Source organism: Lepidochelys olivacea (genome assembly GCF_965140295.1).
Source record: "Lepidochelys olivacea isolate rLepOli2 genome assembly, chromosome: 10".
Classification (NCBI taxonomy): domain Eukaryota; kingdom Metazoa; phylum Chordata; order Testudines; family Cheloniidae; genus Lepidochelys; species Lepidochelys olivacea.
In genome coordinates this window covers 74,624,354-74,768,532 of record NC_140420.1, presented here as the reverse complement: position 1 = coordinate 74,768,532, position 144,179 = coordinate 74,624,354, and the positions used below count along the sequence as shown (strand labels likewise).

The 144,179-nt window shown below is 41.2% G+C and overlaps 1 long non-coding RNA gene across 2 annotated transcripts; it reads left to right on the top strand.

Annotated features, from left to right (window-relative positions):
• Nucleotides 1–35,613: 35,613 nt before the first annotated feature.
• Nucleotides 35,614–99,306, top strand: LOC311527591. Of its 2 annotated transcripts, XR_014713382.1 has the most exons (5): nucleotides 35,614–35,720; nucleotides 75,432–75,652; nucleotides 95,908–95,940; nucleotides 97,529–97,613; nucleotides 98,756–99,306. It is a non-coding gene; the product is annotated as an uncharacterized lncRNA (long non-coding RNA). The 2 variants fall into 2 exon arrangements; XR_014713381.1 differs by lacking the exon at nucleotides 75,432–75,652.
• The last annotated feature ends 44,873 nt before the right edge of the window (nucleotides 99,307–144,179 follow it).

Sequence of the window (144,179 nt, the reverse complement as noted above, 5' to 3'; positions counted from 1 at the left end):
AGTTTTGCAGTACTGTGCAGAATCATAGAATATCAGGGTTGGAAGGGACCTCAGGAGCCCATCTAGTCCAACCCCTGCTCAAAACAGGACCAACCCCCAGCTAAATCAAGAATATCTTCCTCATTCCAAAGGCAGTTGGAACTAGAACCCAGAAGTTCTGATTCATAGTTCCCTGCTTTGCCTACTAGGCAATATTGTGTCTTGACCCGTTCTCCTAATGGAGCATCTTATGTCTGCTGGCTGAACAAGAGTGTAACTAGTATTTATTTATTTATTCGCATTATGGTAGCATTAGCGATCTCAAGCAAGTCACTGTACAGACACAATAAACCATCGCCCAGGACCCAAATGCTTTACAAGCTTAAGGGCTGATTCAGGAAAACATATGAGGGTGTGCCTAAATCCATGCTTATTGGGGAAAGCACTTAAGCACATGCTTAATTTGACTTCAGTGGGACTTAGGCACTTTTAAAGTTAAGCACCCTTCCTGAATATGTATGTTTTCCTGAATTGGAGCCTCAGTTTAAGACAAGATTAAACAAGTGGAGGAAGCAAACAAACAGAGTTATGGAGAAGATAGGGAGGTAGGATGGATTAGTAGTAACATGAACATTCTTTTAAGATTACGGATGAAATCCTGACCCCAAGGAAGTCCATGCGAGTTTTGCCACTGACTTCCTCAGAGCTAGGATTTCACCCTACCTGTGTGGTCAGTTTGTAGGTAAGGAGTATATTTATTTGTTTCTTTGTTACTGGTGAGGCTGGTGAGCAGAGTTGTGTGATTAACTGATATTTTGGTTCTCTGAGTCCATTTAAACTTCTACAAAAAAAAAAAAAATCAGGTCAAGCCAAAACAGAAGTTTGCAAAAACTTTGTCAATTTGAAAAGTCAGAAAAAATAATTTTGAGTAGAAATAAACATTTTATTTAACCCAAAACAACATTTTGTTAGATTTTGAAGTTTATTTAATGTTTTAATTAAAAAAAAAAAAACTCAAGGAAATCTTGATGCCAACAGTGGTTTCAAATAAAAAACCCTGAAATTTCTTTTTGGTATTTTTAAAAATGAAATATTTTGGCTTTTGAATGTCTTCTGGGGAAGAGGGCAAGAGGATTTGACATGAACAATTCATAGAAAACCGATGGGAATTTGCAAAATATTTCAGTCTCGGTGAATCTGCATTTTTCACTAAAAAACCCCAATGTTTTGGCCAAAAAACTTCACCCAGCACTCCAGATAAGTAGGAGTAATCTCTGCCCTTGTTAAAAAGTTGACATACAAGTGTGCACAGGCACAAATTTCTCATCAGATGTATGCACATATACATCCCTTATGTATGCATACCCCTGAACTGTATATGCTTTGGGTGTTGTGCACATGTGCTGACTTTAAATTATTGAGCCATGCTATTTAATTTTCTCTTAATGAGCCCTGGGCGTGTGTGCGTGCGAGGGAGTGGGAAGGAAGAGTGTATTTGTGTGTGTCGGAGGGTGGGGAATACTCTGTACTGTATGGACACAAACAGTGCTATGTGCTCGAACACAAAACGTAATTAAAGGGTGCAATAAAATAAGAAGGTGTGGGGGGGGGGAAGGAAAAATAATTTGTTTAAATGAGAACAGAGGTGACTTCCAACAAAACTTCAAAACCAGTTTGGCTAACAATGAACATAACCCCGTTCTTTTTAATCATCAACAAAATCTATCACACATGTTCTTTCAAGTAAAGTTTATTAGAAAGAAATTGCTACTAGAGAACCACATGTGAGCTCTGACTTGGCAAGGTCAGGCCAGGGCAATAAACCCTTGAACTTTACAAATATGCAAAGCTGACATAAATAACAAATTAAGCCCAGCCAGGTGTAGAGCTGCAGTTAGCTGCTTGCCAGAGAGATTTGAACTCTGGCCACCATGACCCCTATTGGCTTGTGTGGAAAAAAGGGGCTTATCTTTTCTAGTTGTTGCCCACTAGGATTCACATCTAGGTGTCATCTTCTTGGCGGTACCTTAGGAGAATTACACTACTTTATTATATACCAGTACTGTTCCAAATCCTTACCTAACTAGTTCAGGTTACTACAGTGATTTCTTAATAATGGGATTAATTTTTTTTTCCTGGGGAAGCTGAGGGCTGCATGTAATGTAGCAATGGCCAACAGTGATTCAACTTGGTCTCCTTAAAAGATTCCACCTCAAGTCAGCCAGAAGGAGTAGCTGCGGCACCCCAGAAGGAATACTGCCAGAAGGTTTTGGTGAGATGGGAAGAGTGTAGAATACAGAGACCAAATAAAGACTATAATTGTATTAGATGAACAGTTATTAATCCTGAATAGGGCTATTTCTGGAAACTGTTACTGGAAATCCTGATGCTAGAAAGAATGCAGCAAAACTGTGTGTAGAGTATTTATATGATACCCAAAAAGAAAAGGAGGACTTGTGGCACCTTAGAGATTAACCAATTTATTTGAGCATAAACTTTCGTGAGCTACAGCTCACTTCATCGGATGCATACTGTGGAAACTGCAGAAGACATTATATACACAGAGACCATGAAACAATACCTCCTCCCACCCCACTCTCCTGCTGGTAATAGCTTATCTAAAGTGATCACTCTCCTTACAATGTGTATGATAATCCAGTTGGGCCATTTCCAGCACAAATCCAGGTTTTCTCACCCTCTGCCCCCCCCACACACAAACTCACTCTCCTGCTGGTAATAGCCCATCCAAAGTGACCACTCTCTTTACAATGTGTATGAAAATCAAGGTGGGCCATTTCCAGCACAAATCCAGGTTTTCTCATCCCCCCTCCCAAACACACACACACAAACTCACTCTCCTGCTGGCAATAGCTTATCCAAAGTGACCACTCTCCCTACAATGTGCATGATAATCAAGGTGGGCCATTTCCAGCTTTTTTTTTTGGATTTTTTTTTTTTTTGGATTTGTGCTGGAAATGGCCCACCTTGATTATCATGCACATTGTAGGGAGAGTGGTCACTTTGGATAAGCTATTACCAGCAGGAGAGTGGGGTGGGAGGAGGTATTGTTTCATGGTCTCTGTGTATATAATGTCTTCTGCAGTTTCCACAGTATGCATCCGATGAAGTGAGCTGTAGCTCACAAAAGCTTATGCTCAAATAAATTGGTTAGTCTCTAAGGTGCCATAAGTACTCCTTTTCTTTTTGCGAATACAGACTAACATGGCTGTTACTCTGAAACCTATATGATACCCAGTTCCATAGTATCTGAACCCCTTGCAAGCTTTAATGCAGTTAGTCACACAACACCCAGGCGAGGCCTGAACCACTAGACTATGCTTCCTCTGAGGAAGAGCAAACAGCAAAGGCGGGTTTCATTTTAACTAGATTGATTAAATGGTGGCTCAAAAAGGGAGTACATGGAGCTGAGAATTGGACACGTATTAGGAATAGATCATTTATAAAAATATATTAATTAGATGTTGGCCAAACCTGGCACCTGGAAACTGAAATAATTTGATTTTTTTTTCCCCCAGGGGATGGTGATAGACAGGGAGAGGTGTTGAAATCAAACCTCTGTAGCTGAACCTGCCCATACTGTCTTGGGCCTGAGTTGGATCAGACATCAGGATGGGCTAATATTTCAGTTCAGCTTTGGTGGCAACCAGACCTCAGTCAACCCGATAACTTTCCAGCCATTTTGAACCAAATTCTTGCAAGAAGAACTTATGAGATGTCTAATAGGTTCAACCATAACCCATACCAGACCTGGTCTGGGTCTGAATGTCACATTCTCAGCCCCTCTCTAATATTGATTAATTCCTCAGAAGAGAGGAATCTGGGTAACTATCTGCACCCAGGAAGGAGGGAAGAAAGGGGCAGAGAAGTGGTGCTGGTTTGCAATATACTGCATGTGTTTACTGCATCCTTGGAGATTCTCCAGGTAAACTTGTAAGAAGCCCCTCCATGTGCTTGTGGCACAAGTTTCAAATTCAATATGATTGTCTGTCTTCCATAAAAAAAAACCCAAACCCAAGACCTTCCTTATGTCTGGCCCCATTATAGTCTCCAAAATGAGGAAAACAAAGCCACATTGCCTGTGGTTGCTGTTGCCTGAGTGCTTCTTTTTCCACAAGAAACAAGCCATGTTTTGGCCTGTCACTTTCACAGGTCTGCTTGTCAGTGACCATAAAAATGGCAATGGTGGTATGGAAAGTGACTATGTAAAACTGGTACCTTCTTGCCATGTCTCGCTCTTCCCGAGGTGCTTCTGAGTCACAGCTGCTCACAGCACTGAATGAAAGAAGCCATGTTTTATTATCACTATTTCTGTTAGAGAAGAATGGTGGTCTTATGGTTAAAACACTGGACTGTGACCCAAATGGTCTATTTTCTCTTCCTAGGTGTGTTATAGATTCCCTAGGGCAAACTTTCAAAGGTGTGTAGGTGACCAAGGAGGATAGGTACCTACAGTCGATTGAAAATAAAGACACTTTTGGAACTACCATTAGGCACATATCTGCATCTTTAGGTACCTAAAACCTTTTGAAGTTCTGGCCCTTAGGCCCCAGGTCAACATATCTCTTAAACAAGGGCTTACCTGTGAGCAGGCACAGACCCATTGTTGAGTGTAGAACTACTTGAGAGGCTGAAGTTAGATAGGTGATTAAGTGCTTTGCTGAATCAAGTGGTGGCCTTAGCTAGGGCCAAATTGTCTCAAAACAAGTCCAGAGGCTGAAATAATGCTCCTTCATTTTGAGATCCCAGTTTGGGTTTGAAGCATTGGCTGTTAGAAAAATGCTATTTTGACTTGAAAATGGAGCAAATATGTCATGGACATCATGAAAAGGGAATGCATGTGGAATATCATGTTCTAGCGTGTTACTTTCCTGATTGTACCTGAACTTTAAGAATCTTTGCTAGAACATTTTTGGATTTTTTTGTCTCTGAAGAAAACATTTTTCTGTGATTAGTGAAATGCTGCACAAACTGCACTTACATGGAGATGCTGTTTGGTCTAGTAGGTAGAATGCTGTTCTGGATATCAGTTAACCTGGGTTCTATTCCTGGTTCTGCTACTTATCTGTTGTGTCACCTTGAGCAAGTCATTTCACCTTTCTGTAACTCTATGTCCCCTCTCTCCCACTGGCTTTTCTGTTTACTTGGGGGGAGAAGGGGAAGGATGCAGGCACTGTGTTTGTGCAGTGCTTTCCCCAATGGGGCCCTAGCTGCTACTGTAATGTTAATAATAATTAATAATGCTATATTCCTGACTCTTTAGTGTACCCTTGAATAGGCTGCTAGAACTTGCGGGGTTAACTAATGTAATGTACACATTCCCACCTGAGGTATTTCTAAGTTCTGTCTTGTCCCCGAGTCACATTTTGGGAAAGATAGAGCTCTCCAATGCATGAGGACTACTGAAGAGATCTGTACTGACAAATGGACCGAATGCTTTCTATAGTGTTCTCTGATCGGCACACTCAAGCATCATGAAGCTCCAATACAGACATACGTCAGGCTTTGGAAGAGGGGGATCGCTGAGAGAAGATGTGTGAATTTGCATTGTGTTGTGTTAGGTGGAAGATCTGCAAAGGAGTTAAGAGACTTGTCATGATATATAATGAAAAGCACCTGCGAAAAAGACTGTATAAGCTCCATATGATGCAGAAAGGAAACAGATAGCTGACAATTTGTTGTGGATAGCATGAAGCCCTTGAGGGAGTTAGGAAAATGCATCATGGCCATTTACTTGCAGTCACAGTTCTGGTGAGTGTAACTTTCCTGATTTTATTTATCCAAACCTGATATTTAGAGCTAATGGTAAATTCTGCTGAGAGGGATCTGGGACCCCTACCATGAATGTAAAGGCAGTTCTGAGGGAACCAATCCTGGACTGAGCCAATTACTTGAACTGACCCTAAAGCTTCAATTAAGGACCCGCTCTCACTAGTGCTTCTTAGCTCCAGTATCAAGGCGTCTCAGTGACGGTGGATGTATATGACTGGACATCGCTCTTGGACATACCTGCCCTTTGTGGTGCAGCCTGGTTGCTCCATAGGTTTCGCAGTTCAGATTTTTGCTGTGTTTATTTCCAGTTTTTTTCTGGAAGCTGTAGGGAGGGACATTGGAGGATGCAAACAGGCACCTAAAGCAAAAGGAAAATAATGAGAGAATACAAATTTCGCTTTTTATATTTTGGAGTCTAGGAGACATGGAGAATTTGTCTATCAGGCTCCTTTTCCAGAGGAAGGAAAGGAAGAAAATTCCTTAGAATCCAGGGACCTCATCATGCAAATTTAAGTTACCTGGGAATACTCTAGTGATAGGCGCTATAGATAAGCCTAAAGATTACATAGATGGATAAGGATCATAGCCTAAGGGAGTACGCCATTGGGAGAATATTAAATATTTAAAAGGAGTTTTATTTAGAGTCCTCTAAATGGACTGGTTCTTAAAAAGAAGATCATATGACAAGAAAATTCAAAATCACCGTGGGTGAGTTAAGTGTGGCATATATCCTTGTATAAATAAACAGCCCTGACTATATGCTCTCCCCAGCTCCATTTAAAATGCTAGGCAGCAGGAACAGCTCCAGTCAGACAGCAAAAGAAAGCAGGATGGGTTAGGAGGGTGAGATGAGACAGAACAGACCTACATAAGTAACTTTTCCAATATAGCATCACTTGGGTTGTTCTTTAGATTGGCCATTATTTTAGGAACAAGATAAAGAAGAATCCCAGTCCAGCTGTCCTCAGGCCATGGTCCAGCGCAGCTCGCAATTTGTTCAAATGAACAAAAAACATTTATAATCCAATGCAGACTTCATGTTTCTTGTAAGAATAGTGTAGCCTAGTGAATAGGCCAGTGGCCTGAGAACTGAGAGGCCTTGGTTTTGTTTCCAGTTCTGCCGTTGGTCTGCTGGCTGATGTTGGACAAGCCACTTTTTCTCTCTGTATCTTGGATTCTCCATCTGTAAAATGGGGAGAATGATACTGATCTCTTTTGTAAAATGCTTAAAAACATTTCCCTGCATCAGCCTGGTCTCCTGAGCCCCAGGGGAAGGTTCATCACAAGAAGGGGAGGTGTTGCTACCACTGTTGTTTCCCATTGAGGAGAAGGAGGTATGATGTACTTGAGAGTCTCCACTGAGGGCATGTACTTCGTTCCTTATCTCCATCCCTAGCCACTTTTAACCACTTTGTGCTACCACATCCTCTCCCTCCTCAGCAAACCTAACCTGAGTTGGGCTGGTGTGTTTAGGCCACTAATGTCAGTCCTTTGATCATTTTAGGGTAAACTCAATGAAAATCCCTTGAAAAAATTGTCAACTGCGGAAAATAGGGGCTAGCCAAGAAGCATGGCTCTCTGTATTTCTATACCTGCCTGGCTAATTGTCAATGCTGGCATTCTGTTGGCATTGTTTATGCATCATTATGCCATGCAAAAGGGTTTTAAAGATCTTTGCTGTATCAAAGAAGTCCTCTTCTTAATACCATAATAGAGAGCCACAGACCTGATATTTGTGTGAAAGTGGAAGTCTCCCTCCAGAAGGTCAGTGGGGAAGTGTAATCAGTTTAAAAATGGATGTTGTAACTTACTTGAATGAAAGATTTTCTAAAGGTGACATTAAAATGAAATATTTAAGATAAACTGGAAGATCTGACTGGGAATTCACAATATCCCTCTGAAATGGTCTACCCTGATTTACTGATCTTCTGTTTTCAATTTATGATCTGAGACCAGAGTATACCACTGGAGGATGAGAACAGAGTAGTCATATTAGAGCCAGCTCATATATCCTAAAAACAGATTTTGGAAGAATTAGAAAATATAATAAAGTGCCCGTCCCTTTAAGACAGTGACCCACTCACTGCCAACTTAGAACCTGGAGCATTAGATATTTTTAAAGCCCTTAAGCTGTCTCCCCCCCCCATTGTTGAGGTTTTTGTCTTTTATGAATGGAGAAACAATAATACAGACATACTTTGCTTTATGATTTCATCCCCCAACAGCTTACCTCGGGACAAATTCTGCTCTCTGTTACACCATTGCAAATGCAAAGTAACTCTGTTGAACTCAGTGAAATTACTCTGTATTTACACAGATGTAATGCAGAGCAAAATGTATCCCATTATTATTTTTTTTTAAGTAAATGTTCATTTCCACACAGCTCTTTTTCAACTAGGGGTATGTCTACACTGCCATTGGGAGCGAGCTTCCCAGCCTGGGTCGATAGACTTGAACTAGTGCACTGAAAATAGCAGTATGGATGCTGTGTCTTGGGCTGCAGCTCTCAAGCCAAGGGGGCCCAAGCTCCAGTCCGAGCCTCAACATCCACGCAGCTATTTTTAGCATACGAGCTCAAGCCTCGCTAGCATGAGTCTGTCTGTCTGGGCTGGGTTGCTCGCTTCCTCCAGCTGCAGTGTAGACATACCCCAAATTATACACCGAAGAGGGCTTGTCTACACTACCGCATGGGGTCGATCTAAGTTACGCAACTTCGGCTATGTGAACAGCGTAGCTGAAGTTGACGTATTTAGATCTACTTACCACCGTGTCTTCACTGTGGTAAGTCAATAGCTGAAGCTCTCCCGTCAACTCCGCTTACACTCCTTGTTCTGATGAAGTTCCAGAGTCGACAGGAGAGCGCTCAGCGGTCAATTTATCCCGTCTATACCAGACGCAATAAATTGACCACAGCTGGATTGATTGCTGCCCGCCGATCTGGCGGGTAGTGTAGACAGGCCCTTAGTTACCTCAGTAAGAATCATAGGGAGTTCAATATTCTAGCAAGGGGACGTCGGAAAGAGGTACATTGTCTTAATGATCCGAATTGCTTTGCCTGATCCTTTGGTTTTAAAGAGACAGCAACCTTATTGGAAAAGAAGTGTATTTGTAATGCTCTTTAAAAGTTTCATTCACAATGAATCCATCCCACAAGGGTCTAAATGATTTCATTCTGGTTTTATTTGAAGCTCTTCAAACTTCATGAGGGTTCTGCATTTTTCCCTGTAGGTTCTGAGATCAGCAAGCATAGGGAGGCTGTGCTAGGAATGAGGAGCACTGTTGCTGCTACATGGACTGACAATTAAAATGGAGCGGTTTTCTTTTTCCTTTTTGATTGGTTAACTATAATCCTGTCCGTGTCAGATTTCACAAAGAGTTCGCCAAGGCTATGTTGAAGGTCCTAATCCTGCTCCACCAAGGTGCACCATTCTCAAGGTGCAAGTGCAGTGTAAAAAAAAGAATTCTGGGAAGCAAGGGGACCCGATCCGGCATTAAGTGTCTGATCCAAAGACATTTGAAGCTGATGGAAAGACACCTTTAATGTACACACTGTCGTGTGCTTACCAAATTATCCCAGCCTAGCAGAAAGAGTAAGAGGGTATATGTATGTAAATCGTGCACTGGCAAGACTAGGAGCACGCTGAAGCTCATGTCTAATCAGACTTGCCCATTCTTTGCCCACACCCTGCGCTTTATGAACTGAAATTTTGAGTAAGGGTGCAGGCGCACAGGGGGGTTGAGTTTCAGTGCCAGGGACTGTGCCTCGTGCTCAACCTTTTTTGAGACCACGTACAGCCTGCGCTTGCTCTTGCTCCAGGTGCATTTGCTGCAGCCCAGCTGCCTTAGGTACCCTGTTGTGCATCATATAGGCTCTGAATCCAGCCAATGGCACCATCAAGCCTATCAACCTCCAGTGGAGCATGGACATTTAGGGCACATAGACCAAGTAGCCCCCCCACTCCCTTCCAAGGAGCACCATATAAACTGGAGCCCACCACAGAATTTCCTAAGGGAAATGGCTTTTTAAGAAGGCCCCAGCATCTTTCAGGAAGGTGAGACTTCTTCCTCTCCCCATTCTCTTTTGGGACTTTGGAGGTACATGTGTCATCCCTCCACCCCCAAAACACACACTTATTAGAAGCAACGGGGGGGTGCCTTCATAATCTCAGATGTCCCCACTGATGTTAGCAGATCTAAACTCTGTGAGCTGTTTTGTGTGGTTGGGAGCTTGGGTTTTGGTAATGGACAGGCCCCAACAACACCTTCATAGACTCAAACTACAGTGACAGGGTGTATACGCCTTACTTGATCAGTGGACTTTCTCCCTTCTTGCGCTTGCTCTTGGATCACAGCAGATACAGTGGTAGAACCATTTGCTGACCTCCCAGCCCTTGCTGGGCAGGCACTCCAAGAGAAGGGGGAGGAGGGAGGTCATCTAAGTTGAAGGGGTTAATTGTGTGAGTGAGCTATAAAATATAGTATATAAATCAAGGTAGAAGGGCAGTTGGGAACAGTCCATATGTATGTGTGTGTGGGGAGGGGCTGCAATTCAAATAAATAACAGAAAAATAATAGAAAGTGATCCTGAATTCATTGTCTGAGCAGCAGGAAATGGCTAGATAGGTGGCCGAGGATATGGTCTTCCATCTTTTAATAACCAAAGGTGTTTTATGTTTCGCCCTGATGTTTGTTTTCACATTGCAAAGCCTTAAAGATTTTGGAGTTACTTTGTCTAAGTCAGGGCAAGAATCAAAGTTCCTCTTTAGTTTTGGACAAGTGCTTTTTTCTCAAGCAGCATGGGGATTAAGGACATATATTAGGTCTCTTTCAGGGAAAATTCCATGTTCCTTTGCTCTGAAATGTTCTCTTCCTGGAGATTATGAGATAATGCATCTGGAACAACATTAGCTCATCCAGGTTTGTGTTTTTCTGAAAAATCAAATCCCAATAAGCTTATTCTCCATCTGCCTGAAGATATATTTGGGTAAAGGATAGATATCAACCAATACCCAGGCCTGTGGTCAGATATTGTGAGATCTTCTAAACACGAGCAGGAAATTAACATCCTCTAAATTAGATCCAAACATTCCTTTTTCTCTTATGCAGTATTTTCTTTCAGCAGCTGGCCCAAGTGAGGAGAGTGTGTTTATTTCTCCTTCAGTAATGTTTTCTCAGCAAACTCCGAAACTTGGGATCAACCCACATTCACTTTTAAGTGAAAATTATTTTTGTGGCCTCAAACTAATTTGCTAAACTGCAGCGGATATTTGTGTCAAGAGCTATCATTATGTCATTGTCTGTTGGGATTAAGCATTTAAAGTACAATAAAAAGTCTCTGGACGTCCTGTCATCATATATCAGGCTAAAGGAAAGTGGGCTTTCCTCTGCATCTGCACCATTTGAATACCAAAACCACATGAATCCACCTCACAAAATCAAGAACTTCTCTGTCAGTGTGACTATGAGTGAGGAAGCTGAGTATTTCAGGTGACATGCATCAGTAGAGTTAATGGGAGAAGCTTGTGCAACTTTGTTTGGGCTTTAGTCCATGCCCGTTCTTGAATATCAGGTACATACTCACAGAAGCATGATCTTCATGTTTCACCTCATCTGAGCTCCTTGCTCATGATCTCTGGAGCAGAGATAGAGTGTAGCTTTCTCCTCTGTCTCAGAACAGGGAGTGGATCTTCTCTCAACATTGGCACCTTGGCTTACACCTTATTGGTCTGATAGCTCAGAAGTTTTTACATTTTCTTTATAAGGTCATTAGCTTTTCAGTTGAATAGGCAAAGGCTGTTTTTCACATTCTGTCAAGGTCTCCTGTCAAATCTTTCAAATCATGCTACATTTCTATTTATTAATCACCAAAATAATGAACAAATACATTAATAACTGACTATTTCACTAATCAGTGCATTTAATAACAGGAAACACCAAATTCATGCCATGTTATTAAACAATCATGATCTTAATTTTCTTTCTTTCATCTCGAGCCACTTGTCAATAAGAGGCAGATAGTCTTAGTTTGGCTTAGGAAAAACTTGAGGAACAATCCTAAATGGAACATTCATAGCATATTTCTCATTCTAACTGAAACCCTGAGTCATAGAATTATTTGGATTTTAAATGATCGTAGTGAGTCACAAGTCCAGTCCCTTGCATAGCGTGAAATTAAACGCTTGTGACAAACAGAGACTGTGCACAAAAGAGAAGAGTCACTTTTGAAATACATTGCCTAACTTTGCCCTATCACCTGAAATTTGATGCCTTATCATTTTTAACCATCTCCATATGACATTTGATTGTACCTTTATCCCACAGCTAACAATAGAAAGACATAGCCGAGTGAAAGTACGTGTTCAAAAGTACAAATTTCTTATTTCGCCAATTTAAGTCCTCTTACAAAACCAGCCTGGATTTACTATATTAAAAAAAAAAGTAGGTACCTCTTTCATTAGATATTTTCTCTTTCTATTTAGTTGTATGCATCCATGAAATGATGGTAACCAGACTGGTGAAGGATCTGAACAAATTGCCCTGCATTTTAGTCCTCAATTATATAAGGAGATCTTATGAAAACAAGAACTGAAGTCTTGAAGTGTCCTTGCATTTTGAAGGGAAGTAATTCATACCAGATTGTTCTTTGTTAAAATCACAGAAAAGAATCCTAGAAGGTTTATTGAAAAAGGCACAACAACAAAACTATGGACATATTTTGCAAACCAGTTAGTCCCACTGAAAATCAGTGGGACATGGGCTTTTAAGGCATTAGAAAATCATCTATAAGGTAAGGGTAACATTTCAAAAGCCTCTATCTGTTGATGGTAGCAAAAAAAATCCTTCCAAGAAGATACGGGCAGTTGAGGTTTAATGATCACTGGCATTCAGTGGGTTAGCTGAAAGTAATTAAAGTGGTTCCATGCCTAATTCATCTGATAGCTTCACAATAAAAATAGCATCTTTGTAAAGCACACAAAAATCCATGTCACAATCTTTGCTTTCCAAGGTCTGTAAAAGAATAGAAAGATATCTTATTGTGTTACATTTATGCCATATTTTTTTCATTTCTAAGATTCTTAAGGCTCTTTACAAATGTAACAAGTGAAATATGAAAAGTGCTGGTCAAAGAATACAAAAAGTGATTCGTATATTTTTTGCAGGTAGAGGCTGGGGCTGAAATCCTGACCCTATTGAAGTCAATGGGAATTTTGCCATTGATTTCAGTGGGTCCAGGATTTCACCCAGTGAATTCAGTCCATTGATATTTGTGTGGCTGCCAGGTATTCATGAATATTTTAGTAAATCTCAAAAGTTTCACACATTCTAGTACAAATAATTTTTCTGAAAATTCAAATTCATCCAGAAAGTGAAGTATTCATTGTTTGTAATTCATTGCTTGGCATTTGACATTCCACTCTGTAAAAAGATCCAGGCATCCAGTCAGGGAGTAATGGCATTATCACGTGGCCTAAGTGACCACTCACACCCTGAGAATAGTGAATAGCAAATACCTGGCATGAACAGTTCGCAAACAACCTAAAGGCTGCAATTTGACCATAAAAACTCTTTAGCAAATACTTACAAATAGCAGACATTCATAGAAAGGAGAATTGGTTCACAAACAATTTTCAGAACAGAAAAACAAGTCTATTTCCAATTAGTAATTTTAAAAAAGAGTCCTTTGAACACACTCTATACATATCTACATATGCAGATAAAATCTCACCAGCCCAGTCATTGAAATGCAACTGCCTCTGTGGAGGAATGTGGTTCTCAATTTTTGCTAATACCGGTAGAAGTACAAAATAGCTTAGAAGAACTACTGAGAATACTTTATACAATTTGAAACTATATGAGAATTCAGGCAATCCAGAATGTAAATACCTGTGTTTGAGTTTGTTCAGGATACTGGAACTACTGTCCCTGCTATTTCAATATCCGTTCTCAAATAGGATACTGGATACTCTGTGCTAGCTCACTACTGAGATTGAGGGAAGAAACCAAGCACTGAATCTGTTCTGGGTTTGAAATGGGTGGTTTCCCCTTCAAGGGCATGCCAGAGCCAGTCCTGTTTGGCTTGTGAAATTTGGCAAGGGTCACAGGCAGAGGGAGTGCAGGCTAGGATGGCTGTGCTTGAAAAAGGTGAGATATTCATTGTGATTGAAAACCAGTCTCCTGCATCCATGTGCTCAGAGTTGTACATGTAACACATGCACATTATAGCAAGCCAGTGACAATGAAATGCAACTAGAACTATTCTTTAGTAATTTCATTATGGTCAAAAGAATCCTCTCCATATCTGGACTTGTGTTGATCTTCTTTGTTCACATTTATTCTTTGTTTATAGATGAGGTTTGGAATCACCATCAAAACCCCTTTACTGTGGGCATTGGGACTTAGTCAGTCCACCAAAAAAGGAGACAAATTTTCCCAGGTGAATGGTCAATGAGGAAACACAAGCATGAGCTTATTGAGAGGAGCCCACGCTCTGAGCTGGGTCTGACTGACAGGGAACCACCACAGCTGAACGGGGGGAGGAGGGGTGATGGAAATGAAATACACTGAACAACAGTAGTAGAAACAGGGCATCAGAGAAAAGTAAGACGAAATGTTAGAACGGAGGTCTGATCCCATGAACTGAATGGAAAGTACTCATGCTGACTTCTGTGGGCTTTGGAGCAGCCCCTAGAGCTGTGAAGGTAGAACAGAAGATGGGGATGCAGGGGAAAGCTGCTCTGGTATGGTACAGATGGATCCCAGAGAAAGCTGAGAGGGGTGAGCAGGAGAAATGTCAGAGAGCTAAGTACTATTCATTAAACAAAAAAAGCAGTTACTGTTGCTCTGCCAGGTGGATTAAGGCACAGTCACATACCTCTGAAAGTAATACCAGATCCCAAGCCTGGCTACATGGAAACCCCCTCTATCCACAACGTTCTTACAGCCATTCATCTCTATGAAGATCAGACAAATGTGTGTTGAGCTTGATCACACTGGGGCCAAAGCCTCACCTCCTGAAGGCTTTCATGGCCATACTCTGCTGGCAAGATCTGTTGAAAGAACGGAAAAGGATCATTTTTATATCTGGAATAGGCTAGTATCTAAAGATGTTATGATGTACATCTGACTGCAAGCTATGTATAAATCAGGTTAACTCTGAGTAGAAAGATTGCACATTCATAGAATACTAACAGAGATTTACATGGATTCCTGGGACCATCTAACTTGCTCAGGGCAGCAGGACCAACTAGCTCTTTTTTGTTGTTGCAAAGCTCGGGCACAAATCTACAGTCAGTCTGGCCTTAAAAAAAATCAATCCTCAATCCTGTACTAAGGCATCTCTGCCATAAAGCTGTGGAGCTGGCATTCTTTAGGACCTGGGGGAGTTGTTGTGTTCCACTGGAATGCGGTGAATGGCTTGTAAATTAGAGTCCCTAATGAAAACGCTCTGGTGTCCAACTGGAGCAATCATCTGGTTAAAATCAGGCAGTAATTCCACTAATTTTACTGCCCTTCTCCCAGCCCTCAACGCCTCATTTAGGAAAAAATGTTTATGTTCCCCTCAAAACACCTGCGTTTTACCTTGGGTCCCCAAAGCAATTATTTTTATTTTATTTTATTTTATTTTTAAGGCTTTATGTTGTGAAATTCCACATCCCTCCCTTGTCTGAACCGAAGCACATGAATGCCCTGGGATTCCCCATCTTCAAACATATTTAACTAGCACTGTTTTTCTTGCACACTTCACAGGCTTCACCATCCTACATATTTTCCGCCCATGGTTGCTGCCCAGAACTGTTTAGGATATATTTTTTCCTCTCTCTGTAAATGATGAAACAAAACTACATAGAACTGTTGGGATTGTGACTAAGAAAGTTAAGGTTATTGGATGTGACAGTGACTGACACTTATCCAATTTCAGGCTTTCCAAAATATTTATGCTTCATATCATGATTTAGTCCCTACCAGAATCTGTAGACATTAAACAGCAAGAATGAGCACTATTCTCACTTGGAAAATGAAACATTACATAGTGAATGTTGAAACACAAGCACAAAGTACTGTGACATCTTACCATCTGCAAATCCATTAGGGTGAGTGATGCATTTTGTCCCCTTGCTTTCCCATTCATTTAAAGCTTTGTCAGAATATGGTTCATTATCTCTATCAAAAGTTTTGTTAACTAGACAAAAAGCCACGCTCTCCAATATTACTGTTTTCTGAAACGCCATTTCAAGGCGTGGGAATAGAACTCCCACAAACACACACAAACTTCTCGGTTTATTTCCAAAGTTCATTCCCCTGAAATGTCTGAGTGCTGAGCTGCAAGACCATTCTGGGTAGATACATCTGTACATGAGCACACTAGCTATCCCAGTCAGCTTCAGAATTCCAGTGTCCAGGAAGTGAACTGCCCCCAGCATGCAGCTCTTTTAAGCAGAGCAGAACTTAAATCAGCATAGGTGTTCAAACGCTGGGATGTATTTCACCTTATTGGGTCTTCTTGGCAGAGTGAAGCAACCTGAGCAAGCACAGGTAAAGCTAGGTTTAGCATCAGAATCTCCCTCAGTTTCATTATGGAGGCTAGGGAATGGGAGACACACGAAATACTTTATCCAAAACTTCACATATTTAGTGTTATTCATGATCAGGTGAATATTCCAGGCATTCAAGGTACTTGTGGAAAATATTAGACTCTGATGATGTATCTGGGTCAGTGTACTGATAAGTTCTCAGCTTTAAGAGACCCGGTGTTTTATGAGCCACCAGGGCTCAGATCCTCAAAGGTATTTAGGAGCGTAACTTTCATGGAAATCAATGGCTCCTAAATACTTTTGAGGATCCAGGCCTCTTTGCACTCCTGACCACACAAGAGAGAGAATCATAGAATATCAGGGTTGGAAGGGACCCCAGAAGGTCATCTAGTCCAACCCCCTGCTCGAAGCAGGACCAATTCCCAGTTAAATCATCCCAGCCAGGGCTTTGTCAAGCCTGACCTTAAAAACCTCTAAGGAAGGAGATTCTACCACCTCCCAAGGTAACGCATTCCAGTGTTTCACCACCCTCTTAGTGAAAAAGTTTTTCCTAATATCCAATCTAAACCTCCCCCACTGCAACTTGAGACCATTACTCCTCGTTCTGTCATCTGCTACCATTGAGAAAAGTCTAGAGCCATCCTCTTTGGAACCCCCTTTCAGGTAGTTGAAAGCAGCTATCAAATCCCCCCTCATTCTTCTCTTCTGCAGGCTAAACAATCCCAGCTCCCTCAGCCTCTCCTCATAACTCATGTGTTCCAGACCCCTAATCATTTTTGTTGCCCTTCGCTGGACTCTCTCCAATTTATCCACATCCTTCTTGTAGTGTGGGGCCCAAAACTGGACACAGTACTCCAGATGAGGCCTCACCAATGTCGAATAGAGGGGAACGATCAAGTCCCTCGATCTGCTCGCTATGCCCCTACTTATACATCCCAAAATGCCATTGGCCTTCTTGGCAACAAGGGCACACTGCTGACTCATATCCAGCTTCTCGTCCACTGTCACCCCTAGGTCCTTTTCCGCAGAACTGCTGCCTAGCCATTCGGTCCCTAGTCTGTAGCTGTGCATTGGGTTCTTCCGTCCTAAGTGCAGGACCCTGCACTTATCCTTATTGAACCTCATCAGATTTCTTTTGACCCAATCCTCCAATTTGTCTAGGTCCTTCTGTATCCTATCCCTCCCCTCCAGCGTATCTACCACTCCTCCCAGTTTAGTATCATCCGCAAATTTGCTGAGAGTGCAATCCACACCATCCTCCAGATCATTTATGAAGATATTGAACAAAACCGGCCCCAGGACCGACCCTTGGGGCACTCCACTTGATACCGGCTGCCAACTAGACATGGAGCCATTGATCACTACCCGTTGAGCCCGACAATCTAGCCAGCTTTCTACCCACCTTATAGTGCATTCATCCAGCCCATACTTCCTTAACTTGCTGACAAGAATACTGTGGGAGACTGTGTCAAAAGCTTTGCTAAAGAAGAGTCCTTCCCCTCATCAGAAAGAGAACCTGCCCTTCCCCCTTCTGTAGGGGTAAGAAGAGAAGCATTTTACATCCACTGATGTCCCAGACCAAAAGCTAGCTAGTGCTCTCCCTCAAGGCCTTAGTTTGGTCTTTCTGTTCCTGACCTCTTGCTGAGGGTACGGAATCTAAGGCTGAACTGAATGTAAAAATATAATCTCAATAATAAATAGTACTAAAGCAAATATCACATCAACCATTATGCAGCAGAAGTTTTAATTAAAATGATCACAAGCAGATTTATGTTCAATGTAACTTTTTCTGCTGTTTGTGGGTAGTATTTATTTGTTTTATTGCTTTCCACTGCCATTTAATGAAGCTGCTTCTCAAATGGAGATAATGTTACGTTTAAAGATCTGATTTTTATTCTAAATTTGCTTCTGCCTTCTTTGAATTTTTACTTCATTTGACTTACTGTTAGGGCCTCGCAGAAGATGGCTACATTGTGAAAGTTAAAAATTACTGTCTTTGGAACAAATAAAGGCAGCTTTTCCTCAACTGACTCCAACTAACCAACTAGCCCAAGGGCCAAAAAACTAGGGCTGGAGAGAGAGAAAGTGTGTGTGTGAGAGAGAAAGAAAGACAGAGAGAGAGAGCAAGCAGAAGGTAGGAGACCTTCCTTTTTGAGATGTTAAAGGAAACATATTGGAAGGCCTACTATTTGTATTTCTTACAAGATTAGTATTCTTCTTCTGTTACTTTGAAAGGAATCAAAGCTCCGGACATTTGGTGTTTCTTTCAGTATTCAGCTAAAGTATATTTAAAATGATAAGTGAATCATTTATCTCTGAGACTGAGTAGTTGACTACGGTGTTTATATACTCTTCATTTCTATGTTTTTCTTTCTGTCTCTCTTGAAACAAAAGGAAAAAGAAACTTCTCTGGTTTGGGAACCTCTTTGCAGATCCACAGCTGAGAGATAGAGGGAGAGAACTCTTCTGTAATGTATCAACCTAATTGTAATTAGTAATGCATCCTGGATCTTCACATACCTTTAATAGGTACAATGAGATCTGGAAACTGAATCTGGCTGGAGCTGGAGTTTTTCTCTATGAAAGACTGAACTGAAAACCCAGATTCAAAAAGCCCCAAACTTTGAGAGATTTAAAATCAACATCCTGATCTGAGTTTTGTAGTATGTTCCCATTTTTTATTGTAAAGTAGGGACTCTACCCAATAAGGTGTCAAATCAACACCAGATGAGATGGTGATTTTTGTGACAGAGAGAGACATCTGTCCAGTAGACACCAATGAAGCCCATCCATCAAGGTGTTTAACACAGGTTTCCTAAATGCCTCTGGCTAGCAACTTTCAGACACCACTATTGAATGAGATTTGTACTACAGACCCAGAGGTTAAAGACTCCATACTCACACTACCATTTCGTATGGGGATGGAGCGGGGGGTTATATGCAAGTGACTAGTGTAGATTAAAAAGAAAAAGGAATGGACATCAGTTCTACATAGCTGTAGCAGAATCTGGAAAAATAAGAAGTGAGTCACAGGAGCATTTTAGTCAGATGTTCTAGTATTCGGTACAAATCTAACCTGAGAATATATTGTCTTCCATAATCTGCCCCAAGCAATTATAAACACAGTGAGGAGGAGGAAATAGGGAAACTGAACACATGGAGAGTACTGATGGGAGACCCTCAAAAGAGTTGTTAGTTACTGCAACTGTTATTCCAGGTTTATGACTATGTAACTCCATTGATTGCAATGTTGATACTACAAAGCTACACTGGCATAAAACTAGAGTGGTGAATCTGGCCCCTTGTCTAAACTATCTAAGGGTGAAATTCCTCCCAGTACAGAGGGCCAGCATATACAGCCTATACACCATTTAAATCCCACTTAATTTCATCTTAAATCTCTTGAATCTGCATCCTCAGTCTGGAAATCTCAAGAAGAGGTTATCTTATAAGATTTCTTAGACTTCATGTTTAGGTCTAGTTTAAATGTACCATGAGGTACCTCTTTATTTCCTGTGACGTTCCAGAACCTTAAGAAAGAGGTTAGTTTGAATTCAGTTAGAATCAAGTTTGAAGGCTGGTGGAGTGTCATATTTTTTTCCAAGCTAGTTTACCCATTCCTAAAAGAAAGTTTAAGTAATTTATTGCCTGTGTTTTAAGCATATCAATTGAATTGTTGGGTGCAAGCAATAGAGAACAGAAGAGCAATCAATGGTGAGTTCAGTGCCTACGCAGTTAGAATCTTGCTGCCAAATGCGGTTAAACAGTTTTTCACTTCTTTCCAAAAACATGTACGTTGTCTAAGTAGAAAAGTATTTCCATTTGTAAAAAGGATTTTTTTTTTCATTTCGTACATCTGCAGGCATACAAGGAGCCATAGCTGACCACAAATTAGAGCAGGGAACTGTAACAAGCACAGCTTGTAATGGAGACCACAAGTCTGTAAAAGGTATAGCATTGTTTTTTGGGTCAGTTGTGTTTTGTTTGTTTAGCAGCAAAAATCCAGTTTATATTTCAATACAACACCAACTATACCTTGAGCTAGAAAAACTGGTTAAATCAATGCCATTTACAGTGAACTAGAAGGAGGGGATCAAAGGTGGAAAATGTTCTCTCTCGCCCCTTTTCTGTCCCACTCCCTTTGCTGTAACATGACTGCAAAGAATAGCAGGGCACGCGCAAGTTGCCTTTTTGACCGACCTTTTCTACCTGTTGTAGGTTAGATGGTGTAGCTAGCACGGAAATGCAGAAGTGGGGCTAGGTAAGGAGCCTGTTCCCTAGAACAGCCTGAATAAGCGTCATTCACATTAGATGTCCCTAAAATTAGGAACTGCTCATCCACTCCCCAGCACTCACCAAATGGCACAAAAATGGGTGAGGAAGTGATAGAGTTAGAGCCCATTTCTCCTGTACACCAGACCGTGGAGCAATGCCAGTTCACTGGCGTAGCAGACTGCTCCAGCCTCATGGGTGAAGCCAAGTGTCCACTCTCAACTGGCAAAATCTCTCCCAGTGCTCTTTCTGGGGTGGGGTGGTTCTGCGCTGCATATGCTACAGGGCTGTATGCAAACAGTGGTGCATCTTTTCTCTCCGTATTCTGTTGCTGTGCACGAAGAAGGACGATCATGTGGCCCTGTACTTCCTCTCTGCAGGAAACAACAGGGTCACTGATATTTGGCTTTAGCCTTCTGCTTCTTTTCTACCCGCAGAACCACAGCAGAGTAAAATCAGCAATAGGAGGATAACTAAGCATGTAGATCCTTTGCCCTCTTTCGTTCCTGGGTACATTCTCAGCATGCATGTGCGCACTCACTTTCTCTGTTAGGAACTAGAGTCAGGTCCTCAAAGGCATTTAGGTGCCTACGTTCCATTGATTTAGGCACTTAACTACCTTTGAGGATCTAGGCCTAGGTAATGGGTGAGAAGACTTCTGGTCATTAAAACTTTCCCTGATCAGCTTTTCTTTCCCACACATTCTGCTTTACTTCTCCTATGAGTTTTTATTGAAAAAAAAAATCCCAACACTTATATTCTTCATATACTACCTTCCTGTGACTGTGGTAAGTGTCTATTTCATACCGAATAATTTCCTCAGTGAACTGACACTCATTTTTCTTTCCCATGTTATGCCCAGAAGCAGATCAAAATCTCCTTGCATTTACTCATTGTTTCTAATTAATTGACTCTTTTGTAGCCACATAGATTTGTTGTTCTCTGGATTGACTTCTCAAGCAGTTTCCTGTGAGTATTTGACCCTTTTGTGATAAGAGAGCTAGGTGGGTGGTTACGATTCTTCGCTTAAGTCACGTGGCGTGGTTCCACCTTTTCTCCACCCTCTTAGTGTGATTTGTAGCCCTGCAACCTCAGAAGTGAAAGACACCCACGTACCACAACTGCTGCTGTACCCAGCCCTTGTGGAGGAAGTGCACAGAGGGAAGGCTTCCTGGTCTGAGCTATACTTTGTGCTGCTCTGGCAATGCAAAGGGCCTTAAAGTGGGTGGCAACGGCTCCCTGAGAATACCCCCAGTGCAGTGAGCCTCTGTGGATGGCAGAAGGCCTCTGTGGCAACCCTACACTTAGACCTCTGCATAAGAGTGGGGAGGGGGCATGGTTGGAGTGATGCTCAGGGCATCTGTGGGGATATAGGGAGCAGAGTGTAAGGTAGAGCGGCTCTGTGGATATGTCTACACTGCAAATTATAACCCAAAGTATCAAGTCTCAGAGCCCCCTGGTCAATTGACTCTAGCAGGCGGGGCTCAGGCTGTGGGGCTAAAAATAGCAGCGTAAATGTTCACAGTCAGGCTGGAGCCTGGGCTCTGAATCCCGGTGAGGGAGAGGGTCTCAGAGCCCAGGCTCCAACCATAGCAGGAATGTCTACGCTGCTATTTTTAGCCCCACAGCCTGGGCCCCAGGAACCTACAACAGCTGACATGGCCGCTAAGACTCAGGACTGCATGTTTTTCAGTGCAGTGTAGACATCCTCTGAGGCTCTTCCGCCTTACACTGAAGAGTCCCAGAATGCAGGCATTGCAAAGGCAGCTGAAAGCCATGTTTGCCTCCAGACCATCCAGTCCTGCCCCCACACAGGTACAGAGAATCAGGCCCCATGTTTGGATTTTGCCAAGTGCCATTAGGTCCTCAGTTTTATAAGCAGTAACTTCACCAGTCAGCAGGGCGGAGGAGAGAGAGGCTACTCTGTAAATAAGAAATATTTCTATTACCCGCTATTATCTTTAAGCCAGTTCACTGAGGCTGCTCTTATCTCCTTTTAGGCCAGGCAGCAGCAACATTCAAAATGGGACAGTGAGGAGGCAAATGTACTGCATTAAAATCCAATGGGACCTTTTTATGTTGCTAAGTTTGAAGAAGGAACAGACCTTACCCCTCGCCTTTCCCCCTCCTGCAACACACCCACAAAACAACCTCAGACTTGTAGTTAAGAAAACAAACTGCAAAGAAAACACCCGAGGGGCCTTGGCAGCAAACTTTTCCCACTAAATTGTGAATCTGCACACTCACAGTCTGAAATCAATTAGGATGTGGGGAGGGAGGGGAAGGAAGGGGGAAATATCAACAGCTCTGGGGTGAAACATAGGTTGGTGCTGCCTCATCATTTTTAAACCTAAAATAAAACAAGCAAATTTTCTCTAACTGCAGGTCAAAATAAAAGGGGGGGAAATCCCCCCTCATCTGTTCACAGTAATTACTAACAGAAATCAAACCCTGCCAGCTGCAGAGATCATGGGTAAATGGAGGGACACATTATTATCATTCCCTGGAGTTAAAAAAACCCCAAACTTTTGTCTCAATTTGCCTCGGATATGTTTTTCATATGCTCTGCAAAGTCATGGCATGGAGATGCTAACTGGGATTTTTTTTAAAAGGCAGAAATTGTCACATTTACAGGCTTTCAAGTCATTCCTTTAAATTTGCTCCCAAAAGTAAAATATGACCCCTACAATTTCCTAAATTTGTACAATATAATTATAATGTATTTATTATTGCATTTACCCACTTTCCTTATCAGCAGCCAGTCAGAATGGAGACAGTTAGCAAATTAGCATGGAGGTTTTGTTTTATTTATGCTGAATGGCTATTGGTAATGCAATGAGATGTAATAGTACTTTGACATTACAACTGCAGACAGCGTGAACGTTTTAAGAGGATGATTTACTCGTTCATCAATACACCCTTTTACCCGTTCACCAATACACCAATACACCTGCTTTGCTCTGCTATGACAAGGCAAAGTAGCCATTAATTTGTCTTAATTGGCCACCTGAAGATTCTCCTTATGCAGGGTAATCTTTGGGTAGCATTACGCCCAAAGATGTGACTATACCAAACCCCAGTGCCAGGGGATGGCCAAGTGTAAGAGGTATGGCTAAGCTATACCTTCCACCACCTGATCTCCAGCTACCATATTGGTTTCTTGGGGCCAGAGGCAGCCATTGCAATTTAGAGCAGTTTCCTTTGAACAAATGTGTGAATTCTTGAGAAAACCGACAATATCATATTTCAGAGGAGGATAGAAAAGGGGAAGGGATGGTTTTGTGGGTAAAGCACAGAGCTGGAAATCATGACATGTAACTTCTTTCTGCCTCATACGTTATGTGTGACCTTGGGCAGGTGTCTGTGTTCTTCTAGATATACAATGGGGAGACTTTTCTTACTTCACTTCCTTTCAGGAGGTTGTGAGTGTGACATACTATTCCTGGGGGGGTCTTTTAACCCACATATTCCTCATGTGTATATAATTGTGATATTGCACATAAAGCATGCCATGTGAGGTATCAGGGAAAAGATTATGATTGGCTGAAAGTCATCATTCTATCTAAATATGCATATCTTTAGTGCAGGGATTGGCAACCTTTGGCACGCAGCCCATCAGGGTAAGCTCCTGGTGGGCAGGGCTGGTTTGTTTACCTGCCGCATCCACAGGTTCAGCTGATCGCAGCTCCCACTGGCCACGGTTCGCTGTCCCAGACCAATGGGGGCTGCGGGAAGCAGCGTGGGCCGAGGGATGTACTGGCTACCCTTCCCACAGCCCCCATTGGCCTGGGACAGCAAACTGTGGCCAGTGGGAGCTGTGATTAGCCGAACCTGCGGATGCTGCAGGTAAACAAACCGGCCCAGCCTGCCAGGGGCTTTCCCCGATAGGCCATGTGCCAAAGGTTGCCGATCCCTCCTTTAGTGCATATGAAGTTATGAGATTGTGTCGTATGGTTGTCACTAAAACATGCTGTTGGTTGGGGAATCAGCCAGATATTAGCTTCCCAGAGACAACAGCAAGGAAAGTAACCAACACCCAGTCGGTGTCAAACAACCATCCACCACCATTGTCCAGCAGAGGAGCTCCAGTTCAATGACTCACCTGCATGAGGCCACAACAGGGGAATTGCTCCACCTTGCTTGAAGACTCATCAGTGCCCACCAGACATGTCTGGACTTGTGTTCTCCACGCATGTGGGGCTGGGGGTATAAAACAGAACACAGGGGGCCCATGCTTGTCCCTTCTCCTGCCCCCACCTGTGCTGCAAGCAACAAAGACACTCAGAAGAAAACTGAAGACTCCAACAGAGGAGACTGGCTATGTTTAAGGGACAAACCTGTATACGAAGGATTGCAATATCCAGTGGGGTGAGAAAAATTGCTTAATCTAGATCAGGGATTGGCAACCTTTGGCCCGCAGCCCACCAGAGTAAGTCCCCTGGTGGGCTGGGCTAGTTTGTTTACCTGCAGTGTCCGCAGGTTCGGCTGATCGCAGCTCCCACTGGCCACGGTTTGCCGTCCCAGACCAATGGGGGACTGCGGGAAGCAACACTGGCCAAGGGATATGCTGGCTGCCAGTGGGAGCTGTGATCAGCCAAACCTAAGGACACTGCAGGTAAACAAACTGGCCCAGTCTGCCAGGGGCTTACCCTGGCGGGCCACAGGCCAAAGGTTGCTGATCCCTGATCTAGATTTTGCCCAATCTAATAGGGTTGAGAGTTTAGACTGTGTGCGTATATTTTCTTTTGGTAACCAACTCTGACTTTTTGCTTATCACTTATAATCACTTAAAATCTATCTTTTGTAGTCAATAAATGTGTTTAACTGTTTATCTTTACCAGTGAGTTTGCCTGAAGTATTTGGTAAGGGGTTTGCTTAGGTTTATAAAGGCTCATCTTGAGCAGTGCAAGATGGTATATTCCTGAGGTATAAGGCTGGGAGCTGAAGGGATTTGGCTGGTGCCTTTCTCTGGTATTTATTAATTTTCAGTGTTGTTTTGGTCTTTTGGGCTTTTGTCTGTGACACATTATAAAGAAAGCTTATGCTCAAATAAATTGGTTAGTCTCTAAGGTGCCACAAGTACTCCTTTTCTTTTTGTGAATACAGACTAACACGGCTGCTACTCTGAAACCTGTCATTATAAAGATACGACACCTTAGTTGAAAGGTTAAATGGTTCCACACAACACCACCATCCTAGGAAGTTGACTAGTTGGACTGCCGTATTTCATCAGTGTATTTTAATGTGCAACTTTTTTATACCTTTGCCACTGTAGAGTGGAAACTGACATTATCTGGGCCGATCTCCTGCTCTCCCACTGGCTGATTACACAACAGAAGAGGGTAGACCTAGAGCAGATCTATTTTCTACACCTATTATGCTGTTGCACAGTTGAAGTTCCGTTGCTGGCTCCTTTTAAAAACGACAAATGTGCTCTAATTTTAGAGCATCATAGCCATCGTTGTTTTTATTTCAGCAGAGAGGAAAAGTGGAGGAAAAAAACAGCTTGGGACTTAATAAACACCTTAGCCTGCAGCCTTAGACTTTATTCATGAGGCTTTTTATCTTCTCTTCCACTTCCATGCATTCACTGCATCCTCTTTACTGCACAGTCTTAAATTACCATTGCAAAGGTTATATGTTTATTTACAAAGAGACGGCTATGACTGGCTGGCGATCCTAAAGGCAGAGAGGATGTCTCATGGCAATAAACATCTCCTGCTCTCTTAAACACCAAGGCAAAATGAATAAGGTGATGTTTAGTGCCTCAGACATATTATGGTTTATGGCTTCATTAACTACCTGACCTGTATTGTGTGCAAATTTCATCAAAGTGAGATGCATATTTATTCCCTGAGGTGGGCTGGCTGGTGCTGTTTTTATTCTTAAAGGAACAGTGCAAGTAATTACTTATAATTAGAGTGTTGTGAAAGTAAGGGAATTTTGTGAGTCAAGGTAATTTCATGTTCCTGCAATTTCACTTAACAGAAGAATGTCAGTGCAATGAATATGCATGCATGGGTGAAACTGAAAACATGCCATTTTCTCTTGATCCTTAGAAGTGTAAGGGATATTTTTAGATATTCAAGACATGTTGGGCCAGTTAATGTGTAAGAAAGTATAACTCCACCGACTTCAGTAGAACCAGACCTTGTTACACCAGTTGATAATCTGGCTCATTATGTAAATCCCACTGTGTGATAAAATGCAACTGACTCAGCCCAAAACTTTAAAATGAAACACAAAGAGTTGGAATTTATTTTTTTGCAGAGATGCAAATAATGATGCATGGGGAGAAACACACATCTAACTTTGAGGAATTTTTTTGCTGACCACAAACAATTTTATGGGAAACTCTACATTTGTAGGGAAGCTCCACTAGTTTGCACAGCTCTGCTTCTGTAGGTAACAGAATTCTGTAGGAATAAATATTTAGTACATTAGACTACATGTATACAATGAATTTTTGAAAGAATTTTTAGAAATACCTGTCAGTATCTCACTGTCTCCATACCTGTGAATGGTGCTTGTGTCTCAGTGGGAATTACTCTTCTACCATTATTTTCTAGAAGCAGTAGGTCCAGGCTGATGATCTGGCGACAGATCCTCAGCTTGTGTAAAGTGTTATTGGAGCTCTGACAATTTACACTAACTGAGGATCCGCCCCAGAGAATTTTCTTGGCTACTCTTAGCATGTGTGATTTCACAACCATGGGAGGGTATTGCTATTATTACATCAGCACGTAGAGACTTTTACGAAGATTGTGACTTCATGGTGCTGGGCACTACACAAGCACAGTGTAAGAGAATATCCCAGCCACCAAGTGTTTCCCAATCCAAATAGACAAGATACAAGAAATAGCCTCAATTTAAGAGATCCTCAATTTACAGATGGGGAGTTCAGGCACAGAGAGATTAAATGGCACGTCCAAGGTCACACTGGAAATCTTTAGTAGCACCAGCAATTAAACTGAAAGTGCCTGAATTTCCAGTCCAGTGTCTTAACCGTGAGCCCATCCTTCCTCTCTGAAACATATAGCATGCTATGAATTTGTTTCACATGCAGAAATCCCATTGATATAATATAAAGGGTTTTACCATGTATGGAGCAAGTGTGTAGATAAGGGATCAGCAACCTTTAGCCCGCGGCCCACCAGGGTAAGCCCCTGGCAGGCCGGGCCAGTTTGTTTACCTGCAGTGTCCGCAGGTTTGGCCAATAGCAGCTCCCACTGTCCCAGGCCAATGGGAGCTGCGGGAAGTGGTGGCTGGCACATCCCTCCACCCGCACCGCTTTCCACAGTCCCCATTGGCTTGAAGCAGCAAACTGCGGCCAGTGGGAGCTGCAATTGGCTGAACCTGTGGATGTGGCTGATAAACAAACCAGCCCGGCCCGCCATGGGGTTTAACCTGGCGGGCTGCGGGCCAAAGGTTGCCGATCCCTGGTGTAGATAATGCAATGGAGGTCCACAGTACTTACTTCTTTGTAAGCATGGAGAATTTTGCCCTCTGAGAGGTATCATCATGGTTACATTTGTTGTTCATTGTAGCATTTATAAATATTGAAAACTTATAAAACATTATACATATTGTAAAAATCTTGGGGTTTTTTTTTTATAAAATCTAATTTTTGGACCTCAAATTAAGCTTCCCTTACAAATGCATTCATTCTCAGAAATTTGGTGGGGCGTCCCAAGCATTTACATATCCAATTTCAACAGGCGAGCAAGAGGAATGGGGAATCATCCATATTTATACACTTTAAGGGTTCACTTTATAACCCGCTCTAATGATTACACTGGAAAATCCAGCTGAAGAGACCTTCTGATGACTACCTTTATAGTTTAAGCATAAGCACATGATATGTTTCCTATGTGCACTAACTTAACAATAGAAAGTCATGGAGCTAATCATGAGCAACTGAATGTCAGTAGTGTAACCACTGGCAATAGCTACAACACATGATGAATGACCTATGGCAAAACATGGTGAAGCAGAGATTAAAATTTTGTCCCTCTGTGGTAATGTTGTGTGGTGGCACAAAACCATTTTCTCATTCTGTGGTTTTCTTTTTACCTACTGTAAAAACAAAACCCTAGCAATTATAAAAACAAAACAGAAAACCAAAAAATAAGAAAGAAATCATCTCCAAAAATGCTGTGAAATCAGTCTGGCAATGAATCTTCCTTCAACCCCTAAAACTTAGTGTAGTGTCTTCCAGCCATTGAGGACTCTTGCAGAGCAGGACATGCTAACCACTAGCTTCCAGAAAGGCATTACAATCTTCCTGCTCAAGGGCTGGAGCCAATTCCCCAATGTAGCCAGTAGAAACACAGCCGTTGACTTCAATGGAAGCTGGCTCTCTAGTGACCGTATATGCTGGATTCTTGCAATGTCATATCTTTCATACTCTTTGGGAGGCTCCTGCAGTATACCTGGTGTCACAGATCCCAGGGCATGCTATGCCTTGTACCCCTCTGTAGTCTCTCATCACAACAACCTTACCAGTGACAGGGTCTAAGCTTCCACTTCTCTTAAGGGGTGGGGGTGGGGGTTGTCCCTGAACTCTTCCATTTTTAGGCTGGGTCCCTGGGCTTCAGTGTTTATTTCTGAACATGGCTCCTTTAACAGGACTGCTTTGGCTTGGCTCCCTGAAGGAATTTTCTCTCCTGGGAGCTTTATAACCAGACAATGTATGAGACAACACAGCTCAGCCTTTTCAAAAGGAAGTATTATTTATTAGTCAACAGGAACACGGTAGTCAGAGAAATAGGTTGAAGTAACAAAGAAGGCTGACATGCATGAATCTCACCCAACTTCATTCTTTCCTCACAGTTATAGAAAAATTCCTCTCAGACCAGACACCCAGACTGTTGGTCTGGGAGAGGCAAACAGCTCCTCCAGAATCTTCTCAGTGTCTCTCTGTCAGAGATTCACCTCAAGCTCATGGTGCCCATGCACTGCCTTCCTCTCTAGGCACAGGTCTTTAAGGTTTTCATGTCCCTTTGACCCTAAGTTTGGGCCTGGAAAAAATAAATCTGCTAGGCTAGCTGAAGTCAGGCCGGTGCACATTTCTCAATTGATAGATCCGTCACTGTTCTGCTGAGGTCCTTTGGTATGCTCTTTGGAGGTAACTTACCTCTCTCATTGTTTCATTTCTTATTTCCCCCTAACAAACTCCTTTGATTTAATGCCATTCAGACATACAAGATAATATATAGCAGGCAAACTGAGGCACATATAATAGTCATAGAAATAATATAGAAATCTGCCACTTTCTCTAGACATGGCAATTAATCTGTTGCTTTCCATTTTATTATAAAATGGAAACAAAAGAAAATGTAGAGAGAGCCATGTGACAAACAACATGTCTGCTTCTTTAATTGGCAAGTAGTATCTCTGTATAACTTGATGGGCATGCACGTGTTTTGCAGGGACCATACTTGAGAATGAACTTGGTTATGGAGCTGGGAGAAGATTTCTCAAAGGTACAAAGTTCTTTTAGATGTAAACCCAGGCAGGAAACGGTTTTTCCATCCCTCAAATATTTTAGAGAGTTGGAACTATTTCTCATCTCAAAATCTCAAATATTCATGAACCAAAAAACTTTTTTTTCTGTTTCAGGTTAATAAAAATGTATTGTTTTGATTTAGAGTTTTCTTTTTTTTTTAAACCTTTTTCACTCCAGTTAGCTTGAATTTCTAAACAAAAAACAAAGTGGAAAACTGGAATTATTTCCCTTCGAAAATGTTAAAACAAAATGGTTTAACAATTGCAAAACTTTTTCTTGACATTTTTTTTTTCTAGCTGGGAAATTCATTGAACCTGACCCTGTTTTATGAACAATTTTTGCTTTTGATGAATTAGCATTTTTCAGTGGCAAGAAACACTTTGCCAAAAAGTTCCCAATCAGCTTTAGGTGCCCAACTGATATTAAAAGTCCAAAGGAGTTGGAAGCCTTCAAACATCTGCCCTTTCAGCTCTCACACACGCAGCTAATGCAATTACAAAGTAATATTTCCTAGGGAAGACCCATCTGTGGAGGATGAACAAGGAGATGATGCTTTCTGCAATATCACAAGAGGTAAACATGATGAAAACCCAATAACACAAAAAGTCGCAGCAGCTAAAAAGTTAATGTCAGTTGTGACCTGCTCAAATAAGAAGGGTTGTAGGGTGTGATTGTTTGTCAGCACTTGAGAAAACCTGTTAAACCTCTTTTTAAAAAACTGTAACTTTTTTTCTTTCAAGTTATTCAACCTTTCACCCATGAGGCTCCTGCTCCTCACCCCTTGACCCCCTTGCTATTTGTTTAGCATTGTGGCAACAGAGTTTAGAACTCTGAAAAACATTAAGCTAAATGCAGTGTGGAGGTGGGAGGAAACTCCATAAGTCCAAGTTGGTTTGAAAACACGTCTTTGAAATATACATAACTGTAGAGAGCACTTCAAGGAGAAATAATCGATGGAAAAAATGATAGGTGTGCCTCAGAATCCTTCTACAACCTTGTTTAAGTTGATCAGTTAATAAAAGCGGGCAAAGGGATGCAATTTTGGCAAACGTACTTCACTCTTTCACAAAAAAAACCCTCTGGGAGTGTATTGCATGTAGCTACTCTGGTAAAGGAATATTAATAAGGCTAGAAAATTTGTTATGGGGAGGGAGGCTGAAAGTCTGAAAATAGAGACGAAAGGGTTCTGATTTCCAGTTATTTATTTGTGGAATGAAGATGTAGGAAAAAAATACAAAGGGTCAGATCTCTAAAGCAGTATAGCTAAAGGGGGTGGTGGAAACAGTGTACATGGTCCATAGATTTGGGGATAATTCTGAGCTTTGTGATTCGTTTGCTGGAGCAAGTTTGTATCAGATAAGTCGATCAGGCTTTATTAATAAATTACTCTTTATTATATATACATAATGTTGCATTATGTTTATTACATTATTTATCATGTAAAATGTCTACATCTCTTCAATTCGTCTGGTGGAACGTGGCACAATACAAATCAATACCGTGCTGATATTTGGAGGAAAAGACATAGTTCTGGACTGTATCATAATCTCTCTTTTTTTTCCTTTTTTTTTAAAAAAAGGGTAATTTTATTGATCCTAAAAGAGAATTCATTGCAGGGGTTTGCACCTGGCAAAGAGACCCAGATTTTCATGGGCCTACCACAGAGGCAGGAGAAAGCATGCAAAGAGAAAGGTGTATATTCCATAAAGGGCAGGTAGACACCTGACTACAGAATCTGAATAGACAAATGCTTGCTTGTACATGCAATTGTAGTAGAGCTGGTATGGAAAAAAATTGACAAAACATGTTGTTTGGCAAATGCCAATTTGGTGAAACCAAAACCGTTTCCCAGGAAGGATCTGATTCAACAAAGTTGCTGCTTTGAAATAAAAAATAAAAAAGTTTCAAAATTGTCAAAATGTACCTGTCCCAGGGTGACACTGGTTCTTTAAGAGGGAGCAGGGTCAGCAGTGCACCTGTGTCTTATCACCACACTCCAATATGGCTAATTAAGAGGGCTTTAAAGAGGACACCAGGGCCTAGAGAAGTGAGAGGAGAGTCCTAGTGAGTCAGATCAGACCAGTTCATTCTGGAAGGGCAGGTGAGAGCTGCTAGAGACCAGGGAGCTGGAGGAGTCCTGGAAGGAAGCAGAAGGTGTTTTCTGGGAGAAGACTCAAGGCAGAAGAGCAGCAAGAGGAGTTTGCTGGCTGGTCCCCAAGCCAGAGAGCTAGGACCAGAAGGCTGGAGAGTACTGAAGGCAGGAGGAGCAACAGCAGAAGGAGGTGTCCGCAGGCTCTAAGCTAGAGGGCTGGAGAGGGCTGAGGGAGGGGAGCAATTGAGGAGCTTATCTGCGGACTGCTCCAGAGCTGGAGTGCTGGACCCAGAGGAACCATGAGAAGGCCAGGGAGAGTGAGGGATGCTCCCCTGGCTAGGATGCTGCCAGCAGAGATATTTGTGGGGATTTCCACTAGAAAGAGCGGGGTTACACTCCATTTGGAAGGGCTGGGGTGGCTGTCCTGGTACAAGGACAGGCGAGGACTGTGCTGGAGAGACAGAACACAGTGAGAGATGCTGGGACTGCACTGAAGAGCCAGGGCCTGGTGAGAGACTTTGAGGCCGTATGTTGTATTACTATAAGGGCCATTCTGGGGGAATTCTGGACTCTGGTGTTTGGACTCATTCTGTTACGATTTATATCTATGGGACTTTTGAACTAAATAAGCTGCACAAGGGCTATACTGATACTTGGTAAAATGCTTTGGATTATTTCTGGGGAGTCTGCAGGAAGGAAACTGAGGAAGATGTGGTCTGCCACAGGAGGGAGTTCTAGTCAGGGCTCCCTATGACAGTCTGATTTTTATATCTTTTTCCAAGGGGCAAAAAAATCTGTTTTTCAGTTCAAAATGACTTTTTTGCTTTGAAGTCAAAGGTAAAAGCAAGGAAAAAATTGAAACAAAACATTTTGAAATGATTGAAGTGAAAAGGTTCAAAGGACCTGACTTTTTAAAAAAAATCTGAATTTTGTTCGAAGATTTTTGAGATTCCAACTTTTCATCCTGATACAGGATGGGGAAAATTTTCAAAATACTCAAATTCTCACAGGATAAAAAAAAAATTCCCATCCAGCTTCAAAGTGGAATTTATGCATATGCACTATTTGTGGTTTTCCACAGTATGGCTAGGTGGTGTGTGACATTTCCTACATAGTTTTGCCGTTGCATTTCAAGGGGGACTTATCGTGTGCTAAGCCAGTCCTAGGCAGGCAAGCCAGTTTTGCTAGATTGTCGGTAATATAAGAAAAAGTTCACGAAAGAATGAGAATGAGGCAGGGAAACTCATTTCCACTTTGGGGCCAAGTAAGGTTTCAAATTCAGACTGTCAAAAAAGAATATCTAGTACATTAAACTTCTAGATTTGTATTCTATCCCTGATTTTTATGCAGACAAATTATCCATATTTAGAGGGCCTCATTTTCCCTTTAGTCTGCCAGCAGAACTCCCTATACTGTTGATTTTACTTACATACATAGAATAAGCAGAGAACATTAGAACAGCAAATCACTTGCTGACCTAAAGTAAAATGATGAGAGCCTTAATAGGTGAATGGTGTATGAGCATTGCTATCTGTCTGGACATAGCAGTGATGTCTCAGTTATAACCAGCACTAAGATTTTAAAGGCTTTAAATACCAGCAGGTACTATACAAGCAGCCAATGAAAAGAACTCAGGGCAGACATAATTTACTCGATAGTTCAAACTGGTGAGCAAACATGCTGCCGTGTTCAGAACAAGCTGCAAGACACAGAAATGCCCTGCTTGAGGCCCGAGTAGAAAGAATTAGAGTAACAGAGCTTTCATGAGGACATGTGTTGCTCTTACAGGGTCATCGTAGGATAAACAAGGGCAAATGGCACAGCTGAAAGAAATTGCCTCATGCCACCAAAAACTCATATGGAAGGAATCTCTGTTACTAGTTCCACCAGAGTGATATGAGTGGAGTTTCTCCATGGATGTCAAGAGATTTTCTGAAGACTTTAAACAAGGTGACTTCTGCCCTGTCAGAACCTCAAGCCTTGTGTTGAATAGGATTTAAAGGTATGGTTTTTTTAGAACGTGCTAGCTAACATGTTCTAATGAACACCTTCTAACTAACAAGTTCTAAAGTTCTGGGATGGTGTTTTGGCCCCAATGAAGTCAATGGCAAAACTCCCATTGATTTCTGTGGAGCCAGGATTTCATCTCTAGCGTGTACAAAACAGTGTCTTTTACAAGTTCTCCTTTTCTGTACTAGAGCTAATGTGTTCTAACGATACACATTTAAATCCTAGCCAAGACAAGGACTTACTGAGTAACTCCTCTACAGTGAGCCATCCTAAAGGGTATTTTAAACCCACTAATTCAGCTCCTTTACACACCCAACTTGCCCAAGCCACAACTCTCCTTGTCCCTCCACCCCAATAGGCCAGGGAGCCATCTTCCATCCACACCAACAACAAAGAAATAAGATACACAAACCTCAAATCACACAAAATGAACATCCAGAAGATGACAATAAGTGAACCTCCCACTGTGGTCAAACCCCGAAATACCCACATTCCAAACAACCACTCGCACTCCACCAAAGCAATGAAACTTGTAATTCTCTCATATATCATATTTTTATAATAGCAATAGCTTTTCTAAAGGACATATTATTATAATTACAACTTACAATGCAAAGCACATAAAAGCCACAATGAGACTGGACCTCATTGTGTAAGGCACTCTGCAAAGATACTGTAAAAGATGGCCTCTGCCCCAAAGAACTTACAATTTAAAAAGCCCAGACATAACTGGTAGATGAGCCATATAACCGGGTCAAAGTGGCCGATGGGGGAGACTGGGTAACAAACATAATAGGATGTGAAACTTACATATTTTGGAAGGATTTGTAAGAGACCCAATTCATCCTAAAGGGAACCACATCAAAATTTCCGTCACTAGCCAACCCAAGGTGTGATGCTGGAGCACATGGAAATGGGGTTGTTCTCAGCGCACAGATACTCCTTCAAAGATGTTCAGTGCTCATCATGGAAAATCATGACAGAATTATTTTTAACATTAAATTGTATTTATTTTTTAACATTAAATTGAATTTATAACCCATTAAAATGACCTTGCTTTATATTATCTTTTAAAACAGTTACCACAAGCCATTTTCCTGAACATATTTAACACAGAGAGAATTAGAAACTGCCTTTGGGCCTGATCCAAATCCCCTGGGAGTCAATGGGAAAAATTCCAGTTTCTCTGGATCAGGCTTTTATTCTGAAGGGAAGAAGCTGATGGTATTATTTTTGCTAGCTCTAATGAAAATAATCAAGTTGGAGTGACTGTATTTTAGTGACATACAGTGTTGGAATCAAATAATTGTGTGGGAATGAGCAAAAGGCCAGTTCTTTGGGTCAATCTAAAGAGATCCACCCCAGGAACTCCTTTGAAAATACTTTTCATTTGGTGCATTCCACAGACGAGTTCTTCAGAAGTAGCCTTATTAGCCAGGGATAAAAGTCATCCCCTGCAGTTATAGTTTAGCAGTGTCCAGAGAAGGGACGTGAACTATACCAGAGGCAATGAAATCCCCTCTTCAATCAAAGACTGGTAAGAGCCCAAAAGCCTCTTTATTTGTATTTTAAAATAATATATAAAATCTCAAACTTTGTCTCCTGCTGTCTCCAGAGGCTCTCTGGCCTGAGACACATGGTAAGTTAAATACAGTGGAAAGACTAAGCAGCATCTAGGCAGATCTAGAAGCTGTCCGAGAGTATTTCCACAACTACTCCCATAATTGATTCAGAATGTGATGTTCCCTCTCAGCAGACAACACGAAACAAAGACTAACATCCCCCTTTGCAAACAGGCTCTGAAAATGTGCCATGGATTATCAGGTAGAACAGGGAGGAGGAATGCAAGATTAAAATCGAACAGCCTATAAGGATAGGGGAAATAAAAGAGAGGGTTGGGGAAAGAACAGCTCTGAGATGCTAAGAAACACTTGCAAACTATGCCGTCAAACAAAGTTGTCCTGTCAAGGGGACCTGATCCAAGATTTATTTTTGTCAAGCTCATTTTGTTAGTACCCTTCCCCCCCACACACACTTTCTTTCTTTCTTTCTTTCTTTCTTTACAAGACAAACTGACTCCTCCAATCAATCTGTCTGAATTCTGGGGGTGGATTTTTGTGCCCACGTTAGTGTGTCCTTAAAAACAATCTCATGAAGATTGGTATCAAGACCTAGCTCTTATATATCATGGCCTGGTCACTGAGTTCCTTTCAGCTCCTCCAAAACTCCCCCTCCCTCCCCCCACCACCTTTTTGTTGTTCCCAGAAAGGAAAGTGAGTTTTGAAAGTGTCAGAATAGTGTAAATGCTGATATATTGGCCACAGTTGTTTGAAGGCCTTTTGAGAGACAAACTCCTCCCCTCTCCTCTGTTCCCTTCAAGTTGGGAATGATTCATCAGCTGGCCTTTAGCAAGAAAAGAGACCTGCCCTGGGTCTAAGGCCTTTGACCTGTGTGAAGAGAGGGGTCAGACTGGGAGCAACTGCGTCAGGACCATTGCTGCAGCGACAGGTCTTGGAAAAACAAGGGAGAGGGGCCTGAAAGAATGGAGTGGGATGGTGGGAAAAAGTGGGAATTTATAAAAGTTAAGAGTATATTTCTAAGAGTCTCAGTGGATCAGCTGACAACAAGGGTCAGGGGTCATATTTATGCTTGATTCCCTGAGCATGTTACAGTAACATCTGCTTGTTAAGGGTCTAGGGGGACCAAATGTTTCTGACCTCTGACAACAAAAAGGGACAAACTGAGAGATTAGGGTGTTTGTATTAACATTTGGGTCTGACTTTAAAGTTTCCCTCTCCTGAGCCTGGTTTGTCAGTATTGCCTCATTTATTTTATATTCTACCCAAATATTCAGGTCAACCATGGCAAGTATTTTGCCTGAATTTGAAGCCACAAGGTGCATGTTAAAGCCACCCCTTCCATGTGCAAGGGAGTTGGAATGGTGAAAAATGATATGTTAATAAAGGTGGGGCCAATTCAATTCTCCCAGATCTGATCACCCCAGATTTTCTGCAGAGCAGAGCTGGAATCTGGACCTGGATCTGGATCTGAATTTCTCAGCCTGTGTCTGTATCTATTAATGACTGAACTAAAACCCAGAATGTAACCACAACTTTGTGGGTAGGGTTTGAAATCTGGCTTTTAATTTTGCAGCTTGGATGTAACACTATTATATATAAGCAGACTTGGAAGAATTTGTTGTTGTTTTTTAATATAATTTCAACTGCTAATATCAATTATTATTGTAAAGCATTTTTCCCCTATTTTTATCTATTTAAATTTTCAGAGTTGTGGAAATTGTGAGGCTGGGAGGGGGACCATAATTATTTAATGACAGTAGATGTTGAGATTCAAAAGGTTAATGTTAAATATAAAATTGTCAATATCACATCTCAAGCTGTACAAAGTAAATATCCTTAAATCAAAGTGTATAAGCTCCCAAACAATATTTTTCATACATTACCTGTCTGCAAATGTTTATCATCATCTATGGAAATATTTTTTCATTGGTTTTGTTGTGTACGGAGAAATCAATATTTACAGAGGGGGAAAAATCTAATCCTTCCCAGCCTATATATAAGAAAACTATACATATGGAAATTCCTTAAATAATGGATACAAAGTGTTAACATCCCCTAACCCCAGAGCTGTATTCCGAACTCATTTTGGTAAGCAACAAAATAATAATGATGTATTATAATTCTGTATTATAGTCCCAGGACCTTAAATATTTACCTTTCCCTGTGACAATGTCCCAATCCTAGGACTCTCCTGGGACAGATGGATACTCTTTCGTAGAATCCTTTACCTAATGGTCCCTTTCCCCACCAGCTAGAAGATTCTTAGCTTGGTCTCTCTGTAGCTAGATTTGAAAGGCTAAGGTTGCTGAATTTAAGTGAATAAGAAATTCTCCTCCAAACCAGAGATTTGGGGAGAAAAGATTAAGATTAAAGCCCCTGTTGTCATGTGTCAATCTTTTACATAAAAGGGCTGCCTTTGTTCTGATTGAAATTGACGCCAAAAATTCTCATCCCCTTAACTGATTGCAGAACTGGGCCCACCATTTAACCTTACACATTGAACATTTCCAATCCATGACCAGTCTCAGTCAAATACCAAGTTCATTACAGTCATTTCCTGGGATCAGTCCAGTGGCCACGAGTAGCTAATGCCTTTTCGCGTATGTTGGCCTTCAAGACCTGGGAAAACAGACTTGTCTATTTTAGCTTGTTTATGGACACTTTCTGTTACACTTCAGGCAGTTCACTTCTGTATATGGTTAAAGCTGCAGCCCAGACATTCTCCCGAGAGATAATATGAAGTTTTGTTTTGGCAAAACAAAAGCCCCACCAATGGAAACATTTTGTGTGTGTGTTTGGATTATTTTTAGCAGGGAACTGCTAAAAATGATCTTGTATTGTGCTATCATGTAACATTGCCCTGTCTTTAGGTCCAAAGTCAACAGTGGTTAAGTTCACATCATACAGTCCAGTTCCCCATTTAATGGTGTAAAAGGAAAATATGTTCTTGGAATCTAAACATCACAGTGGAAGACTCCATGAGCTAGGAGAGATCTGAGGTATTGGGATCTAGGGAGATGGGGGGTGTTTAAAGGTGGGGTGCCAGAGCAGGGGGGAGTGGTGGGAGAAAAGAATGTGGACCTTTCAAATCCACCTTTGTGATTATAAATAATAAAAAATTTCATTCGGAAGTGCATTCTGCCAACCGTCACAATAAACCTCCTAGCAGGTCATTGAAATTCTCTTAATCAGGGTCAGAACCCACAAGCTGGGGTCTGCCCTGTGAGTTCAGTGGGAAAAATATTCTCCTTCCCAAGTAGATTTCTTTCTCTTTCCTTTTCTCTTTGAGCGGGAAGGGACCGCCGCATAAGCATGCAGAGCAATTTTCCAGTACATTAACCCAGGAGGGGGGAAATCCTTACTATCCACGCAAGGGGGAGGGGAAAATGGAGCAACCGGGTGAGCTGAAGATCGATGAGCCTGGGATATGAGAGAGAGTAGTTTTTCCACTGTCCTGCCCTATACACCTAGGACAAAGGCTTCATTGAGTGAGATGCTTGACATCAGCCTCATAAACTAGTAGTTGGGCACAAAAGGTCTGACACTTGAAAGCACCAATCCCAGCCCTCCTTCCATTGCAGCTGCACAGAGGGGATGGGCCTAACAGTTGTGCCCCTTTGTCATCCTGTAGGACAAGAGGTGAAGATAAATAGTGTTGACTTTAATGCAGTCACACAATTTTGTGTTTTTCCAAAAGACAACATTTCCTCCCAGGCCTTACATTATTACCTCAGGCTGGTATAGCCATCTTTCTTTCTCTTGTGTATCAGGATGGCTCAGGAATAGCAGGGGAGGAAGGGAAAACCAAAGCTTCCATGCCTCTTTGCCTGTACGGAAGCGGGCTGTACTCCCTAGGTCTTGCTTTGTTATGGTGGGTTCTTTCTTTCTCATGGGAAATATGGGCATGGCCTGAAGAGCTGGGAATGAGAATTTTCTGAGCTAAATCTACTCCCCACCCCAAACCCTAACCCTAAAACAGACTGGATAGTGTCTGAAGATCAACACCAGAAAGCAGAAATCTGTTAAGGAGCAGCTTCCTGGAGTAAAACTTGTCCCTATGTATTTAAACCAACTCCTTGAAAACCATGAATCCCATGGGCTTTAAAGAGTAGGAACTGGATTGTTAAGATATTTCACCTATTAATGTAGTTAGAACTTAAGCTTTTATTTGGTTATATTCACAGGTCCACTGAGACATGTTAGGGGAGGAAGAATGTGGGTTAGAGAACCTCTGAGCCCATTGAACGTGGTGGGTTAGAGCCAAGTTAAAGTGTCTGGAAGGTTCACAGCCTGAGTATTACCCTGTCTCCTCTAACTGGCTGCGGAATGTCTTCTGTGATCTGTTTTTGTCATCCTGCACAATGCCTTATTAGAAGAAAATGAAAACATCCTGAGCTATCAACATTTGTCTCCGTTCAATGCTCCTTTTCCTTTTCTAGTGGACTTGTGGAGACCATATCATGCAGAATATAAGTGGCTAGTTAAGATTGCTGTACCAGTTGGAAACATAAATGTGTTGGACATTGAATATTCCTATTTGCTTGTCTATATAGAATAACCAAAGGTGCTGAGGCAGGAGTTACTGGATCCTTCCTTGGGGTGCATATTTCCATTTTCGAGTTAACTATCATTTTTCATTTTCCAGATTATGGGGTCTAGTGGAGTTTAATTGTTGGGTCTTCATCTTTCTCAGTCTATGACCTTGGACAAACTGTAAAGGATGTTTTACATACTTAAACAATGCCTTTTGTTCCTATTTGATAAAAGAATAGAAAGGACAAAAGCATAATCTTTCAGGATGTTTTTGGTCATCATTCTTTTGGCCTTCTGAGATTGGCAGCTGAAGAAAAAATGAGAAGTTCTGCATTTGAAAATTAGCATGATACCTTGTGGCACTTGTAATAGTCAAGGAAAGAGACTTTTGGGACAAGTTGTCTCTTTACCTCAGTCTTCCTCTCTGTAAAATGTGTACTTACCTCACACTTACATTGTGAACATCAGTAGGACAACAGTGTGGCTGAATGGATAGGGCAGCTGTCTGGGAGGAAAAAGAGACCTGGGGAGAAGTCTTGGCCACACTGAAATCAGTGGCAAAACTCACACCAAGTCAGTAGGGTCAGGGTTTGACCCCTGGGGTCTATACTTATCTAAGCCAATGACTGGCTGTGCATCTCAGCCCTTCTCAGCAAAAATCCATATTGGGTACTTATTTTTGTGCCTTAGTTTTTAGGTGCCTAACTTGAGGCACCTTGGGCATCCTTTTCAGAGGTGCTGGGCACCAGTTGAAGTCAGTTTTCTACCGTGGCTGCTCAGCATCTCTGAAAACCAGATTTTTGAGGAGTTATTCTGGATTTATGCTAGCATAAGCAACATTGAATGAAGCCACCACAGGCCATTTTTTCGAAGGTATTTAGAAAGCAGTGGGAGTTAGAAACCTAATCTGCTTAGGCACTTTTGAAAATCCCACTGGGTGTGTCTCTGCATCTTTAAGCACTTACATGCCTTTGAAACTCTGTCCCTGTGTCCTCATACTTGGCAATTACTTTTTTTGTATCTGTCAGGCAGGTAATTCAGTGATCCTGCTGAACAGAGAGTCCTTGCCTGCGTAAAAGTTATACTTGGTGGGTCTTACAGATATACACGTGTTTCTGATAGTGGTGCTTAAGGGCCAACCAAAAATAGGGCCCCATTGTATCCGGCACTGCACAGACACAGAGTAGTGGATGGTCTCTGTCCCAAAGAGCTTGCAGTCTAAATAGACAAAACAGATACAGGCAGGAGGAAGGAGTAGAATGTACAACTAGAGTGAACAATGTGATGTCAGCAAACTTTGTGTTAGTTCCACAGTTATCATTCTTTATTTATTAGTTTGGAAGTGGGTTTACTTAGGAGGGGATCAGCTGAATGGGAAGATAAGACAAGGGAAGAGGGCAAGAGGGACAGGTGTGGAATGAAGCTGAGCATGTATGATGAGATTACTGGTTCTGTGGATGAAGGGAAAGCAGTGGATGTATTGTATCTTGACTTTAGCAAAGCTTTTGACACGGTCTCCCATAGTATTCTTGTCAGCAAGTTAAGGAAGTATGGGCTGGATGAATGCACCATAAGGTGGGTAGAAAGTTGGCTAGATTGTCGGGCTCAACGGGTAGTGATCAATGGCTCCATGTCTAGTTGGCAGCCGGTGTCAAGTGGAGTGCCCCAGGGGTCGGTTCTGGGGCCGGTTTTGTTCAATATCTTCATAAATGATCTGGAGGATTGTGTAGATTGCACTCTCAGCAAATTTGCGGATGATACTAAACTGGGAGGAGTGGTAGATACGCTGGAGGGGAGGGATAGGATACAGAGGGACCTAGACAAATTGGAGGATTGGGCCAAAAGAAATCTGATGAGGTTCAATAAGGATAAGTGCAGGGTCCTGCACTTAGGACGGAAGAACCCAATGCACAGCTACAGACTAGGGACCGAATGGCTAGGCAGCAGTTCTGCGGAAAAGGACCTAGGGGTGACAGTGGACGAGAAGCTGGATATGAGCCAGCAGTGTGCCCTTGTTGCCAAGAAGGCCAATGGCATTTTGGGATGTATAAGTAGGGGCATAGCGAGCAGATCGAGGGATGTGATCATTCCCCTCTATTCGACATTGGTGAGGCCTCATCTGGAGTACTGTGTCCAGTTTTGGGCCCCACACTACAAGAAGGATGTGGATAAATTGGAGAGAGTCCAGCGAAGGGCAACAAAAATGATTAGGGGTCTGGAACACATGAGTTATGAGGAGAGGCTGAGGGAACTGGGATTGTTTAGTCTGCAGAAAAGAAGAATGAGGGGGGATTTGATAGCTGCTTTCAACTACCTGAGAGGTAGTTCCAGAGAGGATGATTCTAGACTATTATCAGTGGTGGAAGAGGACAGGACAAGGAATAATGGTCTCAAGTTGCAGTGGGGGAGGTTCAGGTTGGATATTAGGAAAAAATTTTTCGCTAGGAAGGTGGTGAAACACTGGAATGCGTTGCCTAGGGAGGTGGTGGAATCTCCTTCCTTAGACGTTTTTAAGGTCAGGCTTGACAAAGCCTTGGCTGGGATGATTTAATTGGGTATGGGTCCTGCTTTTGAGCAGGGGGTTGGATTAGATGACTTCCTGAGGTCCCTTCCAACCCTGATATTCTATGATTCTATGAAGAGACTGTGAGGGAGCAGGAGGGGAAGGGAGAGGGTTGGTGCAAACAGCCAGTCAGAACTGAGCAGAGAAAGTCCAGTCAAAAGTATAGGAAGTTCTCTGAAGGTCTTAAGGTTGTTGCTTTCATATGCTTTATTTCACTGAAGTCCAGAGAGAAGACTTCTTTCAATACCTTGAGGTATTGCGCCATTTAGGCACGGGCTTGCATTAGGCAATTAGAGTGCTGCACAGAGAGTGTAAAATGACTGGATTGTCTAGTCTGTACCTCAGGCAGGTAGAACTGAAAGGTGTTCTGTTCCCACCTCCATCCTGTCCATCTCTGCCCCTTTCGGGCAATGTGTCTCCAGAGATATATAGAGAGAGCGCTCTGTGTGTCTTTCCTCCATCCTTGTGCACATTCTCAGGGCTAAGTGACAATTTGGTCCCAAATAGATTGGGCCATATCCTTGGTCCTTCACTCAGGCAAAGCCAAGAAGCCAGAAAGATGCCCTACCAGGACAGCTGGGGATTCCCCTGACATAAGGGTAGTCCTGAGTGGTGTAAAACTAGCTCTATGATGCTTGCTTCCAGCCTCACAATGAAGGAGTGTTGGCAAGAACATGGCTGAACAGGTTGTATTCTGGTGAGCCTGGGCCAGCAAAGCAGAACCTAGGAGGCTCTTCCAGTTAGTCTAATTTAGAGCATCCCAGAAGCTGCCCTAAGTTACTGCAGGGGTGAACCATACTTTGTTTGCCTGGAGTATCAGGAGGGAGAGAGCGTAAAGTTGGCTTTAAGCCACCTTTCTCCCATGCCCTTTTGGATTATGTGCCTGGGTCAAGCAAAGCTCATTTGGACCCTAGGATAAGTCTTTTGATTCTGTTCCCATCTCCAGTCTTTTATATATTAACTGCTCAAAGGACAAAAGTTTTCTGCTATCAAGGTTTTCATTAGGTTTGACTGGGAAAAGCATGAGATACTTTAATTCGGCAGCCCCCCTGCAATTTTGTTTCCTAAACAAAGTAGCGTACTTTGGAAAAGTATGCTGGAAACCAACTACGGCTTAAAATGTTTATGTTGGCTGCGTATTCTGCTGTTAGGAAATTCCAAAGCTGGTCAATTCTTCTTCTTCTTCGGAACTCACAGTAATAGCTGACTTAGAAGTAATGCAGCATCGTGCACTCTGCTGATGCTGGGATGTAGCATCCCTGGCAAATGCCTTTGTAGGTTTAATGTTGAATTACTAAAAAGAAAAGGCTGCTACTCTGAAACCTGCTGAATTACTGTAATTCTTTATTTTTGGGCAGTTCCGCGATTACGTTAGTTCCAGGATATGTCTTATTCAGAAGAAGCAGCTTGCATTCTTACCGTTACACAACTGTCTTGGCATTGCATTCACATTTTGAGCTCCCTCCCTTTCCAGTGTTGCGCTGGAAAATTCCATACCAATGATGAAGTTCTCTGACTTACATTTTAAGTCTTAAATGTTTGTGGTCCAACATACCTGCCCAATTTTCTTTCACTCTATAGTATACTCTCTGCTACTGAGAGGAATGGACAGTACTGGTTGTAATAAGGCAACATATGGAGAAAATGGCCAAAGAATCCATATGGGAGTGGCTCTAATTGTCCTGTTCCTCTTCAATTGTGCCCAAATACCTGCTGTATGTGGAGGGATGCTGGGATCTGCAGCATACAGGTACTTAGAGCTTGCTCATCATATCTTGTTTCCTGCTTACATAGCCTGGGAATGACATTAGTTCCACCACAGATATAAGGGGCAGGATTTGCCATTGACTACTGCAGTACTGGACCATATACGTTTCACACAAAGAACGGAATCCTGCTGCACAGAGCTTGTCAAAATAAGGCAGAAAAGGTTTTGCAAAAGATGTTAACTTTTTGATGCAAATGTTGAATTTCTGCAACATTTTGACCACCCGATAAACAGGTTGAAAACCAGTAATGAAATTAAATGAAAAATGTCAGAAAAAAAATGGTTTTCAAACAGTTCTTCTACATAATAATAAATAGATTTTCTATAGTGCTTTTTATCCATAGTACTCAAAATACTTTACAAAGGAAGGTGGAAATATTATTATTATTATTCCTAATTTAAATAGGGTAAAATCGGCCACAAAGAAAGTAAACCCAAATTCACAGACTGGGTCTCTGGCAGGGACAGCATTACACATAAGACCTCCTGACTTTCAGCCCTGCACCTCATCCTCTTGACAATACTACATATTTATTGTAAAGGCCCAAGAAGAAGTACAAACTATTATGGTTCTCCACTGAATGCATCCAATGAAGCTTATCACAAAAGCTTATGCTCAAATAAATTTGTTAGTCTCTAAGGTGTCACAAGTACTCCTTTTCTTTTTGCGAATACAGACTAACATGGCTGCTACTCTGAAACCTGTTATTATGGACATGTATCTTCTGTACAAATATAGTAGCTAATCCAACTTCCCCAGGAGTTAATGGGAGATAGATCCAGCGCCTACAATGGTGTGTGATCATTTTAGATAGAAGACTTCATAGAGCAGGATTCAAGCGGTTTCTTGAATATAAATCATGCTCAAATTTTATAAAATAAAACAATCTCTGTAAAAGTAAAACGTTGTTATTTTAATTTGCTTCTCCTGAAGCAGCTCAACCCCTACAGGAAAAGGGAAAGAGAAAAATTGCTAAATTCATTAGTTAAGCTGGGTCGAAACATTTATAGGTGATGATGAGTTGAAGGGTATTAGGTGAATTCAGTGAAACTACTCATGCTTACAGGTTTCATCCGATGAAGTGAGCTGTAGCTCACGAAAGCTTATGCTCAAATGAATTTGTTAGTCTCTAAGGTGCCACGAGTCCTCCTTTTCTTTTTACTCATGCTTAGTTAGGCATTTCTTTAAGTACTTTGCTAACTCGGGGTCTTAACTGAGCTCCTATGCCCAGGTAGCCGATACCATAGAAGAACTACCTACAAATAAGAACAAAAAACATTTTATTGAAGAAAATAAATAAATATAGGATAAACTTGTGTTTTAAAATTGCCATTCCTGTTGAAACTAGAAGGAAAAGAAATCCCAATGTTCTGGGTTTGTGAAAAAAAGAAACGTGTTTCATTCTAACCTTGATTTCCCCCACCCCAAATAAATGTAAATAAAAGCCATCTTTAAATGAAGCAATCTTTATTACATGAAAAAAAATGAATAAAATGCTTGAAGCTGTATTGGTCTTTAACAACAAGCTGAATTGGATCATAGCTCATTTTAAAAGCTGCCAAAATCTGAAGAAAACACATTATCAACCTGAAAGTTTGTTTGAGCTATTTCTAACCGATTTGTTAGTCCGATAAAAGGTTGCACTTTAACTACCTTGGCTCACTTAAGAATAATTGACTTTTCTTTCATTTTTATGGCATCGTTTAAGCTTTAGAATGGATTATTTGCTTGAATATTCCTGCCATTTGCAGCTACTGATAGATGAGCTCGCAGGCACAAGGAACTCTCCAATTTCTCTTTCTGAGCAATATACTGTGCATCCACAGTGAATTATTCTCTTAGGGTAAATTCACTCTGGTGCAACGGGCTGGGGAAAGTGCTTTGCATGTGGCTTAAGTCTCATGGTGGGCTGCTTAGGAGGACTGAAGCCCCTGTCAAAAGTAAGGATGGATTCCACAGTGACTCAGAATTGGCCAGCATGGGGAAGCAGGGCTAGGAAGGACTATGAGATATTTGACTTTGAGGCTCCTGTGGCCAAAAAACGTGCATGTGGGCCTGATCCATTGACTAAATGGAATAACCCTCCAATGGCTTCAGTATTCTCCCAATTGAGCATCGGTGGCTGTTATGCTAGCCCATAGGCTAGGAAACTGACTGGGGAGGGTCTGTTACAGCCCTATGCAACACTAGTTGTGGATGTGAATTCCATCTCCCCACCCCAGCTTAGTTCCCCATATAAAGTCCAGCTGCTTGGCTTTTGTGTGGGAAGGGATGAATTTCACTCTTAGTGAATTTCTGGCTTGCCACACACAAAATGTCCTGTGTGAGGGAATTCACTCCATCAAAGGAGAGCCATTTTCATCCTGATTTGTGTCTGAAACATGAAAACAACATAACAGCTGCATGCTGCATTGAATAAAGAACATACACATGCATTTAAATCACTTATATCTTACTTTTTTATGATGCAATTGTGAATTATGTTCTTTTTGCATCTGTAATTAGAGGGCAGAACAGATGGTGAAGGCTTCGTTTAAAGTGATGTGTCCATTAAAATAACCTATGCTGCCAAATGATTGTTCACTATAACAGGGTGTTCATTCTCTGTCTACAGCAAGCATTTTGCTCCGCTGAAATACATTGGTAAGGTCTCTGGACTTTACACAATGCTTTTAGGGCTTCCCTATAAAAGAATTCACTGCAACCGTGTTAGTACCATAACTCCAGAGCATATGTTTTACTGTTTCATTATAATTTTAAAATGATCTTGTGTATAATGATAAGAATTTATGACCATAAATAACAGGCTATGTTTGAGATGGCAACAATGAATTTTCTAAAGAAAAATGCAATCTGTCCGAGGGCGTAAGTGTAATAAGTTTGGTGTTCTCAGCTAATCCCCAATGGCCATTTGTTCACATTATACAATTTGGCACAAAGAGCAGCCTCTTCTCAGGAAAGAATCAACCCTTCTTATAAGACAAAGGAGAGTTGCAGGGCAGGGGTGTATTGCCAAAATGACCTGGGGAAATTTGCACAGTACCTTCCATACATCCAGATGGTGCTTTCATGAGCTCTAAAATCTCTGAACCTAAATTTTAATAATGTAAAGAACCTTAATCTAAAATTTAAAATAAAAGTAGAAAAATGATACATTTGCAACAAAACTAAACAGCTGAGGAACTTGAAGACTGCTTGACAAAGGACATTGCCAATAGGACAGAACCTTTGAACACTATGTCACTGGTATGAATCCAGCTTAGGTCGATAATAATTGAAACTCACTGCCAAAGCCAACTGGGAACTGTCTGGTGGCCTATGGAAAATAAACTGGCAGTCTTAGTCCAATTCCTAGTGAAGATGTAGCCTAATAACCGGCTGGCCTTGTTGGCAGTCTCAACAGAGAGGCCAATGACTGAATGGACAATGAAGACCCACCCTTATAGAACATCCCTACAAGTCAGGGCAGAAATATACTGACAGGGAATTATGGAGACTTTTACACTGCTGCTAAGTCATATCTTTCTGTGGCTAAACAACTTCATTCTCCAAGGATGTCAAACCAAACACTCCCTTGAGCACTAAAATTCACCTCTATGCAGAGGACCAACAAAAATCTGTGCACCACTTATTAAGCTTTATTATGAAGTCTTAAGTTGTGCATGGGCCTTATCATGTTGAATTTGCAGTAGGGTAAATTTCAGCTTATGGGTTTATATAGTTCAGAAGTAAAGAGAATGATGCTAATTGACAGAAAACATATTTTTTGAGTGGGTACATTATTGTAGAACTGGTGGGCAAAATTCTTTGCTGGTTCAAATGGATGCAACATCACTGAAATCAGTGAAACTGCACTTTTGCACCACAAGACATTTGGGTTCTTTGCATGGTGAAGCTGAATTTCACACAGGGACTCTGATTGAAAGAGATTTTTGTTTTTAGAAGGTCCCATGGCACTGTGAGACAGCATGGTTTCCTAGGCAGAAATTATAAAACTGCTTGACACAGATAATTAAGGAAGAGTATGATATGTTTGAATACGTTCATTACTGATATGGTACATGGAACTGTAATATAGTGCCTAATAAATACAACACAACTAATCACATATATAATAAAATGTGGTGGCCAAACAGATACGTTATTTTCCTGTGGAAGCTCAATTTCTTTTTCTTTTCCTTTTTTCCTCTTATTTATTTATTTAAAAATATATAAATAGATTGTGGTTCTGCTTTCATTTTAAACTCTGAGAAGACCATTTGTCAACATTTGAGTGGCTTTGCACACCCGCTGTTTATACGCTTTAGGCTGCAAACCGGTTCTTCAGTGGTCAAGTAGATTTTGCAGAGTGGCTCTATTATTCGGTGTTAGGATTTAGATCTTTTTTTTTTAGCATGCCTATAACAATTGTGTTACCGTACCTGCCATTGATCATCATTTCCCAATTACTGTAACACAAGAAGCACACATGGTTTCCAGATTGCACTTCTGATCTCCTCCAGTCCACAGCTGTTTGCTTAATGAATGCTTGTGGTTTGTTTCCTTTGCCCTGGAATAAAAAAAGAGACTGAGGCCATAGATCAGGGAAGAAAATGCTAATTCGCATGTTGATTGCGGTATTGTTAGAGGCCTACATGGGCTCAGTGTTTGTTCAGGGCTGCTCTAGTGCATATAAGTTTCACTCCATTCAGGTTAAAAGAAGCTTTACCTGCCTGCCCACCCAAGTAAGCTTTCTGTGTGTGTGTGTGTGTGTGTGTGAGTTGAGACCTTCAGCATTGTTAAATCAGACCGTAAGAAGAGGTGATGAGTGACATGTTTTCACAGAGGACAGTTTTCAGGTCTTGAAGAGACCTGTTGGAATAAACACATCTGAGATAATAGCATCAAGGCAGGACAAAGGCTACATCAGTGTAAAAATGCCATCAGTCTGAGACATTCTGATGGGACAGCAAGTCAACAATGGACACAAACTGTCTAATGTGTTGGGTATAGATAACAATAACCCTTAATGACAACTGCAAAATGAAGCATTATGTTCGGTAGCAGAAAGGAAAATGCAAATTGATTCTCTTTTTGTTAAGATTTAAGTGCTTATCAAGGTTAGTAGGTAGGCCAGGTCTGTCAGACCAGAATAATCTGTTGTATTCTAATACACGTAAAAGGGTTGATTCCCCTCTCCCCTCCCTCTCACCTCCCCGCTGCCTCTCTAGATTGCTTTCAAGGCCAGGAAGAGTGTTAAAATCTGGTCTCTTCACATTCCCTGTCGATGCACTCCTCAGCCAATGTGCCCTGGGATTTCAAGGGTTTGACTGGGTATGAGAGGGGCATGATGGCATTTATCAACAAGCCAGAGAACAGGATGTTGCAGTAACTGAGTCAACCAGTGGTTCTACATTCTACAATGCCATTGCACTCCAAGGGTGAAATCCTCTATTGAAGTCAATGGCAAAACTCCCGTTGACTTTGCGGGGTCCTGGATTTAACGCAGAGCCCCCATTTCCAGGGGCTTCTTAATGGAAGAATGGCTTAGTTTTAGAGCTGGTCAGAAAATTTGAATCCTTTTTTTTTGCAATGAAAAATGCCATTTTCAACTCAATAAATATGTTTCCAAAAATATGTCAGTCGACAACATTTTATTTAGGAAAAAAAGAAACATTTTGATATTTTAAAATTTCAAAAAGTAATTGTTTTTATAAGAAAGCATTTAAAAAGAAGTTTTAAAATGACTGAAATGAGAACAAAATGTTTCCTTTTTTTATTGAAAAAATATTTTCGATCGACCTGAAAGAAAATTTACTTCTGAACAGAAAAACTTTTTGAAATTTGGGAATTTCCTGCAAAACAGAAAATCTGGTTCCTGCCAAGCTCTGTTTAGTTTCCACATTCTTATGGAGGAAGCTGGGTATCTATTTTGATATTCCAAGGGGCTCCCTTATAAACTTTGCCCCCACTGTGGGCCAGTGACATTTATTGTTGGGAAGAAGGTTATTTCCTTAAAAGCCTGAAGTCAGATGACAGTACTGGGGAAATGTCTCCAGTGCAGGAACTCCACTTCTTCACTTGTACTGCAGAGCCACAGCTCCAACTTCTGAACGCTGCCTTCCAACGAGACATGTCCTAAATTATAAAATCATTTGTGTGCATGCTGACAATGATGAAGATACTTGATAAGCATTGTTTTATAAGCTGTTATGCTGATACAAAATACTACCTGTCACTCTCCCACACATTAAGACATCAGATAAAACAAGCTCTACTGAACTGTGTCTAACAAAATAGATATGTTACCATTAGCCAATTCCTTCAATGGTTTGCAGAGTTGGGGAGTATAAAGTGTTGCTTGTAAGAGGAAATAGGTATCTTTAATCAAAGGTTCTTCAATTGTTCAACTCTTCTCTAACTTTGGACACTTATGTATCATTTTTTCAATGTCTTGCTATTTCTGGTAACAGAGCATCTGGGCCAGATCTAAAACACACTGGTGTAAATCTGAAGTAACTCCATTAACTATGAGGACAATTTGGCCCACTGTATCTGGCTCACATCTTTCCCTTTCATTCAATTAGTGCTTGGCACAAATCTGTAGTTGCTTAAAAGCTTTTTCTCTTGTTGGGAAAAATCCTCATTGCAAAAGATAGTAGAAAGGAGCAATCCAATGACCTACAAACCTAGATGACTGAAGCCAGATATATTTAGCTGTCTAGCAGTCTTAAAATCACTGTTTAGGCTAGACACAGGCAGAAGAGCAACTAATATGGCAAAGGCCTTTTTGTCTTGTTGCTCTGATGATAACACTTCAATATGTACTTTACAGAGCAACTCTCTCTAGTATCCCTGGATCGCCTGGAAGAAAGGGTGTGGTACAGGGAGTCTGTTATATGCTTGGCAGTTCATTATGAGAGGTTTTTGTTTGTTTGTTTGTTTTGTTTTTTTAGATGGAGAAGCTTTTAGGAAAAGTTGTAGGTTTTTAACTGCAAGTTTTGGGGCAAAAGTTCATAGGGTTGCAAGGGGATGGGGGAGAGGGGAAGCTTTCATTTTAGTTAGGGTGACTTTTTTCAGTGAGAGGGGATTGTAAATATTTTCCCTGGGCAATTTTGGGAAAAAAGTATGATTCTGCCCACCATGAATTATATCACAACCGAAGGTTAATGTGACTTCATTGAGAGATGGATTAGGCCCAGAATGGAGTGGAGATTCCAGATGGACATTTCTAGATCATGAAGAGGACAAATATTCACCATCACAACAAACAGGAGCACAAGCTTCTTTATATTGCTCTGCCAATGTGACTTAGTCTTTCTAGGTCAAGGGTATCTTTAAGAGTTAGAGGTGGGCTTGGTTTTCATCATTACTATCCAGGCCTTGGTCTTTTTTGCTGTTTACTGCCAGTTTTAATAGTGGTTTTTCATGGGGTATATCCGTGTCCCCTAGAAATTAATGTAGCCATCAGATAGTCACCTGTTTGAATCTAGTCCATATCAATAATGGTAAAATGTATTACTAAGTATGGAAAAGCTTATAGCCCATAGCCTGTCCCCCAGTACTGAGTAGAATGTGCTTCTTTTTGGAAGTTTTCCATGAGGTGCCAGTCACTCTTTAAGGCTAAACAATTACTTAATATGAGCTCGGTATGTAACATGGTGATGAAATCTGTAGCATACTACCTTTTCACAGCACACACACAAAATAATAAAAAAAAAAAAAAACACAGACCTCAGCTAGTTATAAATGACATAGGAAATGAAAATCCCCAGCCAAAGAGAGAGAAAGCAGACAGTGATAAGCAATCATTAAAGTGCTATCCTTTTCCACAGTATAATATTCAACTCTGGCATAAGAGGAGGAGCCCACACTACAGCAAAAACCTCTCCAACAAAAAAAGAACGGGGCACAAGGTTGATAGTCTAAAATGGTTTTCAGATCTTTTAAAGTCAACCTTGAGTTGTTTTCCTCTTTTATTTTTTTTTAAATGAGCTTTGATCTGAGATTTTTATGCTCATTTAGGCCCTGACTCAGCAAAGAACTTAACTGAATACACATATGCCATGCTGCAAGTTGAGCATGTGCTTAAGTCCTTTGCTGAAACAGGGCCTTAGAATGGAACTTAATTTAGGACATAGGAGGTTAATCTGAAGCTTTGTAGCAAAGACAGTGTTTGTACAAACCCCTGTGAAGATAAACCAGCTGAGTTTTGCACACCTCTCTTTACAGCTTTTTGTTATTTCTGAGTGCAGATGAGGTGCCAACTTTAATCCTGGTGTATCAATATACTTACACCGAGGATTAAATTGATTGGAAAACTACTCTTTATTTGACTATCAGTAGACACTCCACAATAGAAAGTTTATTTATTTATTTGTACTTCCTAGGGCTCCAGTCAGGGCCTCATTGTGTTAGGTACTGTACCATCACAGAGGAAGTTATGGTCCCAGCCTCGAAGACCTTCAAAATCTAAGTAGAAAAAAACAAACTAAGGCATGTGGGGGATGGAGGAGCGGTGGTGGTAAGAGAGGATACATCAGACAAACAAGACATGGCTGTATCGAATGCAGTAAGAGTCCTAACAGGACTTGAAGCAGTGACAGGTATATTCAATGATGAGACAAAAGCTTTACTAGGCTAAAGAGGGCTGGCTATCAAAAATGTCACCCAGCCATGATGGCATTTGTGAAACAGAGAGAGAGAGAGAAATGTAAATACCACCTTTACCTCATGGCATTACTGTTTCATTTTAAAATGTTATCAAAATATTGCCTACCAATCCTTGTCCAGGAATGTGGGCAGAGATGCTACATTATGGCATCTCTTACATCTTTTACAGGGTTAGGCTGATCACTAAATTTGAGATCAGGAAGGGATTTGGAGGCTTGTTTTCCCCCTTCCTCTGAACATTTATATACAGATCACATGTTAGGGTCCCACACTGTCAGTTTCCTGTGGTTTGAGGATGCCCGCCAACGCAGACCTAAGAGCTTCATATCTTTGACTTTGTCTACTGCAGTAAGGCAACAGACAGACTTCATCAGCAAATGGAGGGGCAACCCATCCATTAGCATCAGCAGAGGAATGAAGAAGAATGAGCTGGCAAGGAACAAAATAACCTCAAATTTGAGCAAAGAGGATGTCAGGGAGTATAACTGCAAAAGACTGGTTTTCTCTTGGTGATGAGAGAGGAGCTACTCAGGGTGACTGTCACAGCAGGTAGGAGCTGCACTTTTCCTGCAAACAAACACTGGCGTCAATAAGTGCCTTTTAATGTGCTCTGAGTCTTTGTGTAGGAAAAGGATGTGCAGTTAGCAAGTACAGAGCTGTAAGGGGATAGTTTGAACATGGTGATAAAACGTCTAGCTTTACTCCAGGCTTGACTTTATCATTTACCAAGGGATATTGTTAGTGTGAAGATGATAGCCACCCTCTGACAAGAGACAGACAGTGAAATGTATATGAACAAAACATCCATTGTGGAGAATTCTATCCTGTATGGGTGGTGACTTTTGTATCCATAATCACACAACATTACAGAGAGAGATAAAGCACGAAGCACGGGGAAGGGAAATAAGAGCACTCAGTTGAATGGGTTCCAGAAACAAAGGCAGGCGCCCTCCTGTTAAAGTCTAAACATAAGTCTAAACATAAAATCTTGCGTGTTTGTGTCCCCTGTCAGATGTGAAATGTGGACATAGGGCAAGGTGAGTACTTGGGAAAATGAGGTTAGCTCACTAGTGCCAGATGGTATGCTCGGCCTGGCAACAGGAAAAAGCTATAAGTGGAAAGAATGACTTTCCATCATAGATCAGAAGTATAGTGACTGTTGAAACTGGAGCTGGGCACATAACACAAACATTTCCCCGTGAGCACTTGTTGAAATTAACACCCCTCCCCAAATTATCACTTTTCTTGGAACTTCGAGTGACTGAGTGTTACTCATGGAAGTGAAGTCTTGAGGACTCAGAATTTTAGACTCACATCCATGATGACTCATTTCGGAAGTGGTGTGGTTTATATTGTTTACTGTACCTTTAGGTTTAAGTAACAGTGAGAAATATCCATACAAAAAGCCCCAACGCTGAATTAGGGATACAATCACTTCACTTGGCAGCCAAGAATAATCATTTACAAATCATGAACACAGTAGACACAATACAGGTACCACATTTTCAAAATCCTCCATTAGATCAATTTTACAGAGGGCTATTCAGTGAGTTAGACCAGGATCTGATCACAGCCTTCACAGCTTGGACCATGCATGCCCACAAAATTGCTTTATGTGAGTGACTGGTGATTTCAGACAATTACTGACCAGGAAATACAAAACATTTGGTATATTCATATGGGATGGGGCACTGGTTGATGCAGTAGAGTTTCCCCAATCCCCCATCAGAGCTCTAGCACGGTGACAAATTAAATTGGCTTGACAATAATCTGACTGCATCATTCAAAACTCAGACGTGTACAGTCACATGGAATTATTTTGTGGGACTGTAAAAAGATGTAATTTAAATTGTGCAACTAGCCAATACTTACAGTGACAGATTTCTTCCCCCTAAGAATAATGCCACGTACAAGTCTTGATGCCATAGTCAAGCCTTACTTGGCCCAGAGAGAAGAAAAAAGGGGTTCAAAATTTCTAAATGTTCCATATTCCGGCTTATCTGCTGCTACTTTTAAAAAGTGATTCAAATCAGCAGTGGCTTCTTCCAGCACTCTTTCCGATTGTGGTCTTAATCTGAAGCCTGTTAAAGTCAAAGGGAGGCTTTCCATTGGTTTCAATGGGAATTGGGTGAGGCTCATCCAATCTGGGATCACAAACATTTTATTCTGATTTATGTGATGAATCGCAGATAACCAACACAACTCAAAATTCCAAATACCAAGTCTTGTGAAAGATGTATTTATAATGTTAGTAAAATTACTCAACTCTTTGGGGCAGGAACCATATTTTTTGTTCTGTGTTTGTATGGCGCCTAGGACAATGGGCCCTTGATCCAGGACTGGAGCCCTTAGGTGCTACCACAAGACAAATAATAATAATAATAACAATAATTTTTATTAATGACTAATTTCAAGGAAATTGGGATCTAATCATAGATTTTCTACAACTAGAAAAAAGGTTAAATTCCTTTAATATATTGTTCACTTTGAATTTGCTCAGCTCTAGACAAAATCTAATGCTGAGTTTAATTGCCAAGCCTATTCATGTGATGGCTGTGCTTGTAATGTAGACAGCTGTCTATTTGAAAGTAGCCTGAGACTTTCAAATCATTTCACATAGCCAAATCAGATATTCGCATGTTTTGTTCTGAACAGATGTCGGTCAAATTTGGCCTACTAATACAAGTACATTACCAATCTCTTGATCCAGTCATTCTCCTATGCCCTTCTATTTATAGCTTTTGAATTTGAATCTTACTTTGCCATGTATAAGGTGTATGTGGTCTCCCTTCTTGCCAGAAATAGGACAGGAATTCTGCGACTTTGAAAATGTCCAGGTAGTGAGGTCTATTAGAAAGTGGAATACTCTCCCAAGGGAAGTGATGGAAGACTTATTGCTTGAGTCTTTTATAACCAGACTTGACAAAACATACCCCAGGGAAACATCTTGCACTGGTGGGGAAATGAACTACTGTAAATGACCCACCAGGTCTTTTCCATTGCTAATTTGTATTGTTCAATGATAAGAAAATATTGGCCAAAAGAAAATAGAGGTTTCTGTGGACAAGAGATGAAATTCATGATGATCCCCCATTTTTTCTCATGAAAAAGGCTGTCTCTAACCTAAATCTAGAGGCTAAACCAGAGGGTCTGGTTTGTCGGCAAATAATAATGCATGGGGTGCATCCTTTTTCCTTATGAAAACAGCATAAATCTGAAATTCTCCACCGCTGGAAAGAAATTTAATATTTAAAGGTAATTTGACCTGTACATGTGTGTGCCATGAATCTTTTATGTGACCTACAGCAAATGTATTTATATAGTATTATTCTGAGGATACTTATTTCTTATTCATTTCTGGGATATTATTTTTTCTTTCTTTGACTAATGTACATTTGCTCTTCTCATTTCCCTATTCAGCCAGAGCCAAGTTAACCCTCATATTTATCCTATTCCCCAATTCTGGTAAGTAAGATTGGAGACATTTGGACACTATGTGACTAATATTACGCTCTTGTTAGGATTCTAAAAGTTATGTCCATCTTGTTTTTGTAAACATTCCCCTTCTATTATTTTTTTAAATTTGGCTTTATGAAGATACTTGGAATAGAGGTGAAAATAGAGGGGTGAAAAAAACTCTTCCTACTATTTCACACTAAACCTTTGCTCATTTCTAGCAAGGAACCTTTGGGAAGGTCCTAAAATCTTGTGTCACCCATTAGCTGTGATCATGTCTCCCTGTGTTAGATGGACGACATGCGGTAAAATTAATTCCTGAGTCTAGGAGTATGTACCTCTTAAGTCCCACTGAACCACTATTTTTGGGCTTCAATGCGTATTATGGTTGTACTGGCCCTCTGAAAATGAGTGAGTTTCGCTCATTAGAGGATAGGAGCCTGCAACTTATATAGAGCTTTGGAAGTTACTAGTTAAATTATGGGCTAGGGAGGTGTGGTTTTGGTAGATCTGGTCAAAAAATTTCAGAGGAACATTTCTTCTGTGAGGAAAAATGCTGTTTCATCTAAATCAAAACTTTCTGCGGGACTGTGTTGATTTTGACAAAATTTTGTTCTGGAAAAAAAAAGGGAAAAAAGCATTTGGATTAAAGAACCTATTTATCGGAAAGGAACATTTGGATTTTTCATATCAAAACAAGTTCTTATTTCGAAATGTATTTTGTTTTATTTTATAATTATTATAAAGTACAATAAAATATAGAATTTTAAAACGTCAAAATTGGAATGCAGTGTTTTGATTTCAACCTGAAATTATCTCCCCCCCCCCATTAAATTTTGTGAGAAATTATTTTTTTTGTTTTTGTTTCAATTCAAAACAAAAACACAATTGAAAATGTCAGAATTCCCCATCAAATGGAAACTCTGAGTTTCACCCAGCTCTAATTTTGATTGCTGAATGTTCTAGGTTCTATCCCCACAAACAAGTGAATTTGATACCTTTGATTAACATTCTCCCCCCCACCCCCATTATTTTCTATTTTCACACACTTCTGTGCTTCCCGATCCCAGAAGAGGATACAAGCAGGAAACACTGGAAATCCCACAAGACTGTTCTTATGGGATGTCCAGACAAATTTTTTAAACTCAACATCTCTGCACAATTTGGATGTGCTTTAGAGAACAATCTGTAATTTTGAGTGCTTTTCAGTGCCCGTTCTGAACTCTCCATTTACTGAACTTTACCTGTTGCTTAAAAAATAAAATCTACAGATGGGACCAAGCTGCAAAATTCAGATACAAATTTCAAATGTCCCAAAATTCAGATGTTGTCCAGCTATGGGGATTAGGTTCAGCCTAGGGACAGCTGCAAAATTTGAATCTGGATTAAGATTCCAACCCTCATACTCAAAGGTTCGGATGTTTGGATCTGGGGTTTTGATTCAAATACATCTCTGTTTATAAAAACAACCTCCCCACCCCCCAAAGCATAGCTATCACAATATACCCTGGATTCACGCCTGTCCAAGCGTAAAAAAGAAAAAAAAACTGTAAACAAAAAATCTTTTCTCAGCTATTGAAGTTTTGGGGGAGCAAAAATACAGGAATATTAAAATTAAAGAAGTTTAAAAATTGAGGGCCAGATCTTCACTTTCCCCTGAGTTTAGTGAGCTTTAGTCACTAATCTCAAGGGAACTTACACCAGAAGTGGATCTGACCACTAATTGCTTTTAGTTTTTGGTTGATCATTTACTTTTGTCACATTGGACAAATAGCTAAATGGGTCATTTGCACTGTCCTTCAGAATGTCCTTAGTTTATGATGTTCATTCAGTAACTCCATGCTGTTGTATCTGGGTTCTGAACACTTCACAAGAAATATTGAAGTTTAGGCTTGGGGAAAGAGGATTTTTTTCATAGGTTATTATTATTATTTATTATTTATTTTATTATCTGATGCCATCAAAACATACTCAGTTCTCATCAACTCCTTTTATTTAATGCATGAGGCAAGGTTTTGGCCTACATCACTTGGGAGGCTTCTCCAAATATAGCACTGGCCCAGTCACAAGAGAGGAATTCAAATCTATGAATTGTCTGTATTGCTTGACACATTTTTGTTGGGAAAGCCAGGTTGATTCAGACATAGTGTAATTATACCAGACGGTTTGCCCTTTCCTGACTCTCCCATTGATCTTCATACTTCAGTGAGTCTTAATTTTTAAGCTTAGGGAGAGAGAGCCTGTTGCTTTAGGATGTTGCTTCAAGGCCATAGCAATGTTAAACCCAGTGTTAAGATCTCTCACTTAATGTTACAGCTCAAACTCAACGCACATGAACACCGAAGCACTTTGAGGGATGCAGAAAAATATTTTTAAAAGAACAATAGAAAACAACAATTAAGCCTTATAAATCCACAGTTCTAAATTGTACAAAAGGCTGAGGAGCCGGATACAACAGCATTTTAACTGTGTGTGTGTGTATTTGACTTCTCTGTCTCTTTGGGATTGGGTGTGGGTGTGGGAAAGAGTAACTCTAACTAGTGCCAGCCCTTGGTAAAAGTACAGAGGGGCTATGATGGGGTGTACAATCCCCACACCACAAGAAGGGGCTAAAGAGCAACTTTGAACCATATAACCCTGCCCCATTGCACCTGCAAACAATGGCAGTCTTGGAGGAGGAGCCTTAAAAAAGGAGAAGCCCAGCACAGAAGGGCCCAGCCTGGGGAGGTGGACAGAGCTCTCGCCCTCAGCTCCTAGAGAGGAACCCAGCAGAGAACCTTAGCTGGCCTATGAGCCCAGAACAGTGCGACAGTCAGCTGGAAGATCCAGGTAAAATAGACAGCAGCTCCTTATGTCTGTTAATGTAATTTATTTTCCTTTTCTATTTTGAGGACTAAGACTAGGGGCTGGGTCCCAGCGCAGACTCCTGCTGAGAATATGAACCACCTGAAGAGAAAGTGGATGCATTGTAGAAAATAGCCCAGGGAAGAAGCAAGAGATCTGACCAGGCAAACTTTAAGCACTTGCCCCAGAGGTCCCTGGGCTGGAAACCAGGGTAGAGGGAGGGACTGGGTTCCCCTATATCTTTCACCAGACAGCTATCCAGAATACCCCAGATACAAAGGGAGCAGAAAGATTATTGGGCATGGGACTATTGTGTGAAAATCTTGGATCACCCTGAAAGGGATGAGATCAAAGGTGACCCAGCCAGAGAGCCAAGTCTCAAGCCAAAGGGGACCACCAGCGGTGTACTGGTTGGTGAGTCACCTTGATGCAGGGGCTCCAATAGCAATATTCAGATCTTCATTCTGAACACCCTAAAGTTACGATGTGTTTGAATCCAGGATTTGTGACTGTTCTGTCATATGTCTGGGTGTTTGGATGTTTGAAGCTGTCTTTGTGTGTGAGAGGGAATTGGGGTGAAAATGAAAGATGGAATTTGTTTCATTCCTCTATTCTTTCCTCTACTGCCCCTTTGTTTCCATGGGTGAGCATGAGAGCTAGGTGAACTTAGAAAGATTTTATTATGAGATGTTCCCAGATATTCAAATTCTGAAGAAAATATTGTGACTGCAAAGGTGGTCTGGAAATCTCACAAGAACAAGGTCTCTCTTGCACTATTTCAGTTGCAGTCCTGGCTGGGAACTAAGAAATGCAGAAGCACATGAGAATGGAAAAAAATATTAATAATACAACTTTTCTAAATGTTCAAAAGAGTTTGGCTTGATTTCAGGCCAATGAATCACAGTAAGGTTGCATTTGAACCAGTTTTATCATCCTGTCTGAGAAGGTAGCTAGGTTAGAGAAGCTCTTTTTTCTCTGGAGAGCCCATAGAATTTTGATCTGAGATCATGTGATGTAGAGTCTTACCATGGACAGAAAGGGGTGGGTTCTCCTCTCTCTGTATGTTGATTTCATTTTCAACCATGTATATGCCACAATCTCCTAGACTCACTCAGATGGAATGAGGAGAAAAACCATCAGCAGAAGGCAGGAACCTAAGGCATATGCTGCCTTTTATAGTATAGTGGTTACAGTTTGGGGCTCGATTTGTGGAATTACCACAAGCACTAAGTAAGGTGCAGCACATAAGCATGCTAACTCAGGTGCAGAGCGGTCCCTGATTGCACACTTACATCTGAAGAGAAGTAAACTTCTTTAACCTGATACAGATGACACCCTCCTCCATTCTGACTCAGTTGTTCTGGTTGAAGATTTGAGGGAGCAGAGCCAAGGCTCCTCCCACTTCCTGCCCACCCACCAGTGTGGAGGGGAATATAGTCTTGTGAAGGCTGCTTTTCCCAGTACTCTGCAGGTGACCTATCCAGAGGTTTAATAGAGCACCTTCAAACACTCCTCTTCCCTGTGTGGGTTCACAGGGAAACATCATGGTTCACAGGTGCTACAATGAGGAGTTCTGCACAGATAGATAGATAGATAGATAGATAGTAAAAAAAAAACAATAACATCTGGCAGGTGGCAGATCTATGGAGAGAACATAAATAGAGATCTTAAGCAGCCTCCATCTCTGCCATTTTAGGACTTAGTTTTTGCTTCCCTGCACAGAGAAGATGCTCGCTTGAGTAAAACTGACCTCTAAAAGTCTAAACTCTTACTGTTAAAGACTGAAGCCAAAACAAGAACTTTACTAAACACAGAGTGAATCAGAAATCAGTGGCAGTAACTGAGCCAAAAGGGCGTTTGACAAAAGTATGGCAAAGCCTTTGTAAACCTATCAAAACGTCTTGCATGGCCAGTCACACTGGATGCTGCAACTTTCTGTTGCTCTCTCTCCCAGCTCCTTTTCTCAGGATATGTCTACACTGCAATTAGACACTCACAGCTGGCCTGTGCCAGCTGACTCAGGCTTGTGGGACTTGGGCTAAGAGGCTGTTTAATTGCAGTGTAGTCAGTCGGAGCTGGGACTCTCCCATGTACCCCAGGTTCCAGCCAGAACCTGAATTTCTACACCACATTTAAGCAACCCCTTATCCCGAGCCTCACAAGCCCAAGTCAGCTGGCATGGGCCAATTGCAGGATTTTAATTGCAGTGTAGAGATATCCTGAGTCTTCTAGATTCTACATGTTAGCACATCAGCATGTGTGTTCAACCAGGCCCCCTCTTACAGTCACCTTGGAAATGCTCCTATGAAGCAGACAAAAGAAATGCATCCGGAGTAGATGCTTCCATCCTTGAATATGGAATTAATAATAACTGTAAACCCCAAGAGTGCTGAACATATGTATATCTCATCCCAAATTGATTGAAGCATCCGTTGGTAAGTTCCAGTTACCAGCTAGCAGTACTAACTTTGAAGTACAATGTTGCCTTGTGTCTATCAGACTAAACAGCTCTTTGTGACTTGCCATTTAACCAGTTACTCTGACTCTGGCTCTGTTACAGATACTGGAGTGAAATGGTCTGTGTTTGCCTTTGGTTCTCTGGAGTGCTGTATCAGAAGAGGAGAGCATATTCTCCTTTTCCTTCCCCTTCTATGTTGCAGCTCCGAGGATTCTGTAAGAGACTGAAATGTGGCTGCCACATGATGTGCATGGCAGCCAACAATAAAGAAACTCAGCATGATACTAAACCTTTCACCACCTGCTACCTTAAAAAACGACATGCCATATCTAGGCAGGCTGAATCCTGTGGTCTTAGGCCTCCCTGGTATCCAAGATAAATTTTCAAGGGAACTCCCAGAGCCAAATTCATAGATGCACATCATAGACTATCAGGGTTGGAAGGGACCTGAGTAGATCATCTAGTCCAACCCCCTGCTCAAAGCAGGACCAATCCCCAATTTTTGACCCAGATCCCTAAATGGCCCCCTCAAGGATTGAACTCACAACCCTGTGTTTAGCAGGCCAATGCTCAAACCACTGAGCTATCCTTCCCATCCAGGAGAGTAGGACATGCACTTTGGAACCTACACTTCTTGAGTGGAGGGCGGTGATTGGATGGGTGATTCTCCCTGGAGAAGAGTAGGTAGCAGCAGATCTTCCCTTGAGGTTCTACAATGCAAGACCAGCTTTATTTTTTGTCTCCCTAGAAGGACAGAGGCTGTCTGGGGGAGGTGCTGAATCGGCAGCCCATCTCAGTTCACCCCTTCCCAACGTGGCATGATTTTGAAGGTCCCTGATAGAGCAGAGGTTGTGGGTGATTTTCTCCACTGGTAACACTTCTTTTCTGAGCACCCAGTGACTCTATGGGAGCCCATGCAAAGGGGCATTGACCTGTCAAACCCAGTGGTTGCCTTGGATATTCAGACATAAGGAAATCTGGTGTGTTTCAAAGCCTGCAAACCCATGAGAAGTGCTTCTGGCACAAATGTATGTAGATATTGCTCAAATCTTTTCATGCCAAATGAGAAGGATTCATGAGGCTCTAGCTAGAAGTCTCTGAGAACATAATTTCAAGTGACATGTTCTAGTACTTCCTTCTTCATCCCAAACCAAGACGTGCAGAGGCAGCTCGCACACACAAATTCCTTTAAAAAAATAACCCAACTTTTTAGACTCTCAAAGGAGTCTCAGCTGTGGCTGTGCTGAGGCTCTGGAAGGCCAGAGTCAGTCCTCAGTCTGCTTTAATTGATTCTCTGGCATCACCTGTGAGAACAACGGAATGTATAGTCAACAGCAAGCCCCTGACATAGATAACTTATTTTTTAATCCACTTTGTCTTTAGACAATTGATCAAGGTAGTATGAAACACCTAGAGGACAGCTGAGACTTTAAAGGTCTTTAGTAGCAGAACCCATCAAGGTGGGGAAAAGGGGTGGGAGGGGAAGTATGCAAATAAATTGCTTATTCTGTCTTGCTATTCTTTCGTTCTGTCAGCCTGGTTTTAAAACATAATAAGAAGCCCTAATCTCACCATGCGTAGGCTCTCTTGGGGTTTGAAACTGTAATGAAAGCATTTTAACTCAGCAGTAACTGGATTAGAGTAATGCAAGCACCCTGTCACCTTTGGGACCTCCTGTTCCTATCTAGACCTAAATAAATGTGCATGGAAATTGTTTGAAACTGATGGCTGTGCAAGATCAGAAGCTAATGTAGACAATCTCAGGCTGGAACTTGGCAGGGCTGCAAAGGAATGTGGAGCTGGCATTGAAAATAGCTCATTTGTGGACATGAACGGGAAGTGCTCATAGCTTCAGAGGTAGAGCTTCTTCAGCTCAATGACAGGGAGATCAGTAGAGCGCCACTAGCATCTCTCACCCAAACTGAGGGAACTTAATATTTTGTCTAGAAAACAAGCCAATCAGGTTCCCTCCAACCCCCCCACACCTTCCTTCAGAACTAGTTCCAGTTTGCTGTGCAAGTTTGCTCACCTTCATTATTCCGCAGGTTTATTAATATGCTTTTTATGGAAGCGAAATAATGCTAACCTTGGGCCAGATCCTCAAGTTCTGTAAATAGGTGTCCCTCTTTTGCCTGAAAGCTGGGGATTTGGCTTCTTTATTCTCTCTCAATAGCCTGCCCACTTTTATGCCCTTTTAGTTTGCTTATTTGTCTGTTATTTTGATGAGCCACTGAAGTTTCTCTGCTAAATATAAGGCTAACTACAGAATAATCTGACCATCAGACACTCCTGATATGTTTGGTACCTTGCCGTTTTCCTTTCCCCCTCTCTCTTTCTCTGTCTCTCTTTCTCTTTTATCCAATGGAAGCTAAAACTTTATTATAAAACTGAAGATAAGTGTATCAGTTTGCTTGGATTCTGGCACAACAGAACATAAGCAATGAGAAGATAAGGGAATTTGGTTGAATACAACAAGTAGCATGGAATCTAAACCAAATTACATCAGATAAGACTTCCACTGAGTTTCTATTAAAACTGTAATAAATAAGGAACACAAAAAAATTCTTTTTTCAGGATTATTTTTTGTTATTGTCTCTATCAGTTCTTCAGAGGTACAGCTGCTAGAGCTGTTCTTCTGTTCATATTTGGAACCAATAAGCTCAGGTCAACTAATGCTAAAGGTCTGGCAGATGCAGATTAGTGACTGAAAGACTCAATAAAGTTTTATTTAGTTATTTAGTTATATACTTTATTTAGGCTCTCATAGGACAATCCATTAGCCTGCCGAGGGGCCAAGCAGTAGTATTAACAGCAGTCTGTGGCTCATAACCCTGTAGCTACAGTTAGGGTCCAAAAACAGGACAGTGGCTGGTGGGAGGTAGGGATGGGAACTGAACTAAATTAAGTATATATTTAATATGTTGAATTTCAGGATCATATGGGTTTGGATGAATATGCCAGTCTTCTGTGCCAGATCCCCTGTTGGTGGTAATGAGTATACCTCCTCTGAATTGATCCAACTGCTAAATGCATGGATTAGTCCTTTCTCCAGTTATTTTTAACAAGCCCTCCTACCCAGGCAGAGACAGTGGTTGGCTTTCCCTTCACCAAATGAGATGAGGGAGAGAGAAAAGGTCAGTACACCCAACAAGGGGGGAAAATACTGCAAGTAGGTAGGAAAATTTGGAACCCAAATGCCTCAGAATGTGACATGTCCCTAATCTGGATGTAATGGTATTTTGAATATTGGGCATCATGTACATTTTGAGGAAACCAAACAAAGGTCTTAAATCCCACAGCACGTAGGGGGGTGGGCATAAGTCTTTTTATAAAAGTGAAAGTGGATGATAAAAAAACAACCTTCCACACAAACTTCCTCGTGGCTGGACTTTACTAAAACTAGACAAGTCCTTTACAACACACACTTTGCTTCTCTACAAAAAAAAAAAAGGATACTAAACTATCTAAACTACTGCATCCACAAGAGGCCACAGCAATGGTTCTTTTAACCCACCCAGCAATATTGTTAATCTATCCAACTATACTCTTAGCCCAGCACAAGAATCTGTCCTATCTCGGGGCCTCTCCTTCTGCCCTTCCACCCCCACGAACATGATACAGTTATGTGGTGACCTAGAATCCTACTTTCGACGTCACCGACTCAAGAAATATTTCCAACACACCTCTGAACAACATACTAATCCACAAAGACCTTCCTACCAACACTACAAAAAGAAGGATTCTAGGTGGACTCCTCCTGAAGGTCGAAACAACAGACTGGACTTCAACATAGAGTGCTTCCACCAACGTGCACAGGCTGAAATTGTAGAAAAGTGGCATCACTTGCCCCATAACCTCAGCCATGCAGAATACAATGCCATCCACAGCCTCAGAAACAACTCTGACATCATAATCAAAAAGGCTGACAAAGGAGGTGCTGTTGTCATCATGAATAGGTCGGAATATGAACAAGAGGCTGCTCAGCAGCTCTCCGACACCACTTTCTACAAGCCATTACCCTCTGATCCCACTGAGGGTTACCAAAAGAAACTACACCATTTGCTCAAGAAACTCCCTGAAAAAGCACAAGAACAAATCCGCACAGACACACCCCTGGAACTCTGACCTGGGATAGTCTATCTGCTACCCAAGATCCATAAACCTGGAAATCCTGGGTGCCCCATCATCTCAGGCATTGGCACCCTGACAGCAGGATTCTCTGGCTATGTAGACTCCCTCCTCAGGCCCTATGCTACCAGCACTCCCAGCTATCTTCGAGATACCACTGACTTCCTGAGGAAACTACAATCCATCGGTGATCTTCCTGATAACACCATCCTGGCCACTATGGATGTAGAAGCTCTCTACACCAACATTCCACACAAAGATGGACTACAAGCCGTCAGGAACAGTATCCCCGATAATGTCACGGCAAACCTGGTGGCTGAACTTTGTGACTTTGTCCTTACCCATAACTATTTCACATTTGGGGACAATGTATACCTTCAAATCAGCGGCACTGCTATGGGTACCCATATGGCCCCACACTGTGCCAACATTTTTATGGCTGACTTAGAACAACACTTTCTCAGCTTTCGTCCCCTAATGCCCCTACTCTACTTATGCTATATTGATGACATCTTCATCATCTGGACCCATGGAAAAGAAGCCCTTGTGGAATTCCACCATGATTTCAACAATTTCCATCCCACCATCAACCTCAGCCTGGACCAGTCCACACAAGAGAGCCACTTCCTGGACACTATGGTGCTAATAAGTGATGGTCACATAAACACCACGTTATACCAGAAACCTACTGACCACTATTCCTACCTACATGTCTCCAGCTTTCACCCAGACCACACCACATGATCCATTGTCTACAGCCAACCTCTACGGTACAACCGCATTTGCTCCAACCCCTCAGACAGAGACAAACATCTACAGGATCTCTATCAAACATTCTTACAACTACAATACTCACCTGCTGAAGTGAAGAAACAGATTGACAGAGCCAGAAGAGTACCCAGAAGTCACCTACTACAGGACAGGCCCAACAAAGAAAATAACAGAACACCATTAGCCGTCACCTTCAGCCCCCAACTAAAACCTCTCCAATGCATCATCAAGGATCTACAACCTATCCTGAAGGACGACCCATCTTTCTCACAAATCTTGGGAGACAGGACAGTCCTTGCCTACAGACAGCCCCCTAACCTGAAGCAAATACTCACCAGCAACCACATACCACACAACAGAACCACTAACCCAGGAACCTATCCTTGCAACAAAGCCCATTGCCAACTGTGTCCACATATCTATTCAGGGGACACCATCAGAGGGCCTAAACTCATCAGCCACACTATCAGAGGCTCGTTCACCTGCACATCTACTAATGTGATATATGCCATCATGTGCCAGCAATGCCCCTCTGCCATGTACATTGGTCAAACTGGACAGTCTCTATGTAGAAGAATAAATGGACACAAATCAGATGTCAAGAGTTATAACATTCATAAACCAGTAGGAGAACACTTCAATCTCTCTGGTCACTCGATTTCTGACCTAAAAGTGGCTATTCTTCAACAAAAAGACTTCAGAAACAGACTCCAACGAGAGACTGCTGAATTGGAATTAATTTGCAAATTGGATACAATTAACTTAGGCTTGAATAGAGACTGGGAGTGGTTGAGTCATTACAGAAAGTAAAACTATTTCCCCTTGTTTATTTCCCCCTCCCCCCTCCACTGTTCCTCAGATGTTCTTGTTAACTGCTGGAAATGGCCCACCTTGATTATCACTACAAAGGGTTTTCTCCCTCCCCCCCCGCCCACTCTCCTGCTGGTAATAGCTCATCTTAAGTGATCACTCTCCTTACAGTGTGCATGATAAACACCCATTTTTTCATGTTCTGTGTGTATATAAATCTCCTCACGGTATTTTCCACTGAATGCATCTGATGAAGTGAGCTGTAGCTCACGAAAACCTATGCTCAAATAAATTGGTTAGTCTCTAAGGTGCCACAAGTACTCTTTTCTTTTTGCGAATTTAGACTAACATGGCTGCTACTCTGAAACCAGTAAAATTTAAGTTACTCTTGCTGTTTCCACCAATGAACTAAATCTGGTTATTATTTTTATTGGGTAAAATTTTCAGAAGTGCTTAATGGCCAACTTTTCAAAGGTATTCAGGTGTCTACAGATAGAGATATGTGCCTCATGGGATTTTCAAAAGCATGTAAGCACGGTAGGCATCTATCTGCATCTTTAGGTGCCTAAACACCTTTGAAATCTGGCTGTAAGTGATTTAGGGTAAAATTTTCTGTCACCTAAGTGACTTGGGAGCCTCTGTCTCATTTTCAAAAGTGACTTGGGCTTTTAGTAGCAGAAAGGCAAAATTTTCAAATATGCTTATGGGTCTGTCTAGTCACAATAGCTGGCCTGTACCAGCCAACTTGGGCTCATGGGGCTCAAGCTGTGGGGCTGTTTCATTGCTGTGTAGATTTCCAGGCTTGGGTTGGAGTCTCTCCCACCTTGCAGGGTCCAAGAGCCTAGGTTCCAGCCTGAGCCCAGAAGTCTAGACAGCAATGAAAGCCCCACCCCAGGGGTCCTAGTCAGCTGGCACAGGCAAGCCACAGGTGTCTAGTTGCTGTGTAGACATACCCTAAGTGACATTGCAGTCTAAGTCCTATTCAAAATCAATGCTCCAAAGTCACTTAGCTGCTTCACAATATATTACCCATGGGGCAGACAGAGGACACAATGAGGAGGATCTTTGTTTTGAAATAGGTGGTTTACTCACCTTAGGGCCAAACGTCTCTGTGTTCCTCACAAAATGCCTGTATAAGTGCACTGTCCCAAGGGTTAAAGTGCACTTGCCCTCCCAACCAGTGCTTCTTTTGGAGCTCGCTCTAGTACTGGACTGTCCTAAGGCTGTGTCAAGGCATTTTCTGTGAGAATAGTACTCATGGCTCCATAGCTTTTCCCTATCACACCAGCAACTCAGTAGCTCGTCCCCTTTTTTTCTATTTAACTTAGAATGGAAGACAGGCCAGGGACCCACCTTGCAGGGATGTGACAGACAGTATATGCCAGAAGAGAAATTTTCTTTACTCTGATTTAGAATGTGCCTCCCCAGAGCTCTGTCACATGTACAAATGTTGGCTCCCATCCTACAAACGCAGTACTACCAACCAAGGCGATGTTCACTATTACGCAATGCTGTCAGTTTTGGATGGTACGTACGGACTGGTTAGGACTGACTGAGTTGTCCAAACAGACTTCGTGCATCCAGGAAGCTTTGTGAAGGATGCCGTTCTTCATTTGAGAAAGAATTTACTGAACTTTTTGGAAGGATTGAGCATGTTGTTCTCACCTCTTGGCGGAGCATCACTTTTTTACATTGACCGAGAGAAAGATCAACAAAATCCACTTGTAATAAATGTGCACCCAGAGGCAACGTCTGGGAGGCATGCAGGGTCACTTTCCCCGTACCCCCCGGCCCCGCTCGATTTTCTGCTTTCCTTGTACTCAGTAACTCTGCTGAAGCCAGCTGCCCTCACTCTGTCCCCCCCACCCCCACTATTGGCACCGGTTATCTGTGAACACCTGATGTATGAAAAGCAGATAATTGGCAGTCAGACCACAAAGCCTGCACACACAGTGTTCATTTGTATGAGCAAATGCGGGATTTGAGCATTCTTTTCTGCAGGTGCAACTTCAGAGGTTGTGGACTAGATCCCCTTGCATAAATGACTATCGATCACCTTTCTTCCCCAGCAATGCAACTGTGGCAGGGAGTGTAATGATGGGTCATGAGCGGTCCCACCTTCATTTATGCCTATAGGCTTGCTACTTTCACAAAACCCTAGGGGAGAGACCGCAGGTGCTACCCCTGGGGTAGGAGGCAATGGGTGTGGGTTGTGTGCTGCTCCGAGGGGGTAGGATGCCTGGTGGGTAGTTAGTGCACAGTGAGCCTACCGCATACTCACCCCGCAGTATCAGCTCTGCAGCTCCTGTTCAGTGTCGCTGGCTGTGTTCAGCTCCCTGCACTGGTGCATGGGGTCGCAGTGCTGCTCAAGTTTGTCTCAGCTGTCCCTCCATCAAGCTGAGGGAGTGGCGCAATGGCCCCATACACCATGCTGTAACACTGCTCACTCAGGTATAGCCCCAGTGCCACCCACCCCACATCAGGAAGTCCAGGAGTGGTGAGCTGAGCCCAGCTAGACCCGTGGAACAGAACCTTCAGGAGCCGCTGCTGCAGGGTTATTTGTTTTACCATTAGGCTCCATTAGGAAAGGGGTAGATAATAAGACAGAACACCTCGTAATGCCACTCTATAAATCCATGATACTCCCACACCTTGAATATTGGGTGTACTTCTGGTCACTCCATCTCACAAAAGATAGATTAGACTTGGAAAGCATACAGAGAAGGCCAAGAAAATGATTAAGGGTATGGAATATCTTCCATATGAGGAGAGATTAAAAAGACTGGAACTGTTCAGTTTAGAAAAGAAATTACTAAGGGGGGATATGATAGAGATCCATGAAATCATGAATGGTGGGGAGAAAGTGAATAAGGAAGTGTTATTTACTCCTTCACATAATAAAAGAACCAGGGGTCACCCAATAAAATTAGTCGGCAGCAGGTTCAAAACTAAGATTCACACAATGCACAGTCAATCTATGGAACTTGTTGCCAGGAGGTGATGTGAAGGCCAAAAGTGCAACTGAGTTCAAGAATTAAATAAGTTCGTGGAGACTAGGTCCACCAGTGGCTATTAGCCAAGATGGTCAAGGATTCAATCCAATGCTTTGAATGTCCTTAAATCTCTGACTGCCAGAAGCTGGGATTGGATGACAGGGGGTGGATCACTCAATAAATTGTCCTGCTCTGTTCTTTCCTTCTGAACCATCTGGCACGGGCCACAATCCCACCTTGATTATCATACACACTGTGAAGAGAGTGGTCACTTTGGATGGGCTATTACCAGCAGGAGACTGAGTTTGTATGTGTATGGGGGTGGGTGGGGGGTGAGAAAACCTGGATTTGTGCTGGAAATGATCTGGAGGATGGTGTGGATTGCACTCTCAGCAAATTTGCGGATGATACTAAACTGGGAGGAGTGGTAGATACGCTGGAGGGGAGGGATAGAATACAGAAAGACCTAGACAAATTGGAGGATTGGGCCAAAAGAAATCTGATGAGGTTCAATAAGGATAAGTGCAGGGTCCTGCACTTAGGACGGAAGAACCCAATGCACAGCTACAGACTAGGGACCGAATGGCTAGGCAGCAGTTCTGCGGAAAAGGACCTAGGGGTGACAGTGGACGAGAAGCTGGATATGAGCCAGCAGTGTGCCCTTGTTGCCAAGAAGGCCAATGGCATTTTGGGATGTATAAGTAGGGGCATAGCGAGCAGATCGAGGGACGTGATCATTCCCCTCTATTCGACATTGGTGAGGCCTCATCTGGAGTACTGTGTCCAGTTTTGGGCCCCACACTTCAAGAAGGATGTGGATAAATTGGAGAGAGTCCAGCGAAGGGCAACAAAAATGATTAGGGGACTGGAACACATGAGTTATGAGGAGAGGCTGAGGGAGCTGGGATTGTTTAGCCTGCAGAAGAGAAGAATGAGGGGGGATTTGATAGCTGCTTTCAACTACCTGAAAGGGGGTTCCAAAGAGGATGGCTCTAGACTGTTCTCAATGGTAGCAGATGACAGAACGAGGAGTAATGGTCTCAAGTTGCAGTGGGGGAGGTTTAGATTGGATATTAGGAAAAACTTTTTCACTAAGAGGGTGGTGAAACACTGGAATGCGTTACCTAGGGAGGTGGTAGAATCTCCTTCCTTAGAGGTTTTTAAGGTCAGGCTTGACAAAGCCCTGGCTGGGATGATTTAACTGGGAATTGGTCCTGCTTTGAGCAGGGGGTTGGACTAGATGACCTTCTGGGGTCCCTTCCAACCCTGATATTCTATGATTCTATAATTCCATGAAATGGCCCAACTTGATGATCACTTTAGATAAGCTATTACCAGCAGGACAGTGGGGTGGGAGGAGGTATTGTTTCATGGTCTCTGTGTGTATATAATGTCTTCTGCGCTCACGAAAGCTCATGCTCAAATAAATTGGTTAGTCTCTAAGGTGCCACAAGTACTCCTTTTCTTTTTGTGAATACAGACTAACACGGCTGTTACTCTGAAACCAATCAGAAGACAGGTTACTGGCCTGGATGGACCATTGGCTGACTCATTTCTCTCTTCATTCATTCTTCTCTCTTCATTCTTATATCATTTTGTATGTTATTTTTTGTTTTAATTTGCTACAGGGCTGTAAGAACACATGACTATCAAGTGAAAATTTGTATTGTATACCTCCTTTTTTCAATTGCATAATATGCTTGAAAATGCCAACTGAAGGCTATTGGGGGTGTGGTCACTATCGTCTATTAGCTCTGCTATTGATTGGTGCAGGTTAGAGCAGCTTCTAAGTAGCCCTACTGTGTGCCAGCTGAAACAGCCCCCTAGGGGATGGTTTGTTAGTCTAGGGGTGCAACCAGGGTACAACCCTCCAACTATGCTTGTCCTTGGCCTGTGGCAGGGGACAGGAGTAGATTGCATAAAGCCAGATATGACACTACCTGAGGATTTCCCTACAAAAAGGGAATCCCCAGCTGGTTGTGTGTGGGGTTTTGTTTGTTTTGGGAATTTTGTGTATGCACACATGCATGCGTAAAGCCAGTAGAACAAAGGCCAAGAATCTGGCCATGAATTGCAAAACCTGGCCCTTAACATAAATAATAGGCTTCAAATTTAGATTGCACTGGATCTGATCACTTCCAGTATTCCAGGTCTCCAGGTATGCTTTACGTCACAGATTATAAAGATTATGAAGACTATAAAGATCTTCTTAGTGTATGCACAATGTGCCTCAGGTGGCACGTGACCAGGATTCATCACCGAATTTGGTCCGCTGGTTGGATCATTAGCTTCCCCGTCTTGGGCCGGTTACTGACAGGGAGTGTGATGTGAACGCTGATCCAGGCCCCCACTATAAAGATAATAGAACATATCCTGATTCATGACATCGTTTTCTGGAGAGAGATGGGGGAATTCAGGCTGCTCTTAACAGCTTGTACTATATACCCTCTTTTCATTTCCCGTGACACTTACAAATGGAAAGGGGTCATGGTGTCAGTCTGGGCACCCCATTAGAAATGAGGGTGGGGAAGAAAGCTTAGTTTGACCTTGAAAATGCTGTGGAATCTGGTTTGATTTTTGGAGAGGATTGTTTTGTAGAAAGTGTATCTGAAAAGGGGAACACTATAGCAGTTGTTTAAATCCTCCAGCACTTCAATGGTTAATTCCACCTCGCTAGGCTGTTTCAGTGCTTTGGCCCTGCTGACTTTGAGTGCAAGGCAAAATGAATGTTCTGGCCCTGGAAAGGGGACAGTGGCTTGAGAGGAGACGAATCCCCTCCGGGCCTTGAGCGCAGTTTGCGGCTTTAGGTGAAATGAGTTTAGTAGTGTCCGCTCAGTCTCCAGTGGACAATAGCCTGTGTCATAAAATAACTTCATGCATAATATGGCATATTTGTCAGCCTCTTCTTCAGAGAAGCTCAGGTTAGAGCTCTTTATATCCATCTTGGGACAATCCCCAGTAAGAAAGATCGTACTGTTTGGCTAGCAGATATCTAGACTATTTCATTTTATTCCACCTTTCATTCTTATGGGATGTGTATGTGTGTGTATCTAATCTATTCTAATCTAATCTATCTATCTAGAGTTTTAAGTGTCTATAACTTTTCTACAGTGTAAAATAAGTGAAAATGATCAGCATCCATCAGGCACTTAAACAATTTAATTAAAGGGAAGTTAAAATATGTATGAGTGGGACTAAATAAACGGTGTCCATAGATTTATATTATTTCCACTCCACCCTTTAAGTGTTCACTTCTTAGACAAAATCACATTCATAAGAAAGTTGAATCAACTGTAAAAATTAGATCTCCATGTGTGGGGGGAGGGGGAAAAAGTGTTCCTGTTATGTTTCTGATAATAGGAAGCCTTTCCCATTTGTTATCACATACAACAAGGTATTCTTCCACTGCCAACTCAGTTTAGGGTGTGTGCACACAGACACACTCCAGATCAGTTTAGATTGAGAGAGAGAGAGAGAGAGTCACACCCTCAGAATTCAGGTGGCCTCAAACGGCCATATAATCCCAGCCTCAATTAAACTTTCCAAGGTCAGTGGTCTTCTAGCAGGTCAGACATAAATTAGTCAGGTGAGAGTCCCGAGGCACAGAAAAGCCATATTTATTCTTTATCCACAGTTCATAGCTATCAAATGAAGCCTAACGCAGAGAAAGCAAGGGAGAGAGGTTCTCAAAAGCTCCTGCACTCCTAAATACAACCTTTGTTGTTTTTTTTAATACAAAAATAAAAAAATATAGTACATGAATAATGCAAGACGCAGTAAAACAAGGGGAAGAATTTTTAAGGAACACTGTGCTGGAGGACAAATGTCTAAAGATTAAAATATTTTGTCTGATCTGCTTTTGCACATTTTCCTTTGCAAAAGGAGGCACTTCTCATCATTTTTTTAAAATCAAGGTTTGTTTGCAGATGTGTCTGTGCCACAGAGTTTGGACCCAGATTCCAATGCAGACTTCCCCGGAGTTTAGCTAGACACATTCCATGCCCTGGTTCAGTCCATTATGGAAACAGGGCTATATTGCAACATCTATTGAGGTCTGTGTATTACAGATCTAATTCTCCCTTGATTCAGGGAAGTTCAGAATGAGCGTGCCAGTTTGGCATCTCCTTAAATATGCAAGTTTTATACTTAAATAATAATATGTAGGGCCTAAACCAAAGTTAATTGAAGACCATGGAAAGATTCCTATTGACTTCAGAGGGCTTTGGATCAGGCTCAGGAAGAATTATTCATATTCAGAGAGCAGATCTAAAGACATTTTGAGGTATACTAACTTCAGTACAATCCCTCTAAGCTTATTGTCCAAACCAGAGTGATCAATGCCAAGATTAATACATGGGCTTTGAAGATCCAACACCCAGTAAGCTTTAATGGACTTTGTCCTGCCATGCTGGATCATATTTTAAAAGCTGGATATTGTCTTGACAAGTAGAATTTGACCTGCCTATATTTTTTTTCCCCTCAAAAAGTTGTTAAAGTTTAGTTTTATGCCATTCGGATGAAAATTCAAAAATAAAATCACCTTTAGAAGAAGGACATTTTTGAAAATGACAGTGACCGTAAGTGTAGTAATGGCAGGTTACTCAATTCAATGACAATGGGCAAAAAATATTTTGCAGTGGAAAATATTGTATTTGACAAAATATTCATAGATGTATCCCTTTGCCATTCAGGGCTCAGTCCAGAAATCTTTTAAGCATTGGACCTTTAAAGATTTGCAAGTGAAATCCAGAGGTTTTGTTCAGTTCTGAGCAGAATGACTATAAACCTTCATCATCCCAACAATGGGTCAGAATGCCTCAGCTGGAGTAAACTGGAGTTGTTCCATTGACTTCAACAGAGTTAAACCAATTTATATCTGCTGAGAAACTGGATCAATAAGTATGGAAGCCTGGTGAGGAAATTATTATTCTAATTTTTGTTTGTTTCTTTTCCAGTAATCTTTTTGTGAATTACAATTTATATAGGTAGTAGTATAATATCTATGATAATGTACATGCATTTATCTTCTAATAACTTTCAGTTACTTTCAGCCTCTCATCCAAAACTTTTCAAAGACCAATATTTTGTCCAGTGTACAGCTGGATGAATGGTAAGAAAAATTGATTTACAAATATTTTGGTGAATAAAAGTCTCATTTGTTCTGTGTAATGGAGTCATATGATTAGTTATTCAGTGATTATTGGTAGTATTCAAACTACTAATGTGTATTTGCAAGTATAGCTGTGAATCACTAAAGTTTCACAAATTTAGTAGGAATGATTATTCATCTGAAAATTCTTTTAAAAATGGTTATTAATCTCTTATTGATCTCCAGTTGAAAAACTTTCCGTCTTCCAATCAAGGAATGGAAAAAAAAACAAAAACCAGGTGATCTAGGTGATCAACTACACACCATGAATGACTACTATTGAAGAGTCAAAATGAACAGTTTGCAAGCAATGAAAAATAATTGTCAAAACTAATAAGCCAACATGAATAACAAACAACGCTTATGGAAATCAGGATTTGTTCATGGAGAATTACGAAAAAATGAGGCTGCATTCATAATTACCAGTCTAGATGCTGCGTTCGTGATCCAGACTCTTATCATTTAAAGATGTCATGAGACAGGACTTAACAGAAAAGCATTTGGTTGATACAAATATCAGCTCTCAGTTTCTTTTATATGTATTCACTTTAGAAGCCGTTTGGAAGTTGGGTTTGCAAGCTATCGGCTTGATATCCATGAGCATACAAGCTACAGTTCAGTCGTTTTCCGCTTCTGGTTTGAACATCTGAAAGGATATGGGGAATCTTGAAAAATGTTTTGGAAGGTTTTATGTGTTCCTAATCCCATTGCGAGATTGCAATCCACATTATGCTAGAGGATAATAATATGAGAATCGAGATCAGATGTCTGATGCTGTAGATTAGATGTGAAAAAGGGTGCTACAACAATATAAAAGGCTTCCATTTAGATTTTAACCAAACACCAGCTTTCAAAGGAAAGGGGAGGGCAAAGCTTATTAAATATCTTCTCTTTATGTCTGTTTCCCCTATGTTTCTCCCGCTATCCTTTCATATGCGCACTTTAGCAGTGAATGCATCACAGTGACCCCTGCTGGCAGAAGCTGATTAAAGCAGTCCTCAAACAACCAGGGCCAACAGAACATTGTTTAAAGAAATTTGTATCCCAGCCCTTTATATATATAATAATTGTGCGAGTGTGTGTGTGTGTGTGTATAAGAAGGAATCCAATACCACTCTGAGCTCAGCCTGGCACAAGTAAGATCTACAGCAGGGATCGGCAACCTTTGGCATGCAGCCAGACAAGGGTAAGCCCCCTTGCAGGCCGGGATGGTTTGTTTACCTGCCGCATCCACAAGTTTGGTGGATCGTGGCTTCCACTGGCTGCGGTTCGCCGTCCCCGGCCAATGAAGTTTGTGGAAAGTGGCGGCCAGCACATCCCTTGGGCTGTGCTGCTTCCCGCATCCCTTATTGGTTGGGGATGGCGAACTGTGGCCAGTGGGAGCTGCGATTGGCCAAACCTGTGGATGCTGCAGGTAAACAAACTTGACTGGCCCACCAGGGGGCTTACCCTGGCGGGCCGTGTGCCAAAGGTTGCCGATCCCTGCTCTACAGTGTCAACGTATATATGTTTTCTAGGTGCAACTCCTCCGAGTCCAAATCATTCAGTCTAAAATGTTGGCAAAAAACAGACTCCATTCACACCTCCTTCATTTGGAGAGTCCTATGCCTCATTTAACAGCCTTTTTGATAATTTACAGTCACCTCCACCATGCTAAAGACAGCAGTTAAGGGACACAAACCAAGAGCTTTTTGCAGATCCAAGTTAGATTTTTTACAACCTCCAGAGTTATTAATTAACTTGGAAAGAAAAGGGGAGATTGGTTGGGAGGAGAATATACACTTGAATGTTCTGTTGTGGGATTCACGTCTGTCTCAATTTCCTGATTCTCTATTTATTTAAACCAAATCGTCAAAGTCAATGGCTAAGAATCTAACTGAATGAGCATAAAAGTCTCTTCCAAGGATTTTCTCAGTTCAGTGTGACAAAATGGCTCCTTGGCAGGAAAACTGAACATTTCCTCACATTTTATTGGCATGAACAGACTCTTGTGATGAGAGAACTGGAAGGATGAAACGGGGGACACAAACACATAAACACTCATGCAAAATGGAGAAGTGCATGTCACTGAAATGCTGCATTGTGATCTTGGGCATCACATTACCTCCCTATGCCTCAGTTTACCAATCTGTAAAATATGGATAATAATTTACAGCTTTTACATAGAAAAACTGAAGACAGGTGGAGACACACAGGCTTGGTTTCTCTCATCAAGACCTTTAGATTGCCAGATCTGTAGAGTCCTGATGAACTGTCACCCCAGGCTTGGGTATAACTTAGTTTCTGATCAGGCTGCCCAAAGTCTTCTAGGTTCTCTAAAGCCCACCACTGGAGATTATAAACCTTCTTCCTCTTGGCTGTTTGAAACATGTGAGTTTGATGTGGGGCTGCTAATTACAGGTGGTATTATCTGAACCTCAAAAGAGAGTCATGACCATCTTTAAACAGTGTAAGTCACCCTTCTCTCCTCAAGGAATCACTTCTGACACTAAATTGTATCTGATAGTGGAGCGATTGACAGTTACTGCCCAATCTTGACCCCCCCTTTTTTGAGAGGGCGGGGGCAGGAGGTACTTACATAGAAGACAGTAGTTTTCAGTTCAAGGTGATTTGAACACCACTGATCCACTGGGTAGGTTCCACATTTGAAGGTCATGATCATGGATTACCTCTTGCTGGTTTTAGGTTGGTCATGCTGGTCATCTCATCAACTTTGACATGATTGACTGTAGGCTATTGCTTCATTGACCAAAGGACATCACTGTTGTGTCTGTAGTTGCTGTTCAGTGCTTTCACCAATTCCTAAAAAAAAGGCTCCATTCAGGATGATGAAAAAGTGTGTGTCGACATTGGGGGCATTGAAATGTGGTGTCTTCCAAGAATCTATCTTTTCACTACGTTGTTGAACATACCCATAGAACCATAATTATATGTTTCTTGCTTGTACACTCTATATATTTGGTTTCTGCTCTGAAGGAATACTTATATCAAATTACAAGCTGTATTTATTCATAATTATATAAATGACAATATTATGTATTTTGCCACATTACAGACATAAGGACTTTGTTGCATAATAAAGATTCTCTGGAGTAGGACACATCAGAGGAAGTGGCTGTATAACATAAATGTGTAATTCTGACCACTTAGAGCAATTGTATCAATCTAAGGCTCCTGATGCTGCATCAGAATCCATGGAGATGGACCCCTGAACTTGCACGGAGTCCTACTGAAGCTACATATTAGGCATGAAACCCTAGACCCATTGAAAACCACTGGGGTTTTGCCCTTGACTTCAGTTGGACCAAGATTTCACCCTAGAATCAGGAACCAGTTTGGGTTGTGGTTGTACAACACCTATCACAATGGGGTCCTGGTCCATGACTAGACATGATAGTAATACAAATAAATAATCTTATTATTAATATTAATGTGACTTGTTTTTCACCATACTGCAAAGTATTAATAAACTAACTCAAATTCACATGACTAAGGCTTGATACTAAATTGCTTTAAAACAATCAAAATGCGACACAGACACGGTGGCTACATACATATAGCGATGTAGTCTCTGTACGTGTGTACACAATGGGTTTTAAAAATATATCTGTAAACAAAACTATATGGTTTAGTTTCCCTCCATCCCAATGATGTGATACTTCATGGCACAGTGACAGAATAAGAAAATGAGTTTATTACATTTACTTAGAAAACTACTCGGTGATCTGTATGAGCTTCTTGAGCTATGTCAACATTTTCTTGAAAGATATCAGAGATTATTTGATGTTTACTTTTTTAAGTACAGCATTTGTAAGTAAAAGTGCACAAGCACATTTTATTACATTTTAAATGTAATTCCTGATCCCAAGGTGCTGTCTGTATAAATCTGAACAAACCTACGAAATCACTATCTATATTAGATCAGCAAATCCTCTCAGTCCCAGTGCTGGTCACTGTGTTAAGAATAAGAGGGAAAAGTGAAATGCCTTGGTAATAAAACTTCTGAGCCTTGACAAGTGTGAGGTAATGCCATTTCTTGCAGCAGTGCCTAGACCTTTCAAAGCACACTACTCTTTATTAGATGCCTTCCCTCTGCCCCTAAACCTCCATTTCTAAAGTGCCGTCTCACAGGTAACTAGCAAATCATGCACTTTTCAATCAGCCTCTTAATTCACTCAGTGCAGCGTAAGTTTTGGACCAATCAGGGAGATGAGAAATTCAGAATAAAAGTATGAACAGCGTAGGATCTCTAGTATGTTTTTTTTTTAACTCTTACCTTTCCGACAATTAAAATATGAGGGTGGGATTTTCAAACACTTTTAAATGTTCGCCTAAATCTTCTTTCGTTGAAGTCAATGGTAAAGCTCCCATGTCTCCAATGAGAAGAGAATTAGGCCTACTCTTGGTGCTTTTGAAATGATCCCACCCTACATCCTTTAGGAATTAACACCTTTTTCCAACCAACTCTGTTGTTTTTCTTTCATCAAGCCAGGGAGGGTCAATTCAATGCTTTCGTCTGTTTCTCCAAGTCTGCAACCGTGTGACAAGTAATAATGCCAATGGTAATGATGTGTATGCAACCAGCCTAATCTGTATCTCCATTTCTATTATCAACAGGGATGGATTAAACTAAGGGATTTGGGATTCGCTTTGGGTGAGTTTTGGTTTAGCAAAAGCAAAGCTGAGATGAGGAGTGGTTCAGATTTGAGTCCCTTTCTTCCAAATGTTTAAGGCTTGGAAAATCAGATGAATGGCTCCGTTTTGGCTCCATTTCCAAAGACTAGATTTCTACAGGATATGCCAAAACTCTCCAGTTGTAAACTAGAAAAGATCTCAAGCGACAACATTTGGTTTTGTGCCATGATCTGTAAACAGATCCAAGCTTTCACACAGTAGTTGTTTATTATTATTTTATTTTATTATAGTACCGCTCAGAGACCACAGTCAGGAATAGCGGGGGGGCCGGGGGCAATATGCTAGGTGCTGTACATATCTATAACAAAAAGACAGTCTCTGGTCCAAAGAACTTATGACCTAAGTAGAGTTCAGGGAGATTCAAAGTGTATGTGTTTTGGGGGGGAGTGGATATTTGACCCATTATCAGAAGACTCTCCAGACACCATATAAATCTGACCGTTCTCAGGGTTTAGAGACGTTTGGGTCTGGGTCCATTTATATGATAGAAACTAGAACATGACACATATAGAAACATCTCTGTGGAGCACATTGATCTCAACTGGTTGAATGGGAGATAACCAATTACATTTCCAGATTGGGAAAACTGGTCTGTGTATAATAAAAACTGACCTGACCTTTTTTTTCCTGCGTCAGACAAAACCAAAAGCAATTTCAAAGCTTAAAAACCATGTGCTCCAGTGTTTGTTTTTCTTAAATTATTTGAGAGTAGCCTCATTGCTTCCTGCTTTCCACTGAAATTGTAAGCACTACAGAAAGAAAATAAAACAATTTTCATATTAATTCCCACCCAACTCAAGCTAGGGGGTATTGGGAAAGTGTCTGATAAAGCCAGTTCGTTTTAGATATCCAGACCAATTTCCCAGCCATCATAGCTTCAATAAGTTTGGATAATCAGCCAATGAAGCTCCCTGCCTATGAAGTGTGCCTGGGTCTACAGCATACTTTATCAAATGGCAAATTGAGAAAAATCCTAATGCTCCCCTACACTCATGGGCCATTCCGCTTAAAATAGATGGGTATTGCATGAAGGCATCTCAGGGTACAATTTTGTCTTCGGTATCTAGAGAGCATGAAAGGGCATTGCTAATACAAACAGAGGGTAAGATTCTGCCACCCTACTCCTAACAGAGAAAGCTACTCGTCAATGGGAGTAAGGGTGGGATTTAGCAAAGCCTTTAGAAAAAGGTACTACAGTGTTATACAGCAGTGGTCCAACTCTTACATATTGTAGTGTTACGGGCAACTACTGTGGAGTAATGGAAAGGTTTTACAGGATGTGACAGTGCAGGGAAAGATTCTATTATATAGATAGACCCAGACCCTGCACTCTGATCACTTAGAGGCTAGTTAGTGCCCAGGAGAAGCTGATTGGGGGTAATTCTCTGATCAAGTTGCCAGGCTGGGAGCGGTAAGAACTCAATTGATGCCATCAGCCGAGAGCTGATAAAAGAGGGACAGGGAGGAAGTGAAGGGAGAGGAAGGGAGGAACAGGGCTAGCAGAGTCAAGTCCAGGGATTGGCAACCTTTGGCACATGGCCTGCCAGGGAAAGCCCCTGGCGAGCTGGGACAGTTTGTTTACCTGCCGCATCCGCAGGTTTGGCTGATCGTGGCTCCTACTGGCCGGGGTTCACTGCTCCAGGCCAATGGGGGCTGCAGCATGGGCTTCCCGCAGCCCCCATTGGCCTGGAGCGGCCAAACCTGTGGATGTGGCAGGTAAACAAACCAGCCCAACCTGCCAGGGGGCTTACGTGCCAAAGGTTGCCGATCCCTGGTCTAGTCATATAGGGGCCTTAGAGCAGGGAGACCTCTGTCCCCTCAGGTCATGCTGAGAGGGCCTAAAACTCTGCAAATATTGTAACTAGGCAGGAGCACGGGGGACTGTGGTGACATTGGTGAATGGGAATTGAAATAAAGTTTCACTGAGAGCACACCCAGTGGAGTCTCTGCGGTTTCTGCAGGGAAGAGGTCAGGGGTGGAATCAGGTCCCTGTTTTATTAATTCAATAAACTGTGTATATTTCCATAGCATCTCTCTTCTGGCTTATTGTTCTGTGTCACTGATATTTGGCACTGCAGGTCATCGGGGTAACAGCTGATGTGTAGGGTGGCCAGAAATGCAGAAATAAACAGGAAAACAGAATTTCCCAAGGAATAAAAATGCAATAGATAAAGGCTAGCATAACGATTGTTTTAACATATGCTTGAACTGACTGGAAAAGGCATGATTCAGCTTGCTACCGGCCAGAGATAGAAGACCTCCCCCTGAAAAATAGTTTATATTGTATCAAACACATTAATTGTAAACACATTGAAATGCTCTTTACTAGCGCTGCTGCCTCTGATTCATTGGTGACCTGTGAAAGGCAGCAACACATGCTTATTGTTAAAAAAGAACAGAAGGATCATCTATCGTTCGGATGAAAGACAGAGACAAAATAACCAATCTGTAATGCAGATTTATTAATAGTCATTCACTGGTTTTCACTGAAATATTCTTCATGTAACCTTGACTTTATTAAGTAGTCCTTAAGGTGCATTTTGAAGACAGATAATGAGTTTGGGGAATAGTCTTATCTACATCAAGCTAATCTTTAACAGCTTGGAAGGGAACTCACAGAAACTTTTTCCACTTTAAGTGACATGGCTATGTACAAATCAAGCCTTTAAAAATGCCATTTTAATAGGAAGAGTTGACAATACCTGACTTTATTTATATTATTTCCTGCATAAAGCATTGCTATAAAAACAAAGGGGATAGCAAAAAGCTATTGAGTTATTAATAGTATTAATGGGGCTAAGGGAGTTAATATTAGATTATAAGAATTCTACTGTACACAGTAGCATAGCACTTTGTTTCTCGGTTAATAAAAGACAAGCTAGCCCTTCCTTGGAAAAATAAATAGTTTCATTCACAGTGGCTGTCTCTTTAAAAGGAAGGGACAATCTGAAGGGAGAGGTTTTGAATGGCACTTCATTGTTAAGCCTGCACATGGCACATTGTCAGGCCTTCTATGGAGAGAGGCTTGCAAGCACCCCTGTGACCCTTTGCCGATGCAAAAAAACAGTGGTGTGTGTGTGAGAGAGGGGGAGGGTGCAAAAGAACAAAAAAAGGGACTCAAGAGAAAACTAACTGAGGCTCACCCTTTTAATGAGACTGCTCATGATGTCCCATGATTACATTCATCTCAGTTTCTGGGCTGTCCTAGAAAATGATTTCGCATTTCCCTCATTTGCAAAAACTCTCACGCATGTGTGCCCACACACACACCAGATTTCTTCCTCTCCCCTGCCCCCCCAAGCTCAGATGCATAAGTTCAGTTTGCACTGCTGACTTCATTTTAACAAAGTGTTGGACTTTAAGCTGGATGTACTCTTTTCCACTCATTCCATATAGCCTAGCTCATTTTATTTTGCTTTATTTATTATTTGATCATCAAACATCCTGATTTTCCCATGTACACATACTTTGAATTTTTGACTAATATCAGCCTTTCATCACTTTTAAAATCCAAAATGTCTTAAAGTCATGATTCACAGACCACAAACTGTACAACGAATAGACCACAGACTTATATGACGAGATTAAACAAGAATTTCCAAGCACTCACTTCCCTCAGTTTTTATGTTCTAACACCAACTGACTGGTAGCAAATGTTAGGGGTACTTGAGCAACATTTTGACATTTTTTTTAAACCCCCAAATGGTGCATGGTTATTTGAACTAATGTCTTCTGTGAAAATATAACAGGCCAGGAACAAAGCTATGCAAAACCTAGTGGTCTCATTTTCTAAGGGCTTTGGGGAATTTTTTTCTTTGGTTTGTATCTACCAAACTTTAGCTTTGAGTGATGGGGCTTCAATGGACACCAAATTACAAAACAAAGATCAGCCTGATCTGTCGAGTTTCCTCTGGTTTTGAACTGCAGCTGCAGTTCTCCCATGCTTTGTGCACAAAACCAGAAATCGGCCCAGGTTTGCTTGAATGGTTTCTGAACTTTAGCAAAACCTTTCTATGAACCTGTCTAAGTTTGGGGGTTAGGAATGAAACCTGACACCAGGTGAGTTTCCCATGGTGAACATTTTGCACAGCTATAGCTAGGAACGTATTTATAATTTGAAAGCAGAATCTAAGTTAACAGTTTCGTTAACAAGTCCCAAACACTTGCTGACCAGTAATAAATTTGAGCACAGATTTATTACCGAGCACTGAAGCTTGGCACAAGTGCTCAGTGTAATTTTGCAAGTTGACAGACAGTAACTTTCCTTAAATGCTAACTAGTTGTGAGAAGAAGGTAAGATTCAGCATTTTTATTTAACTTTTTTTAAAGGAACAAGATAATTCATCTGCAAATACACCATTCTTTGCTCTTTTGTCAATAGAAAAGTTGTTTTGCTAATGGTTATCTGTCTGCAAGTCCTTGACCTGCTTGTAAACACATTTCTGCAGGAAAACCCTGGGCCGTGGCCTCGGGTCTTTGCGTCAACAAGAGATAAAGTGACCAGAACTTAACCTGATCTGGCCTGGAGTGCCCTCTACTGCCCCTTGACCAAGTACTTCCCTAATCTGTGTCCTTCTGAAAGGAACAAATTGTTTGTAGGGGCCGTCCAGACACTAGGAAGAAGCATTACCTGGAATGAAATCAATGTTCTTAGCAATACTTTTTCCCTCCCCCTCCCTTTTCTATGGTAAAAGCTTAACTGAAAATTGTTGACTGTTAAATATCCGAGTATGGATGGTTTTGGTGTTGGTTTGGGGGTGTACATAGCTGTATTTTCCAGACACCCTAGCCAACCCCTCTTCATTCAATAACCAGGCCACCACTGGCTGACAGCGGCTGATTGGAGCAACCACTGCAGTAATCAGTCATGCTGTGTTAAATGCACCACCATCTAAGACATGTAGCAAATGCAGGGAAACTGAACTCACTTATCAAGTTGCTTTTAAAGCCATTTGTTTATCCCCTGGGATTTGTGCTGGATTCCTATGGCCCAAGCACAAACATTGATACATCCAGGATTCCTGATAGTTGTTAAATCTGAAATGTAGCTCTGACCCTGGTGTTCTGGACTGGTCACATGGAGCTCCTCTGCCAGCCCTAAATCTGGCAAATCTGATCTCTAGGTGATTTTTCCAGACATAGGTGGTACAGATCCACTGTAGTCTAATGTGGAGAGGATGTGGTTGGGACTCCACTGTGCTTGGCTGCTGTAATAGTCCCTTAAGGTCCAGATGAGAAAACATAGAAGGGTTCTGTAACCTAAACAGGAAGGGGCAGTTGTGACACAGAGTGGTTCCAGGAATGAGGGACCATAGAGGACACTTTTAGCCCCCCACATCTTCAAGGACAAAAAAAAAACCCAACTGATATCACTGTGAAATCTTATAGCATTTAACAGAGAATATATTCACTCTGGTATTCCCATGTTTATAGCCTGTCCTATAAAGTATCTCAGGGCTTGCCTTCACTTACCAGGGGATCAATGCTGCAGTGAAGACCTGCTAAATCAATGCAGATTGCTCTCCTGTCAACTCCGGTACTCCATTGGAATGAGAAGGGTAAGGGGAGTCGACGGGAGAGTGTCTTCTCTCAACATAACATAGTGTGGACCCTGCGGTAAGTAGATCTAAGCTATATCAACTTGAGTTACGCTACTAACATAACTCAAATTGAGTATCTTAGATCAACTTATCCCCATAGTATAGACAAGGCCTAATAGTGACATAATGGACTAGCAAGTTCAGTTACTAACTGAAAGATTGGTGGTTTGAGTCCCCTGCTCTCATTCATCCCCAATTTCCAGGGACGAGGACAAGAAGCACTGGCTTAAGTTCTGTGTAGACCTATGTGAATAACTGATTTTTTTTTTTTTGGCTTGGTAGCCGAATGGCACTGGGGGCAGGGGAGGGGGCGGGGGCTGTCACTTTGGGTTGAACTTAACATTTTGTTTCATTTTCAAGGTCTTTACCTTTTAATTATATAATTGAAGTAAAATTCAAATCAAAAAGTCAAAACATTTTGTTTCAAGGTTTTGAACAGGGTGCTTTGACCAAAACAATTTTAGCGAATTCAGCACCAATTCACAAAATGTTTTGGTTGACCCCAATCTGCATCTTTTGGGGAAAAAATGTTTTGTCCAGAATTTTCACCCCCAGCTCTAGTTCTATGGACTGAGTTACACAGGAGGGAAGATCAGATAATTATAATGGTGCCTTCTGGACTAAATGACTATGAATAATTTCTATAGGTGTTTTGAATCTTTCTACAGATTTCTCTCTATTGAGAGATTATGTAAAATCTCTTGGAAATCTACTGGATTATGTAAAGTAAAAAATAAAAATAAAGCACTGAATGAAACTCTATAACACTTTTCCAGAAGGGGAAATAGATAAGTTAAGTGACTGGCAAAAGGACACCAAGACCGCTGGGTTGATGGAAGAATTCTACCGTTGACCTAGCTATCGCTTCCCTGAGTGGTGGATTAACTACATAGATAGAAAAAACCCGTCCATAAATGTAGGAAGCACCTATGCTATGGTACTTCAGCATCACAGCTGCTATGCCTCCATAGCATCCATAGCGTATCCATAGCCTGAGGGTGCCAATGGCAGAATCAGGATTAAGATTCAGAGGTTCCTGATTCCCAGTCCCAAACCTTTAGCCTAACCTAAAATATTTTCCTTTTATACAGTCTGTTTGGACTCAAGTGGTGTGTGAACAAGCCTTGAATTATCCAACGCTGAAATCTGCAGTAGATCACTGACTGTGAAAATTGCCTACGACAGAGTAAAAAAACTCCCGACGGGTCCAATTTTGCAAAAAATGAGTAAAGCTTAAGAAAAAGGGCTTTGCTCAGGTGAAACCACATGGCTGGAGCTGAGGGAAAGGAATCTTCTGTCCCAGTGAATGCTGCAGGACCTGACTATGTCACCGATGGGTTAATGGGTATTGCTGGGAGTATAATGGATAAAGTATTAATGTTCCTCCCAGCTGTGGTTCAGACCATGAGAATACATTTTGTGTACACATCCAGTCACTCATTACTTTGTGGACAATGTGCCCACTTTCCTCCCCCACTACTCTACATTCCTTTGTGGGGGCCCAAGATCGGCATCACTTCTGCTCAGTGCTGAGAGAGAAGGTGGAGCCTCCGGTGTGGATTCTTCACTGTCTAGTTCATGAGTTCATCACAAACAGACAGGGCCATATTCTATGCTGGTGTAAACTCATACAGCTCAACTGAAGTTGATGGAGATGTGCTAATTAAGCCCATGATTTCCATTGCCTTTGGGCCTTGTGTGCCTGCATAAGGCAATTATGGATTCAGCCCCTGATGACTGAACTTGCTTACAAGCTACAGAATGCATCATATACTGTCCCCAGTTAGATACTGATACTCATATGAGTTTGTATATGCAAAAAGGGTGAGCCTGTGTAAATAGGCCTTCCTAAGTGGTCAGACGGGGCAAAACCCTCCAGAAAGAGGAAGCGTAGCTATTTGGCTAAGAGATCTAGCCATGTTTCCAAAGACGTGGGTTAAAAATGAGAGGGAAAATGTGAGGGAATAAATAATACTGGTTCGGTCATTTCAGATAAATAAAAATCAACACCTACTGAAAACTAGAAGTGACTGGAAAATGGAAATGCCTTCCTGCAAAAATTAATAAATAAATTAATAGGTCAGGGTTTTTTTTTTAAGAAAAGAAAAAATCATCCCAAATCAAGATGAAAAGTCCAAAATGTGATTTTTTTATGGGAAGGGATTTCCAGAAAAAGATCATTTTTGAAGAACCAAAACAGAAAACGGAGCCCTCCTGGAAGATACTTGTCAATTTCACATTTTCCCTACAGTCAGAAAGTAAAATTAACAAGAGCCTTCCTGGCAGGCAGCCAGAGGCTAAGCACCTAGGCTCTCCGCCTTCTGTCTCCCCTCTAGCCCAGCGAGCGCTCCCTGGCTGCCTGCCTGGAAGGCACTTGTCAATTTTATTTTCTCCCTCCAGGCAGAAAGTGCAATTGCCAAGAGCTTTCCAAAGGAACAATCAGGGAGCCGTCATTTCAATTTTCCAAAGAGAAAATCAAACTTTTTGACAAAATTGAAATTTTCCTTGTCTGCATCAATAGGCACCTAAATACCTTTAAAAATCTGGCCCTAACTGACTAGCCCAAGGTCATACAGGAAGTCTGTACTAGAGACAGGAACTGACTTCAGAGTCCAACTCCAATGCCTTCGCCACAAGAATATCCATCCTTTCCTTTGTAATGTAATGTGCTTATTTATGTTTCGTCCCCAAGATAATTTAAAAGAGGGGTTTTAAAAAAAATGTCTATGCTACTAAATATCTGATGCCGTGTGCAGGTGAACCATCACAGTCAGTGACTCTGTAGAGACAAGACTAAATATAAAAGAAAAAAGTGGACCACATAACAAATTTCCTTGTGCGGTTGAGAGGGGCATTTTCCTCAGGGACCTTAAATAGGTTTGCTGGGCATCCACAGGTATCAGAGTGTATTTCACTGTGATATTCACATTGTCAATCACAGGACCTTTCTGTAGAAAAACGGTGCTGTTCTGTAGACATAATAATATTTGGATAGCAAAATATACAGTAAATGTTGTTTGTTTGTTTTTAAAAAAAGAACTAAATTGGAGACTATTCCCTGGTCAGCAAAACTTGCCCATTATTTTGCAGTTTGCTGAATGGGTAGTTTTTAGTGTTTTTGAAAACTGACTTTTCAGATTCATGAGGGGTAGAGAAGGTAATCTTCATATTTATAAGGACACACTGTCAACTTGCTTTTCATAATTTATAAAGTCTTATTTTATTTTCTCTCCCTGTTGGAAACCTGAGACTGACATGTTTCCTTAATAGAGCTGGACAAATCTCTGCATTTTGGGTTTGAGAGATGATTTCTCAGAAATAAACTGTTTGTGCTTTATGCAAAGGAGTAGGAGCCTAGTTAGCTTAGTAGGGCTGGACCCAGAGCTGTAGGGTCTGGTTTGCATGTCTTACCTTTGCCAGTGTTAACTTGTATTTCAGTTCATGAGGGGTACATCATGAAGTCACAAACCAGACTCTACAGGTCAGCTTATAACAGAGCTTTGAGTTTGATGAACATTAGTTTCACTTGACCTTGGGCTTCTCCCTTATTCCAGGTATCCCTATTAATCCCTATTTACTATTGCCATCTTCTCACAGTCTCTGGTAGAAAAGCTTCCTACTCTCTTCCCTCTACCTGCGATGCTGTTGGAAAACCCAGCTGTTCTCTGCACCACCTTGGAGAAGTTGAATACCAGGAAGCCCCAGTTCCAAGGATCTTCTAGAGGAGGTGAAAGGGGTCTGATATCCCCTTCTTGCCCACACAGAGTTTTGTCAGTGAGGTTTACGATATGGGGTTCTTCCAGGCTTCTAAATTTTCCTGGCTACTCTTATAGTGTGAATGGCTAGAGGCACTTTTGTTTTATCTGCATTTGGCTGGGAGTCTGCAATCTTTCAAGAAACAGAAACAAATTTTTTTGAATGTTTCCTGACCAGCTCTGCTCACCATGATTTCCGTATTATGGTAGTGTGCTCTTCAGGACACCCCGCCCCCCTTGAAAACCAGTTGGAATCTTTGGCTAGGGTAGTGGTGTTAGCTGGGAGAAATATATTGTATCCATATCCTGCATTAGTTCTGTTTGCTTCCAGAGGCAATTTCAGGTGTTGATTTAGATTTATAAAGCCTTACATGGTATGGTTACTGGCTATTTTAGAAAGCATTTCTCTTCTGCTGTATGCACTGTCATGGCCCATGAAATCTGCAGGGGAACATAGAATGATGGAATCGTAGCATTGGAAGGGACTTTGAGAGGTCATCCAGTCCAGTGTCCTGCACTTCTGGCAGAACTAGACCATCTGCTAATGCTGCTTCTATCTGAATTCTGGAAGACTGAATAGAGAGTGATCACAGTGAAAAGTCATCAGCTCCATAATCCACTCCCTCTGTTGGCTCAGCAAAGTCCATATCTGATGATCTTCTGGCCATGCTATAAGGTTTACCTGTATTTACCGGCAGAAGGTGATGATCTGGTGAACGAAAGTAATGTTTGGGAAAAGTCCACTGATATTTGTCAAAATGTTCATTTTTGCCTTGTTTTGGCTGTGCACATAGGGTGAAATTCACAACTCTAGAGAGGCCCTGCACCACTTCAGTTTCACATAGGCCCTTTTTACATGACTTCACTTGAATTTCACTCAGTGATGTTGTGAGCTACACTTTGGCAAACTGTAAAATAAAAAAAGTCAGCGGGGAGCGGGAGGGGGACACTGGGTACCTGGATATACCTTTCTGATGACCTATCCTGTAAGGCTTTGGGGCAACCAAATGAGGGGGGAAATCTATGTGTAAAAGGTAACATAACATTTTTATTGGATGCCTGAGCTCTATTGTGCACTTTCCTGCAGGATTACAGCCGACCAAGTATTAACCCTTTTCTGAAAGCTGTGCACAGACAGAAAAAGGGGGATAGACACTGCAAGTGGCTTAGAGGCTTCGATGCAGTGGGTTCTGAATATCAGCACCAGTTCAAAGGATCAAAGGGCCTCTTTGACTTTCTAGCCATGCTAATTAATGAAAGAAGTGGTATTTGGTCTTCATTACAGACTTAAGGGGGAAAAAAGTTGAGTGTTTTGTCCAGTGGGAAAGCACTGAAGGAGTCTGGCGAAAGTAACAGAGCTGTCTCCATTAGTCTTTTTACAGCACTTCAAGAGCATGGAGCCACTTATGATGTCACGCTTAGGCAGCGCTTTCTTAAAAGTTAAATGTCTGAAAAATGTCAGTGGAGACTGATCTGAATTCCTAATAGGTTTCTAGATGAAACAGAGCCTTTCAGTGGTCTCCAATATTCAGGACGCAGAAGAAAACTCAGGAAAGAACTCTGGGGGGAGGGGCAGAGGGGCGGGAAGGGTCTCCAACATTTCCTTCTTTCGGTTGTGATTTGAAATTCCCTCTGGCCTGTTAGAGTAATTCTGAGACACGGAGTCCGGTGGCACCTTAAAGATTAACAGATTTATTTGGGAACAAGCTTTTGTGGGTAAAAAAAGACTTCTTCAGATGGACAGAGTGAAAATTACAGATGCAGGCATTATAAAATGACACATGAAGAGAAGGGAGTTACCTCACAAGTGGAGAACCAGTGTTGACAGGGCCAATTCGATCAGTGTGGATGTAGTCTCAGAAAGCTCTCATAAGACTCAGGTCCCCCTCAGTTCTGTGTCCTTCTTGCACATATCCCTGGGCCACTACAAGGGTTAATAGGAGGTCAATGATCAGGGGTGAGAGCAGAAGAAGGAACTTCAGGTCGTGAGCAGTGAAGGGTAAGCTAGGCTGAGGGTGTTTTTGGAGACACTCTTGCATTTTGTGTGTTGCTGGCTCTCAGAATGGTGAACCTAAACCTCTCCCCTGAATCCTAAGGAATCCCTTCTAATCTCTGACTCTTTCTCTGATACATTCAAATACTGATTACATTTGAAAAGGAAACCACTAGTTAATTTACAGGAGGCTTTACACACACATATGTACGCATATACTTTTATCAGGTTTCAGAGTAACAGCCATGTTAGTCTGTATTCGCAAAAAGAAAAGGAGTACTTGTGGCACCTTAGAGACTAATCAATTTATTTGAGCATGAGCTTTCGTAAGCTACAGCGAAGTGAGCTGTAGCTCACAAAAGCTTATGCTCAAATAAATTGGTTAGTTTCTAAGGTGCCACAAGTACTTCTTTTCTTTTGCGATATACTTTTATATATGCTTAATATGCATCTAGCTTTGCATTCTGTATATAGAAATCACATTATATATATAAATATGTGTGTGTGTGTGTATAAATATGTATCTGTACTGTAAAGCGCTTTAGAAAATCTCAGCATAAATACATATGTGGGTATAGATATATGCTAGAGGTGTGTGTGTATATAGAGATGCCTATATACACACACAATGCACACGCACACACACGTTTTCAGATTTCAGTTTTTCAACAAAAATCTGACATTTTCCATGAAGAGCAGACATTTTCCATGAAAATTTTTGTTTGACTGAAACTCAATGTTATGTGTTGATGTGTGTTTGTGTACACGCACACACATTACATTACATTGAAAATTGAGTTTCAGCCAAACAAAAAATGTCCTGGACAACGTCGGGTTTTTGTTGAAAAAGTGAAATCTGAAAACGTTTTGGTTGTGGAGTTTTTTATCACAGGGTCTACAGTTTCAGCAAGGAAAGGGGGATTCTCACCAGCTGTAGTTTATGGTTGTGTGGGACTTTATATAGTTGTTTAGTTTAGTTATATAGTAATATAAAGAGAGTGTATTATATATCTGGAGAGAGAGAGAGAGAGAGAGAGAAATTATAATTAGTTTAAAATATATATCATTATATATAGTTTTGTGTGTGTCTATACATATAGATATATATGTATACATAAAACTATATATAATGATATATATTTTAAACTAAGTTAATATGATCATGTCCCAAGCTGCTAATGGTATGTTTTTTTTTTATCATGGCTTCACTGTACAACATGACAGCATGTATGAACATCAGGTATTCAAACAGTAAAATGTGTAAAGCGATTTTTCTATAATTGGTCCCAGGGCAAGGGGTTGATCTCATGTATAAAAGCCTCCAGATATGCTCTTGGTATGGCTTCTAATTAGGGAACCAGGAAAGAACTGAACTTTGGAAACTGTGATGAATCCATGCCTTAAAAAAGAGAGAGAGAGAGAGACAGAGAAAAGAAATAATCACTTTGACCTTGAACTCCAAAAGGCCCTGAAATCAACTGATTTTACTCTTTAAGCTCCTTAACAAGCATGGGGATTAGAGGCGAGCTGTGTAGAATGGTTCATATTAGATATAAACGATAATGGACAATAGAAATTCATCTATGAGCTCAGCACAGACATCCTGTGCAAATTCCATTTCCCCAAGATATGGTGATACCATGTTACAATGTTATATATACAGTTGATAACAATATGACTTCATCACTTGGGAAGAGACAGAATAAAGCTCAATAGAAATAGAACAAAATTCCACTTAAAGAAGTGTCCGATACGGTGCTAGTCTGTTTAAGTCTGTTTAAATAACTACAACTGCACACACCGAAAAGGTCAAATATAATTAACATCCCACCTGATAATATGAATAAATAATCTGTTTAGCAATTTATTTCAGATATGATGAAATCCCTCTTTCTGATACAGGAATAAAACTTGTAAAAGGAATAAATTGACAGCACACTGAGACTACATATTTCATTGGACTCCAATCTCTCCAGAACTAAATAAGGAAGGATGTTGCTGTCACATCAGAAAGACCTTCTTTAGTGGCTTAATTTTGTTAGTGGATTTGCTAAGATTTTATTTCTTTTCTTTGCTCTCTCTTCCCCAGAAGGAAGGGTTGAAATGCAGCTCACTTTACAAAGAGGGAGAGTCTAAACACATCTTGAAGGTGGAAAGTGCATCACATTTTCAAGGGAACCGGATGAGTGTATGCAATGATGGGATGTGTGGGAAGGAGGTTGCAAAAGGATTAAGTTACTGTGGCTTAGGAAATGAGTAGCAATGAATATACCCGAAAACAGCCCCTCTCCCTGCACAAATATTTGGGATGTAATTATTAGACTTGCCTTTCAGTCTGTTCCCAATCTAAATATCAAGCAGACTATGAAGTGGGAGAGGGCATTTTTATTTGTCTTCTTGCTGGTCATGATTTAGGAGATCTGGATCCCATCTAAAATCACATACAACTATTTCTCTCTCATTTGAACTCTTCCAGGACATCAGAAACCCACTCTCAAACCCTAACAGGACCTCACCAGTCACTTCTCTTCTCCAGAAAATTAAACATGACAAAAATCCCATGAAGGGCCTTTAGACTCTGAATTTGTGACTTGGTTCAAGTGCATCTTGTCAATCCCCTGTGTCTCTTGTCAATCTTATAAACGTACACAAGACAGATGGATGGTGTGGTGAGAGGTTGGGATGTGGTATGAATCCAAGTAAATGAGTTGCAGAATAACTATTTATAGATGGTGGTTTACATGGCTCCCTACCCTTGGCTTCACATACTGGCATTCCATCTCAGTCTGTGTGGCCTAGAAGACCCATCAGAGCTAAGCCTAGACTAATATTTTTCTGACAGCTAGTGGTTGTGGGGACACCTGCTGACAGCGGAAATTTATTTGTATTTGTATCAGGATTTTGGTTCAGAAGGATCAGAAACTCCAGAATTGCTTGAGAATCTCCAATTTTTCCACAAAAAAATTGGGCAAAAAGCAAATTAATTTAAAACAAACAAACAAATCCTTTTGATTTACCACTAGTGGTAGCAAATTCCCTCACAAACATGCCCATGTTCAGCATCAGCCATCTTTACTTGGCTCTGAACAGACTGATGGACATTACTAAATTCTTTCTTCCTACCTTTTTCAGACTGTGGGAGTGCTGCTATCACATACTTTGTAAAATACTCTTTTCTTTTAGGGAAGATTGAGTTACATCAAGTGCTAGAGACCCTTGCAACGGCCAGGTGTTATTAGCGAGGACATTCCATCACCATGCCAAGTTATTTTTAATTCTATCTGGATTTTTTTTTAACCAACACATAAAAGAAAGCTATCGAGTTGCTCGATCAATGTTAGTTTATTATTGCTTACCCAAGTGTTTAATAAACCCGTCCCTACCCTGGACATAGCCTTTAATACTTCATTGACTGTAACAAAGCAGCTTTTTCCTCTCAGACCAAAGTAGCTGTATAAACTATAATTAAACACTAATTATGAGCTCTACTGGTCAGATAACAGAAGTAAAGGTTCATTATGTGACTGACAGAACCAGCAATTAAAGGGGATTATTGTTGTCAGAAAATGGCATAAAACAAACAAAGAAAAACTTTTTGTGGTGGGGGAGGGAGAGATTAAATGAGGATTTTGCAATTGACTGGGCTATATCTTGATTTGTTAGTGAGTTTAGAGTTTCCATCCTGGAGGAGATTATGACTTCATGAATGGGGAGAGACTAACACAGATGTGATGATATATTACCAAACGTAATGACATTGTTGTAGAAAAAAAACAGTGTGCAGTGAGAACGTCAAATTTTCTTACTGGATGAGGTCTTCCCAGGGGCACATTCTGATTAGCTGCCCCAATTGTTAAGGGACAAAAGCAAGTACTTCAGGTCCAACATTTGTTTCATATTTAAAACAAAACAACAACAAAAGTATGACACAAAAATGTTTTCTATTAATACTTATTTAAACATTTTTTTCTGCAGGACTGGAACTCAAGACAGCAACATTGTCCCACAGTAAGAGAACTCAAAAATGAAATTGAAATAGAGTGAAGTTTCATTCCTTAGTAAGGATATAAGGCAAGAAAACACTGAACAACTATTGAAAAATAAAGATGGTTTAACAAAGTAGTTCCATTTTAATAATAAATGGCCTGATTCTTCTTTCATTTACATCATTTTTATGCTAATATAACTCCATAGATTTGCTCCTAATTTATACCAGATTAAATGAGAAAAGACTCAGGTGCCTAAAAGTATTATTAGCCAGGATAGTTGAAAATTTTCTGTGGAAACTGTTTTTTGATGAAAAATTGGGCTTTCAACTAACCATACATTGTCATGAAAAGTGTCTGCCTTTCACAGAAAACATTGATATTTTGTCAAAAAATGGATGCCCGAAAATTGAAATATTTTGGCACCAAAACAATGTATTTTGATTTTGATATGCGCCGCAGTGCTTCATGGGAATTGTAGTTCTGTTTCTTCATGATCCCATTCTCCTTTGTGGGCCAGGCTCCTGGGTCAGACTACACCTCCCATGATGCACCATTGACAGCAACTCCCATGATGCACTGCCTCATCACTTCACGTGGTTCATCGTGCCCCCACCCTTTTCTGATCAGCTCTAGTTATTAGTAGCATCGGTTACTATTGACACGCAGTGCCCCACTGCTTAGACCTACCAGCCATTCTGGACAACAAGCAACTTCATGATGACCCGTATGCAGTCCCATTAGGGCTTACTGGATGGCTGCTCCCAGTATTCAGAGGAGTGTTGGGACTACATCCAAGACATTCCCCATGGAAAAAAGTGGTCAGGAAACAGACAGAGTCATGGCTCTGATCCCCTACCCCAGCCAGTGTAGCTGAATGGATGGTGGATGTAGAATGCTGCGTGCTATTAAGGTGTGTTGCAAATTATTCCTCTACCCCCCACTGTGTGACTTAGGAGATCTAAGAGGCATGGCAGACATATGGGATGGTGCAGCTGCTCCTTACTTAAGGTGGTGCCTATATGCACAATGTAGCCCATAGCTTATATGATTGTTATTTCAACTGCAACCTTGAAAACAATGGGCCTAATTCTTACACCAGTGTAAACCAGGAATAACTCCACCCAATCCACTGCAAGTGAGAGGAGAATCAAGCCCAGTAGGTCACATTTTTTGACCAAACCTTTTTCTATTTTGACTTGATGGTTTGCTACTAAAAATGGAACTAGAGGGCTATTTGAAGTGCTCTTTATTATTACTGAATTTGCAAAAATTAATGGGTCCAGTTGGCACTTTTCCCCAAATGCCCACCTTTCCCCACTGATTTCCAGTGGGCAAGCATGTACTTTTCAGGAGATCAGCCTGCAAAGGGACATATTTAACAGTTTACAACTGTCCCAATGACAGCCAGTTCTAATTTAAAACTCCTGTGTAATACTTGTTAGGAAGTTTTAATATCAAAAGGGCAGCCAAGGTCTTCCATGAGAAATTTCTAGACAGTGAAAGAAACTAATCCTTTTTAGTGATGTTTGGCTTCTCCTCTGCAGTAGCTGATCTCTGATTTCATATTTTATATCCATGGTTTGTTAATGAAATTTTCTCCTTTAAAGACTAACCAGGCGGAGAGAAAAAAATTAGCTGATACTTTGCAGCAAACGTTTGAAGTGAAATTCAAGTAGCAGCCTGAGGCTCACAGTATGTAAAACCGACTACCAAAGTTTTAAGGGTGGGTTAATCTATTTTCTCTCCTCCAGGGACCTCTGCTGTATTAAAGTCTTTGGCTGAGGGGAAGCAGCCAAGCTGGCATTAGAACTGATTTAGCAATTTGCATCTTTTGAAAAAGGATTAGTAAATTTCAAAGGCTCCTGGTGCCTGAGTGCCAGTTGGCACTGGAAGAGGCCTGTAACTTCACCCAGTTGCACTACTAACTGCCATGTGTTCACCTGAGAGGTGTTATCTTGCTTGTTACAGTTACTTCAGGGAGCAAAAGAGAAAGGGAAAGCATGGGTGTCGGCAAAAGGTCATAGGAGGGTTCAGAACACGCCCAGTGGTGTCGCTGCTGTAGGTTGAGCACACAGGGAAAGATGGGTTCGTTGCCACTCTACCTGCAGATCTCGGGTTGCAGCATTTTCTTTTCTTAACTGACACTCATTAAATGCAGCTTTACTAGTACTACTTTGAGAGACTCTGATAAAAGCAGCTGTGGACTTTAAAAGACATTAGTGAACATCAGGACTTGTCTGGGGTGGAGGTATCAGCACATCTATGTAGCTGATGTAACTGGCGTCACAGAATGTATAGCAAGTGTTCATTTGGAGGAGGGACAGAACCTGGTTTTTGAGAAAAATATTTATCATTTCTAGAGCTAGTCAGGAATTTGAACTGCCAATACACCAGGGGTTAGTGTACTCACAGGGGAAGTGGGGGACTGAGGTTCAGGTCCTATTTTACCTCATTTGGAGAAGGGACTTATACCTGGGTCTCCCACATTCTAGGCAAGTAACCTAGCCAGTGAGATATTTGTTATTTTGGTGTAAGAGAGGGGTGCTCTCTCTTTCTTTCTGAAAGGTCTCAGTCTCCTCCTAATGCAGAATGGGATTTGTTTTTTAATTTTTAAATCTTGAAAATCATGGGACAGGAAAACCATTTCCCATCCAGCGCGAAACATTTCTTTGTCCTTTCACAAAAGTCAGTGGGGCAGATTGTGTTTTCATTTACACCTTTATATAACTCTAGCAAAGTCAATAGATTTGCAATGTTGTAAGAGAGATTAGAACCTAGCACTTATTTCTGTTAAGCTAAAAGTTAACCTCCAGTTTTTCCTATTTTTATTACAGACTTCAAGTTTTGGTGGGTGTTGGCACAGACATGGGAAGAGGTTTGTATAAGTTCCCCCAATGAAAGTAAGGAAAACACCTTATCGACTATATTCTGAAGGTCAATAAACTTGGGCCTTGGTGGATCACCAAAGACAGCAGTCCTTCACTGAAGGCACACATTTCCTATGGTCCACAAGACAAAACATGTGGGGACTCAACCTCTGAAACAGTGCATAGGGAAAGAGGCAGTCCCTCAAATAGTGAAGTCCACACTCATATGAGTGTTTGTCAGTTAGGACCAAAAACATCTTCAGTTTCACCCAGAAGGTGGGAAGGAGATTAACGGAACACAGGGCAAAACAGATAAGCATGGACTTGATGGGACTCTCTGTGGAAGTACGGGGCCACCCATGTGGATCCATTTGTGAGATCAGGGGCTTATATAGCAAATAAGAATTTGTGAAATGTTTGCTTGTGTGTCCATTCAATGTTTGTTCATTCTGCTTCATATGCATGTTGTGTCATATTATTTGACTAAAAAGTTTCAATTAAAAATACATTTCTTCTTAATGCGGCTGGAATACTGGGAAGTCCTGTAAATTGCTATGAATCCTTTGAATAGAATAAACATGTTGTGCAAAATCCTTCCCTGACTGATGTTAGTGGAGTGGCACCTGCTTACTCCAAGTCTGCTGTTTGACCCATGATTGTTATAATGCTAGGGACTGAGCTTGGTATACCATATGGCGGGGAGGGGCTGCAGGTTTTTTTCGAACTCTGCCCTGCTTCAGTGGATATATGTAGTGATGCAGCAGTAAAAAGAGAGGTGTGATGTCCGAGTGTGTGCACCCAAGATCAAGGAGAGACTCAATGGTAAGTTAGTCACGAGAAGCTCTATATCCTCCCTCCCAATATAAAAAATTGAGCCGTGAGTTTCATTCAGTAGCTCATTTGGATAAAAGTAGACACCCTGGTGTCAAGTGAATGGGAAGCAGTGGGAGATCAGTATCATGGGGGAAGAAGTGAGCAGAAACTAGACAGCTATAGATACCGTATATGTATAACTATATGTAACATGCATACTGAGCGCACACATACAGTGCAGAGAGAGAAATAACTTTATTCGTTCCTCCAGATACACATTGCTACTCCCACAAAACTAAAAGGGAAAAAAAACAATTCAAATTAAACCTCCAAAATAGTTGAAATTACTCTAAATTATTAGGGAGGTGAGAGGAAGGCCCAACAGGGAGTGGAAAGTTTAATAATGACAAGTGTGGTGCCTAAAGGGAAGGCAGGAATGATATCAGAAAGATCCAATGGGGCCAGGTGAGTAAAAAGGCAGCCAAGCAGGGAGTGTTGGATGCCCAGAGGCAGTGCAATATGCTGGCAAAAAGCCATGCTGCCAGGGAGAGAGAGCGCACACCTCAATGGGCAGTCTACAGGGCCTCTGACAGCTTCTCCTCTCTGAGGCACAGGATCCTCCCTCCCAGCAGCTCCATCTGCAGAGGCAGAAGAAGCTGATTTCACTGTGCTTTTTGGTTTGCTGGTTTTCGCCTTCAGCGGCTCCTGACTTCAGTGGGAGTGGAAGGCACTCAGCTTCCTGCAGGAGCGGGGCTGTAAACCCATGGACCTCAAATTGCCAGGATCCGAGGGAGCTCAGAGTGAGCATCAGTCAACGTGGCTGCGGAGCGGGCACTGAAAGGCTGGGGCGATGTCATTTTCATTAGTCCATGAAGAGCAACTTCAAAAACAAGGTTTACGTTTGCCACTGGCTTTTTAATAGGGGATTAGTTAAAGGGAATAAACTAGCAGTAAGTTCAGATGGATGTGACTATAGGGGCAAGGGCTTAATGTGATGTGTTTGGAAATGACATTTGCCTGTTGCCAAGCCGATGTGGCCTGATTGTACCTGTTGCCCAGAGCTTCGATACAATGGTGATGGGCACTATGGGAAACCCTGAAACAGAGAGAAATACACTGAAGCTGGCATTAGTTCAAACCAGTCGGCAATAACCCACTGGAGCACTCCCTCTCTCTCTGGGGCTGGGGAGATGGAGATTTTCTGGTGAGCAGTACTAACAGGAAATGGACCAGTGCTTCTTTGCAGCTGGGGCTCTGGGCTCCAGGGGATGAAACTAGCAAGTAGTAACCCAGTAACAGCTGCATTTTCTAACTTTTCCTGTCAGTTTACATGGAATCACAGAAACTAGAGAGTAGAGCTGGGCACATTTATTTCCTGAAAAATGCAGTTTCAGTCGAACCAAAACGAACTGCAAATTTGACTGGATCATTTCAGCTGGTGAGAAGTTTTTCAGGGTCAGCTTCAGAAAACTCTGCCTGGGTCAGTTCAGGCCCCTTGATAACACTTAGCCCAGTGGTTAAGGCCCTTGTCTGAGATGCGATAAGATCAAGTTTGAATCCCCATGCAGGTGCAGGGGCTTGAATTCAGGTCTCTAACAACCAGCCCATAGGCTAGTCTGAGGTGAGTGACTTTTAATTGCTCCTGATGAAGCTGAAGGATTGGGCCAAAAGAAATCTGATGAGGTTCATCAAGGACAAGTGCAGAGTCCTGCACTTAGGATGGAAGAATCCCATGCACTGCTACAGACTAGGGACCGAATGGCTCGGCAGGAGTTCTGCAGAAAAGGACCTAGGGGTTACCGTGGACCAGAAGCTGGATATGAGTCAACAGTATGCCCTTGTTGCCAAGAAGGCTAATGGCATATTGGGCTGCATTTGTAGGAGCGTTACCAGCAGATTGAGGGAAGTGATTATTCTCCTCTATTCGGCACTGGTGAGGCCACATCTGGAGTATTGCATCCAGTTTTGGGCCCCCCACTACAGAAAGGATGTGGAAAAATTGGAGAGAGTCCAGCGGAGGGCAATGAAACTGATTAGGCGGCTGGGGTACACGACTTATGGGGAGAGGCTGAGGGAACTGGCCTTATTTAGTCTGCAGAAGAGTGAGGGGAGATTTGATAGCAGCCTTCAGCTACCTGAAGGGGGTTCTAAAGAGGATAGAGCTCGGCTGTTCTCAGTGGTGGGAGATGACAGAACAAGGAGCAATGGTCTCAAGTTGCAGTGGGGGAGGTCTAGATTGGATACTAGGAAAAACTATTTCACTAGGAGGGTGGTGAAGCACTGGAATGGGTTACCTAGAGAGGTGGTGGAATCTCCGACCTTAGAGGTTTTTAAGGTCAGGATTGACAAAGCCCTGGCTGGAATGATTTAGTTGGGATTGGTCCTGCTCTGAGCAGGGGGTTAGACTAGATGACCTCCTGAGGTCTTTTCCAACCCTAATATTGTATGATTCTATGTTGGACTTTGAGCCAATGAATATTTATACATACAAAGAGAATGAGAGTGACTCTACACAGACTGATAATTCATCGGATGCAGCCGATGAAGTGAGCTGTAGCTCACGAAAGCTTATGCTCAAATAAATTGGTTAGTCTCTAAGGTGCCACTAGTACTCCTTTTCTTTTTGCGAATACAGACTAACACAGCTGCTACTCTGAAACCTTTCTTCTCCCTGACATTACAGGGTTGTTCCCTAGTCTCTGTTTATTACTAGTGCTTTATCCCGTCTAGTTATTGAGTCTCTCATCATAAGCCTGGAGGATTCATACAGGCATGCAGTCCCCCATTCAGGTTGTATTAATATGGCTGTGAAGGGGTCAGCTTTGTCCCCTGGGCCCTGATTGGCTAGGGCGTTGGCAGAGGGGTTCAGACAGCTGGCAGAAATCCCATCTCTGACTTTCTGCTGCTAGCACATTTCTCATTGGATGATGATAATGCCACTCCAGAGGAGGGTCTCAACTCTATTCCAAATGCGGACAGATGATTTGCCACAGGTCACCAGATCAGGTCTGGGCCAATCATCTGGGTCAGGCACCCTTGAAAAGGGGACTGCAGCACTCTGAAGGCATTGTATGGAGTAGCCTGTAGGTAGTGGAGCTGCCTGTAATGATACAGGAGGCCTATGTGCAGTTTGAGCTCAAGGTTGGAAGACACAGTAACTGGGATTCCTGTAGCAATATTTAGGTCAAGCTAAAAGCTAGCTTGAAGGCAACTCAACTGCATGGCCTAATATGGGCCCAGGGGAGCGCCTACCATAGAAGTTCAGGAAGTAACTGGATAAATGGCAGGAAACATGGCTTTCTTTGTATGCTTTAGGTAGAAAATGATTGAGTATCCAGCCCTTCCTTGCAGAGAGAGAGGGGGGAGAAATAAGATAGAGATTCTAATGCAAAGTTTGTGGCAATCATTTTCCTTCCCTACACAAACAGCCACTCTGGATGAGCTATTACCAGCAGGAGAGTGAGTTTGTGTGTGTATGGGGGTGGGGGTGTGTGAGAAAACCTGGATTTGTGCTGGAAATGGCCCACCTTGATTATCATGCACATTGTAGGGAGAGTGGTCACTTTGGATGAGCTATTACCAGCAGGATAGTGAGTTTGTGTGTGTCGTTTTTGGGAGGGGGGTGAGAGAACCTGGATTTGTGCAGGAAATGGCCCAACTTGATTATCATGCACATTGTGTAAAGAGTTGTCACTTTAGATGGGCTATCACCAGCAGGAGAGTGAATTTGTGTGGGGGGGTGGAGGGTGAGAAAACCTGGATTTGTGCTGGAAATGGCCCAACCTGATGATCACTTTAGATAAGCTATTACCAGCAGGACAGTGGGGTGGGAGGAGGTATTGTTTCATATTCTCTGTGTGTATATAAAGTCTGCTGCAGTTTCCACGGTATGCATCCGATGAAGTGAGCTGTAGCTCACGAAAGCTCATGCTCAAATAAATTGGTTAGTCTCTAAGGTGCCACAAGTACTCCTTTTCTTTCTGTACTTTCAGTCCAAATAACTTTGATTTTAGATTTAAAATAATACTAAAGGGCTATATTCTCACCTGAGAACAAGTTCCACTTTGTGTGTTGGGTACATGGAGGGGGCTGTCAGAGCACTGGTTCCAGTTCCTTAATTCTGTGGTCTGGTCTGAGTTGTCCCCCAACCTATATTACAGCTGCTTAGGAGCTTCTGTAAATGCCAGCATGACTCTAAAGAGAGCATATGCCAGTCGAAGTTCAGCAAAGTGGATCTGAAAATCCCCCAATGCTGTAGGGAGTGGTCCTAGTAGACTAAGGCTTTACCCCAATGGGATTTTCCCCTCCATCCGGGGAACTCTTCCCTGGCAAGGAATAGCCAGATTTCAGCCACTTTGAGCTGATAAATTAGTGTGAAAATGTAGAACTGGTCCTTCAATGTCGTACAATTCATGGCCAGAAGGGACCACTAGGTCCTCTAGTCTGATCTCCTGGATATCACAGGCCACCAACATTGCCCAGCACTTACAAACTAAACCCAACAACTAAAATGAGACCAAAATATTACAGCCCAAAGGAGACTAAACTATTAAGTGCCACACCTGAAAGCACAGAATGTGCCTTTCGGTAATAGGTTGCAATAGTTCTACCTCACAAAACGGCAATTGCCTCTGCACGCAGCATATGCCTAGAAACTTAAACTCAGAAAGCAACCATGCAATGGGTACATTACAATGGGCTGTACACATATTACTTCTATCCATTACGATGTAGAAACCCACACATATGCATGTGCTTCTCGAAATCTTATTATTCCGGTCAAATGTAGAATTTTAAAAGAAGTTCATTAGTCACTGAATCAGTCCTAAAATAATTGACATGGTTCAGCCCATCTTCATGTCTTTCACCCAACACAAACACTCTTTCTCTCTCAGACTGTCATACTTTGACCCGTTTGGCTCTTGTCCTCCAATTCCTTAGCTTCTGAAATTAGGCTTCAGGTGCTCTCGGTTGCCACAACCACCTTGGAAGTAATTGGTTATCTTGATAAACTCCACCTCCCAATGGATGAGGCTCCTGCTCCAAATACAGTGGGAGAGGTTCAAATATTGGCATGATTTCTCACCTCCCCTAGCCTCAGTTTCCTTTTAAAGTAAGGCATAGTGCTTTCTTTTCTTTTTTTCATTGAGTGGGGATGGGATTTCACAAACCAGAATACAGAAGGACAAGCAACCAGAAAAAACAGTGAAGTAAATGTTCAGGGAATATTAGGGCCCTTTTCCTCATGGAAGGTCTTTATGGCCTCTGGGTCAGACATTAAAACAGACAAACTCCTACATTTGTAACTATTGTGTAAAAAGCTGTTGTTTTTCTTAAAACTAGTCATTGAAGTTGAAGGATAAATATTATTCCATATCTTATTGAATACAATATTATATCACAGGTGATGGAGACAGATTGACACAATAAATTCTTATACTGTTTTCTGAGGAAAAGTGGTAATAAAAATGCTGATGACTCAACACAGGGAGAATACTGAATGTCATTAACATGTTATTTCCTCTGTTCTGATATCACTGTCATGTTCTTCCCATTGTTCTAATATCTACTGGTTGATTTTATTTTCTTTGCTTTGCTTGTCTGAATGAGGAAAAATGGCAGTTTTTAGTGCTTTAAATTACCCACTACTTGAGAAATGATTACAGATAGGATGTAATATCCTAAAATGCAGAAATTAAAACAAGGTTTGATATTTAGCAATATGATATGCCAATGCTTTAGTGGAGTGCTCAAGAAACTGTCATTATCATCTAATAGCCTATTATGACAAATTCACAGCCACCTTCATACCAATGATTAAAAGCACTATATATATTATCAGTAGACCTCAAAGGAGGTCAGTATCATTGTTCCCATTTTGTAAATGGAGAAACTGAGGCACAAAGTCATGAAATGGCTTGCTAAGGAAACCCAGCCAGGCCAGTGGCAGTCAGGTCTCCTGAGTTTGCCCTGTGCTCTAGCCACTAGGCCACACTCCTCTAGTGTGACTCTAGTAATCACTGTGCTGCACTCTGTGGCCTCTCAGAACCTCATTGACACTGACAGCTGGAATTACAAGAACTCTCCTGCTGTTTATTTTGGTTCTTCCACTGTAGCCTTTGGGGCCATATTTCAGGTATCTTGCAGTTGCTCTGAGTGGGGGTAGTTTGTATATAGACATGAGGAGCACATAAAATACTGTGCATACTGCAGTGACCTCTGCACATTCATCCTCACTCTTCTGAGGTCAACCCACTAAAAAACCCTCACCTTCCAGAGAGAATGAGCCTGCCCAGATTTTCCAGTGCTGTGACTTCATGCCAAAAAGTATGTAGCAAGAGTCGTGCAGGTAGCTAAAATAATCTGGTAACTGAACATCACACACTATATGTGATTTATTTGGCATCCTCAAGACCAAATGTGTTGTTGGCATCAAATGGTAGCAATGAGAGATGGAAAGATATCTAAGGTTATCATTCCTATTCACGGGGTCCAACATAAGATTGTTTCCTATAGTGATGCAGTGCTTTATTCAGAATTAGTTTTCAATGTCTCAAGGAGTGGTCACTGCTTCCATTAGAAGATCATACCACACATGATTATATTTCTTTGTCAGAACATTTTCAGCAACCAACTCCTAAATTAATTCCATAATTGTACTTTGTGCTTTAGTTGTCTTAGTACCTTCATGAGGGTACAATATCTGGTCTGGGGGATATATGCTTCCTATCAACCAGTAGTCAATATTGCCTAGCTGAATTGGACATTTTAAGTGTCCAAATAATAGATTTTTCCTTATTAGGATTATGGTAATATATACATGTATTATAAATATAATATGTAAATTATATATATATATATATATATATATATATATAATAGTTGAATTCTTACATGGCCTCAACCGTAATATTGATAATTGGGAGAGATCTTGAAAATGGAAGCGTGACACAGGAGATCTTTTTAAAAGTGCACCAATGTTTGTCTTTTTGTAATTCTTGTCTGTGTACTACAGAAAGAGAGGTTGTTTCTCCATACAGTATTTAAGATTGAAGTTAGCTACCCATTATAATGACATTGCTATTCTCTGTGACTTAGGGCAAGTTACTATTGGCCTAATCCAATGCTCCTTTAGTTCAATGGAAATCTTTCAAGTAAATGGACATTGGATCAGCTCCTTAAAATAAGTCAGTGCTCCAGGTTGTCCATGTGTCAGCTGGGACTGATGGTCTGCACTTCTGCAGAGTGTATTGAAGATGCTCAGATGAAATTAGCCAGTAAGTGTCAATTACTATTATTATTTTGTGTGATGTTTCTCTCATCTTTGGAATACCATATATCTATGCACAAAGCAGAAAATGGATACAGTTATTTATAAAGCTTTTCTGATAATTATGTTCACTATGCAATTTCTTAAGGCATATGTTATAGTATTTATAATTCACCCCCCAGAAATACCTTTAGGTTGTTAAGGTAAATTTTGGTGTCATTCCACCTTCTTTTATTGCACTTCTGTAATCCAGGCCCAGAACTGCACCACTCAGTGAATTTAGTGACAAGGTAAAAAAAGATATTTGCACCACGTTGGTATCACATCATTATTAACATGCAAGTGGTTCCCCTTTTTCTTAACGCATAAAGAGCACAATTGAATTTTGCAAAGAAGGACTCTTAATCTCAGTGATCAGATTCTTCACGGCAGGGAGGGGGTGGAAAACTTTCTCTCTCTCCATGGTGCATGGTCCCAGCTGTATGACTCTGTTCATGAATATGCATGAAATCAGATATGACATTGCCGTGCTCCCATTAATAATCTTGTCATCTGACTTGTGCAGCATAAAGCTTCAGCCCGTGGCTCCTCATAGCAAATGCAGCCTGAAGGAAAAGCGGGGGGGGGGGGGGGGGAAGGCCATGCCTTTTTTTTTTTTTTATTGGGATTAAGTGCTTGAAAATTTTGGCAGGGGGTTGCCAGGAGAGTAAGGGGAGGGAGGGGAAGAGAGAGAGAGAGAGAGAGACAGGGACAGAGAGAAATCCTCGATGAATGCTTTGGCTTGTTAGAAGTCCAAAGCAGTGGGTGTAATGGTATGCAAGCTGACCTTGAATATAGCCACTGTGGGTTGCCCCAGCTTTTTTGTAAAAGAAGCATTTGCAGCAGAGGTTTGGATTTCAGGCTTTCCAGTCATCAATCATCTCAGCCTATTCTCCTCTTTGACAGCTCAGTACAAGGCCTGACATTTGACACCCAAGACCCCAGGACTTACGCACAAGCACAAGCTGAGGCCCTAGGGGAGAGGGCGGGGGAGGAATGTGACAGGTTTTATTTTTTTTATTTTTTTTTTAAAGAAGCTGCAAAATAAAGAAGATACAAAACAAATTGTAACTGTAATGGGAATTGATCTAACAGGAGAGCATCACATTGAGTTCTGTTCATGTGATCTTCATGCTGATAAGGCTGCTTTAAAGAGCTGGGCGAGAGGAGGTGGGAGCAGGGAGGGAGGGAACTGGGGCGAAAGTGTGAACCTGTTCAAAACGGGTCTGTTCAAATCTTCTGAGCCCAGCCCCATCGTGGTGCGTTCATTTCTGCCAACAGGGGGGTTACCACTGTGCAGAAATTTCAATGAGTTCTAATGCCACTTGCCCAGTTCCATTAAGAACCTGAAATTCAAGCCAGGTTCACCCAATGATTCACTGAGATTCCCAGCACTGTCAGAGAGTCTGGACTGAGTGGCCAGGCTGTGTTCTGAGGCAGCGTGGGCTACAGTTCAGGTAAACCTGGGCCAATTCAGGTTGGGTGGAAAACATCTAAAATGTGGCTGCATTACATGTCGGATGTTGGGGTTTGTTTGAATCTGCAACTCAATGTTAAACTCGAAGGGTACGAATTGAAAGCAGATAAATGGTTCTCACAAACCTCTGCAAATTGAAACTGACAAGCTCTAGTTACATTTTACATATAGCTTTGTGGCCTGTTGTGATATAAATAGCGCATTATATTTCTAATCCCGAAGAGCCTCTTAGTTGTTGAACCCATCTCCTGGTTTTGGGTAAGAGTGAGGGGATGGGTTCAAATTTAAATTTGTAGTTAAATCTGCAAGTTCTCCAACTTTTCTCACATACTTCTCTAATACCAAGAATGAGGAATCCTCTGTAAATTTTATCTGCCACTGAACTAGATCCAGTACCAATTTCTTTTGCAAGTCTTATATGGTCAGTCCTACCTTCAGAAACACAGGAGTAGGGTTCTTGGTTTACAAAGTGTATCAAAGGTAGCCAGATATCGCCACAAGAGAATTCCTCTCGCATAGGGGAAATCTCCACCAGCATAAAACTGGTTTGCACCATAAAAACACCTCCTCAGGGTAAGGGGTGAGAGGAGGGGGTATGTTGCAGGCAGGGGAGGGAAAGAAAGTGGAGGCCAGGAGGTCCAGTGGAATGAACATCCACAATACCCAAATCTCCACTAGTGTATGTTAAAGCTGCCCTCTGCATTTTTAACTTGTACCACAGGCATGAAACTGAAACTCACCACTCTACATGGCATCCAGCCTCAAACCCAAATTGTATTGCCAGCCTGTGGGTTTCACTGGTGCTAGAGGTCATATTAAATACTGTGGATGATTTTTTCAAAAATGCTGGACAATCTCATCTGGGACAACTATCCACAGAGAATACTTCATAAGAGAACGTCTCTTCAAGAATTATGCATGCACAGGGTTTGAATTGTAATGCATTTGTTTATATTCAAAATGATTAAATGAACAATTTACGTAAATATATGTCAGTCTATCAGTGCTCATGAACTATTTGCTGAGACCACTACTTTGAGTCCATATTCAATAGGAGTAATTCAATATTCACACTGATTGGTTACCTGTGTTACGTGGTTTTGCTTCTGCTCCCTGGCTGGTTAGCTGAACTATTTATAAACAGGACAGAGGAGCCGGCTAAGCCACTTCTGGAACAAGCTTTCACACAAACACTTATTGGCAAGAGTATTTCTCAGACTTTTGCTTTCCGTAAACAAAACCCATCGCTCATCTGAATGTTCATGGAAAATAAAAGGGTCACACATTATGTCAAAGTGAATTAGTGACTTTTATTTGAATAAATATTCATGAATACTGTTTTGTAGCTCTACTCTGAACCAATAATTACGTTAGTAGTTACACATACATAAGATAAGGCCAAGCCAAGCTCATTCTTTGGCACATAAATTGGTTGTCTGCAGGGTCAGGAAGAACATGTCCTCCCTCTACCCCATCTGATGTACAGAACTGGCTAAGTCCTTTGTGCATGTTAGGGGTTGCTTTTCTCTGAAGTAGAAGGATTAAACCACTGCTGGAGGCAGGATACCAAACTTGATGGACCAATGGTCTGATTCAATATGGCAATTCCTCTGCTCCTATATTTTCAAATTGGCTCCTTTGCACACATAAACAAGTAGATGATTTTATCAGCTATTCTGACATACACACTTGCATATAACAAGGCAGGATCAAGCCTATTTACTGTGCAATTTGTATATGTATATTTTCATATGAAGCAATTGATCACTGTTCTTTTCTTTCCCTCCCTAGATTTAAATTGTTGTGTGGCCCTACTTCTTAACAGACCAGCCTTCCATTTGTACTGCTACGTTTAATTAATTTCATTCAATGGTACTTGCCTCTGCTATTTTTCCTGTCTTCACATTTGGCACTCAAGGGTAAAGGAAAGGGTTAGAGGGTAAACATCTGTGTTTTGGAAAAGCTGATGATTCCTTCACTTGGCAGCTTTCAGATCTCAGGAAGTCCCACCCCTCTATATTCCAAATCTGACACTTGAGACTTTTTTTCTGGGTTAGAAATGGAGAATTTGCAATATTGGAAATGAAAAGCCTTAATCTAGTGGGAAATGCTTTGATCCATAAAATGAAAGAGTTTTGCTCATCTGCTAGCTTTTGCAACAAACTTGGTCTTAGTTTAGTTGAAAAGCCCTAAAGACAGACATTTGAAAATGTCACATTTGGTGGAATTCATGTGTCTAAATGAAATGAGCGAGTTGCCATCACAGCCATGACCACACTCTGATGGTGGCCGAGAAAATAAGAGTTCTTTTCTCCTTAGCAAACCTTTTCCCAGCAGCTGACTGCAGCACCACAGCTTTGTGATGGTACTCTGAATTCTGCCATTTCCTCCTTTAATTATAAAGGTGGATTCTACATTATGTGAAGCATTTCAACAATGACTGGCTATCGTTCCAAAAAAAGCTCAAACAGAAGTTATGGGTTCGTTGTAGAAATTATTGTGTGAAGTGTTTTGGCCTGTCTAGTGCAGGAAGTCAGAGAGGTGACAACAGTGGCCCCTTATGCAGTTGATCATAATGGTCCCTTCTGTGAATCTTTTAATCTAATAACCTTCTAGGCCAAGCCCCAGTACCACCACGTATTTCCCGTTTATGCTCTAACCTACATTGGATATGGGATTGCTGGCCCTCAACCCTGCTCCTGTAGAAGTCAATGGTAAAACTCCCATTGAGGTCAATGGTTCAGGATTTGACCCCTCAGGAATGGCCAAAATTCAATTAAAAAGAACGAGGAGTACTTGTGGCACCTTAGAGACTCCTCTTTTTGCTGATACAGACTAACACGGCTACCACTCAGAAACCTGTCACCATCCAAAATTCAATTGTGGTTACAGGGCACAGCCATGACTGAGATGTGGCTGACACAAATTTGGGGCCTATTTATGATTTTGCATCCAAACCAGGAGAAACTTGGCTTTTTCATTTCAGTTACTGAGGTTCCAGTGAAACTTTGGAGATATGAATGGACATGAAGAGGAACCAAGGATGAGCTGCACCGAAAGTGGTTGTGAACTATAACTGGTGAAAATAATAAGTAAACAAAAAGTAAAAATAAGGAAAAGTGAATGGGGGTGAGGTCTTACAGCGTGCAGAAATATTATATATGCATCTAGCAACAAGTTTAGAAACAGTTTTATACAGAGAGATAATTTAAAGAACGATTAGAAAAAAAGTCATAATAATAATAATTTATTGTTTTAATTATCAATTAGTTAAGCCTCAACAGGTCTGTACAAGACATAAATAATAGGAGAGTCCATGCTTCAAACACCTTATAATGTAAACAAATGTATTTTTGTTATGCGCAGTGGGCCACATAGATCTAAGGATGAAGACTGAAGAACAAAAGGCCACAGAACAAATTATTTAGATGTCTTTGATTTTTTTTCAGCCTAAAAAGAATGATCATAACACTCATTATTAATTATTATTTTATGATTAATATTTTCTTTGTTATTGCAGTACAGCCAGAGGGCCCGATCAAAGATCAAGCCCTATTGGTTGGGATGTTGTACGAACAAGAAGTGAGACAATAGTTCCTAAATTGTATATGATTATGCAGCAACTTCTACATGAAAAAGAAACTGATAAGTAATAGGTAAACAGAGCAAAGTGACTTCCTTCTCTCTCTCCGTTCCCACCCAAATGCAACAGTCAGCCTAAGTGCAATGCTGTCTTGCTCCTTTCAAACTATCCCATCTTTTTCTGTCATGCCTGGCTGGGCATTTCACAATGGTAAACGGGACATTTTGGCTGCTCATATTTGTGGCTTGGGGCCTACCAGATCTGAGAGCAAAACTAGTGCCTGCTCATTTGACTTGCACAGCTGCAAAGCCTCTAGCACAAACACAACTCAGCCGCTTCTGTGTGGGGGTTGCTGTGAAGGCACATTGCAGTGTTGAAGAAAGGGGTCGGGGGAGGAAAGACAGCAAACTCCCAGACCTTAGTGGAGTAAGCCACCTTCCCTAGCTAGTGAGACTAAAGCAATGGATTTTCAAGTTGTTCTTCAGAGTGACTAATTTACATGGATATCAAGGCTTCAGTTGGAGAATTAAAAAAAGAAAAAGTAGGCAGGGGAAAATATGATGCTCTCTACGTCCCAGTGGTATGCCACATTCATTTTACTAGAGAGTTTATTCTTTAGTACTTTCATGGATTGACATGAGGGAGGAATTCACATGTCAGGACAGATAAAATCTCCCTCCTGCCAAAGGAGTCTATTCAGACATGCATGTTAGTAGGTTGATAACTTATTCTGTATTGCAGAGGACTCAAAGATAGACATTTCTTCTTTTATCTCCATCCCTGCGCTCCCTGCATACTAAAGATACGGGGAAACCGCAAGATACATCTTAACTAGCCCTCTCAGATAGGAGAGACTTTTCCTAGACCATGGCAAGAGATGAAAACTTTTAAAGGAATAAGGTGTCACACAGCCTAATAGCAAATACATTAGCAATGTTTATGCGCATAATTTTAACCCAGTGTGAATATGTTAAAAAAATACAGATGCTGAACTTTGCAATAGATTTTGCCAAGGAAACTAAAAAACATTTCAAGACTGTTTCATGTTATTCTGCTGGAGGGATAGAAAATAGGTTGAATTAAAAAGGGAACATGATAATCACAACACCTGGAACTTGTCATCTTCAGAATGTTTTCTGAACATGAATAAATCCTCAAAGCTTTTCTGGGAGATAAGTATTATTATGCCCATTCAGAAGAAAGGTAAACTGAGAAAAGGAGCCTAAGTATTTGGCCAGAACCCCAGAAAGAATCACTATCAGCATTGGGATTAGAATGTAGGAATTCCCAATTTTATGCTTGGACTATTAAACCAGGCCTCAGCTAGTCATCTGTACTGTGTATGTTTTTGATATTAGAGTTGAATTTGGCAGGTGTCAGTAAGCCAAATCAGATAAAATAAAAACTGCTCTGAACTTCTTTCATCATTTAAATCTAAGCCCAAAACAAACCTTATCTATAAAATAATTTTAAAACAATATCAGCAGGTTTTGATTAAATCAATTTAAAAACTGTATGTATCTGTGTATATATATGTACATAAATATTTTTAAAATATGTGTGTGTGTAAACAATATCAACTTTTGTATGTCTTTGCATTTTCAGGGCCTGATCGCCAGTTAGGGCAAACGGGTGTAGCTACACTGTCAATTCAGTAAATTTATTTTACACCAGCTCAGGAGCTGGCCTGTATAGTCAAGCCAGTACCAAAACTGCAAGTGCCAAAATATGATGAAAATAGACTGTTCTCAAGCTATGTCTGGCCTCACTAAAAACAGAAGCTAGCAGAAATTTAGCGAGGAAACCCTATTCTTATAAGATGTTCAGCCTACCCAAGAGTTTCAAATAGATTTTAGGTAAGAATGTGAATTTATTCAAACCCTGTTACTAATATTTACCATAGTTACTCCTCCTGAATCGCATGTCTCAGTTTTAGGATCATGTCACTTCAGAAGTCCCCTAGACAGAATTCTTTTCTTTTGAAGCCAATGGAAAGACTTTCCTTGACTTCCATGGGACTGGAAACAGGCCTTAGTTAAACAGACCAATCCATAAGTGTAAATAGACAGACAGATATACAGACAGGGGTAGCAGGCTGATTTCATCATGTTCCTCCTCGCCATTAATTATTAAGCTGATGAGATCACAATTAATAATTTTGGTTGAAATAGGTTCAGATGTTCAGATGAGTTTCCCTCCACTCACACCCCTTTAGCTGTTAGTTATTTTGTGCATAGCACCTAATCTGAGAGATGTTTTACAGACAACATGATCAACAATGGCCCATGCATGTGTAATTTACAAACAAGGTATGGGAGAAGGAATACAATGGAAGGCAGAATGACTGACCAATAAAGTAGATCATGTGTCTTGTCAGTTCCATATTTGTTTTATTTCTGGGTTTCCTTTATTTGTTGTTGTTCTTCTGATTACTGGACATCTGGTCAAATAACGCTTCCTGTAGAATAAGGATTGTACTTTATGATTGTGCTTCTGATTTTAGGTTTTAACCAATAAACATCCCAGAAAAAAAAAGTTTATCCAGAAATGGCTACTCAGTTTGGGTTGACTTCACCCCTTTCCCAGTGCAGTTTGTTTATATAGGCACTATCCTTGCTTGTATCTAATGGCTTGTCTAAATGGAACAGTAATGCAGACTTTAGGTGTGTGATTTCTAAAATTCAATAATGTGTTGCACGTTAATTGATCAGTGTACACCCTGCTAATGTGCATTAAAGGTTCCCCAGTGTGCTTTAAAGTAGTGTTGTTTGAAACAGTATTATGTTAAAACAGACTAGAGAACAAATGCACTAAAATGCTAAACCGGGGTTCAATAACACAGCTAAAAAGCTTAAACTAACATATAAATCCTTGTTTATATATAATAACACTTAAAGTAGATCCTACTTAGACAAGAATTTTGGGAGGTAAGCCAAAAAGCTCTTCTCATTACAGTATCAAAGAGAGAACACGATCCATCCCTATTGATCTTTGAACATCTTCATAGAACTCAAAAGTTGCTAAAAATAAAATAATGAACTCCCCAGAATAGAAGCTCTATTTATAAAGTTTGTGGAGGGAAGAACTTCAATGAGGAACCACGGAAAACATTGTTTCAGCTTAGAATTCTTCTGTTTCTGGATCTTCTTTTGATTTACAACCATTTCCCATTGGGAAGGACTTTCCTACCTACCTTCAGCAAATACAGGGAACAGTATTATTCTTACTGAGCACACCTGCTTTGTGTCTCTCATGAAAGGGGATTTATTTTTTAGCTATGAAAATGTGCTGTCTATTGGCTAGCTGCACTATAAAACATAACAAAACGCCATCCTTGTTCCTACATGAAATTGCTCGAAGATTTGTAAAATAATTTTGATCTTGGATCTGAGCCTCCCATTAAATAGCTTGACTTGACTTGATCACAGTAATTTTAGAAAGCTGACCCTTCCCTCTTGCAATGTACACAATTTTTAGTCTAATGCAGAATTTCCCTCCTCTGCAGCTCGGGAGGAGAACATTTCATTATTTCCAGATGTTTACGTGCCATCATAGGCACTTATGGCAAATTAAGGCATTTCAATGTCACACGGTGTGACTCGGGAATTTTGATTGATCAAGAGAGCTTTATTGAAATCCCTGAGTGAGCATGGAACCTCACTAAGTCAGGAGTCCTTTTAAATAAAATCTAAAGTTAAATGCATTTGATAGAGATGCTTAAAACTTCTAAAAATATAAATTTAAAATATTTATATGTGGACTGCAGTGGAACAGAAGTTATGACCTCATATGTGATGTCTAGGGTTTTTTTCTCTGCCAGCCCACCTGGAATGACTTTAGCTTTCAGTTTTACCTCAGACTGTACCCAGGTTAGCTTCTAGTGACTTATGACTCCATCAATCTGCACAGATATGTGCTCAACTCCTTCAAGGGAAGTAGTTCATCTTCTATATGACTGCACCTCCACCTCTTCTAAAGTTCAAAGAACCCAGGACAATTGCTTATTGGAATGGGCTTTCCAGTAAGTACAGGAGAAGTTTTCTTTGCTTTCCCATGTGAATCAAGACTCTCTGGTGAACGTTGATTGCAGCATCTTGTGCATAAACTTTCAGGGTAATCCATTCCCTGTGGAGCTAGAAAGACATGTGAGGATGGTGATGAAATATCAGGTGAGATTCCTCAGTGATTTGAACCGGAAATGGATCAATTTAGAATCCTCTTCTAACATCAAAGGAGTGACATTTTTACAATCCATTTCCCATGAACTAACAACTGTTCCCCATCCAGCAGTTTACTTGTAACTATGTTGACTTACATTATTCCACTTAATGAAGATAAACATAAGTCAGACACAGGAAAGCCTTAGACTGACCATTCACTAGAAGTGTTCAGCATTCACTAGATAAAATCAGCCTTATAGACCTTGTCCTGGCCTTTCTTTGAGCTAGAAATCCCTGAAAAATCATCATCCTTTGCACTTATATAACACCTTTCATCCAAAGATCTCAGAGCACTTTCCAAACACTAATTAGACCAAGAACAGCCTCCTGAGGAGAAGTATTATTGTAATACCCATTTTACAGATGGACAAACTACAAGGCACATAGAGATACCATCCTGAAGACTTTCTGTAGGTCACACAATGAGTCAGAAGTAGAACTGAGAATAAACTAAAAGAGTTCTGACTACCACTTCTGTGCTCTACATCAGTGTTTCTCAACCTTTTTGATATCAGGGACGGGCTTGCTGCCTTCCTAAACTGTGACAGGGAGATCTCAGGGACCAGCGCCGGTCCATGGCCCAGTCATTGAGAAACTCTGCTCTAGATGACACTTCATCCATTACCAAACAATATATGCCTTTATAAGCTGGCTGAATTATTCATTTTGCAAAGAATTTATTTGATTAATGTATCCATTTTTTCCCTATCTTCATGCAGAATTTACTCGTTGTTGAACGTATTCTCTACTAGTAATTATCTGAATGTATTCTCCTTTAGTAATTAGGTTTATGTGAACAAATTTCAGCCTACGGATTGGTTATGAACTTTTTAATTCTTCACTGCTGATGATTTGTGACTGGTGCATGACTGGACACCTAGATACACATAATATATAACAATACCTGAATCTGTAATTTTTATTCCTTGCATCTGAAGAAGTGGGTTTTTTTATTCAAAAAAGCTTATGCCCAAATAAATCTGTTAATCTTTCAGGTGGCACAGGACTCGTCGTTGTTTTTGTGGATACAGACTAACACTGCTACCCCTCTGATACAGATCACATAGTTTTATTTCTGCTTCTTGATTGGATCACTAAAGCTTTTCTATGTGGGAGAAGAGTGACTACTTAACACATGCAAGACACCTTTGGCTGGAGGCAAATACAGGCATTCCTGCAGAGACCAGCTCATCCCCAAACATTCATCCAAACACAAACTGTTCGTACATGAGTTTCTATAAAGCAAATAACAAGGTGGCATGAACATGGATGGAATGAACTGCTGTTCCGAATTCAAATAAATGGTTCAAAAATGCTGTTTTGCTGTACTGACCCAGTTCTACTGCTTGTGGGGTTAGCAGGTGATGGCTAAGGGACTCAGGTAGAGCAAGGAAATGAGTCACTGCTATTCAAAATTATTTTCACTGGTTTTATTTACTAGTGTCCCCAGATTCATTTACTATAGAGGGGCATCTCCCTATACTTACTAGGACAACACCCTGTTTTTTATTTGCAACTATATAGGTTACAATCCTATTAGTTTGTCATCTTCCACTGTTATTTCAGTAAAGACAGCACTGTGATATTATCACTGAAAGCATTTGTCCAGACAGACTCAAGAGATTGTGCCCTACCTGAGCCCTGAATCCATGGCCTACAAATAGCACCATATGGTTAATTTTTAAGCCAACTGATCAAGTGTTTAATAAAGCAGAGACTGGGGGATGAGGAGAGCTGTCTATGAATGCCATTGTCCTAGTGGCTTAGTTTGTTAACCCTTTGTAGCATGGTAGGAATAAACCCACTGAATGCAGCCTTGGTTTATATGACTTAACTTTTATATTAACCCTCCCCCCCCCCACACAACTTATCACAGATCAACCCATAGGCCCAAGTCACTACTTCGTTACTTCCGTTTCATGCGGGAGTATTTTTATTAATTTCACAGAGGCAGTGTGGTCCAGTGGGTAGTGCACTGGCCTGGGACTTGGTCCTGCCATTACCCTGCTGTGTGATCTTGTGCATGTCCTTCACCCATCTTTTTCCTCCTCCCATCTTTTGATTGTCTTGTCTACTTAGGCTGTATCAACACTACAAACTATGGGTGTGATTTCACTTTTGTGTACACATTCTTGCAGTACTTGCAGGGAGAGCTAGGCCAAGGGTAGCCGTGTTGCCACGGTAGCAGGGTGACACTGCTGAGTCATGTACAAACCTGTCTGAAAGTGGTGGGTCCGTACGCAGCACAGCTCAGCCCTCCCTCCGCTGCTCGTGCAACTGCAACTACACTGCTATTGATACTCATGCTAGCTCTCATCACGCTCATCCGAGTATGTGCACACGAGCAGGGGAATCCCATCCTAGCGGCCTAGCTCATAGTGTAGACAGAGCCTTTGAGTGTAAGCTCTTTGGGGCAGGGCTTATCTTTCCCAGTGTGTTTGTATAGTGCGGAGTATAATGGGACCCCTGATCTTAAGCATGTCGGTACAAATAATAATAATTCAGTGACATCAAACTGGAATAATGTACTGGTTAATCGGCCCCCCTTTTTTATTACACTGCTCAAAACTATTTTTTACTTTTTACCCCTTCACACATCGCTACATTTGAAGCCACTCCTCAAGCACAGGATCCAATGTCTTTTATCAATTATATCCAGAAGTCAATGGGTACAAGAGTAACTGAAGTCATTGTGGAGTTTTATATTTAAAATGAAAGGGTTGTTTGTTTTTTTTTCAAATGAAGCCATTTTCAAAAACCAAACCAAACACAAATAACATGAAAAATAGTCACCAAACTGCTGTATTTCTGCTTACTGCAACATATCTCCGGTATTTCCTTAAGATCTTGCCTTCTTTAAAACAGGTGCATACTCATTTTTTTTCATATATTTACTTAAACGCCTGCCAATTTATCTGAAATCAGCACCTAGTGAATGTTGATGCACCAGCTTGCATAATTGACTTAGCTGAAAAATAAACAGTGGGTGGTTATTTTAGCAGCAAACTGATTGATACAGCTACTCATTTCTAACTTTATCTGAGCACCACACAGGCAGACAAGTGTGAATTCCGATAGCATGGACACAAATGTTATCAGTCGTCTGCAGCATTAGGGACAAGTCTGGTTTGGTGTCACTGTCACTTTTTGAGTCAAAAGAATGAAATCTTCGCAACCGATGACAGTGGAAGCTCAAACTCCTAGTGACATCTAGGACCCTGGTAACCTTTGTAAGAACACATCAGACCTATTCAATTCTATGGAAAACTACATTATATTATTTTATAAAAACAATGGGAACTTGGAATGTTGCCATGTTCACAGTAAAAGTGATTATAAAGCTGGTCATTGAGGTCTAGATGAGAGCATTGCTGATAATATAGTTTGTCTGTGGAAAAAAATCCCCTGCTGGCAGGTAGCTATCATGATGGAAAATGTTAAGTAGGCTTTGATGACACTCTTGCAGGGTAGGATCAAATTTAAAAAAAAAAAAAGATGGAAAAAATGACATTTCATCGAAACCAAACATTTTTTTCAGAAAAAAAAAAAACACATTAATTTTCAATGACAGTTTGAGGGTGGCGGGGTTGACAGAAAACCTGACAACTGAAAAATATTCAATTTTCTGTAATCATTTTTACTAAATGAGTATGGTTCTCATAAAAAAAACCCTGTGAGTTTTCATGGAAATGTCATCAAAATGGGAGGAGGGGGGAATGAAGTTTTTCTGAATTTTTCCAAAATGGCATTTTTTTGACCAGCCAGCACTACTCTTTACCTTTCCTGGAAAGAAGGAAGGTGGGAGTGGCTCTCTAGGGAGGACCTAGGGTCAGAGGACCTCCTAAAGTAATGTGAAGGAGACTTCCTGAGTTCTGTTGAGAATTCAGGCCTAAATAGACCATGCTCTCCACACACAAATCTCAATTCCTACTTTCCAACAAAGGGTCTTCTGTCTTTCTTTTACAAAATACTGTAAAATTTCCAGAATTATGCCTGTGAAAACATTTAGTAGTGCATTTTTATTTTAGTTGGGTTATGAACCAATATATCTTTTAAAATGAATAATTTGGGAGTTTTTCATTAAAGATTTTCTATCATATATTTCAGAAGTTAATATTTATTTTTGCTAATTTTGCACAAAGGTTGCTGCTCTCGAACTATTCTTTGAGCTCATATCCATCATATCAGCGTGTTACATGAGTACAGATTTTTGTCACTGAGATAAAAGTGTCTTAGTGTAGGGTATTTATGCTACAGGTATTCTTTATTACAATAGGTTTTTTATATTATATCATTAAAAATATAACAAAAAGCTATGACAAAATATAGATTTTTCATACGTCTTTGGTCTAGAGGAATTCTAACATAAAAATAGTATATCACAAAAAGAAAGCATTTAAGATCATAAGTGCGCCCATCTGATTAATAAGACCTGATTTAAAGGAACATAGACACAATAGTACCTTAAAAATATCCTTCTTCATGTTACAGATTAGATTATTAACACTGAAAGAAAGATCACAAGTGATAGTGATGAAAAGTTGTCTCTTACAGTCATTTTCACTGAAGAGGCCACCCTCATGATCATGCTTGCTGACTGCAAACTACAAATCATCTAGTACAATGGGGCCACTTTTTTTTCTGTTCAGTGACAGCTATTCAGGTTCTTATACCACACTCATCACCATAGTGCATACCAGGAGTGCATTAAACAACCTGATTATGGACTCTTGCTTGGCACCACCAATTTTGAGATTCTTAATTGTATTCTGTAAAAGAGATGTACTTCTCAGACCTGTTTGTTGCTTTGTCTGCCAGTTGGTGGCCAGGCACTCTAGCTATAAGTGGAGTCACCCACTTAGTAGCTAGACTCACTGGATGTTCATTGTGTACATTTTAAATTAGAATGGAGCCACCTGTATAGAATATACTATCAGGAACATTCCCACATTGGCTGATTTAATAGTGCTTTTCCATGGGTATCGTCTGTGGTGCAGCAGCCGTAGCTTAAAAAGGTTCTCTCACAGTCAACAGGTGAGCCAAAAGAGAGGAAACCATTGTTTGAGCCAGTAAGAGCTGTGGAAAGCTTGTCTGAACAAGAAAATACTGTTGGAATATCTTAAGAGTATGAAGACTGATCCTTCAAACTTCCTGTGATTACATCTCCCATTAATTTCCATGAGTGTTCTGCTTATTCAAAGATTGCATGATGGTCCTATGTTCTAACCCACTCTCAAACCTCGTGAGATGCGGTATGCTATTCTACTTTCAGGTCAACCCATGGAATGAGTTGGATCTCAGCAGGAAATGGTAGAGAGTGATCTGGTGCAAAAAGACGCTAAAAAAGTGCTAGCTTTCTGAACAAAATAATAAATATTTGGAGTAAAAAGTGCCAGAGACCACACTTGTAAAAGTTCTAATTCAGTTATTTCCTTTCTAGTTCCAAAGTTGCCAACATATGTCCATGATAACAAAATATGAAATATTTTAGAAGCTTTGAGTTCAGCTTGAACTTGAAGAGCTTTTCTATCAAACTAGTAGCTAAGCTATCTTTTCCCACCATCAACAAACATCCTTATAAAATACTTGATTTTTTGTCTGTGGGTTTTTGGCTGCTTTGGTTTTTAATTGGTTGTTTCCTTAGTGATAATGTTTTCTCTGTCTTCATAATATTTTCAGAAATGCCTAAAAATGATTTGAAGACAATCTGTCCATTTGAAAGTTACACAAATAATACTGGTATGCTCAAGCCACAGGTATTAAACTCACTAGAGTATAGACTGGCACATTGCAATCTGCCCTCAGTAAGGGGCAGTGTTCAGCTATACTGGCCCAGGTAAAGATCAGGGAAGGAATTGTGACTGTCACACGATTTTCTATTTTGCCACTGAAATATGGAGGGACTGGCAGGGGGAATGGACAGAGAAGGGGGAATAAAGGGGCCATATTAAAGAAAGGAACATTTTAAGTAAATAAATTTTTTTAAAAAATGGCTTTGGAAAACGGATATTTTGGAAAGAAAAAAAATGTTTGAAATTTTTTACCAAATGTTCCATATTGAATGGTTCTGTAGTCTCTACCTTTCTCTTATTCATGCCTTGCTCCCTAGATGAAGAGGGTCTCATACCTTAATAAATGACATTTCAAAAAAATACACCTCTTTCAATCAAGACTTAGTGTAAATAATTAGCCTGGAAAACACTGAGCATCTTTCAGGGGCTCCTGGATTGAGGGGCAATAACACTGCTCATGTCTTATAGAACTCCTGTGGGAAGGGAGGAAAGGTGAATGTGTCTTGATTTACACTGGCCTATTTATCAGCTCTGCCAACCTCTCTGCCTCTGTCCACTTCACTACCATCAGATGCTGTGAGACAAACATATGGTGTTTACTGCTCTGACTGATATCTCTCATTTTTCTGCTCCTCGAGAGAATCTTACCTTGCCAAGTCAATTTGAAAGGGCTTGGCTCTTTCCATGGCCCTTTGGTTCAGATCCAGAATATTCCTCATATTCTCTTGGCAAATATCAATGGAGGGCAACCAATTTCCCCCCTTCATAATTGATGTTTCACTAAGGGAACTCAAGTCCAAGGAATTGTCTGACCCTGTCTGTATGCATTTACCTTCAGTACCTCACTCACCAAAGGCCACATATCTTCCAAGGCCTAGATGTCAAACTCCCACCAATGTCCATTTAGTTGTTAGTGTGAATGGGGCATTGAAGTCTGCTTCAGTCCTGGTAGCAAAGCCTTGGCAAAGAGTGGTAGACAGGCATTGGCACCACCAATGCAGCTGGACGTGCACAAGTCCATGGGGCCGGACGAGTTGCATCCGAGAGTGCTGAAGGAATTGGCGGCTGTGATTGCAGAGCCACTGGCCATTATCTTTGAAAACTCGTGGCGAACCGGGGAAGTCCCGGATGACTGGAAAAAGGCTAATGTAGTGCCAATCTTTAAAAAAGGGAAGAAGGAGGATCCTGGGAACTACAGGCCAGTCAGCCTCACTTCAGTCCCTGGAAAAATCATGGAGCAGGTCCTCAAAGAATCAATCCTGAAGCACTTGCATGAGAGGAAAGTGATCAGGAACAGCCAGCATGGATTCACCAAGGGAAGGTCATGCCTGACTAATCTAATCGCCTTTTATGATGAGATTACTGGTTCTGTGGATGAAGGGAAAGCAGTGGATGTATTGTTTCTTGACTTTAGCAAAGCTTTTGACACGGTCTCCCACAGTATTCTTGTCAGCAAGTTAAGGAAGTATGGGCTGGATGAATGCACTACAAGGTGGGTAGAAAGCTGGCTAGATTGTCGGGCTCAACGGGTAGTGATCAATGGCTCCATATCTAGTTGGCAGCCGGTATCAAGTGGAGTACCCCAAGGGTCGGTCCTGGGGCCAGTGTTGTTCAATATCTTCATAAATGATCTGGAGGATGGTGTGGATTGCACTCTCAGCAAATTTGCGGATGATACTAAACTGGGAGGAGTGGTAGATACGCTGGAGGGGAGGGATAGGATACAGAGGGACCTAGACAAATTGGAGGATTGGGCCAAAAGAAATCTGATGAGGTTCAATAAGGATAAGTGCAGGGTCCTGCACTTAGGACGGAAGAACCCAATGCACAGCTACAGACTAGGGACCGAATGGCTAGGCAGCAGTTCTGCGGAAAAGGACCTAGGGGTGACAGTGGACAAGAAGCTGGATATGAGTCAGCAGTGTGCCCTTGTTGCCAAGAAGGCCAATGGCATTTTGGGATGTATAAGTAGGGGCATAGCGAGCAGATCGAGGGACGTGATCATTCCCCTCTATTCGACATTGGTGAGGCCTCATCTGGAGTACTGTGTCCAGTTTTGGGCCCCACACTTCAGGAAGGATGTGGATAAATTGGAGAGAGTCCAGCGAAGGGCAACAAAAATGATTAGGGGACTGGAACACATGAGTTATGAGGAGAGGCTGAGGGAGCTGGGATTGTTTAGCCTGCAGAAGAGAAGAATGAGGGGGGATTTGATAGCTGCTTTCAACTACCTGAAAGGGGGTTCCAAAGAGGATGGCTCTAGACTGTTCTCAATGGTAGCAGATGACAGAACGAGGAGTAATGGTCTCAAGTTGCAGTGGGGGAGGTTTAGGTTGGATATTAGGAAAAACTTTTTCACTAAGAGGGTGGTGAAACACTGGAATGCGTTACCTAGGGAGGTGGTAGAATCTCCTTCCTTAAAGGTTTTTAAGGTCAGGCTTGACAAAGCCCTGGCTGGGATGATTTAACTGGGAATTGGTCCTGCTTGGAGCAGGGGGTTGGACTAGATGACCTTCTGGGGTCCCTTCCAACCCTGATATTCTATGATTCTATGATTCTATGATTAAGATTGCAATGAAGAAGAAATGCCAAGCATAGGATTTGAACAATTTGAACTTGCTGGAGGTTGTGAATTTAAAATATAGCTAGGTTTGGGAGGGGAGAGAATAACCCAGGGAAACCTTATCCAGATTCCAGATGTCAATTGGAAGCATTATAGTATCAAACTTAAAAATAAACTCCTGCCCCCACTCTTTCTCTATCTGGTCAAATGCCCTGGACTGGCCCTTTCTGCTGGGCAGTACAAATTTCCTGTCTCTACCTCACCTCTTGGGTTTCATTCCTATTTCATGTGTTTATGCTTCTCTCTGCTATAACCAGTCCTGCTTAAAGCCCAGCAGGCCTCAAACCCCAATCTGCCAGGCAGTAAACACCTCCACACTGCTACCCTGTGGCAACTATAACAAATCTCACACTCCCCTACCCATGACCCGCTGCAGATACAGACCACAGGAAGTGCTGCTTCAAGGGGTTTGACATGGCACCTGACTGGCTCCCAGCCCTATATAAACCCAAGAGACATTCTAGGAAGTGTCTGGATAACAATGTGGCTCATACGATCACCTCACTGTTGTTGTTCCTGAACTCCTGGTATTGACCTTTGCTCTGACTCGGACCTTGATGCCTGATCCAATCCCAGACCACCCACCTGGCCCCTGACACCCAGTACTGACCCTTGGCCTGATCTCCAGCCTGTCTCTGGCCTTGCTTTTCGTTTGACCCCTCGCTCTGCTGACCCTGAACCCTGGTGGTCATTCTGGGACATTACACCCCATATTCTTCATGGAAATATTGTTATGATATGAATATGGCATAACGAAGATATGTTATATGCACGGTCATGTGAGGTATCATTGAAAAGGTTATGATATACTGAATGTGTTTATCCATTTTGTATGCATGTATCATTTCTGTATCTGAAGTTAGGAATATTGACTATGTAACAATTACAGCTGTGTGTGTATTTGGGGGAACGGCCACCAGACAGTAAGCAATCAACCTCAATGGGCCATTAGAAAGAACAATAAGACTTGGAAAATCCCACTCTCCCACCTTCCTGAGAAGCTCCCGGGTTGCTGCTTTGACACTACAGGGTCAGGTGATCGTGTCACCTGGTACTAGAGCCCATCTTGGGCTTTCAGCATTTTTCCATTAAGAGGGCATGTGGGGTCAGACTGGGAAACAAAAGATTTCCACCTTATGTAAATTCTATTTAAGTAGAAGTAAAGGCTCTTGTACATTGCTTCCCCATCCAAGAAGGAAGATTGCTAAAAACACCTGAAGGGAAAGGCAGGGGCTGAGTCCAGGCTGTAAAGAGAAATAACTGGAACTCTAAGCTACAGAAACTATGCAACCTGCCTAAACAACATTTAGGATCAGAAATTACATTTTATAAAGTGTTTCTTGAGTGTATTAAGCTTAGTTTGCATGTTTTGTTTTATTTGCTCAGTGATCTGCTTTATTCTGTTTGCTATCCCTTATAATGATATAAAATTTACCTTTTGTAGTTAATAAACATATTTCTTGTTAATTTCAAAATGCAGTTTGTGCAATTCATATCTGCCAGGGTGGGGTGGGGAGGAAAGCTGTGCATATCTCTCACCACATTGAGGGAGAGGGTGATTTTTATGAGCTTGCACTGTGCAGATCTTTCTACACAGTGCAAGACAATATTATTTGGGGTTTACACCCCAAAGGAGGTGCATGTGAGTTCTGGCCATTCCCCTAGCTAAGTCCTCCCACACAGAGCTAATTTCAGCCTGTCTCTGCAGCTGGGTGTGGCCTTACCTGTGTGTGTGCTAGAGAAGGCTTGAGAACCTAGCACTGTAAGAACAGAGTGAGGAAAGCCAGGCTGGTGGAAAAGGTGGACTCTGGGACCCCAGCACATCTGGTGGCACCCTGAAAGGAGGTATAACCTGTCACACATTCCTTCCTGCTGAGCTCCTGCCACTAGTCCAGTCTACCCTTTGCCCAGAATCCTATCATCCTGCCTCTTTGCCCAGTTTAGTTAACTTTTCTCTCCTCTCATTAACCCTCTTCTCTCCTTTGCAATGATCTCAATCTGACCCCTTCCCTGTTCCCATTGTCTCTTGTCTCCCCAGTGCCCATCTGTTGTCTTATTTTCCTCATTCTTTGTTTTTCTATTTTCCTTTCCTCTTTCTTTTCTGCAGCTTTTTTTCAAAACTCAAATTCTCTCTCAAGATTCTTTCCCCTGACATATAATTTGTATTGTTCTTTCCAAGGAGAATCAAGGCTTGAACCTCCCAGCTTTCCCAGGCTTGAAATTGACCCCATTAGATTTTTCTATGCCGCTACCATGCTCCCTGTAGGGCATCTTGCTTTCTGTAGTTTACTGCTGTTTATATTGGAGGCCTGATACTGCTCTTGCTCACACCAGATTTTACCCCCATGTGACTCCACTGACTTCCATAAAGTTACTTCAGAATTACATCAGTTTGAGGACGGTGATTGCAATTGGCTATGAAATGATACATTCACTATGTGAACATATTAGTAAAATACATTGTACTGTATTTATTTAACTAGGGTTAGTAAAAATGTATCTTACTGATAAGTTTAAAGTAGAGAGGGAACCAAGTTTGAAGGGGATCTGAATCCATAGTTTCCTACATATCAGAGGCATTTGGATAACATTTTTTGTTCAGGTCTGCTTTTAAAATGGTCACCTTCAGTGCACAAAGCATGTCATTCTAAGTAATCTGAGTTTCAAACTAATGAGGATGAATAGATTTAAGGTGGGATAGCAGTAGCTAGGCAGTATATTCCAGCAGATCAATGAACTTCTTTCTATTGTGGTTTATTCAAATAATATATTTGCATCATAATGCAAGCTGATTTGTCAATTTTCTTCTGACTTCTGAAGTTTCTGATCCATGGAAGAGATACAGTTCACTCAGAACAGTTTAGTAAAATGAATGAATTCTACTTATGGGGATAGCGTCTCAGTGGTACCCATTGTCCATTAGGCACAGGTGGGAGGTGGAAGGAGCTGGAAGAGCCCAGGGTGACTCCATGATCCTGGCTCAATCCTAGCAAGAGTGTTTGGAAATATAGGCCAACACTACAGGATATTAATGGCAAACAAATGTCAAACTCACAAACTCTCATGCAAAACACTATTATTTAAGAATTATGCCCTTCCAATTGGGGAACAGAAATAATAACATGACCTGTGTGATTAGTTTGGATTGGACACACTTCTCAAATTCTGTATCACAAAGAACTGCCCATGCGTGATCAGCAGGTGAAGAATAGCTTGTAGAAAGTTATTCGGTCAATGATTTTGAATAATGGATAAACTCAAGGAAATCCTTAGCCCCTGGTGGACATCTCACAAGCAGAAAAGCAGGTGACATATGTCAGCTAAATTATCCACTCAGCTGTAGTTCCTTTTCTCTTACTGAGCCTGATCCAAAGCCCATTGCAGTTGATAGAAAAATTCCCACTAGCTCAGTGGGCTTTAGATCAGGCTCATTGCTCTTTTAGTCACCTGCACATTTGCCTGCCTTTGAGGCCCACTTTTGGTGGCCGTTTGCGCCCTTCACTACACTCTCAGTTGAGTGCAAATCTTTTTTAAAAAGGAATGTTTTAAGCACTGAAGATACCTTTAGTGTTCACCGACCATGAATCCAGATCCATATTTCACTGCAAGCCCTGATGCTGTGTTGGGATTTCCCAAATCTGCGATACATGAAACTATTCAGATGGTAAAGCATTATTCAGGGGGTTCCCAATTAGTCCCGCTGTAACTGTTTGTAGGAATAAATAGCGTGGGAGTTGTGTTTTCCATTTCTAAGCAAGTTTTTATATCCTTGGGGTGATGGAGGTACAGATGAAAACACAAATCCGTAAGTTTAGGAGTTCTTATGACACAGCTCCCAACTCAGCCAGCCACAGAGGGGGTTAAGAAAATTAATTTCGGCCTCAACAGTGATATTTGGCAAATGACTGGTTCTGTTGTACTTCACACAGCTCAGTTATTTATTTATTATTCTTACAGATCCAGGACAGCGGCTAATGCGTGATCTGGGCTAACATATTAACTTCTGTATCCAGCTGGGCACAGATTTGCATCCTGCTGCCACTGGTCAGTGTGTGATCCAAGCTTGTTTGCTGGCTATGGTGTAGTTCTCACACCCAGCTGAGCTGTAGCTTACTGGGGGATGCTTACCCTCTCAAGGATAGAAATGGCAGCTGCTTTAGGCAATAATACACTGGCCTTGCAAGATCTCCTCTCTGTCACAGAATACACTGAACCGCCCTCTTGCCAGATGCCTGTGGTGCATGCCATCCCGGTATCGCTACAGGAATCACTTGCTGGAAAAGCCCTAGTGAGGCTAGGGGTGAAGTCAACACATCTTTTATACACTGAGTTTATGACAGCTTTTAAAATCGGATACAAGTCCATATCCTCCCATTCCAAAAGCGCCTTGCCTTCTTTCTTCCCAACTTTTCATTCCGAAAAGCCTTACTCTGAAAATAGCGAGCTATCAGTCCCCACACAGGACAGCCTCCCTCCAAACAGGGCTGGGGGAGGAGAGGGGAAAGAATTTGAGACTGTTTTCTCCTTCATTAAATACTTTCTAAAATCAGAAAGAAACCAGGATGACAAAAGCAAAAATTATACAAAAACCAAAGCAGGGAAAACTTCTAACTGCCATTGAAATTGCTCTCATCCCATTCACTTAGCAGAGTCCATTAAGAGGGATGGTGCACGATAATGATACATTCAAACGCAGGGGAAAACTTCAAGCACCTTCGCTTTTTTAATAGGAAGGTGAATTGCTATTTGCTAAGGGTGTTTTCAGTCAGTGAGGCTTTTTTGTTGTCGGAGACGTGTACTGAGACCAGACAAAAGGGGACACTGCAGCTTTAGAGCTTTCAGGACTGGGGGCTGAGGAGGAAAGGAAAGAAGAGCATGATTGATGGAGTTCTGGTTGGCTTATAAAGGGCAGCCGGGAGTGCAGGGAAATAATCAGGGAAAAGGGCGTCCCGTACTGGCTCTCTCAGAGGGGAGAAATGAATCCTGCACCTCTGCATTATTAAGTTGTCAGGCGGGCCGATGATGAAAATCTGAAGGTCAGGCATAACAAGAAGCACCTTATGGGGGGGATCATGACCTTTCTGGAAGTGCTACACTCATGTTTATCTGCACCTAACCCTTATCCACAATTCTTCATTTGATAAGAACATTGGGAGATGCGGGGGCGGGGGAGAGGAAAGGCCTCCTCATATGTATAAGCAGTGAGTGAAATTAGACTTCCTGTGAAACTGATTGTGGATGCTCAATTCACAGTGAAAGATAATAAACCAAAAGGACACACGAGGGATGCAGGCAGAAATTGTTCGCTACAGTGGAACTCAATAAAGGGAACAAGAGCTTTCCTAAATGACAAATTTGGTACAGCAGTGCTAAAATCAGGATTCTCCCTGGAATCACTGCAGCAATTCACTCTCAGCATTACCACTTTTTATTTACTTTTGGAAGGCCTAATAATGTTAGAGTGTCTTTTGTTTGTTTCTTTGTTTTTGTTTGGCAGGTTGAGGCTTTTTGTTTGTTTGTTTGTTTGTTTGTTTTGGGGCAATGTCAATTCTTTACCTGCTTACTTTAAATCAAAGAATCAAGGTGAAAGACAAACAAATGGCAAATTCCAATTGATTTTTGTTCTTTAGTTTCCAAATGAGTATAAATATAAATATATGCCAGGTTTAGAAGCCTGTCCTATGTGTGCCTTAATTGACTGCTTTAATAAAGGTCATGACCCTTTACACACACACACACACACACACACTGCAATCAAATAATGCATAATATAAATGTGCTAACACACACATGACAATCAAATGGATACAATGCATAACGCAAAAATGTGTGCTAACAATGACAATAAAAATAAAAATGTTCTAAACCGAACTCTAGTCTCATTATTCTCCAGCTGTTTTGCTAATCACCTTAATGCTTTTGTTTTGGATGTACAATACCTTGATTTTATTTTTCAAACCTAATATGTATTTAAAACATGACAAAATACACTTATGAGCTTCATGCTTAGTTTAATATACTCAATTTCCATTAATAAGCTTGTAAATTAACAGTACAATATATCAAGCACGCTGCCATGGAGGCAAATGCACCTCTATGGAAAGCTATGCTCAGGAAAATTATGTCCAATCATGAAAAGGCATATAACCTTCCAAAATATTAAATAAAAGTAGATTCCAATGCTGTAATCCTTGTACACACAAGTAGTCCCATTAGACCTGATTTCCCATACACGGGTTATACAGCAATGGACCAGTAACTCCATTGACTTACATCAGTGTATATTAGTCAATCTATTTAAGTGAGATCAGGATCAGTACCGATGGGACCTTTTATTTAAGGATTACCAGATCATCAGGAAAGGAAATTTAATATACAAATTCATGAATCCTTATATTAGATGAAAAGTATGAACCTGGAACCCATCAACTGCCTTTAAAATGACTCTTTAATGAAGAGGTGTCATTGAAAAAATATGACGTTGTCGATATAGCATGTAATGAACCTTCTGTAATACATAAATATAAAGGAGGGATTTTCTATTTCTGTTGTTTCAGTGACACAACTTACCTATCTTACCATTCTGGCTTCTCATGAATTGGTGCCCTTCTACTATATAGAGTGCTTTGGTGTTCCTTTAAAAATACAAAATTAGTCATAATTAATTTAATTAACATATTTTATAGCTAAAATTAATACTGCCTGGGAGAGGTCTTGTCGGTTACTTTTGAGACTTAACCCCAAGTCTGATCCAGACTTTGAAGAAGTTAGTATTTGTATTTTAATCTAAAATATGCGCTAGATTTTGCCATCTTTATGTTGTGTAGCACCTTACTTCTGAAGTAGAGCTATGAAATTTATTGGACTCTTTGTGGAGCGATGTGTTCCTCAAAGTGAGTAAGTATCAGAGTCAGGCCCTTTGAAAATCAGAAGAATTCTTCTTCTCCTTCTTCTAAATTCTATAGCATTTTCCTTTCCATGATTCTTAAATTCCTTCATACAATATTCCTGCAGGCTTGTTGAGGGGACAGTAGGCCGCTATACAAAATTCATACTTGGTAACTTTTTAGCAATTTGGAGGGCGGAACAGCTTTACTTCCTGGTGGATAGGCTATAGTAGTCGGCGGCGCGGCAGGGTGGAGGGGGCGGGGGATAACAAAATAACAGCCCAAACCTTTATCCCAAACTCAAACTGAATCCCTGGTGATTCTTCTTTGGAAATCTGAAAAACTGGCTAATTTCTTTTCCCCACTATCTTTTATACACATGCATCTCTGTACTCCCAAGAGCTGTCAGGCCTGGTATTGGAAGTGCAGAAATACAGTTGGAAGGACTCATAAGGCGTGAGATTTACCCACAAGCACTAAGCCAGGAAAAGGCCTATGTATCACTTACATTCCTCGGCACAGAAATGAATTTCATAATATTTCTAGTCAAATGAGAAGGAGGAATTCCCAGAAATCTACCAAGAAAGGCTGTTCTTGTGAATGTACTTGTCCAGTTTGGCTTCCTACAATGTTGCCTCCTTATCCAAACCTCCAAACTCTGTGGGGCCTGCTCATCACTGGAAAATAAAATCAGCTTAGCTCAGCAACTTTTATTAAACAATCTGGTTATTTTTTTTTTTCTTATGTAATCCTGTTGGGAGCAGTGTGGGTCTGAAAAAAAATCACTGACAATGGGTCAAATTTGGTGTTCACAGATGAGGGTAGAATTTGGATGATCACATTGATATCACTTGCTTCAAAAGTTCAGCGTTAGACTTTTTCATACTACAATATATAGTGATGCTTCGTAGTCTTGTGAGTGTGAAGGATCTGGCTGTCAGCAGTTGAATTAGAACCTTATTTTCAGAAACCCTGAGCCAGAAATCAGGGGGGAAAAACCTCTAAAGAATTTAGAGTGGCAACATAAGGGACAAAAGATATTAATAGGAAGGTCACTCAACAGTCACAGGTCAAGGGTGGTGAGGTTCTATTGTAGGCCTTAAACCTGATGGGTCAGAGCAGTGTAGCGAAAAAGCTTTTACTCTGCAGTGCACCAAGGAGGATGAATGATGATCTATAATTAAACTGTTTTAAATTATATCTGGCTGAAGCCCAATGTGTAAATTAACACATTATTTGTAGGCCAAATTCTAGCTTCCATTAAAATCAATGGAAGGACTTTCATTGACTTCAGTGGGCTTTGGCTAAGATCTATCTATCTATCTATCTATCTATCTATCTATCTATCTATCTATCTATCTATCTATCTATCATGTTTAGATGTTGCTTGTAATTATTGGAATTGGGAGTACTGGCTGTTGGGAGTCTGAAGGGACAGGAAACAGGAAGGATGGTGGAGGAGTTGAAGAGGCAGAGTGAGAGCTACTAAGGGTGCAGCAGCAGCTTGGAAAAGAGGTTTCCACTTCAAAAAATAAAGTCCTGTTGAAGTTTGTTAGTACCTTGCCTGGCTACTACAACTCTATCTATCTATCTATCTATCTATCTATCTATCTATCTATCTATCTATCTATCTATCTATCTATCTATCTATCTATCTATCTATCTATCTATCTATCTATCTCCACACACCCCATCTATCTATCTATCTATCTATCTATCTATCTCCACACACCCCATCTATCTATCTATCTATCTATCTATCTATCTATCTATCTCCACACACCCCATCTATCTATCTATCTATCTATCTATCTATCTATCTATCTCCACACACCCCATCTATCTATCTATCTATCTATCTATCTATCTATCTCCACACACCCCATCTATCTATCTATCTATCTATCTATCTATCTATCTATCTCCACACACCCCATCTATCTATCTATCTATCTATCTATCTATCTATCTCCACACACCCCATCTATCTATCTATCTATCTATCTATCTATCTATCTATCTATCTATCTATCTATCTATCTATCTATCTCCACACACCCCATCTATCTATCTATCTATCTATCTATCTATCTATCTATCTCCACACACCCCATCTATCTATCTATCTATCTATCTATCTATCTATCTATCTATCTATCTATCTCCACACACCCCATCTATCTATCTATCTATCTATCTATCTATCTATCTATCTATCTATCTATCTATCTCCACACACCCCATCTATCTATCTATCTATCTATCTATCTATCTATCTATCTATCTATCTATCTCCACACACCCCATCTATCTATCTATCTATCTATCTATCTATCTATCTATCTATCTATCTATCTATCTCCACACACCCCATCTATCTATCTATCTATCTATCTATCTATCTATCTATCTATCTATCTCCACACACCCTATCTATCTATCTATCTATCTATCTATCTATCTATCTATCTATCTATCTATCTATCTATCTCCACACACCCCATCTATCTATCTATCTATCTATCTATCTATCTATCTATCTATCTATCTATCTATCTCCACACACCCCATCTATCTATCTATCTATCTATCTATCTATCTATCTATCTATCTATCTATCTCCACACACCCCATCTATCTATCTATCTATCTATCTATCTATCTATCTATCTATCTATCTATCTATCTATCTCCACACACCCCATCTATCTATCTATCTATCTATCTATCTATCTATCTATCTATCTATCTATCTATCTATCTCCACACACCCCATCTATCTATCTATCTATCTATCTATCTATCTATCTATCTCCACACACCCCATCTATCTATCTATCTATCTATCTATCTATCTATCTATCTATCTATCTATCTATCTATCTCCACACACCCCATCTATCTATCTATCTATCTATCTATCTATCTATCTATCTATCTATCTATCTATCTATCTATCTATCTATCTATCTATCTAATGATTAAAGCAGTTTTAAGTGTAACAGTATCACAAAAACAGGAGTTTTATGGGATTATTTTTAGCAATTTTGGACTTTAATTACTATTCTCTAACTAAATTTTTGCTTAAGCACGAGCATTTTACAGGCTGTGGGACCTTTCCATGGGCTAATGTTTTTCATACCGTCGAAGAAACACTGGATATGTTTAAAAATAGGTCCTGGGAAAAGAGTGCCACCTACTATTCAGAATATTGTTTTTCAGCTACACCAAGTGTTACTATTTAGCTATGGTGCTGACTGTTTTTACTCTCATTTTATAAAGTCTGTATTTCAGGATGCGATAATCTCATAAATTCAATGCAAATCCCACAGGGTTGAAGCTTAGCACAGAAGATGCCAGTCCAGGCGTGGCGTACTCTTCAGAACAGGCCAGACGTCATGGCTGAGTTATAGAGTGGCAAAAAAACAGAGATCACTTTGCCAAGTTACAGCTAAAAAATGGCTTAATTTTGAAACATGACATTTTACAAGCAAGCATTTAATCCTTCCTGGTGCCTGTTTTGTATTTTCAATGGGGGGAAAATCTCTTTTTGGAAGATCCTTTCATTTTCCCCCCTTTATCTTCCACCTGTCTGTCCCACAACACCAACAACCACAACACCTTTTGTTTCCTTCACTAACTCTTGGACTCTCGAACATAACAGGTAGCACTGCAGGAGAAGCAAATCCACCCTTTCCCCCACACCTTTTGCTTGTGTGCCAAAACTTCTCCTTCTCCATGATGGTTACATGATTATAATGATTTTGCTTAATCTTTAAATTTCCAGGAGTCTGCAGGAGGTAGCTGCCACTTTGTGCTAAGCTGCCTGTAACAGCAGAAAACTCACCCATTGTGCCCTCTCTCTCTCTCTCTCCTGAAGACTTTACCCTTGTTCTCTCTTATTTTGTTCATTTCCTTTAATCTACAATAATAGAAAGCCATTTACAATGAAAATATACTGTTGCTTTTTGTACATGGAATAATATAACACTCTTCATTACAATCCCATGCATTTATTCCAGGAATCTGAATGACAGTTAAGAAACTAATATAAAAGGAGATACTTGCACTGTTGAGCCAAAGCTTTGAGCTTTACTGGTGTATAAAATGTGCCTATGCTGTTCTGACTGTGTCTGATTTATAATGTAAAGATTTTGGGTCACGGGCCATATATTCTTCTGTTACTCACAGGACCAATCACACTAATAGTGCTTAACAGATAACAATAGTGATGATATTGAGTGGGCATAGTCCTTTACCCAAGAAGAGCTGGATGCAAAAGCTCTTAATACTTGTCTCTGCCAGAAATGCATCTCTTGAGTGACGGGGATCATTCTGTCCATCATTGATTGCTAATTAATTAGAGGTATTTAGCATGTTTGGTAAAGACTAGTGTGGACAATCCCCACACGTTTGATCCAAGCTACAAATGTTTGTTCTTTATCCTATGGAACTGGGAATGACACTTGGTGAATTTCATCCCAGTTGTCTCTGCAGCCTGGGAAATGAGGACCCTGCTGAGAATGTGAGTGTGACGTTTCACTCCATATTCTTTATGAAAATATACTTATGATATGAATATGGCATAACTGAGATGTGCTTTATGCAAGATGGGTCTTGTAAGGTACCACTGGAAAAGTTATAATTTACTGAATGTGACTATCCAATGTGTATGCCTGTATCATTTCTGTATCCGTAGTTAGGAATATTGACTATGTATTTGTATTTCAACTATGCTACTTTGGGTGATGCTCACTGCTAACCCTTCAGATACAACAATGGAAAAGCCAGACAGGGCTCATGGCCAATCAGTGAGGACCATGGACTGTGAAAAGACTTTGCCTTCCTGCGGGCGCTCCATACTGCCACTGACTCATGGATGCTGTGATTCTACAGAGTCAGGTGGTCTTGTCACCTGATACTAAACATTACCTGGGACTTCTTGTAACTTTTCACTGGAAGGAAAGGGGGGCGGGGGTCAAGTTTGGGAAACAAACAATTCCCGCCTTATGTAAATCCTATTTAAGGGTGGGGAGGAAAGCAAACGGGACTCCTCCTCTCCATGGCCTATTTGCCCAAGAAGAAAGACTGCTAAAGCCACCTGAAGGGAAGGTGGGGGGTGGGGGAGTCCAGACTGAGGCTATGTCCTCACTACTGGAGTAAGTTGACCTACGCTATACAACTTCAGCTACATGAATAACATAGCTGGAGTCAATGTACCTTCGGTCGAGTTACCACGGGGTCTCCACCACGGGGGATCGATGGGAGAAACTCTCCCGTCCACTTACCTTACTCTTCTCATCATGAGTAGAGTACAGGGATCGACTGGAGAGCGATCTGCTGTCAATTTGGTGGGTCTTTGCTCAACCTGCTGAATCGACCGCCAGTGGATCGATCTCAGAGCGTCGATCCTGGCTGTAATGTAGACATAGCCTGAGACAGGGGTCCAGTCTGAAAAGAAATATAACTGGAACTCTGAACCAGAGAAACTTTGCAACCTGCCTAAAATAACTTTTAGGGTAAGAAATTACATTTTGTAACCTGTTTCTTAAGTATATTGAGCTTAGCTTGCATACTTTGGTTTATTTGCTCAGTAATCTGCTTTGTTCTGTCTGTTATCTCTTATAGTCACTTAAAATTTACCTTTTGTAGTTATAATAGTAAACTTATTTCTTGTTTATAATATAACCCAGTTTATGTAATTTCTACCTGGGGTGGGGGGCAAGAAGTTGTGCATATCTCCCTCCACATTGAGGGAGGGGGTGAATTTCATAAAACCTTTGGGTTGTTGCCCTTAAAGGGAGTGGGCCCCAGAGTGTTGGGGCAAGCCCCTAAGGCTGAATCTTTCCAGAGCAGATCTCTGTCTCTCTGAGCAGTTGGGTGTGGCCCTGCCTGTGTGCTTGGCTGGCAGAGGCTCGTGAGCCTGACCCAGAAAGACCAGATGAAGGGAACCCAGGCTGGAAGAATAGGCTGACTCAGTGGCATCCCAGCACATCGGGTGACACCCCCAAAGGGCTCAAACCCATCACAGTGAGCAGTGCCAAACTTTTGCAATAAAAACGCCAACCAAAGATACACTATATACAACTTTCCAGAATAACGTAAACCCTTTGGAGAACCTGAGCTGAATTTTGGGCATTCCTGGGGCAACTAATGGGTTTGGGTGGAAGCCATGTAATATCCAATGGTTTAGGCTGAGCTCCCACGTTCAGATTTTGGGTTCATATAAACTTGAATGGGAACCCACAAAAAATATCCTTAGAGCATAAGTTCCTGGGAGAAGGGACCATCCTACTTGAGAGTCTGGAAAGTATCTGGCACATAGTGCACACTACTAAGAAGAAATAATAAATGAATAATAATAAGCAAAACAATCAAGTTTTGCATCATTTAAATGGGGATCCTTCATCTGGATCTTCCTGTGCAGCAGAACGCTGTACTGGACACTGCAATAATGTTTGGATACATGTCATGCCATGGAGGGAAAGAGTTTGGATATATTTTGTTTAAGCATCCAAACCTTTGTGGGGGCTTCTCTGTGTCAAAGCTCCAAATAATTACAGTATGTAGCACTTTACATTTTCAAAGTGCTGTACAAATATTAACAAAATCATCTTCTCAGTATCCCATTTTACAACTCGGAATTTGCCCAAGGCCACTCATTAAATCAGTGGCAGAGCTGGGATTAGAACTCAGCATGCAGATATTACAGTGATTGATATAAATACCACAGAGAAACTGTGAGAGAGCTTTGATTCGATCCTAAATAGATAGTTAGAAGTTACAGTATCAAATGCTGAAAATCATGCCCATTCTCCTAGACCATGCTGCCTATCAAACCCCCAAACTGATCTGAGTTTCATTGATTAAGCATAATTTGTGCAATGTTGTCCTACAGAATAAAATAGTCACAACTCTTCTTAGATGATCAGAGCAATTAAGGCAGCAGTTTCATTACAGTGCTTTATCTAGGCATTATTTTTACTATGCAACGTCCTTTGGAATTAATGGAAATTGATTTCAAACGCCTTTGGCATGTTATTGAAAATAACCCAACTGTAACACTACCTACAGTAAAAAGAAAAGGAGTACTTGTGGCACCTTAGAGACTAACCAATTTATTTTAGTGAGCTGTAGCTCATGAAAGTTTATGCTCAAATAAATTGGTTGGTCTCTAAGGTGCCACAAGTCCTCCTTTTCTTTTTGTGGATACAGACTAAAACGGCTGCTACTCTGAAAACTATCTACAGTGACTCAAGAGTACTGACGTCAGGGCAGAGTGTTCGGAACCAGGGCACAAACCCCAAATTAATGTTGAGTTTTATATTTAGATTTCACCAACCAATTATCAAGTGTGAACTCCTCAGGTATTATAACAGCCTTAACATGTAGTCACAGACAATCCTCTTGAGCGCTCCGATTTATCTCCCCACCCAAGTGAGCCTACTTTTGTGATTGCTGGTCCCTTACACCAAGAATTGCAGCAATATTCAGGTTATTCCTAGTCCCCAAAAGACCAGTCCCTTACCCTCATCAATTGCACCTTAGTCTCACATTAGATGCTTGTAGCCAACCTATAATAAGCTATATAAAGATTTATTAAATAGGAAAAGGAAATAAGATAATTATTTACAATGTTAAAGTAGGTAAACATAGATACACAAATATATTACAATCTTAAATTTCAGAAGGTAATAAAAGCTTCTATCATCAGCAAGCTTTATATGACGGTTAGGTCTAACCCAGGCTAAACAACTGGGGATCTCTTGTTTATGCCTAGAAACATCTTGCTCCCCAAGGTTCAAGCAGCATAGAGATAATCTGTTCCTTCTTGTTATGGGTTTTATTATTTTCTTCCCACATGCTTTTGGTTGCAAAGCTCAGCTGATGGGAGGAGTCCTTTGCATGACTCATCTTCACAGGGAGGAGGCAGAATAACAACAAAAGTCTTTGGTCCTCTTGTTAATGGTACGTAGGGAAATTCCAGTTGCAAAGCCACACAATAGTCCATCTGGTATGGATGGACCTTTCTTTTTGGGATGGGTCTAGCACCTGTTGAAGATCAGCCCTTCACACTAATTAATGCCCCTCTCCTGTCTAGTGATTTACACAGTCACAGAGGCTCACAACACAACCTCTCAAATATTACCTTATAATACAGGCTACAGAAGCACGCAGCAACTTAGAAGCATTAAATAAAGTCTAAAGACTAAACATATCCTTATGATTTGAAGACTTCTTTTAACAACACTAACATACAGGTGCACCAGACTGATTCCAGTTGTGTATTTGTCGGTGTTCAATTGAGACATGGGGACCTTGGCATGAGTTGGCACTCGGTCCATCAGCATCATAACAACCTTTTCCAGTTTAAAGCTATGAAAGGAGTATGTAGGAGAGTAGTTTAGGACAGTGCCCCCATTTAAGGATGTATTCAAAAGATTTTACGCTTGATAACAACCAAGTCATGGTAGCTATATGTGGTCTTTAGCATCTTAGCAGCTGCAAACTTTAATCCTGATTCCTCTGCTCCCATATTAAAAGCTCCATGGTCACCGAACACCAGCTTTGGCCATAGCACATTACCAGCCCCATGCACGTGCCTGTCGAATAGGAAAACAAGTTCATCTCTGATCATGTCTAGGGGAATTCCAGGGGGACACAATGCCAACATCTTTACTAGTGGTGGATGTACCTCAAAAGTCTTACCCAGTTTACTCAAAAAGAAAAGGAGGACTTGTGGCACCTTAGAGACTAACCAATTTATTTGAGCATGAGCTTTCGTGAGCTACAGCTCACTTCATCGGATGCATGCCGTGGAAACTGCAGCAGACTTTATATATACACAGAGAATATGAAAAAATACCTCCTCCCACCCCACTGTCCAGCTGGTAATAGCTTATCTAAAGTGATCATCAGGTGGGCCATTTCCAGCACAAATCCAGGTTTTCTCACCCTCCACCCCCCCAACACAAATTCACTCCCCTGCTGGTGATAGCCCATCCAAAGTGACAACTCTTTACACAATGTGCATGATAATCAAGTTGGGCCATTTCCTGCACAAATCCAGGTTCTCTCACCCCCTCACCCCCCTCCCAAAAACCACACACACAAACTCACTATCCTGCTGGTAATAGCTCATCCAGGATAGTGAGTTTGTGTGTGTGGTTTTTGGGAGGGGGGGGAGGGGGTGAGAGAACCTGGATTTGTGCAGGAAATGGCCCAACTTTATTATCATGCACATTGTGTAAAGAGTTGTCACTTTGGATGGGCTATCACCAGCAGGAGAGTGAATTTGTGTGGGGGGGTGGAGGGTGAGAAAACCTGGATTTGTGCTGGAAATGGCCCACCTGATGATCACTTTAGATAAGCTATTACCAGCTGGACAGTGGGGTGGGGGGAGGTATTTTTTCATATTCTCTGTGTATATATAAAGTCTGCTGCAGTTTCCACGGCATGCATCCGATGAAGTGAGCTGTAGCTCACGAAAGCTCATGCTCAAATAAATTGGTTAGTCTCTAAGGTGCCACAAGTACTCCTTTTCTTTTTGCGAATACAGACTAACACGGCTGTTACTCTGAAACCAGTTTACTCAGAAAAAGCACATCCTTAACAAACTCTTTTGACCTTTATTTGGGTTTGTCTCAAAAGAAGGGCAAAGGTTCTGGCCAGTTCTTGTTTACCCCAACTAGCTTGTCCATCCATAATTATTAATTGCTCACCAGCTCACTGACATACCTGGCTTAAGCAGCTAGACACAAATCAGCAAAGTACTAACAGGCATACTTAACTTCAAGCACACAAGTAGTTCCATTAAAGTTAGTTATTACTTCACATTATACCAAGTCATTTCCCTTTATGCCTTTGTTTAGAAAAGGGACGAAGGTACAGAATTTTGATCTGGACTTCAAACACTACAATACTTGGTATGGGGGAGGGAGGGTTTTAGTTTGGACTATTATAAAGGTGAGAGCATTCACAAAATTTGGATGTAGGTTCAGATCCAGAACATACTTAATGTTTGGGGGAAGTGATAGAAAAGGTTCCAGATACAGACTTTCACTTCAGGCCCATCTCTTTATCTGTTGGAATCAGACAGGCACCTACACATGGCTTATGTAAATCCTTGAATACATTTATTTATGTATTTTTATGTGGTGCTCTGTTGCCATGGCATGTGGGTACAATAAAAAAAAAAAACAACTAACATAAAATAGTCTGAATCTGAGACAACCAGTTCAAGTGAATATACTAGGGATCAGCAACCTTTGGCACGCGGCCCATCAGGGAAAGCTGCTGGTGGGCTGGGACGTTTTGTTTACCTGTAGCTTCCACAGGTTCGGCCGATTGCAGCTCCCACTGGCCGTGGTTTGCTGTTCCAGGCCAATGGGGGCTGTGAGAAGCGACGTGGGCTGAGGGATGTGCTGGCTGCTGCTTCCCGCAGTCCCCATTGGCCTGGAATGGCGAACTGTGGCCAGTGGGAGCTGCTATTGGCAGAACCTGAGGACGCTCCAGGTAAACAAACCATCCTGGCCCACTAGTGGTTTTCCCTCATGGGCCGCATGCCAAAGATTGCCGATCCCTAGAATATACTTAGGCCTTCCATGATAACAGATTAACATGTCTAGGGGGTAGATTCTCAGCAGGAATAAAAGGTCATAGCTCCATTTATACCAGCTGAGGATCTACCCCGTGTCAACAAATATGGCTTGCATTGTGGTATCAATTTTACATTAATACACAGACTCTAGTGAACAGGACTAAGTTCCACAGATGGAGGTCCTCAGATGATAATAACAAAACAAAACAAAAACCTCAATTTCCTTGAAGCTGGGATTTGCTGAGTGCACATCAAGGGTTTTATGACTGGTTCTACATAATAAAGTAATTGTGTAATTAGTAATACATTTGTCACTCCTTTACTGAGGAAAAAGTAAAATGTACTACTTTTGTGTAAATCCTGACAGTGGTGGGTTTTTTTTTTCTAGAGAATTATACCATTATATCATAAAAGTGTCAAGGCACGAGTTTACTGTTCCTACTAATATTCTAAAATATTCTCTGAGGCTGACATCTCTGTCAATTAAAATTAAACAAAATTGCATTCTGCCATATACACTTCAAATAGGAAGCTTTCAAGTTTATGGCTGTTCTTTGAATTGATTTTTAAGATGGCATCTGTAAAACTTGGCTCATACAAGATGAGGTGGGATGTAGTTAAGGTTCAGTCAATTTTAAAAATGTTTTAAAGATCATAAATTGACAACTGGAATAGACTGAACCTCCTTGGGAAATTTGGCTGTTAGATATAAATCCAGAGGCTCCTTAAAACTGAGCTCTCGCACTAAGATAATTTTATGTAAACATCTTTCCCCTTCAATATTTTTACAATATGTTACGCAAACAAAAGGGCTTCTGGTGTTGTTTCCAATTGCACAGTCTCGCAGGATTTGGGATCCTTCTTCTGCTGGTGTTTCCCACAGAAAAAGAGTGAGAACGTGCTTTCTCACGGGACTGTGTTTCTCATGGAAAATAATAGGGTTGCCGGCAGCAAACGTTTTCAGCAGTGATACCCTGCCAATAGAGTCTTCAGGGAAATTTATTGCCCTCAGTGAGATGAAGACTAGTAAACTGGGACCCCATATCCATTTCCTAAAGACTTATCTTTGTGACTATTCCTCCTTCTGTTATTTTCCAGAAACCCTGCCTCCACCCCATCATGCAATGGGAAGATACTCGCCCTTCACCCTCAACAACGATAGCTTCAAAGGAAAGGTGACAGATGCCAGCTGTTATATTATCCATCTGCAGAACGACTATGGAGAAAGAAAGTGAAGATTTAGCTGCCCTCTGAACAATCTGGCTTTAGGCCTTTTCAGACCGTTCTGGGAAGAATTTCTTCCGCATGTATAAACGGTTCAGTAGGCTTGGTGGGCATTTTGGCACTTTCCTTTCCAGTTCCTGAAGGCTCCAGGAAGCACAGAAGAGTGGAAGTGAGGGGAGCAAAGGGGAAATAAGTTACCTAAACTAATTTGAAAATGTCTGCAACAAATAAATGTGCTTCAAATTAAGTCTGAGTTCCAGGTGAAAGTTCAGGTCACTGCTTGTTTATCTGAGCCAGTTTTCTTATCATTACTTTTAACTGAACTACAGGACAACTGATTCAGGATGGCCTTACAGTTAAAGCACAGTTGAAGGATTCCGGAGATCTGGCTCAAGTCACTTCACTTCTCTGTGCACTAGATTCCCCATCTATAAAATGGGGAGGACATTTCACTTAGGGGGTTGGTTATTTATTTATTTATTTATTTTAGATTGAAGCATTTTGAGAGCCTTCAATAGAAAACGCTATGTAAATTTCAAGGATTATTCGTTAATTATTGCTATTAGATAGGAGGCTATAAAACCTTTTGGCTTTACATTTCTTACAGAACACTCCTTACCATACCCAGAAACGCCATCCCACAGAACCATCAGAGAGAAGAGAATTACATATTAAAAAGCATTTTAAGTGATTTTGGAAGAGGGTCCCTAAATCATAGTAAATTAAAATTAAAACATCCCTCTCCCCCAACCCCACAATCTCCATGTTCTCAGTGCAACAAGTTTGATTATCTACCATGACAAACAAAATACGATCATTTCTAATTTCTTAAAGAAATATTTTCTAAAAAAGCAACACTACTC